This window comes from Perca fluviatilis, chromosome 10, assembly GCF_010015445.1.
Source record: "Perca fluviatilis chromosome 10, GENO_Pfluv_1.0, whole genome shotgun sequence".
In the NCBI taxonomy this organism is placed as follows: domain Eukaryota; kingdom Metazoa; phylum Chordata; class Actinopteri; order Perciformes; family Percidae; genus Perca; species Perca fluviatilis.
This window is the reverse complement of record NC_053121.1, coordinates 9,233,414-9,377,592: the sequence shown is the minus strand read 5'-3', so window position 1 is coordinate 9,377,592 and position 144,179 is coordinate 9,233,414. Positions and strand designations below refer to the sequence as shown.

The following is a 144,179-nucleotide window of genomic DNA, read 5'->3' as shown; positions in this document are numbered from 1 at the left end:
CACGGGTAGAACATGTTAAGGACAACATGCGGGGAAGAAGGTCAACATGGTGACTCAACAACAGGAGCGGGGTGCATGGGTTTGAAGCTATAAAGTAAGCAGATTTGCGACTTTAAATGGTAACTAAAGCAAGATCTAAAAATGTTTAAAGAAGAAATTGAACATGACACGAGAGAAGAATTCCCGAGTTCAAGCAAGGCGTCAACCAACAGCTAGCGACATACATGCATGCTATAAGGAGCAAAAGCCGAGAAAATCAGCAAGATGGAGACCCAGATCGATGACGCGGATACGTGGAGTACTGAAGCTAACACCACTCTCCAACAAATGATGAAGGACCAACAGAAGCTGGAGGGACAAATTGAATGACTTGGTCACCGAGAGCAGGGCAAAGATGGGTCAGTGATAAGCGTTTGTTAAAAACTATTCGAACCAAACTGAGTGATGAGGTGGATTTGCAGATACAAGCGCACCCACAAAGCCCTAGCACCGATACCTGGGTTTTGTAAAATTAATTTCCCAGCAATACAGTACTAAGGAGATGATTATCCTGAAAGCATGGCGACAGAAAATCACAATAGGATGTGGAGGGTCAGAGAAAGCGTGGTAGGAAACATCTGATGGGCGTCTTCACCATGGCAGAGCGTGGGGTTGCACACAGGTGGAGACGAGAACAGTGCCAGGCGAGCTAGAGTACGCCTCCAGAAATTTCAAGCGCCAGAAACCGGGAGGAGCAGTAGTGTTTCAATACAGGCGGTAAATACTTGTCCCATAATATACTCTATTGTTAGCCAGACCCACATCAAGATCCTGGGTCTGGGAACTCCTCGATAGCAGGGCTCAATCCCATGGGGCGGGATAAGCGGAAGTCTTTCAAATTTCCTCTGCACCAATAGGATGACGCGCTACAACCAGGCAGAGCAAGCGCTAGGTGATAGATTAAACTTTTGCGTTATGTGGTAGGCAAAACTCTGAACACATCTTCATTTTTAAGAATGACTTCAGTGCTTAACTCCAAGTTAACAGGTAGCAGCTAATGGGTAGGTGATTTAAAAACTTTTGGCTAAGTTGCTAGCATCTTGTTGTCATTTAAGGTCCCTGTTCATGTTGCACAGACATTTTAATTGCATTTTTGTCTGTTAAGAGGCACAAAGGTATCTTATGCCCCCAAAACTGCTGTTTCAGCTAAGTGGAAGCTCTGGGCATTAGCTGCAGCAGCTCCGTGTTGCTACCACTGATTTGGCTCGTATTTATTTTTTTGCTATCATCAGTACTCACATTGGTATAGCGATCAAGATTAGTGTAAAAATTGACTTTGAAAAACTGACCCTGGCTGCCGCTAGGGGTGCGTCTAGATATCTAGGCTACTATATTGTATTTTATGTGCTGACTCCCGGGAGCAGTGAGAGGTCAGCTCTGTCTGCGGGACGGTTAGTCAAGTATCATTCCCCCTTCACTTAAAACTTTTTTATAGTTTTATTTTGTGTTTGTTATAATGCTTGTTCTAAGCACATTATTGTGCTCCAGTTATCTTTACTTATGGTTTCAATGTTTAGCCTGTAGGAACAGAATGGTGTGAGATATTTTCAGCCCTGCTGTGATGCAGTCTAATGAAGTGAAGTTACTGTCCTTAAATGTGATTGGGTTGGGAAACCCAATTTAAAAGAGTCTAAGGTAAAGGCCAAATTAAAAAGAGAGCGTACATATATATTTTTTTTTTGTTGAGTGCAACTCCTAATAGTAAAAACTATTTTTCAAATAACTAATGGATGTAACTGCACTGGAAGGGTGTCTGTTTATGTGTGGGTGATTTTAACATAGTATTGAATAGCTACCTGGATACAACTAGTCTAAAGAAAAATAGAATTGAGGTAGCTGATGTCTCTGACCATAGTGCACTATATCTAACAGTTCAACTAGAAGGTAGGATCACGGAATCGGGGGTTAAATATAGGCTTATTAAATAACAAATCAGCTGTATAATAGAATTAAATCAGATATAAAGAGAATATTTGAAGATTAATGACAGCGGAGGTGGATCCATCTGGGACTCACTGAAGGCAGTGACTTGCGACAATTGATTGCCTTAACAACGTCAAATAAAGGAGGGTCTTGGAATATAATAACCTTGTATTAGACCTATCTAATGTGGAGCAGCAACATAAAAATAACAGTGATCCACAACTTTTGAATTGCAAATACAACAATTAAAGAATCAGATTAATGATCTATTAGAACAAGATGTTGAGGAAGAGCTTGTTTTACAATCAGACATATTACGAATCAGGCGGCTAAATTACTTGCTACGTAAACAAAGAAGCGGATAGTACCATACATAAGATCACGGGACCCAGAAACAAATCAACTAAAATATCATGCGTTAGAAATAGAAGACATTTTTCCTATACTACTACAAAAACTATATACCAAAACCTCAATTACTAAAGTAGAGAAGCAATGGAAATTTTTCTTAACGATCTGGATCTACCTCGTATTGGCAAGAAACAAAATGATTGTATCATTAGCAGATTTTTTCACTGGAAGAGATAAATAATGCAATAGCCAACTTAAAATCAAGTAAAACTCAGGTAGTGATGGTTTTCCAGTGGTATAGAACCTTTAAAGAAGAGCTAGTTCCGTCCTGCTGAAAGCATTTAGTTGGATTAAAGGAGAGGTAAACTCCGCCATCATGGAAAGAGGCACTTATTACAGTACTCCCAAAGGAGGGAATATTGGAGTAACTATAATTAGAACACTTTATCAACAACAAAGTCAATGGATCATTGTATCCATGAGGGTAAACTATAATTTAATTAACCAAAATATTAAAAAGATATTGAAAGATGGTCTACACACCCATTGGATTTTAGTAGTAAGATTAAGCGTAATTAAGGAACATTTTGCCTAGATTGCTATATCTATTCAGGCCTTGCCAGCAGTGGTCATCAGTTCTTAGCCTGGGATGGAAAGAAGCCTAGAATAAAATATGCAACACTTCAATTGGCCCAAACAATAAAGTAGGAATGGCTCCCCAATCTTAAAGCAGCTCAGTTCCGCCCCTATTTCTTTGGTGTAATGACAACTATTTTGCTAGATGGAAGGAAATCGAGGCGTGCGTTGAAGGTTATCCGATACAGTCAGTGTTAGGAGAAAAAGTTCTGGTTTAACTTTGCGAGGCAGCTAAAACTAAGGAAAGACCAGCGAGTGCTTAGATGGATAGCCTTTGACACCCTGTTTAAGCCAGGAGTTATTCAAGGATTGGTCAGTAAAGGTATTAAGGCAGTGTGTACGATAATAGACAACAATGAATGACAGACTTTCCAAACATTAAAGAAAAATGTTCCCTTCTGTCGGGATTTATTTAGGTATATACAATTTAGAGATTACTACAACAAAGAATTGAAAATGGAGAACTCACAAGAATGTAATCCAGTTATAAGATAAATGATAAATGCTTATAGACCAAATAGTAACTGCGTTAAAATCATTTTCTATGTTGTATGAAAGAATTATCGAATGTAGGAGCAACTCAACATTATATTTGAAATCAGCGTGATAAAGGGAACTAATAATGGAAAATCCATCAGATGTATGGTACAATATGTGTTAAACCCAACATACTTCCATAAGAGTTCACAACAATTGAGTGTGTTTAACTGGAAGAATTTGATTGCGTTTCTTTATTACACCTAAGATTAGCAGTAAAAACATCATCACACCCACGTTTTTGGAGTTCTGAAAATAAAGGTCATTTTGGGAGGATGTACATTTAGTTTTGGTTAATGTACTTGGCTATAAGATTCCTTTCTTATGTACTGTCTTGTAATTGGGCCATATTTCACTTGTAACAGTACAGAGGGACAGAAACTGGTATAAACCCGATTGTCCTAAACAGCAACAATAGTTTGAGGTCATACATGAAATAAGGGAAATGGAAAGGTTGAACTAGGTCTGAGAGAAAGGTGCCAAAGATTGCAGAAGTGGACATTTTACTTAAATAAAGCATAAGGACATTGCAGCTTGGACTCATTAGTGGATAAAGCAGTGACTTGAAATGTATACATTTTATTTCTATTTTTGTATCACCGCTTTCCTCTTGTTTCTCCCCTTTTTTGCGATTTATTTTATTTTTTATGTTATGTTTATGGTGTTTTTTCCATATATCACTCACAAATTGAGGCGACTGTTCAGTTGTTACAATGTACTGAAAATTCAATAAAACTTCACCAGATGCATTTATGTTTTAGCGATAGTGCGTCGTAATTTCCCAATACAGAATTAACACATGCAAAATGTAAGTCTCACAGACAAGATATGGTATGATCAACATGAATATGAATTCATGAATACAAAAATGATTTTGTATAATTTTTAATATAACTAACATTAAGCTTAAAAGATTGGATGTGTTTAATGTGGTGAAAGATGTAAAACTTTAAAAGAGTAGTAGTAGTAGTAGTAGTAGTTTAGCTAATTATAATAAATATACAAACATTAAACATTTTAAACCTTATGTGATCAGTGTTAAAAACAAATGTAAGATGAGATTCAAGCGTTGCCCCAAAATTTCTTTCTTTGTAAAAGCGTCAGCGTTAAAAGTAAGTAGTTACTACTTTTGCATTTTACTCTGGTGTTATGTTATCTGCATTTCAACCTGAGCTCAGAGCTTCGTACTATGGATTTTACTTATTATTTACAAACATTACCAGTGTTAAAAAACAAAGTGCTTGTGACATTTTTGTATTAATACAGCTTTTTAAAATGATATTGTATTCTCCTTGGCCTTACACAATATGTATAAAAATGTAAGATGAGATTCAACTTTGCACCCTGTCCTGTTTTTTTTTTTTTTTTTTTGTAAAACACCAGCGTTAAAAGTAAAGTAGTACTATCTTGAAGTATTTAATAATAAGTATAAGTAAGTAACCCTGGTCTCATGTTATCTGCATTTCAACCTGCAGTGCTAGATTATTTTAATTGTCTTTTTCTATCTACAACATCTATCAATGTTGGAAGATCTCTCTTAGGTAGACTAGTTTCTACCTTTAACAGAGCAAGGGCCTCTAGCTTGCAGTTGTCAGCTAAGGTCAAACTCTGCTCTGCACCGCTTACACACACACACACACCCCCCCACACACACACACCACACACACACACACACACACACACACACACTCATTTTATATATGTTTTATGAGGACCAACTTTATAACCATCCTTGTGGGGCCACCTTTTCTAAAGGTGCTAGGCTATAGAAAAAAATCAAAGTATACTCAGCATAGCTTTGTTAGCTTATACCTTCAAACATTCAATTGATAAAAGTAATGACTTCCCCATCCTATATGGGGACTTGTGTGTGTGTGTGTGTGTGTGTGTAATGTGTGTTATGTGGCTGTGTGTGTGTCGTGTGTGTGTGTATGCATGTAAATGGCGGTCCAGGCCGTTTACTGTATTTTAACTACAAGCTAGTATACTTGTTTAAGGTAGAAACTAGTCTACTCAGAAGATCTTCAACATTGATAGTGTTGTAGATAGAAAAAAATTAAAATAATCTAGCACTCGGTGAATGCAGATTTTTGAGAATTACATATATTTTAGTAATGCTTCAAGATGTTCTACTTACTTTTAGGTTGGTGTTTTAAAAGGGGGTGAAGTTAATCTCATCTTACATTTTTATACATATTGTGATTCGTCGGAGAGATACAATATCATTTTAGCTGTATTAATACAAAATGTCACAGCACTTTGTTTTTACACTGGTAATGTTTGAAATAATAAGTAAAATCCATGATTGAACTCTGACTCAGGTTGAAATGCAGATGCTTAAACCAGGTAAAATGATACAGTAATTGCTACTTTTTTAGCGTTGACGTTTTCAAGAAAGAAAATTTTTGGGGAGCAATTCATCTTACATTTGTTTTAACACTGATCACATAGTTTAAAATGTTTAAATGTTTGTAGTATTTATTATAATTAGCTAAACTACTACTACTACTACTACTACTCTTTTAGCTCTTCACTTCATACACATCAATACGCGTGTTAGTTATATTGATATACATTTTGTATTCTTGAATTCATATTCATGTTGATCAATTTTGTTGTGAATTACATTTTGGCGATGTGTTAATTTGTAGTTGTACGGGACTTTACTCTGGTGAAGTTTTTATATTTTCGTACTTGTAACATGTATTTGTGATGTTGTTGCCCATAAACTATAACATAAAAATAAAAGTAAATGCGTAAGGGGAACAAGAGGAAGGTGATGTCAAATGAAATAAAATGTATACATTTCAAGTCACTGCTTTATCCACTAATGGTCCAAGCTCAATGTCCTTATCTTTATTTGAAGTAAATGTCCCTTCTGCAATCTTTTGACGTTTCTGGACCTTGTTCAACCTTTCCATTTCGCTTTATTTCATGTATGACCTTCAAACTATTTTGCGTTTAGGACTGTCGGGGTTTATACCAGTTTCTGTCCTCTGTTACTGATACAAGTGGCAATGGCGTTACAGACGGTTCATAGAAGGATCTTACTAGCCGAAGTACATTACTTCAAAGCTTAAATGTACATCCTCCCCAAAATGACTCTTTTTGAGCTCCAAGTGGTTGTGATGATGTTTTACTGCTAATCTTAGGTGTAATGAGCGCCGAAATTCTTCCGTTAAACACACTCAATGTTGTTGTCTTTCAGCGATGTGTTGGAGTTTAACACATATTGTACCATGCATCTGATGGATTTTCCATTTTAGTTCCCTTTATCCTTATTTCAAGTTGTAGTTGATTTACTCCTCACTTCGATAGATATTCTTTCATGCAACATGGAAATGATTTTAGCGGTTACTATTTGATCTATAGCATTTATCATTTTATCTTATAACTGGATTACATTCTTGTGAGTTCTCCATTTTCAATTCTTTGTTGTAATATCTCAAATTGTATTATACCTAAATAATTCCGTTGTGGGGGAGCATTTTTTTTCTTTTAATGTTTGGAAAGTCTGTCATTCATTGTTGTCTATTATAAGTACACACTACTGTACCTTTACGCTGACCAATCGCTTTAACTTTCTGGCTTAAACATTGAGGTGTCAGGCTATCCATCTAGCACTTACGCTGTCTTTCTTCGTTCACTTTGCCTGCCTGAAGTAAACCAGAGACTTCTTTTCTCCTCAACACTGACTTTTGTCGGTTAACCTTCAGCGTGCGTCTTCGAATTTCCTTCATCTAGCAAAATAGTTGTCATTACACCAAAGAAATAGGGAACTGTTTTGCTTTAAGATTGGGGGCTTCCCTTTTGTGTTTGGCGATGAGTGTTGCACTATTTTATTCTGGGCTTCTTTCCATCCCAGAGCTAAAACTGATGACCACTGCTGGCGGGACCTGAATATGATTTTTTCGCTAATTACGCTAATCTTACTACTAAAATCCTAATGGGTGTGTAGACCTTTCTTTCAATATCTCTTTTAATATTTTGGTTAATTAAATTATAGTTTACCTCATGGATACAATGATCCATTGACTTTGTTGTTGATAAAGTGTTCTAATTATGTTTCTCAATATTTCCTCCCTTTGGGAAGTGCTGTAATAAGTGCCTCTTTCCATGATGGCGGGGGTTTACCTTCTCCTTTCCGCAATCAATTGATCTTTCAGCGGGACTGGCTCTTCTTTAAAGGTTCTATTCCGCTGGAAAACCATCACTACCTGGAGTTTTACTTGATTTTAAGTTGACTATGCGTGTTATTTATCTCTTCCAGTGAAAAATCTGCTTGAATGATACAATCATTTTGTTTCTTGCCAATCGAGGTAGATCCAGATCGTTAAGAAAATTTTTTTGATTTCTTCTACTTTAGTACTGGAGGTTTTGGTATATAGTTTTTTGTAGTAGTATAGGAAAATGTCTTCTATTTCTACAGGCATGATATTTTAGTTGATTTGTTTCTGGGTCGCATCTTATGTATGGTACTATCCGGCTTCTGTTTCGTAAGGGCTAATTAGCGGACTGTTAACGTAATATGTCTGGTTGTAAAACAAGCTTTCTTCTCAACATCTTGTTCTAATAGATCATTAATCTGTTTCTTTAATTGTTGTGTACTAAGTTGTTGGTGCACTGTTATTCTTCATGTTGCTGCTCCACATTAGATAGTCAATACAAGGTTATTATATTCAGACTCCCTTTTACTTTTGACGTTGTTAAGGCAATCATATTGTTGTAAGTCACTGCCTTCAGTGAGTCCCAGATGGATCCACCTCTCGTTTGTCTTAATCTTCAAATATTCTCTTATATCTGATTTAATATTATTAACAGCTGATTTGTTTTTGTTAAGCCTATATTTAACCCCCGTTATTCGATCCTACCTTCTAGATTGTGTTAGATATAGATTGCGCTATGGTCAGAGACATCAGCTACCTCAATTCTATTTTTCTTTGAATAGTTGTATCGTGGCTATTCAATACTGTTAAAATCACCTACACTCAAACGTCCCTTCAGTGCAGTTACTCATTAGTTATTTGAAAATATTTTTATTACTAGGAGTTGCACTCAACAAAAAAAAATATATATGCGTTCTCTTTTAATTTGGCCCTACCTAGACCTTTTAATTGGGTTTCCCCCAATCCATTTGAGACAGTAACTTCACTCCTAGACTGCATCACAGCAGGGCTAAAATATCTCACCCTTTTTTTCCCACGGCTAAACATTGAAACCATGAAGTAAGATAGACGAGCACAATAATGTGCAGTAGCATACATTCAACACAAAAACAAACTATTAAAAGTTTTGAAGTGAAGGGAATGATATCTTTGACTAACAGTCCCGTAGACAAGCCTCGTTCACTCTCTCTACTTCCGTGGAGGTCAGCACATAAAATACAATATAGTAGCCTAGATATCTAGACGCACTCTAGCGGCAGCCAGGGTCAATTTTTCAAAGTCAATTTTTACACTAATCTTGATACGGCTATACCAATGATGCGATGATAGATGAAATACGAGCCAATCAGTGGTAGCGTACGGAGCTGCGGCACCAATGCCCAAGCTTCCACTTAGCTGAAACAGCAGTTTTGGGGGCATAAGATACCTTTGTGCTCTAACAGGACAAAAATACGTAATAATGTCCCTGCAACATGAACAAGGGAGCTTAAATGACAACAATCGTCGTTTAGCAACTTAGCCAAAAAGTTTTTTAAATCACCTACCCTTGTAGCTGCTTCCTGTTAACTTTCGAGGTTAAGCTCTGAAGTCATTCTTAAAAAATGAAGATGTGTTCAGAGTTTTGCCTACCACCATGCAAAGAGGTTTAATCTATCCCCGCGTTGCTTCTGCCTGGTTGTGGCTTATCCTATTGGTGCAGAGAGGAAATTTGAAAGACTTCCGTTTATCCCGGCCCATGGGATTGAGCCCTTCCAATGGTGAGTTCCCAGACCCAGGATCTTGATGTGGGTCTGGCTAACAATAGGTATATTATGGGACAAGTATTTGCGGCCTGTTTGTATTGAAACACTACTGCTCCTCCCGGTTTCTGGCGTCATTTCTGGAGCGTGCTACTGGCTTCGCCTGGCGCTGTTCTCAACGTTCCGCGCTATGTTACTGCCCGCCCCCACGTTCTGCCATGGTGAGGACGGCTTCCATCCAAGGCTTTCTGTCTGACCCCTCCACATCCTATTGTGATTTTCCCTGTAGCGCTGCCGGGATAATCATCTCGTTAGTACTGTATTGCTGGAAATTAATTTTACAAAACCCGGGTATGCGATTGCCAGGGCTTTGTGGGTGCGCTGTATCTGCAAATCCACCTCACTCTTTCGGTTTAGTTATTTTTAACTAGTTATCACTGACTATCTTTGCCCTGTCTTTTCCGAGACCAAGTCATTCAATTTGTCTTCCAGCTTCTGTTGGTCCTTCATCATTTGTTGGAAGTGGTGTTAGCTTCAGTACTCCATCATCGTGTCATCGATATCCTGGTCTCCATCTTGCTGATTTTCTCGTTTTTGCTCCTTTATAGCATGCATGTATGTCAGCTAGCTGTTGGTTGACGTCTTGCTTGAACTCGTGGATTCTTCTCGTTTGTTATGTTCAATTTCTTCTTTAAACATTTTTAGATCTTGCTTTAAAGTTCTATTTTAAAAGTCACGGTCTCTTGCCAAGCAAACCCATGCACCCCGTTCTGTTGTTGAGTACGCCTCATGTGACCTTCTTCCGGTCGTTGTCCTTAACTTTTTCTTCCCGTGTAAAATCTTTACCACCGGTTTATCTTGCGTCCCTTTAACTTTGCTTGTTGCCCCTTCATAATCTTAACAAATTCTTTTTTTTTTTTTTTTTTCTTTGAATTCAGTTTTATGAGGTGTAGTAAATTAGGAAGTGCTTTTAGTGTCTTTCACTCATCCTTTTTTAATTGACCTCTTTCCCCCACATTAAACACATTTTTTTTTGTCAAATGTTGCTAGTTACATTATAATTATACAAAATATGTTTTGTATTCACAAATTCATGTTGAACACCATATCTTTGCTGCTGAAGACTTACATTTTGGCACATTGTTTTAATTCTGAATTACAACGCGCGTCTCTAAAACATAAATGCATCCGGTGAAGTCTATAACTTCAAGTTAGAACTATTTACTTGAACGCTGGCGTTTTCACAAAGAACATATTTAGTTCGGTTGCATTTTGTATAAATACAAAAGCATACTTTTGTTTTTTATTGTTTGCATCTTTCACCACATTAAACACAAACAATCTTTTAAGTCAATGTGGTTAATTTAAATGATACAAATGTATTCACAAATTAAAATTCATCTTGCATTTGGCGCAACATTAGTGGCTCACATGCGCGGCTTTATGACAACTAGTAATGACAAGCATGATACTGTGTTGTTTGTGTTGCGTGTGTTTCAGCAATATAGTGACACAAGCACAGGAAGTTGTAGGGGTGTGTTTTTTATGGATGAATATTATACTTTTTTTTCTATGGCGTTATTTTGAAGTAAACAAAAAAATGTGTTGACTAAGTTGAATAAATCACTCAAAATTCAAAGAGAGTAGTCACAATGAATGTTATGTGTTCAAATGCCATTTGTGGTTTTTTGTGATCTGTTGAAAATGTTTTTTTTTTTTTACTACTTCTTACTGGTTGCTTATTTGAATTGAAAGCGCAATTTCTGGTAGGGGTGTTGCTGTGGGTAAGAGGCGTTGGAAAAGGGGGTATGTTGGGAAAATTTTGTTTTACGGGGGGGAGGGGGGAGGGGGGCGAGAGCGAGGCAGGGAGCGGAGAAAGGGAGAGGAAGGCAAGCAGATGAGTCTGAACGGCGGGAGGGCGAACAACTGTAAAAAAAAAAAATAAAAAGACATCATATGGACTAAGCTAAGCATGCACAGACATACGATCAACATGTACTGACAACATGAACTGTGGCTGTTTGTGTGTGTGTGTGTGTGTGTGCGGGTGTGTGTGATGAGTGTGTATGTGGTGTGTGTGTGTGTGTGTGTGTGTGTGTGCGTGAGTGTGTGTATGCATTGACGTGCGGGGTTAGGCCCATTCGCTTATTACAATCACTTACTTGGCCTGTTGTATGAGGAGGGCTTACATTCCTATTTTACAACCTGCCCCTTACACCGTTCTGTTTGCTCTCGCTCCAAAGAGTGTAAAGATACTTGATTTAATTCTTGGTCATTGGCTCATTTCAAGCGCATCAGTGTTACTCAAACTTACATTCATGCTGTTAGTATTGAAAAACCTCTCTCTCTGTGTAAAGGGGGGAGGCCCCTTTTCTCCTCACCCCCCCCCCCCCTCCTCTCACTCCTATAAGAAAAAAAAAAACCATTTCGCTTCCAAACGCGGAGAACCCTCACCGATAATTTAAATCTACCCTTCTTTTCCCCTCTTTTAAACACATCCTATTTATCTCTAAGCATCATTGGATCATTTAAATGAAACATTTTTCTACCTTCCTCTGACATCCCTCATTGCAGCACTTAACCGTCTTCATTTCCCGGACACCGCCTTCCTTCTAGACGCTTCCAGAACAGACCAGTCACACACACCTGGAAGGCATCAATCACTTTCTGCAGGTGGCCTGTGACAGGTCAAAAGGTCATCCATCAAAATCCCACATACCAAAGTGACAGAAACCTCCTCCTTATATCTCTCATATATATATATATATGTGTGTATATATGTATATATATATACATATATATATATGTGTGTATATATATATGTATATATATATACATATATATATATATGTGTATATATATATGTGTGTGTATATATATGTATATATATGTGTGTGTATGTATATATGTGTATGTATATATGTATATATATATGTATGTGTATGTATGTATATATATATATATATATATGTATATGTGTATATATGTATGTATGTATGTATGTCCTAGTGGCAGCATACAGCAATAAATGAGATCTGTCCTTCCCTCTGTTGTAGTCCCTGTAGACACCAGCCTCATTATCGTGGTCCAGGCCAAAGAGGATGCCTACATCCCTCGTACAGGGGTCCTCAGTCTGCAAGAGATCTGGCCGGGATGTGAAGTCCGATACCTGAATGGAGGACACATCAGTGCATACCTGTTTAAACAGAATGTCTTCAGGTAACTACTGACTCAAAGGCCCCGTTCATACATGGCATTAGAATGTGTCTCCTCATGCGTCTTGACTGACCACTTGTGATAGGATCCCACCTTCTACTGAATAAGAAAAAGTCATATAGCATACTGTTTCCCACCAGATCAGCTACATTGAATCAAGATAACAATCTTTCACTCAAATTTTTAGATGATACTCCACTTGTACAAGTTGATGAACTTAAATATCTGGGCCTTTGGCTTGATTCAAAACTCTCTCTCTTTAGGTATAATATTAATTCTGTTGTGAAAAAGATCAACTATAATTTACGAATATTGTATCGCTCTATTAACGGTTTCACTCAAGTGATTAGGTTAAAAATTGTGTCACAGTTAATATTTCCTATATTAGACTATGCAGATGTTGTTTATCAAAACACATCAGAATCAAATCTTAAACCATTAAATGTTGCTTTCAATAATATATGCAGATTTGTGCTGAGATGTCCTTTTACTACTCACCACTGTGTAATGTATGACTCACTGAACTTACTATCACAAAAAGCCAGAAGACAGTATCACTGGTTCCAGGTTATTTTTAAATGTGTGTACTCTGATTATGCTCCTTATCTGAAGGAATATTTAATTCCATACAGACCCAGCTATAGATTGAGACACACTGAATATCCCTTCTTCACTGTGCCAAACATCTATAAAGAGAGTGGTAGACGTACCTTTAAATTTAAAGCCCCTTCAGACTGGAATAGCCTGCCTGGGTCTCTAAGATCTGTCACTTCTTTGCACTCCTTCAAAACATCGGTCTTTACTTACGTGTATGCAAACTGTTGCTGTAAATGCTGATGTGCATATTAATAGTATGTATGTATGTGTGTATATGTATGTGTGTGTGTGTGTATGTATATGTGTGTGTGTGTGTATATATAAAATCATATAGATGTTTCATACAGGTTTCTCGCTGTTTTAGTCATGCAACAGAAAACTCGGATTCGGCAGAGCTAGCTAGCTGTCTCGATTTACCCTGCAGAGATCTGAGGAGCAGTTAACCATGGTCCTCATAAATCCACAGGGGTTTAAAATTACAACACAAAGAAAGCGGAAGTTAACAGACATCCGGCCACAAAGAGTAACCTCCGGCGCACCGGAGCAATCCCGGAAGTGGAACGTTGTGAATATAGACTAACTACTAAGTTAATAAAAATGATTAAACAACTTTAACTTATCTTTCAAATGAATGGTCACTGTGGAATATTACAGCCAGGGATCTTGCTGCAGGTTTGAAACTTTTAGACAGCCAAGGTGTCATTTGCCTAACATTAGTGCTCAATATTGTGTGTGTGTGTGTGTATATATATATATATATATATATATATATATATATATACACACATACAGTACAGACCAAAAGTTTGGACACACCTTCTCATTCAATGAGTTTCCTTTATTTTCATGACTATTTACATTGTAGATTCTCACTGAAGGCATCAAAACTATGAATGAACACGTGGAATTATGTACTTAACAAAAAAGTGTGAAATAACTGAAAACATGTCTTATATTCTAGTTTCTTCAAAGTAGCCACCCTTTGCTCTGATTACTGCTTTGCACACTCTTGGCATTCTCTTGATGAGCTTCAAGAGGTAGTCACCTGAAATGGTCTTGAAGGAGTTCCCAGAGATGCTTAGCACTTGTTGGCCCTTTTGCCTTCACTCTGCGGTCCAGCTCACCCCAAACCATCTCGATTGGGTTAAGGTCCGGTGACTGTGGAGGCCAGGTCATCTGGCGCAGCACTCCATCAATCTTTCTTGGTCAAATAGCCCTTACACAGCCTGGAGGTGTGTTTGGGGTCATTGTCCTGTTGAAAAATAAATGATGGTCCAACTAAACGCAAACCGGATGGGATGGCATGTCGCTGCAGGATGCTGTGGTAGCCATGCTGGTTCAGTATGCCTTCAATTTTGAATAAATCCCCAACAGTGTCACCAGCAAAGCACCCCCACACCATCACACCTCCTCCTCCATGCTTCACGGTGGGAACCAGGCATGTAGAATCCATCCGTTCACCTTTTTGCGGGCGCACAAAGACACGGGCGGCGTTGGAACCAAAGATCTCAAATTTGGACTCATCAGACCAAAGCACAGATTTCCACTGGTCTAATGTCCATTCCTTGTGTTTCTTGGCCCAAACAAATCTCTTCTGCTTGTTGCCTCTCCTTAGCAGTGGTTTCCTAGCAGCTACTTGACCATGAAGGCCTGATTCGTGCGGTCTCCTCTTAACAGTTGTTCTAGAGATGTGTCTGCTGCTAGAACTCTGTGTGGCATTCATCTGGTCTCTAATCTGAGCTGCTGTTAACTTGCGATTTCTGAGGCTGGTGACTCGGATGAACTTATCCTCAGCAGCAGAGGTGACTCTTGGTCTTCCTTTCCTGGGGCGGTCCTCATGTGAGCCAGTTTCGTTGTAGCGCTTGATGGTTTTTGCGACTGCACTTGGGGACACATTCAAAGTTTTCGCAATTTTTCGGACTGACTGACCTTCACTTGTTAAAGTAATGATGGCCACTTGTTTCTCTTTACTTAGCTGATTGGTTCTTGCCATAATATGAATTCTAACAGTTGTCCAATAGGGCTGTCGGCTGTGTATCAACCTGACTTCTGCACAACACAACTGATGGTTCCAACCCCATTAATAAGGGAAAAAATTCCACTAATTAACCCTGACAAGGCACACCTGTGAAGTGAAAACCATTTCAGTTGACTACCTCATGAAGCTCATTGAGAGAACACCAAGGGTTTGCAGCGCTATCAAAAAAGCAAAGGTTGGCTACTTTGAGGAATCTAAAATATAAGACATGTTTTCAGTTATTTCACACTTTTTTGTTAAGTAGATAATTCCATATGTGTTCATTCATAGTTTTGATGCCTTCATAGAATCTACAATGTAAATAGTCATGAAAATAAAGGAAACACATTGAATGAGAAGGTGTGTCCAAACTTTTGGCCTGTACTGTGTGTGTGTGTGTGTGTGTGTGTGTGTGTATATGTGTGTGTGTCTATATATATATATATATATATATATATATATATATTTATATATATATATACTCCAGCGAGTGTGAATGTACTGTATTGTACATGTACATGTGCTGTATTGGCCTTGTCTTATGTCTCGAGGACCCCCTCGAAAACGAGATGCTTCATCTCAAGGGGTTATCCTCTTAACAATTTCAATAATAAACAGTACAAAAAGGGGGGAATCTCATACAAATTGCAACAGAAAATCTGACAAATGTTTATTACTCATAAAAGTCCTCTCTATAACATAAAAAGTCCTAAGAGATCCAAGTGGTGGAAAGTATTAATAAAAAAAACTGCTTGCTTATAAGAAAACAGTCTGAGTATTTAACTTGTAACACACTTTGTATTTGGTGTTGAAGTACTGCTATTTTGTAGTAAATGGTCAGTACAATGATTTGCTATACCTGTAAAGCCCTGTCACACTTTCATCGCTCCTTTCTCTTCCCAGTAGCATCAAGTCATGTGAGTGACATGACTTGTTCTTGAGTCAGTCTTGAATATGTTGACTGTAATCAAAATAAGACTTGGACTTTAGCACTTGGACTTTAGCCTTTTGACTTGGCATGACTTAAAATCTTCCCCAAGCCCGAAGATTTATTTAATTATTTTAAATAAGCCAATCAGTTTGCAGAAGGTGGAGGGAATGGTGCCTTTATTAGAGTTGAGCAACAGAAGATATCGCAGATTATCACATTCAGAAATTTGAACATGCAACCAGCAGGCCTCTTGTTTTCAGCCACCACTGACCGCCACTTTTGCAGATTTAAATGACCCCGGCAGCAGGTCATATCAGCTGTAGATAATAACCTTTATGCTTATACGCTACCGGTCAAAAGTTTTAGAACACCCCAATTTTTCCAGGTTTTTATTCATGCAGTTCAGTGTCTTATTGTACTCTGAAATGAAAGAATAGAGCAAATGAACAATTTAAGTTAAAAAAGAAATCATGGAATCAATTTATAAACCAAAATGTATTCTAAATTTTTGACTCATCAAAGTAGCCCCCTTTGGCAGATATAACAGCTGAACACACTCATGGCATTCTTTCTACAATGGAAATCAAATATTCTTCAGAAAGTTCTTCCTAACTCTGTTGCAGAAGTTCCCATAAATGTGTGGCACTTGTAGGTTGCTTTGCTTTCACTTTTCTGTCCAGTTCATCCCAAACCAGCTCAATGGGGTTTAAGTCTGGTGACTGTGCTGGCCACTCCATGTTTTTAAGCTTACCATCTTGTTCTTTTTTGCTAAGGTAGTTCTGGCATAGCTTGGACTTATGTTTTGCGTCATTATCTTGCTGTACGATGAACCCCTGACCAACTAGGCGCATACCAGAGGGTACTGCATGGCGCTGCAAAATGCTATGGTAGCCGTTTTGGTTCAGGGTGCCTTTCACTCTGTACAAATCACCGACCGTGGATCCAGCAAAACAGCCCCAGACCATCACGCTTCCTGCTCCATGTTTGACAGTTGATGTCACACACTGAGGAACCATCCTTTCGCCTACTCGACGGCGTACAAAAATCCTGCGTGATGAACCGAAGATTTCAAATTTTGATTCATCAGTCTATAGCACCTTCTTCCTGTCTTTCAGTAGTCCATTGACGATGTTTCTTGGCCCAGGCAAGCCTCTTTTTCTTATTCTGACGTCTTAGCAATGGCTTTCTTGCTGCAACTCGACCTATCAAACCTGCAGCTCGAAGTCTTCTCTTTACACTTGAAACTGAGACTTGCTTATTACGACCACTATTAAGCTGTGCTTGAAGCTGTTGTCCTGTGAGCCGCCTATCACGCAAGCTGTTGACTCTCAGAAACTTGTCTTCTGATTCTGTTGTGGCTTTGGGTCTGCCAGATTTCTTCCTGTCAGAGTTTCCCCCAGTTTCTAAGTGCCTTTTGATGGTGAAGAATACTGTACTCACTGACACCTTGACTTTCTTCGCAATTTCTCTGTAGGAAAGACCAACATTCTTAAGTGTTATGATGGTCTGTCTCTCTTCCATTGTTAATTGCCTTTTTCCCGCCATTTTTATAGCAACACACCTTTCTGCAGTACAATACTGTTGAAATAATGTACCACAGTGTGTTCCAACAATACTTTTATACAAACAGAGGGGGTTGTAAGTAATCCAGACAAGTTGGAACACCTGTGGGAATTGGTAGCACCAACTTTAAAAGCTTGATCAACCCCCATTGCTGCAGAACAGCTTTACGTTGTTTACGTATTTCTTGTTCCCTGAAAAAGGCCTTTTTGTAAAATACTGAAATGTACATTATTTTTCAGTTTTGGGTAACCTTACTTTTTTTTTTTTTTTAACCTCAGGCAGTTCACCACTTACCTTTGTACCATTTCAAGCTATTCATTGGACTTGAACTGCTAAAAGTTCAATAAAAAAAAACCAAAATTGGGGTGTTCTAAAACTTTTGACCAGTAGTGTACTTGCTAAAAGGCCAAAAGGAAACATTTGGCTGTAATTTGGTTAATGTGCTCTTTGAAAGCTCGTCTGTACACACATAACCCTGTAAGATCATTTTACCTTAACAAGTAGACTGGACAGTGTTTTTGTAGGTCAGACCAACAGTGATGAGTCTTTTCGTCAATTGCTTCTTTAGCTCATATGAATATTTTAATTTTATCAATTGAATAGTTCTCAATCAGAACCTCCTGTATTTAGAGCAGTTAGCTTGTGAAAAATATGATTTACAAATGTAAGAAGGCTACAGCTGTTATAAATGTATCAGATACACATTTATCATATCCTACATACTGTCTACCTTTATTTATATCAATGGGATTGGAATTCTAGTTGCATGGGGGAAAAACGAATTAAAACTTGAGGTGGTCAAATACCAGACAATTTCACAAACTGCAATCATCTTTATACATGTTTTTTTCTTTGGAATGCTACATTTTGCTGTGTTGTTGTTGGTTTAGAATTGATTGCATATTTGTTTTATTTCCAGACAGGCCATATATGATACATTCAACAGATTCTGCCTGAAGTATCCCAGCCGGCATTAGACATGGCAGACTGAAGTCCTGTACTCCCTGTAACAGCACCAGGACCAGTGGCTGGACATAAAAACCAATGCCTGTCCATAGACCAGAGGCTTCCCTTTCTGTGTGTGTGTGTGTGTGTGTGTGTACACGTGTGTGTGTTCTGTTTTTTACTGTCCCTTCACCTGCTGAGGGACTACAGATGGAAAGTGTCTTCTCTTTTTTGAAATTGTTACTTAGTACAATGTCCCTGATTTAAAACCTCTAAAAAATTTAATAAAATATTTATAACAAATGTCATTATTAAGCAAATTGAAATTGAATTGGTTATATTAGTAATCCTTCAGATTTGAAGAGAGATTTGCAATAACAAATCAATTAATTTGTAGTAAACCCTCTTTGTAGTAGTTTTCATTGTTTGTGACCATTCCCACACAGGATTAAAAAGACATAACTACACATAAGGAAATCACAGGAAACAATGCAGCATGTCGTTTGATTTGATTTGATTTGATAGGCTCACCGTTTACTCTTCACTCTCTTACAGGTGTATCAGAGCTGTGTCAAGTTATTGCTTATGGTACCAAACATGTCCTACTGCCACTACTTCACATTAAAAGTGTTAGGCTGCAAACCTCCAACTCTTCAGCAATGTAATCAAAGTTGATGTTCTCTGCTGGTTATGGAAAACTACTGTGCTTTGTGCAGCATGAAGTCAGATCACAGAGTCAAGAGTGACATGACACGGTCATGAACGTGTCATAAACATTATAAACAGTCATAAATGTTTATGACATAACGCTCCTGTCATTAAGTGTCGTTTTTTGTCATGACAGGTTAGGGTTCATGTGTCATGACAGTGTTGTGTTCGTGACAGTGTCCTGTTACTCTTATGTAGATACCTTCAAGTAATATGTTACTGAATTTTGGCTGCACTGTAAACAGATACACCAGTTGCTCTTCTGTTGTATTTCTGACAAAGAAGCTGATCAACCAGTGTTTGCTGTTGTATTAAATCACACTTCCCTATATCACCAAATCAACCAGGACTGAAATCCTAACCCCTAATTACTTTCAGGCGCGTCTGCGCTGCGAGCAATCGCAGCCATTCAAGTCAATGTTTGATATTCCACCAGCTGGGTCTATTTTCATGGGAGCAGCGGGCCGCTCAGACAGCCAGGCAGACTATCCAGTCGATTTACCAAAACGTCCCCCCAAATATTGTTTATGTCTCCTTTACAACACCACGGACAATGAGACATTCATCTTGGAGGTTGAAAAACATATTTCATATATATATAAACATCACAGATTTTTTTTTATCAGGACAACACCAGTAAAGAGAAGGCATGGAGTTTAACTGTAGGATTGCTTGGAGTGGAAGGTAGATACTAGTTTAATAAACACTTGATTGTTCTGTAGAGTCAATATCATCTGCGAGTTGGGCAGCAAGACGCTCCGCTACTGAGACGCGTCCGGTGTGGTATGGCGTGTGGCGGAGGATGGAACAAAACAGCCGCACAGCCGGAACGCAGCACCGACATGCCCAGTGGAGAATCGGAGTATGGATTACAACTGTCCAGTAAGCACGGGATGGAAGTAGCCTATATTGACGACATTTAATTGACGGGAATATTCCGGTGTTGCCGGAGGTTCCGCCGGATGTCCCTCACCTTCCGCTTTCTTTGCGCTGGCATTCTAAACTCCGGTTGATTCCGGAAACATCCTCCCACAATCAAATTATGGCTATGTTCAGACTGCAGGCCTTAATGCTCAATTCCACTTTTTTTTTTTTTTTTACTGGCTGTTGACATATTTTTTTTTTTTAAATGTGACCCGTATCAGACTCAAGTACTGGGTCAATCCCAAAACGTTTGCTACGGTTTCCTGTTTGAATGACGTGTTTCCTTGGAACTGCGTGAAACTGTGCAACAGGCTTGGAGTTGTGTTTTCTCTTGTTTGGTGGGTGTGTCTCTCAATTTTGGGCTGTGACACAGGTGATACCCAATCAGCCGAGACGTGTCTGTAAACTTGTGGTGATAAAAAGGCAGAGGGCTTGCGCACCCCCGTTTGTTTAAAAAGACGTGTTGTGGTTACGGCCTGAAAATGACCCGCATGCACAAGAGTAATACAATGTGATGCGTCACACGCAACACCCTTTTTAAACGCTTATCAAAATAAACCCATAGATGTATTATGAGAACCAATAATAGGCTACAGAAGGCAGTGTGGCAGTTCGTGGACACCATTTCACTTAGAAGCTCACTGTGCCTTATGTGAAAGTATGTTTGCCTCCCTAAGTACATTGTTAGAAAGGGCACAACATTGTACATTTTCCTCCATTTGTGCCGGTCGCAGACGTAACTATGGAATTCACCGGACTTAAACTTTTGGCTCTGTTCGTATCAACTGCCGATAGAAACAATGAAGAGAAATATCTGGAAGGAAGCAGACAGTTCCCTTTTTATTACCTGCTCTGTGGCGCATATATTTGAAACCACAAACCACATCAATGCGTTTATCTCTCTGGTGATACTATTTTGCCATTTGGACTCACGGTTTTTGAATTAAAGAATGAACTTCAAAGGTATAATCATCATTAAATGGACATTTTTGACCCGTCAAACATACAGTTTCCCCCTTCCTCCTCCACTCCTTCACTGCGCAAATCACTTTAGCAACACGTACTGCCACAGGGGGAGGATAATAAAAGGAGAGGACAAGAAGAGGAGATGAAGAAAGGAGAAGAGGTGTTATTTGTCAGCTAACATTATGTCATGATGGACTAACTGACCAACTGACTGACTCCTAACTGACAGGTGTTTTCGCTTAATCTTTAATACTGTGAGAGAGAGGACACCCCACTGAACATCCTGTGCATCTTGTTGTGTAAGAAATGTGAGGACAATAGCTGTCCTGTTTGTCTTCTCCTGGTATTTCTTGTATGATTTAATACAGGAGGCAGTGTTGCAGTTGGTGGACACTTGGAAGCTCACTGTGCCTTATGTGAAAGTCTGTTTGCCTCCCTAAGCACATTGTTAGAAAGGGCACAACATACATTTTGATGTAAAATAAATGTGTGAGTTAAAACTGTGGATGGTAGCCTATAGCAAAGTAAAAATAATTTGCATCTGCTGTTCCTCACTCAGTCAGTTGGGTCCCCTACGGTCCGTGTACTTTTTCGTTCATTCGATTTTCATTTCATAAACAGGTATTAAAAAACAAAAAACGAATGGTTATTTGATTTTCGTTTTAAAATACAACATTTGAAATTGAAATACAAGGCTTTTTTTCTTTTTCATGGTCGAAATAAGATAGGAGAAAGTTTAAATATGCTTTGATTTTCATTTTCTATTTTATATAACAAAAATAAAATCACTCGAAAACAGAAAGGAAAAAAGTCTTGTTTTTTCATATTCAGAGACCGGATGTTGTCATTTCCAAGGCAACAGCGCCAGCCTAGCCTACCAGTGTTGCTTTCAGCCCAGGCTAAAATTACTTTGGAAACCTATACTCTTGATAATGCTTGGGGGGAATTTTATTTAATAATGTCACATGTATTTATTACCCTCTGGTGTAGCTGGTGGCTAGCAGCTAGCCACCAGCCCTGTAACCTCGGTCCTCGCGGTTCGCTCCCCGGGACTGACTCTGCAGAGCTGGCGTTACCTGCTCTATGATCAATGAGCAATGATCAAGGATTACCAAATTTCTCTCTCATAACCAGGCTTCAAAATTAACATTTTCGTCTACCAGCCAAATGGCTAATGAATGTTCAAATATTACCAGCCATTCAATAGATTACCATTGGGTTTTTTGGCTGGTGAGTGAAATAATCTACCAGCCACTTGCATATTTCACCAGCATTTGGCTGGTAAACGGTGCTAATTTAGAACCCTGCTCATAACCACTGAAAACTGTCAAAAATCTAACCCAATGGGCGTAGCTGACATTAAGGGTTTCTGCCTCATTAAGGGATATTGTAAGGAAAAAGCTTAATGTACCTAAACAGTGATCAAAAAATCGAACCCAAGTCATGGACGTGATCTGACTGATAACTGACTGATATCTGATTGATCATTGTTTAGGTACATTAAAGTTAAGCTTTTTCACGTTAAGCGTTTTAGAATGTCCCTGCTGCAGCTGAGGGAATCTGTAGCTTATTGCCCCCCTTTACATAAATATACATATGGCTATGAAATAGATCATGGAATACATAAATGAGGAAATACACATGAACATAGGCATTAGTCATAATAGTTAAATAGCCTAAATACATGTATGTTTTACTTATATTTATTTCGAGGGACTTTTATTTATTCCATCTATTTATATGCACGTTATATTTAAAGGAAGTTTGGTTATCTCACAGACTCAGACTAAAAGCAGCTAGTGCATATAAGTGCATCATAGCGTATCACTATCTGCAAATAAAATAAAATATGAATAAATCACGAGCGCGGCAGATTCCCAGCTCAGCTAGAGCGGGTAACGCCAGCTCTGCAGACGGACCAGATCGAGTCAGTCGTCCCGGGAAGCAAACCGCGGGGACCGAGGTCACAGGGCTGGTGGCTAGCTGCTAGCTAGCTGCAGCAGCAGCAGCTAATATTAGAATAGACCCAGCACCGGAGGTCTGATTCCCATGATCTGATCCCGAACCCCCGGTGACTCTGCCAGATCAGCAACAGAAAGTTTGCTGGGATTGTTAACGGTGGCGTAACGGTAACGTTACAGCCGTGAACCGAAAGTCTGTTTCCTCAGCTGGTTCGATTGGGGCGAAGTTGTCTGCGGCAGGTAGAGACAGAGAGTCAGAGGGAGGCAGGGAGAGAGGGGAATAAATACATGTGGCATTATGAAATAAAATCCCCCCCAAGCATTATCAAGAGTATAGGTTTCCAAAGTAATTTTAGCCTGGGATGAAAGCAACACTGGCTGGCGCTGTTGCCTTGGAAATGACAACATCCGGTCTCTGAATATGAAAAAACAAGACTTTTTTCCTTTCTGTTTTCGAGGGATTTTATTTTTGTTATATAAAATAGAAAATGAAAATCAAAGCATATTTAAACTTTCTCCTATCTTATATCGACCATGAAAAAGAAAAAACGCCTTGTATTTCAATTTCAAATGTTGTATTTTAAAACGAAAATCAAATAACCATCGTTTTTTGTTTTTTAATACCTGTTTATGAAATGAAAATCGAATGAACGAAAAAGTACACGGACCCCCTACTCTGAGTCTGTACATTCTATCAAAAACACACTAATGTAAAAATGTCAGAAGGGCTTTTTAAAAAGCCTCAAAGAAGATTGAATATTTCAAAAAGTATTAATGTGATTTGAAAGTTGAATACTACCCTAACATTTTAAAGTTTGAGTTTCTCGAAAATTCTGAATAACCAAACACAAACTCCTCCTCCTATCATGGACTCTTTACTGTAGGCCGTGTCAAACAGCAGATTTACTGTTAGCCAGTGTTATTCGGATGTGCACCAATAGTAGGCACACTGTCAAAATTTCTTGCAGACTTTTCTAGTTGAATATCTTGTTTGACTTATGTTACCATGAGCTGTTAGGGGTGGGGGGAGCTAAACCATGCAGCATCTTGTAAAGTAAACAAAAAAAATTCAAAGCTCAATGAGTTATGTTTTTCATTTGCAATAGTGGGTGAGTTCATTTTTTTGTCCAGTGCTTTTAAGAGCTTGTTCAGAGGCTCAGCCTCCCGACCCATACTGTTTTCGTCTGTAGTATGTAGGAGGCGATTTCGAAAACGGCCAATCTTTTATCAGTATTTTATTTTGTATCTTGTTTACATGCGTGAGGTAGAGCCGGATGTGACGTCATCTCTGTGACGGCGCTATGTGTACCCAGCTGATCGGAGCAAAAATAAGATCCGTCATTGGTGTCTTTTTCTAATGTGGATATCTTAAACCACATCAGCATTCGGTGTCGCTCGCTACTTTCATTCAGCGGGAAACTGCAGTGCGTGCAGTTGACACTGGATCTTGTCGACGCCTATTTGTTTTGGTTAATACCAAGGCCTACCTGCATGCTAAGCTAATTAGCTAGCTGTCACCGTTAGCAGGACTCACGAATGTGAACTACTGGTGAAGGAAGTGAACGGTCAGGGATATCTTCCCAGCCACACTCGATCAAACGATGAAGGTCTGACGGACATACAAATATTTTATATTAAGCAAATGTATGTTGTGAATAGGTAGAAAGTGATTGGAAGCCTATGTAGCCTATCCATTGGTCATAGACAGCCTATGACAGATACATTATCTTGTGCCAGCAGCGCTCTCGTCCAGCTTTAAGATGTGGTTAAAATTGTTCTTCTTACTCTTGTATTTCATAGTGTTGTTTATGCTAGCAAGGGTTTTTGAGGCGGTAGTTTGGTGTGAGACTGGTATGTTCGCCTCTCAGCTTGTGGATCCAGTTACTCTCAGTTATAAGAAGTTGAAGACCATCCTGGAGTGTCGAGGGCTGGGATACTCCGGACTGGCTGAGAAGAAGGATGTCAGCGAGCTGGTAGAGAAATCAGGTAATGGTGGGTGGAGGTGGTTTTAATAATTATTTTACCATAACATATTGGTATGAGACTAAAACAATTCAAATTAGCAATGTTTTAGTGTTTTAACCCCAGTCTTAAAGGGGTACTATAAGTTTTGCAAGCCACCAGATGTCACTGTGCTAGCTGTGTGTTTGAAGCCCTGAATCCCTTTTTCTGCACTAATAGAAAGAAAGCCCCAAAGCCTCGTGAGGCTTCATCTTCAGTTCTATAATATTTCTATAATATTCAACTATAATACGTTTTTCATACGCATATCTTTTGCAACGTTTACGCCTCACTTTCACACTATACAGCTGTTTCCAACCCCTAAAACAGAGACATTTATCATTATAGTTTGAGAACTCTGGGGGTTGCGTTGTAGTCTTACACAGACGCAGACACCCACAGCAGTCAGTTTTATTGGTTAGGTAGGCTTACATACCTTTCACCAACAGTTCCACCTCGTAGTCGGTCCAAGGAAATAAATCCCTAGTCTTACTTTTTGAGGCAGTTATTTTTGTTTGTATTGAAGTTCCAAATAAAAGTACAGTATGGTTATTATTAGTGTTCAAACCCCAAAGGGGTAGAACCCTATTGAGTTTGAGCCAGTTTGTTGTTGTTGTTGTTATTATTATTCATTGTCTTCTGCAAAAACTCAAATTGCTGTGAACTGGAATGAGCTAGAAAAATGAGACTTGTCACCATAACTGGAAATGGTGCAAATGCTTCACACGAAATCTGAGCCCAATCGGCCACATAGTGGCGTGGATATTAGCCCCCTAATAAACGTGATTTTGGAAAGGCCACGCCTCTCACACTGTGAATCCAATTGACTTGAAATGTACACACATATCCAGCTTAACGTGCTATACAAAAAATCCTCTTGGACCATAGAAGTCTGCCATGATGGATTTTTTGCTAATTTGCATAATGTGAAAAACAGTAATGTTATATCTAATTTTTGAATTTTGACTATTGTTAAAAGGCTAAGCTAACCTGGGCTCGTATAACAAAGAAACAAAGCTACTATCGGCTAACCTAGCACGTAACATTAATGGTATTGTCTCCTCTTTTTTTACTAGTAGCACTGTAGCCCCTAACTAAAAAATCTTAGGGGCACAGGCAGGAAATTTAGGGGCGCACACCTTAAATTGACCTGCAATACAATTTTTAACATTTCCCCCATTTTAACTGTTTTACTGATAATGCTTTGGGGATGAATACAGAAACTATAATCTGCTGTTTTATTTTAGCTCACAGTCACATTTTAAGTGAATGGTGCTTAACAAATGCACATTCAGAAATGTAAACAAAGTATTATTGTCAATTACAACAATATTGCCTCAGCCCCATACAGGGTCTCCCCCCTGTCTTTTTTTGGTTTACACTGAAATAGCAATCATATCTAGGTAAGTAAGACTTCCATGTAATATATCTATCTAACACCCAGTGTGGGAAATATTGAATGATGATGGAGCCAGATACAGATGAGCTCATGACACTCACACAAGCACTATTTGTTTAGCAAATGTCGGAGCTGACATTAACATTGATGTAAAAATGAAAAAAAAAAGTGATTGCACAGGTATTTAAGTAATATTACACAGTTTTGGTGTTGAAATAAAATTCTGTCCTTTTTGTCTGAGACTAAGATAACACTAAGTAAAAATGCGGTTGATTTTGTGGCGAGACCGAAAACAACAGCACTGCCGAGGTCTATCAACACAGCTCCGCCGACTGGAAGTGCAGGCAAGCTGGGTTAAGACCGTAAACGAAGAGAGGAGGGCTAATGTTAGGCTAAGGCTAGTCTCGCATTGCCAGACCTTCACAGCGCTGCGAAGAAGGGGTATGGTTAGTCCACACAGCATTCAGGGATGGGAGAGAAATGGCTCTGGTTTATTGGCGTGTCTTTAAACCAATCACAATCGTCATGGGCAGCACTAAGCGTCGCACGGAGCCCCAGTCCCACTGCAAAATAGGCTTGGGAAGGAACTTGTTTTGGTGGAACGTGTACGTTCAAAAGTTGTTTTAGTCGTGCAAAAGAAAACTCAGATTGGACAGATAGTCCAGCTAGCTGTCTTGACTTACCCTGCAGAGATCTGAGGAGCAGTTAACTATAGTCCTCATAAATAGACTGGAGTTTAAGCATTATTTTTGGCTACTAACGTTTCCTCTTCAATCTCCATAATTTCGTCGTCTCCCTGAGCCACACTCAAGTTCTTATGTTTTTGTCTCTTCTTTCCTTTCACTCCACACACTGGCTTTGCAGCTCGCACTCCCTCTTTCTGTCTGTTCGCTTCTAGCTTCTTTCTCACTCTTCACTCACTCTTTCGAAGTGTGCCATGTGACCGGGCCAATGAAATATGCTGGCTCTAAATTGATCACAACACCTAGCCACTGGCGCATCTCTCCACAAATTAAACGGAATATAGCATACTTTTTGGGACATTTTTGAGTCAAATTTAAAATGCAAAGCTTAAATATAAATGCTTAAACTGAAATCTTTTATTGAATGACAGAAACATCAAATATGAAACTCAAAATGTGAAATAAATGAGCAATAAATGAATTAAATTTGTAGTTTTATCTTTTGAATTTTACATTTTCTAATTGCCTTTTGACATTTTAAGATTCACCATTGCTATTTCTATATAACATTAAGGCTTTTCAATTTGAAGTGACACTTATCAATTCATCATTCATCATTCATTCGTGGCCCAACGGCTGGTGGGAGGGTTGACAGATTTCAAGCTGACAGCGTAGTCTCTGAGCTTCATTGGCCGGCCGGTGAGTAGTCAATGCCGACCGCAACTAGCTAGCTTGTCACGTAGAGAGATGGCCGTTTCTCTTCGGGAGACTTGTTTACATTTTTTTTATGATCCACACCTAAATGTAATTTTGTTGTCCACTGAACTGGGACTATAATTTGGGAGGATTGTACAATTTTAAGAACATATCCTAATTGTACAATCCTCCCAAATTATAGTCTTAGTTCACTGGACCAATAACTATCTAGTGATGTAGGCTACTGTACATTCATGAAACAACAGGGAGAGGACACCTCAATGGTTTTTGACCTTATATTTTGCTGGGGGGAAATAACTGATGAATATACTCTGTTCCATTCATGTTTACAGTGTGCATGGAATTTATCACTTAATTATCTTTATAGTTTCTAGATTTTAGAGTCCAATTTCTTCAGTGTATTTATTTTCTATGTCAATATATACGAGGAAGCAAGGCATATATGTAGAGAAGGAAACTCGTCGTACTGCTCTTAATTAAAAGCATTCAATGAGTCATTTGCAAAAACAAACAGTTGTACACTTTGCATTAAAAGTGAGCAGTGGAAGTTAATATGACTTGGGAAATTAATATTTTAGCCCATGAGAGAGAGGGAGGAACAGAGTGAAAGAGATATTTACGCATCATATTCTAGCATCATAGAAAATTGATCTTCATGGTAAATTTCCTGAGTGACCTCTTCTGCTTACATTTCAAGGCAAATAGTACAACTGTTAATTTGTGCAAATGATTAGTAGCCTAATCCTTGAATGGTATGATTATGACGGTTTCAATTCAGAGCAGTGGTCAGTTAATGTATATGTTTAGGCTGCTTACGCATTCAGTCGGTCCGCAATCGTCTGCTTCTCGCTGTTTCATTACATTATTGGCATCAGTAAATCTGTGATCGACCTCGCGGTCTTTTGAGGAAAGCCGTGGACGCGCATCTATCTGAATTACTTCAGCCTGGCTAAACCTAGTCGCTCCTCCTCAGCCTGGATGCACTGATTAGACTAGGTCAAGCCTCGCTTTATCAGTTATCCTGGATTTATATATTCTGCCTTTGTGTAACAGGCCCCTTGTTCATTTCCAAACGGCACAAATAATGTGTAAAGCAATAAACAACATACTCCCAGAGATATCCCAGAGATTTTCCCAGAGAAAAGGATATCATTTGAGGGGAGAGTTCTTTTTGAAATGTCTTTGTGTTCGTACAACGTTAAATACTTTTTGTATTTATGTATGTGGAGTGAAATTGTGGAACAGATTGAGTACATTGTTAAAGCAATATCCAAGAATGACCCAGTTTAAAAAACAGTACAAAAATATAGTTTTCACAAAATACAAGGAGGAGGAAGGGTTTTGACTATCACATTTATTTATTTGGTTACTTAAATTATTATTATTATTTTTTTTTTAAGATCAATTTTTTATTTAGTTTTATTTTAAACAATAACAACAGAACAGACAAACACACTTGAACAAGAACAAACCCCCTCTCCCACCCCCCACCCTCCGCGGTCTCAAGGAAAAGAAAGAAAACAAACAAAAACAGAAATCACACCTTGCCTAGTCGCCCTCCTCTACTTCTTGTGATGCTGATGTCATTAGGACTGATATCTGTGCTGCTGTACCTTTCCATAGGTCTATAGTAGATGATTTGGCTTTGTTAATCCTTGCTGTAGAGAGCTCAAGCATAATTATGTCCAGACAATACGCCAACCACTGTTTTATACAAAGTGAGTCGGGGCGGAGCCCTGAGCTATCATTTTCTTGGTCGCAGTTGCGCCAGCTAACCAAACTTTTTTTTGTCTCCCAAGCAGATGTAATTTAGAGTCGTCATTAAGTAACAAAACAATCTGGTTAGTAGGAATTCGACATTCTATCACATCAGATATTATTGATGTTGTTTTATTCCAGAACTCATGCACCTGTTCACACTACCAGACCATGTGCAAGAAAGTTCCAGTTTGTTCAGGTTGACAGAACGTGCAGTAGGGAGTAGGAATGGCTTTAGTATCTCTTCTGAGGAGTCCCATATGTACATATGTTGAAGTGGATCTGCTGGGGCCTGTTGCACAAAAGTAGAATAAAGAAATCCAGGATAACTGAAAAGGCGCAGCTTGACTTAGTGTGAGCCACTCATCGCGGCTTAATCGGTTGCACGTTTGCTGAGCCAGGATAAGTAGGTGAAGTTATGTCAAGCCAGGTGTAGATAGCTGGGATAAGTGCACGTTCACGTGTTCCTTAAATAGACCACGGTATCGATCACAGATTTACTGATGCAGAAATGGAAAAGACGTGTGCAGCATATGTTTCACCCGCTGAGCAGCAGCTTCTAATGGAAATTTACGAGGAGGTGAAACATATAATATGCAAAAAGGGAAATACGGCTGTTATCAAACGGAAAAAAGCCCGACAGACAATAGTGGACCGACTGAATACGTATGGATTTAAAAAAAATCTACTTGGTCACTCCACGTTTTAATTGCTTTAATATGCTTGTTTTATGTGTTGGTTTTATTGTTGTATCTGTTTTTATGTGCTAATTGTAGGTGCTAGTAAAGTCTTTTTGACTAGGCTTTAAAGTATTTATCATAGCATGAGTATATGTTTTACAAAGGTAATATGCAACAAATATCCATACCCATCCAAACTATGTCTAATTCTAAATATCTTTCTACAATTAATGTTCATACAGAACAAGCATGACTGGACAAAAACTCCTGGACAAGTTGCTCCTCCACCTGTTTAAAGTTGGTCAATGTGTTGGTGATAATAGGGCCATAGGTTAGCATACACTTTTTTGGACACACACCTGCAAAGGCAAGGTCTTGCAGTCTTAGATTTCCAGTGAGGTTTTGCTCTATTTCTCTCCATGGAACTGTAGATGAGGGTTCTATCCACACTCTGAGGGCCCGTAGCTGAAAGGCTCTATGGTACATTTTAAGGTTGGGGAGGGCCAGGCCTCCTGTGTTTGTGGTACGTTGCAAGGTAGAGTATTTTAGCCTAGGTTGTTGTTCCAAATATACTGCCAGGTTACGGCATCAAGTTTCTTCCAGAAATGTATTGGTGGGGGTAAGGGGATCATTGTACTTAAAGGGGTGATAGAATGATTATATAGGGTATTTTACACTGTTCCTTAAGGTCTCCTAATAGGGTATGTAACATTGGTTGGGCTGAAAATTGCCCGAATGCTATTTTATTAGGCCCTTAACTACCCTGTGAATATGGCTCTATTTGGAGCTTTTCTTCCAAATATGGTATGCTCATTAATATTCCGAATGAGCTACGTGCTGATTGGTTTGAGCAAACTACATAGAAACACATGGGAGACTCTCTTATTTCAGACACTACAAAGTTATACATTGTTTATCGGGCTATTCCATTACAAAATTCACTTCTGAAACTTTTTTATGCGAGAAATCAACTATGTAAAGCTCAAATATGGGCCGCTTTACGAAAATGGATGGCTAATTGCAACTTTTGTCCGACTGTGTGTCGGAGTTCAGCGCCGGTGCTGCCTGTGTTGCTGCCTTGCCGCCCGGCCTGCCTTCCTTCACAGACCCCGGCCTGCTATGAGGTACTTGGAGCTGGCAGCCCACTGCACTCCATACCCGCGCAAAGTCACCATCTCTTGGGCTAATGACAACCAAATGCCCCTTCCCTGACAGAGCTCCAGGGCTTGCAACTCCCCTCTTCCTGCTAGCTAAATGCCCGGTGTATGTGAGTGAGAGCGCGGTCAGCGAGCTTGTTACGCCAGCAATCTCTTACCACAGGTTTCAGTTAATCTTTTAATGTGTGTGTAATTTTAATGTGTTGAGTTATTTAAACAAACGATTGGGGAAATAAACGCCGCTTGTCCGCGAGTCCCATTGATAGAGCCTGCGGCTGGATGTAGATTTGTAGCTACAAATCACGGATAGTTAGCTTCATTTTCGGCGTCATTCCAAGTATATTTACAGTTTGAATTTCGTCACGCCACGTATACAACATCTAGCTACGTGTCTTATAAAGTTAACAACGGTGTCCGATTTCAAATTAATGAATATTTGTGAAGAGTAGGGCTTCCGTTAGCTGCAACTGTCCCTTCAATCCTAGCTACAAATCACGGATAGTTAGCTTCATTTTCGGCGTCATTCCGAGTATATTTACAGTTTGAATTAAAAAAATAAAATGTGTGCTTCTTCTATTTTACAGAGGTACAGACATTTTGTTAAAATAAGTGCTTCCAATGCACAAAGTGCTATCTCTTACTGTAACATAAATTTACATACATCTAATATACTTACAACTGTAAGGTCTTTGAAACTAGTATGATTTAACCCACTGGTAACAAAAAAGTGCAATCGTACAACTGGTAAGTTGCATCAACTCCTGAATGAAACTACAACAGTCCACTGTGAAAATGAAAACTATAACTGTATAGCCTCTAACACTGGCCAGTCATTCGCCATCCTCATCCTCCATCCCCTCTCCCTCAACGTCCATCTCCTCCTCCTCCTCCTCCATCTCCTCCCCCTCCACCATCTCCTCCCTCTCAAATGCTCTACTGCGGACTCTTTGGTTGTGGTAAAGGAAAACCAAAGCTTTAAGGTTTTGGTTGGTAGTTGATCTTCTTCGGTTAGACAACACCAGTTTGTAAATGCTGTTGCTGCGTTCAGCATCAGCGGAGTTTGAGACAGCATCTTTGTACCGTTTGGCCAAGGAACTCAGCACAGGAAGTCTCTCCTGTAGGCCATCCCAAAACACATCCAAATCACCACGCCGGATGGTGCAACTCTGAGTGCTGCTGGACCAAGAGTCTTGAAGTAAGAATCAAATTCATCACTCTGCACTTCAGTGAAACCTGGAATGGCCTTGTAGCTTGCTACGGAGTCATCTAGGAATGCGATGTGGCGAGGGTCAAACACTCTGACCTCCTGGAGAAACTCAATGGCCGGCTGCCCATGTGACATATACTTGGTGAGCTTTTCTTCAGCGTTTTCATATGCCTGACCAACTGTGCAGAGGATCTGTGTCTTCGTGGTGTGTGGCAAGTCAAACCCTTCAAAGTATTCGGCACACGCCTCATACTGCAGCTCTTTGTTGGCAGCAAAGACCACCTGCAGATCCTCCATATAAGTGAAGATCTTTGTGGTCACAGGACGTCTGCTCTGGAAGATATCGAGAAGACTTAGGAAGCTTTTGCACTTGTCAGCCATTATGTTGATCGGGGACTGAGCTAGGTCTGGGTCTTGAAGCATCTCGTGGAGTCTCTCCACAGACTGTGGAACACTTCTGCTACACACCTGCAAAAAACACAAATAGAAAGAAAGGAATTAGGTCAAACATACAATACAGTTTGATCTTACTGAACTATTCATGTTTGTTTGTGCAAAGGAGGTTAACTGATGAAGAAAAGGAAGTATTAATTGTATTGAGGAATTATGTGAAGGAAGTTTTTACCTCGATTTCCATCTCTATGAACTCCTTGTACAGTCCAAAGTGCTGTGTGTGGTACTGCACTGCAGAGAACCAGGAGTTCCAGCGTGTTGCACAGGGGTTTGGAGGCATGACCGCCTTTTTTCTTGGCAGCTTGTTTGTCATGAAGCAGAGGTATCTTCTCTTGCGTGATCCAGCATTGAAGAACATCTGGGAGAAACTCATCATGAAGCTGTTCAACTGAACAAAAGGTTTGCGGAAGGCATTGCCAATGAGATTCATTATGTGTGCCATGCATGTGATGTGTAGTGAGTTGGGGAACAACGACTGCAGAGCTGCTGTGAATGCCTTCTTCATGTAGGCTGCATTATCAGTGTCGAACACAATCACATCCTCGTTGTTAATGCTGTATTCTTGTAGGCACCTTACAACAGCCACGGATACAGTGGAATGATTGCACTGCTCAAGGAAAACAGTATCTGCGAGGTAGGCCAAGATCCTCCCAGAATGAGCCTTCTCAAGTGGTGCAAGGAGGATATTCAGGACACATCTCCCCTCGACATCTGGAGTCTCATCGAATATCACAGCAAGAGGTTTTCCTGCAAGAAGTGTCTTCAGCTCCTCTTTTTCCCTCTCATATACTGCTCCCAAGTACATCTCTTGAAGCTGGTGAAACCCTGGAATGGCGCCGCCATTGATGACTCTCTCATTCAGAAATTTCCTCAGTGCAGGGTGGTCACTCTTAGACAGTGGGATGTTGATGGCAGTGCAGGTGGCAACCCAGGTTTCACAAATCTACAGACAGAAAAATACTTTTGTATCATTGGGCTGTATTATGTACACATACACACACGCGCAAAGTCCAGTGTCACCTACAGAAAACTGCAGTATAAAACTGAATCATTTACAGTACGCCTTTCACAGAACAGTATTTTCTGCAAATAAAACATAGCCTAATTCTTTCATGGCAAAATCAATCATCTTGCATGGGAAATTACACTACTGTTAGGCTATCTAACCCTAACGTTAACTTACATCCACACACAACATAATTGGAAATCAACTTTTTCATAATTTTACAAGCTTTAATCTTGTAGGCTACTGACATCGATTCTTTCAGCCCTAGCAACTGTTTTGGAAGTTGACGCCTCGGTGTAGGTGAGCTGCTTCTTGGCTGCTTCTGCTGCTTTAACCATCCTCGAATGTTTGGCGGTGGCAAAGTGGTTGTCCAGCGTCGACTTCCGCCTGTGGTCCAGCACGCAGTTGCACGGAGTGCAAAATAATTTGCCCCCACTGTCATGTAACACACCGGGAAACTGCTTTGCGCGGTCTTTTGCGCTTATTTTTGTTGGCAAATGAGACTGATTTGCGGGCTTCATCATGGCTTCTTCGCGGGGTTTGCAGCTTTTCGATGATGTTCATGTCGCGTAATTACGTCACTTCATAACGTTCCCATGGCAACAGGGGAAATGGCTGCTCTTGTGTGAAGTAAACGCAACATTTTTCAACTTTCTGCTAAGATATATGTGACTTTTATGCAACGAAAATGCGGGGATTATGAAATCATGCAAGCCCCGCATATTTTGCGCGGAAATTGGCAATTTATGCGGTGAAAGTGTGGCGTATTTGAAAAAAATGCGGCCCCCGCATGAATATGCGGACTTTGGCTGATTATGCATTGAATTATGCGATCGCATAATCGCGTTTTTCTGGAGGGACTGATTTTATAGCTGGAGATTGAGCCAAATTCGTTAAAGATCTTAAGGAGTTTTGGAACAGAGTCCTCAAGGTCAGATATGTACAGTAAAATATAATCTGCAAATAACGATATAATAGCATGGGAGACAGCGGCATCCCTGTCTCAAGCCCCACGCAATGGGGAATGGCTGAGAATGCAGGCCATTGGTTGAGACTATGGCCGTGGGATTCACATACAAACTACGTACCATGTCAATGAATTTGGCTCCCAAACCATGCCTCTCCATTACTTGCCACAGGTAGTTCCATTCTAAGCGGTCAAAAGCCTTTTCCGCGTCCAGTGATAAAACTGCTGCCGTTGTTGGGAGGTTTTTGGCTTCTTCTATTACATGGAGTAATCTGCGTACATTGTCTGCAGCTTGACGCTTTGGTATAAACCCTGATTGGTCAGGGTGGACTAGCTTCTCGATGAAGCGTTCTAGGCATAGTGCCAAGACTTTGGAATAAAGCTTAATATCAGTCCCAATGAGGCTGATGGGCCTGTAATTTGAACACTCCTTAGGATCTTTGCCCTTTTTGTGTGTGACCGAAATTAGTGCAGTGTTGGTTTGTTGATGAAAGGTGCCCCTCTCTATGGACGAGGTTAAAGTTTGTAAAATGATAGGTCCTAGTGTGTCTAAGAACTGTAGTAAGAGTTCTGATGGAATTCCATCCAACCCCAGTGTTTTCCCTTTCTTAGCTGTTTTTAGCGCTGATTTGAGTTCCTCTAACGTAATAGGTTGACCCAGTTCTCATGCCTCCTCTGGGCCACGAAGAGGCAGGTTTAGCTCTTTTAGGAACTTTTGGCACTGCGTCGGATCTGGATTGCCGGAGGATTCATACAGCTTTGAATAAAAGGATTGGAAAGTGGCAGTAATCTCTTTAGGATTCGTTGAGATACCTCGGTCCGTGCGGATGCTGTTGATAGCAGCTCTGGACTTTGTTTTAATTTCAGAGCTAGCAATTGGCTTGGTTTACAGCCGCTAAAATAGTAATTTTGCCTCACTCCGTGCATTAAGAATTCAGCTCTCCTTTTTAGCAAGTAATTTAGCTTTGTGTAGATTTAGAAAAACAAGTTTTAAGAGATTGCTCTAACGATTTACAACGTTCTTCCAACTCCTCAATCCTTGCCTCTCTCTTTTTCTTCAAATTTGCTGCAAAGGAAGATGTGAAATCTCTAATAAATCCTTTAGTGGCTTGCCAGATGTACGCCGGGTCCGAAACTGAGCCAGTATTGATTGATATGAACTCCACTAGTTTGGCTCCAAATTCTGTATTAAAAGCTGCGTTTTGGAGAAGGGAATTATTAAATTGCCACCTTCTAGATTTTTCTCCTAACTCTCCTATCAGTGAATTGTGGTCAGACAGGATTGCTAGTTCCACTGCTATAGTGTGGAACATTGCCTTAAGTACTGGAGCACAAAAAATAATCAATGCGGGATTGGGTGCGGTGACGTGTGGAAAAAAGGTTTAATCCTTGCTAGTAGGATTGTGCATTCTCCATATATCTGTAAGATCGTGGGATTCCACAACTGTGTTTTTGGGCCTTCATGTGGCTGACCCCTGATTCCTGATTTAAGTCTAGTACCGCATTCATGTCTCCCTCTATAATTAGTGAGTATTCATTAAGAGAAAGCAATTCATTGGTTAGGCGTGGGAAAACGCTTTCATCATATGTAGCCGGTGCATATACTGAGACAAAGAATATTTTCCTACTCCTTATCGCAGTACATATATATGATATCCTGCCTGAACAGTCTTTACTACTTTTGTCTATGGTGAGTGTGCATCTCCGTGACAGCAAAACAATGGAGCCCTTGGTTCTGGTGTCATCACTAGATGCAGCAGCAACTTTGAAATATTTATTTTGTAGACTATTTACATCTCTTTTACGCAAATGTGATTCTTGAATAAGCGCCACGTCTATGTTCTTCCTTCTTAAATAGTCCAGGAATTTAGCTTGCTTGATCGGCCCGTTTAGCCCCCTGATATTAACAGAAAGGATTGAAAGTTCAGCCATCTTCAAAATGTACACATATATATGTCTTGAGTACCCTACCGGAATTCACTGATAAGTTTGTAACAAAGGGTGAGCTGTTAGATCTAGGCACAGTGTGGTGAAAACACAAAACATTAAATAAATCCCCTAAACCTCCGAGACCGCAGACCCCCTTCCCTCTCTGTAGGATACGCAGCTCGCACAAAAACTCAGCTCAAAACTGCTCCTCCTGTCTAAAGTCACAGGTTAACTGAAACAGGTCTAATGCTTTCCTATGTTAAACATGAACAATGTTGCAAAAAAAACCTTAAAACTAAGTACAAACCATCTATTAAGTTCTGAAATTAACTGTCTGAAAAACAAAACAGCCGTAATAGTAATAGACATAGATTATAAAATGCCATCAAATCAAATGCTCTTTGTAACTCTGCTCCCAAGCGCATACATTATAATTCGACCAGCTATTACGCTCTGAAATAGCCTATGTGGGTAACAAACCATGTAAGAGTAGTAAATATAGATTATAAGATAAGTGTTTATCATGTTCTTAGGCTGTGTAAATTGAGCATGTTTTCAGCCTCATCAAACATTCCTTTAAACGTCTGGTTGCCAAACTTACATGCAGTGTCCTCGGTTGAACTTGCAGTGTTCCAAATACACTAATCCACAGGCGTCGGGTCCGCCTGCTTGCTTCCCACACCGGAGGTCCCCACGCCGCCCTCCGGGCCCGATGACAGCTCCCGGTCCGGTCGTGAAGCATCCAGCGCGGGCGTCACGTCCCTTTACTTCATCCGAATCCCGACAGAACTTGTCCACTTCCTCGGGTGCAGTGAATGTGAACGTTCTCCCTCCTTGATTTACTCTGAGTAGTCAGGCTTAAAGCACAGCGTTGTGTTGGAATCTCGATTCGGGCCTTCCTGCTGTGCCTGTCTCGCCCCCTGAATAATTGCGTGCGTGTTCCTGCACCCTTGCCGTAGATTCTGTGTGCCCTGTCAATTTCGATGGTAGCCCTGTTCTGTAGGGATGGAATCCATTTTGGCAACTGTTTTTGCAAAAAATCCAACTGGGTCATCTTCTCTTCTCGATCTATCTTCCAGTTCAGCCAACTTCAGCTCAAATTTCTTCTGGTCATCATTACAGGCTTTCACCGTGTTCCTCATCTGTTTGTTGTCCTTTTGCGCCTCGTCTAGTCGCTGTATTAAATCTCTTACTGTAGTTCCTTGCCTCTCCAGCTCTGTCGTGACGTGTTGAAGCGAAATGTCAATTTCTGCTTACGCCTCCTTCACAGCGATGCGGACCGCTGATTGAAGCCTGCTTTGTTGTCTTTCCAGAACCCTGGCCATGGCCTCCTTCATACATCCATGTCCACGTTAGCATCCGAAACCACGCTAGCCGTCACCATGCTTGCAGAGTTAGCAGAATTCTTTGCTTGGTTAAACTGCAGCGGAGTCTGCTTTTTCGCTCCTGCAGGCATTCTACAAAGTTACCGTGGTAACAAATAAGGATTAATGTCAAATAAAAAAAGAATAGACCTGGTTTTTAATGATAATGCGGAGATGGGGCGAAGAGCCTCAGCACTGAGCAGCCATGCGAGTCGTCGGTCACGTGATCTCATTTATTTATTTATTTTTTATGGTCAATATATACATAGGAAAAATGTCTTTACCTTCTGGTGTGTAAATATACTAGGAAATTGTAAAGAACGTGTTAAATATGATATAAATACTTATGATATGATTTACCTATCCATGATGATTATTATATAGTAGTAGTGGAAAAGGGGATAGGATTAAATATGCTTTTGCTTCTTCCTAATCCTTTTCGGACATGTTAAATTAATATATATATTTTTTTTGTTTTCACTATTTTAAAATGTTCGAAATAAGCATTCATTATTATAGAGGTCAAACAAAGCTCTTTTTTAATCATGGCACTTTTTTTCGCCACAGGAGAGTTGACACAGGGGGAGCTGTACTCTGCCATCAAGAAAGAGAAGGAGCAGACAGAGGCAGGAGATGCCAGCACAACACACTTCAGTGGAGAAATGCACTTCTATGAATTAGTGGAGGACACTAAAGATGGGATATGGCTGGTTCAGGTAAAAGCACATCTTAACAGTATATTCAAATATAGTAGGGTTGCAAGTGGACATGACAATGATTCTTCTGCAAAGCAGGAATATCACATCTCTGTAATCAAACATTCTTCGTTCAACGCTCACGTTGTTCAAGGTGACCCATTCTATCTCACTATATGTTGTCTTGATTGTGACAATTTTTTTTTATGAATCTGTAAATTTCAAAGCTTTATGGAAGTGCATTACCAAATCCATGAAATACCCCTATAATACAGGTGTAAAATGTAAAAACACATTGCAATCAGAATGCTTTGAGCCAGACTGTTGTAATGCTTAAGATGTTAGTCATCTTTCATGCCACTAGGTGGAGCTCTTGTAATTATGTGGCACTAGTTTCAGTACTCCCTCACTACGGTGTGCTAAGCAATGTGTACTTGCTAGAAGAGAATGCTAGTTCCGGGCTCTAGTTGACTGTTGTTTTTTGCCTGTCCACATTCGATATTAAAATCTGCCACTCGGTGCAACCTTTGTTGTGGTCCCTATTATTGACCAAGTTACCACATATTTTTGGCGATGAGGTGAACTGGAATTGTTTTTACATTCAGTTTTGTTTTTAGCGTTAGCTAAATTAGAGTGCTGGCTAGTCAACGTTAGGCGGCTAGTTTCATGAGTGAAAGCAGTGAAGAGGTAGCCTGACAAGTCAGACCCACATCAAGATGTTGGGTCTGGGAACTCACCATTGACAGGGCTCAATGCGAGGTGCGGGATAAACGGTTGTTTTTCAATGCAATAGGCTAGCGCTACAACCAACCAGAGTAACGAAGAAGATAGCAAAGCTAGTTGATAGATTAAACTTTTGCTGTATCTGGTCGACAAAACTCTGAACACCTCTTCCTTTTTTAAGAATGATTTCAGTGCCATACTTTTCTCAAAGAAAAGCTTAACTCCAAGTCTTACAGAAGACCGCTGTTCCCAGCAGCAGCAACCATAAGCCCGCCCACCGACTCTATACACGATGTGATTAGCCTGACTAGAGTTTGGTTTTTCCAGCCAGTCTTTGCTGCCACTAGGGTGCGTCTAGATTTCTAGGCTAGTGAAGAGGAGCATGTGGAGGAGACGCGCGGAGCGGCTGTAGGGCAGTGGCAAGAACAAGGAGGAGAGCCTTGCATGCAGATGACTACGTTTGGGACTATCTGTGAATTTGTGTAGTGGGACGAGGACTGGACAGAGTATGTGGAAAGGTTGGGACACTTTTTCGCTGCTAATGGAATTACAGAGGAGGCTAAACAGCGCTCTATTCTCCTGAGTGAGTGAGTGAGTGAGTGAGTGTGTGAGTGTGTGTGTGTGTGTGTGTGTGTGTGTGTGTGTGTGTGTGTGTGTGTGTGTGTGTGTGTGTGTGTGTGTGTGTGTGTGTGGGGCAAAGACTTATAAGCTGATAAGGAACTTAGCCACACCGAGGAAACCGGGGGAAATGCCATACGATGACTTGGTCAAGCTCGTCGCGAACCACCACAACCCAAAGCCATCGGTAATAGTCCCAACGTTTCAAATTTCACAGCCATTTTCGGAAGTCAGGTCAGTCTGTAGCTAACTTTGTTGCAGAATTGCGGCAGCTGTCAGAACATTGTGATTTTGGGGCAGTCTTAGATAACATGCTCCGTGACAGATTAGTATGCGGCATTAATAATGACTCCATTCAGCGCCACGTGCTGGGGGAAACTCCGCCACTGACTTTCAAGAAAGCCCTAGAAATTTCACAAGGGATGGAGATGGCTGCAAATAATGCCAAAAGACATTCAAAAGGGTCAGGCAGGATCGCAGTCGGTGGCTGTACACCACGTAAAGAGAGAGGTTTTAAAACCAGCAAAGAAAGTAAGTAGTAAGTAAGTAACGTTTATTTGTATAGCACCTTTCACAGATAAAAATCACAAAGTGCTTCACAATAAAATGCAATACAACACAAGAAGTCACAATACAAGCAAATTGAAATACAAATGGAAAACATAACAAACAACCATAAAAAACCCCTTGACTAAGTAAAAGCCTGCTCGAACAGCAGTCTTCAACTGCTTTTTAAAAGATTTGACAGAATCCACACAACGTAGCGAGAGAGGCAAGTCATTCCACAGCCTAGGAGCCACTGCCTGAAATGACCGATCCCCTCTAGTTTTAAAATTAGTGCGGGGAACCACTAATAGCATCTGACCTAATGAACCCTGAACAGAACCCTGAGGTACCCCATACGACAACTCTGAAGTTTCAGACAATATCTGATTCACATAAACACTAAAACTTCTACCAGAAAGGTAGGATAAGAACCATTTTAAAACTGATCCAGATATCCCAACCAGATCACGAAGTCTATTTATCATAATGTTATGATCGATAGTGTCAAACGCAGAAGAAATGTCCAATAGGACCAAAACTGTAAAATCCTTTGAATCAGCTGACATCATAATATCACTAGAAACTTTAAGAAGTGCAGTTTCCGTAGAATGCCTTAAAAGGAAACCAGACTGGAATTTATCAAACAGCTCGTGCTTCTCTAAGAAAAGGGTGAGTTGCTCTGCTACAACTTTTTCTAATATTTTTGACATGAATGGTAGTTTCGAAATTGGCCTGTAGTTCTTAGGTTGAAGTGGATCCAATGTGGGCTTTTTAAGTACAGGCTTAACAACGGCATGTTTAAAAAAAACTAGGATTGACACAAAAGTGAAGTATTAAGCATCTCAACAATACATGGGCAAATGGAATCAAATGTTTGTACAAATAGCACAGTAGGGACAACATCCATAGGACAAGATGAGGGTTTCAAAGTCTGTAGCAGAGAAGTGATGTCATGTAATGTCACAGGTTTAAAAGTGGACCAAAACAGACAGAGTTCTGAGGAAGTGATGGTAAGATGTTAGCCCTAACATCTCTGATCTTATTTACAAAGAAGTGGAGGAATTCATCACAGTCCGATTTAGAAGACACAGTTGCTTGAGGGCCAGAAGGAGACACTAAAGCATTAATGGTGTCGAATAAGATTCTGGGATTGTGCTTATTCGAGGATATAAGATGAGAAAAGAAACAAGTTCTGGCCTTTCTCAGCATCTCGTTGAAAGTAACCCTTAGTTCTTTAAGGTGAATCCTATGAACCACAAGTTTAGTAGTTTTCCAGAGACGTTCAACTTTGGATTGCTTCATCAATCCAAGGACAAGATTTTGTTATGAGGGATAATGCTTGATTTAACGGGTACTACTTTATCTAAAATTGTTAAACACTGAGTATTAAAAGACTGGATAAACACATCTGCATCACTGCATCCCAACAGAGAACATGGGTCGAACAAGGCAGAGAACCTCTCAGCAGCATCATAATTTATAATCCGCCTTTGGGCCCTAATTCTCAGGGGCGGAGGATCAAGAGGAAAGTTAATGTCAAAGAACACACAGCTATGATCACTCACAAGAACATCTTCCACATGTGCATTTGCTATATCTAGACCAAGAGAGCAAACAAGGTCCAGGGTGTGACCCTTAATGTGTGTAGGTCCAGTAACATGTTGAGTAAAATTAAAAGAATCAGACTGGATGTCCGTCTGGGGTCCGTTTCAAACAAGTCAGTTGTGAGCTGTTGAAAATCAACTTTCAAAGACAGCAATTCAGTTTAGTGTCAGCTTATCAACAAACCTTAAAATATTTCACATCCTTCGGGTGCCTGGGTAGCTCACCTGGTTTGCTCCTCGACGCAGCGGCCGCTGGTTCGACTTCGACCTGGGGCCCTTTGCTGTATGTCATTCCCCCTCTCTCTCTCTCTCTCCCCTTTCAGGCAGGGTTTTTCCTGGCTCAGAATGGGCCTTTGGGGGGGGACAAATAAAGATTTGGTGGGGTCCTCCCTGTTAAGGTTGGTTACTTAATCACAAGAAGGGTACACTCTTCTTAGGCCGGTTACACACTGGCTGCGTGGCGTGAGCGTGGCGTTTCTGTTGCGTGTCAGCTGCGTGGATTTGTCTTTACACACCAGAAACGTGTCTGACGCGGCACTGCTGCTGCTAGCCTTGTCTGTACACATGTATGTTTCCCATTGATAAAAAGAAATACCATGTTAAACATAAATATGTACTGATTTGATTACAGCAAAGACAACGTCTGCAGTATTGCCGGCAAAATAGGCTACAGAATATTTTGTTCTGTATTGACAGGTGCAATATTAGAAAATCAAATTTTTTTTAAATTACATTTATATCTGCATTTATATCAAAACCTAGAGACTTTCAAACATCAACATGTAATTTATTAATATGTATTTGTGTCTTAACAACATATAAACATCTTTTCCTATTCTATTTTGCCTGGAAACGCTTCCAACACGCTTTTGTGTCGAGTGAAAAATAGGCGTTGATTCTATTTCTAGCAGGCACGCGTTTTCGGCGTGGCTCGAGCCGCGCCTGAGACGCACGTGTCACGCAGGCAGTGTGTAAGCTCTAACCTGTTAACATGGGAGCCGAAATATAAACGGACACGCCACGCAGCTGACACGCTCGCACGACGCATCTAGTGTGTAACCGGCCTTACTGTTTCACCCCACTGGGTTATAAACTTTGGCGTGTACGGTACATTCTGCTTGGTCCGGTTACACAGGCGTGTCCCTACAAAACATGTCCGTGTGGCCCACGGAACTAAAAAATGGTTCCTAACTATAGTTCCTATTGTTATATCCTTTATCTTTTGAGAGTTAGAGCTGTTATCTCAAGATTTGACTTTAGCCAACAAACAAAATTCTAATACTAACACTGCTTATTGCTAAATCATAAACAATTCCATATGTTCATCAATCCAAATCTCCTCTCAGCAACTGACAAAAATAGCAACTAATAAAACTGAAAACACCGTATACATCACCTATTTCAGTTTGATAACACTCAACCATTCGCTAAGAACTTGAAATGTGCAAATGATCACATCTGTATCAACATATGTAAACCATAACTTTTTTGCTTGTTTACTTTTCAAGTGCCAGGTGCATGTAAACATCAGCATATCAATTTATTTATCTACATGATACCACACAGTCCTTATATCGCTGTGGCTGCACTACTGTGTGACCGGCTCTGGTCATGTCAGGGTTGTCTCTGTTACCAGTGTCTGGGTGTATGTTCTGCTGCGACACTGTGAGGGACCGGAACAGTCTCTGCAAGTTCATATCCCACAGCCTGTGGCTGACTGGGGACGCTGATCTCCATATCGAGAGGGTCACTGAAGGTCACACCAGGTGCACGCCTGAGGTGTCTGCGATTTCTCCTAATGACACTACCAGAGTGCAACTGAACCTCATAGTACCTCCCATCAACTGGCTTCAGCAACCTGCCTAATCTCCAGACAGTGTGGGGTGGGAGTGGTTGTATCCTCGCACAGTCACCCGTGGCAAGTATGTCCAAGTCTCTAGTTGATCTGTTGTAGTATGTACTCTGACATTGCTGCCTGTTCTGCTCTGTTCAGATTCTGACTGACCTGAACAACTTCTGGCCTTAGCAGGGTTGCTTTCGTTGGCAGCAGTGTTTTGGTACGGCGACTGAGTAGTCGCTGTGCTGGACTAGGGCTGGGCGATATGGACCAAAAGTCATATCCCGATATATTTTGGCTGAATATCGATATACGATATATATCCCGATATTTTTTTCCGCGAAGTGAGAGCAAATGTTCAGTCAAAGCCCAAATCAAATATGACATGTCACAAGTAGTTTCATAGAAACAGTTGCAAAATCAAATAAATAATAAACCGGTTTCTTCACCTGGTTCATGATTAAATGCTCAGCTGTTCAAATAACAATAAAATGTAAACCTAAATACTGTATAAAAGGAGTACCTTTTTTGAAATCAAAGCTCCATAGGCTATTTGTGATTCGTTCCAAAGGTCAATTAAGCTTTAGATATTAATATAATCTACTTTGTTCAAAATGTAATGCCTCATGCCTGTAAGCCTAGGTTATAGTCCCATTCTTCCACTTGATACTGCTTCCACTTAAATAAACTTAAGATGAACTATCGACTACAAAACAAAGAAATTTATTATGATCGGTTCACAGATCTGAGTCCAAACGGAAACATCACCCTTCTGAACTAAGAGTTTCTGCTTCAAGGTGAAGTTTAAACAGACTGAAATGTCCAGGCTCATTCCTCCACTATTTATTTCTGTATGTATTTATGCGTTACATGTAATTTTAACGGGCACTGAGCTCCAGATCCTGCAGCCGCGGTCGGTCGCTGCCCCGCTGTAGCTTCTTTCCGTCCGCAACCGCCCGGCAAACTTAGTGGAACTTTCCGCCCGATATCGACATACAGTTCGTCCTGGACTACGTGTAAGATCCTACCGATCACCACTCTGTCTTTGGCTGGTCCGATCTGGATCAGCGGGGACGGCGCGCCAGCAGCGAAGCTGCGTGTTTTTGCCCGGGGAAGAAACGCTGCGGCCGGCCACGGGCTCTCCGCCTCCCGCGGCCGCCGGAGCTCAGATTGCTGGTCGAAGGCGGCATATATAATCATAAAACACATTGTCACCTGTTAAATGTTATCCATTGCTGTTTGTTCTTTTCATTTCCTCTATCGAACATAATTAAGCAGTACAAAAGTCCGGCATCTTTAGCGTTGATCTGAATGCTTCGCCCCCCTGTTCCAAGATGGCGGCGAGTTTTGACGTATGTTTAGAACCTCACGGCGACATATCTATGGGAGCAAGGATCACATTTGAACTATATCGATATATGCGATATGGTCTAATTCCATATCTCATTTAAAAATATATCGATATATTTGTTTATATCGATATATCGCCCAGCCCTATGCTGGACTACTATCCAGGCCCTGTGACGGTGTGTTGCGGTGGTCAAGAAGTGCAAGATAAGGATCCTGTCCAGCCGCTTTGGCTTTGATAAGAAGTCTTTTTGCCGTCTTGACAGCTGATTCGGCTTTGCCATTGCTCTGTGGGTAGCCGGGTGATGAGGTCACATGCTGAAATCCCCACTGTTTGCTGAATTTTTGGAAGTCCTGTGGAAGATCTGTGCCCACCTTTGCCCATGGCCTGCTTGGAACTTCATGTGACATTAGTGTTTCTTTTTGTTGTTTATTGTCCATTGATCTGCAGATATCACACTTGGCTATAAACTTATTGATCTGGTCATTCATGCCCAGCCAGTAGACACACTCTCTAGCTCTATGTAGGCATCCTTCAACACCCAGATGTGATGAGTGTAATCGGCTAGTGATGTCTGATCTCAGTGTGTCAGGAATGACGGCACGCTCACCCCTGAAGACTATTCCATCTTGGTGGCTTAATTCTCCTTGTAATGAGAAGTAAGGCATGATTTCACTCTGTACCTGTGACTTGTCCTTGGGCCATCTCTGGCTCATTGTTATAATGAGAAGCTGCAATGTATTGTCTTTTTCTGTGGCAGACCTTATGTCATGTAGTCTGTTTGAGGAGATCGGTCTCTAGATCAGCTTCCACAGGTGTACTCTCAGGAAGATAGGCTCTGCTGAGAATGTCAGCCAGTAACCTGTCTCTTCCAGGCACATAAATGACGGCCAAGTCATATTTTTGTATGCGCAGCATCATGCCCTGCAGCCTTTTGGTTGCACTAAGTAGGGGTTTTCGTACTATGGTTTCTAATGGCTTGTGATCACTTTGGACAGTGACTTTGTGGTTATGTGTATTGGTGGAATTTTTCCATGCTTAAAACCACTGCTAAAAACTCTTTGTCTATTTGGGCATAGCGCCCCTCAGTTTGTGTCAGTGCCCTGCTTGCGAAAGCGACTGGCTTCCCCATTTGCATCAGTGCTGCGCCCAAACCTGTGTCTGAAGCGTCACACTGTACTGTCAGCTCCTCATCAGGGTTATAATATTTCAATTTCAATTTCAGGTCTCTCAATAACTTGCATTGGTCTGAGAGGTGAGGGCAAAACTTGGTGAGGTAATTAACCATACCTATAAGCCTCTACACTGCTTTTACATCCGTTGGTGCCGGCATCTGCCGATGGCACACACTTTTTCAGGATCCGCTTTGAGTCAATCTGCCGTCAAGCGGTGTCCAGTGTATGTGGTCTCCTTCTGTCTCAGTCTGAATTTTTCTGCATTTAGTTTTATGTTCTTTTCCCTGCATCTGTCGAGAAACTGTTTCAGTTTTTTATCGTGATCCCGTTCCGCTTCCTCTTGTCTCCCCTTGTCCTGTGATCAGGATGTCATCTGCAATAATGTACAGACCAGGTACATTATCCAACGCTTGTGTCAATTTTCTCTGGAATATTTCAGGGGCCGGACTTATCCCCATCGGCATCCTCAGCCATCTGTACCGTCCGAATGGAGTGGCAGATGTCGTCAAATAGCTGGACTCCTCCTCCAGCTGTACATGCCAGAATCCACTCTTGAAGTGTTCCCTCCAAGGAGTGTCAGTCTTGCATTTTAGCTTCTCCTATAGGCTCTGACACACCAACCTGATTATCGGCCGTCGGACAGTCTGGCGAGGTCAGTGACTTGAGTCTGTTCGGTGTGTTCCGTGCCGTCGTCAGTCGGAGGAGCCATCGGCATCCATTCCGTGGGCAGTCGGACTCAGTGACCAATCTGATTGGTGGAGTGCTAGCCCTTGACTAGCGAATCAGTGCTTCTTCCACAAGAAGAAGCCCGAGAGCTGACAACGCCAGTATCTTCTTATTACTAGCCATCGTATTTTCTTCCGTTCAGCAAGTAATGACAACAATGATCCTTCTTGACTGCTCAACAGTCTCTGATGAAAACAATGACTGACGACAGTGTGCTCTGTGTTTACTAGTTCTAGAGAGATGTTCCATCATTTCCGGTTTTCATTTTTTGGGCGACAATACAGATTAGTGCCGCCTGCCGTTATGGAGACGTATTACATCTCAGGCACATCCAGAACGTATGCTCAAGTCGGTGTCGCTTCGGTGTGTTCCGAGGCACTTTTTTGAGAGACGGGAGCCGACTGAACAGTCCGACTGCCTTTTCTGCCAACGGTCGGCCATCGGGTTGGTGTGTCAGAGCCTTTAATAAACACTTTGACACATCCTTTGTACAGGAACTTTCCACTTACAGAATCAAGTAACATCCAGTCCTGACTGTCCAGCAGAGGGCCCAATTAAATTCAATTCAATTTTATTTATAGTATCAAATCATAACATAAGTTATCTCGAGACACTTTACAGATAGAGTAGGTCTAGACCACACTCTATAAATTCCAAAACCCCAACAATTACAGTAATTCCCTCAAGAGCAAGCATTAGCAGTGGCTATTGCGACAGTGGCAAGGAAAAACTCCCTTTTAGGAAGAAACCTCGGCAGACCCAGACTCTTGGTAAGCGGTGTCTGACGGGGCCGGTTGGGGGTGGGGGTGGCAATAATAGTCACATTAAAGATAATGGAACAGTGACTTCGAAGGTCATCGTGGAAGTTCATGTCATAGCAGGGCACATCGTGTCATACTGAGTAGTGCAGTCTCCTATACCGGATCCTGACTTCTCTGTGCATATGAACATCACAGCAGGGCGTTGCGGGATGTAACGTGGCGCTGCAGAGCATGGGTGGATGCGGCGGACGCAGCAGGACGCAGCAGGACGCAGCAGGACGCAGCAGGACGCGGCCGGGAATTGCAGAGAATCGCAGAGCATAGTTCTGCGAAGAAGTAACATAAGGACTCCGGGGAGTAAACTCCCCAGAGCTAGGTTAGTAACAAGCATTTCTGGGACAGGATGCATACAAAAGGAAACAAGTAGAGATGAGAGAGCAGCTCAGTGTGTCATAGGAAGGAAGGAACTTCCCCAGCAGTCTAGAATTATAATAGCATAACTAAAGAGAGGTGCCTGGTCGGGCTAGAACTCTCCCCAACCGGATCGGGCTGTACTGGCCTGCCTCCCTCTACTCTCCCGCCTCCTCACTCCCTAACTATAAGCTTTATCAAAGAGGAGGGTTTTCAGTTTACTCTTAAATGTGGTGACGGTGTCTGCCCCTCGAAGCCAAAGTGGGAGCTGGTTCCACAGGAGCGGAGCCTGATAGCTGAAGGCTCTGGCCCCCAGTCTACTTTTAGAGACTCTAGGAACCACAAGTAGCTCTGCATTCTGGGAGCGTAGTGCTCTACTCGGACAATAAGGTACTAAGAGCTCTTCTGGGTATGATGGTGCTTGACCATTTAGAGCTTTGTAGGTCAGGAGGAGGATTTTAAATTTGATCCTAGATTTCACAGGAAGCCAGTGCAGAGAAGCCAATACAAGAGAAATATGATCTCTTCTCTTAGTTCTCGTCAGAACACGTGCTGCAGCATTCTGGATCAGCTGGAGAGTCTTAAGGGACTTATTTGAGCAACCTGATAGTAAGGAATTGCAGTAGTCTAGTCTGGAAGTAACGAATGCATGGACTAGTTTTTCAGCATCGTTTTGAGACAGGATATTCCTAATTTTGGCAATGTTATGAAGATGGAAAAAGGCTGTTCTTGATGTTTGTTTTAAGTGGGCATTGAAGGATATATCCTGATCGAAAATAACTCCTACATTTCTGACAGTAGTGCTGGAGGCCAGGGCAATACCATCCAGAGTAGCTATATCTTTAGATAATGAAGTTCGGAGGTGCGTTGGTCCCCTCACAATAACTTCAGTTTTGTTTGAGTTTAACATCAGGAAATTGTGGGTCATCCAGGATTTTATATCTTTAATACATGCTTGAAGTTTAGCTAACTGACCACTTTCGTCTGGCTTAATTGACAGATATAATTGGGTGTCGTCTGCGTAACAGTGAAAGTCAATTGAGTGTTTCCTAATAATATTACCTAGAGGAAGCATATATATAAGGAAAATAGAATTGGTCCAAGCACTGAGCCTTGAGGAACGCCATGGCTAACTTTAGCGTGCTTGGAGGGTTTATCGTTAATGTTAACAAATTGGGATCGCTCAGAGAAATAGGACTTAAACCAGCTTAGTGCGATTCCTTTAATGCCAACTAAGTGTTCCAATCTCTATAACAGGATGGTATGGTCAATAGTGTCAAATGCAGCACTAAGATCTAGTAAAACAAGAATGGAGACAAGTCCTTTGTCTGCAGCAGTTAGGTCGTTAGTAATTTTCACTAGTGCCGTCTCTGTGCTATGATGCTTTCTAAATCCTGATTGAAAGTCATCAAATAAACTATTGCTATGTAGAAAATCACATAACTGATTAGCAACTACCTTCTCAAGGATCTTGGATAGAAAGGGAAGGTTAGATATAGGTCTATAGTTTGCTAAGACCTCAGGATCGAGGGTGGGTTTTTTCAGAAGAGGTTTTATCACAGCTATTTTAAATGACTGTGGTACATAACCTGTTAATAAGGACATATTGATCATATCTAGTAATGAAGTGTTAACCACGGGTAACGCTTCTTTGAGTAGTCTCGTTGGGATGGGGTCTAAGACAGGTAGATGGCTTAGCTGAGGATATCTTTAACATTAATTGTTGAAGGTCTATAGGTTAAAAGCAGTCTAAGTATATGTCGGGAATATTCGTTCTTTCGAGCGGTCCTGCGTTTAAAGGTGAACCGTTAGAAGTTGAGGGCAAAAGGTAATAGATTTTATCTCTAATTGTTATAATTTTATCATTAAAGAAGCTCATGAAGTCATCACTACTCAGAGCTAGAGGAATAGATGGCTCAGTAGAGCTGTGACTATCTGTCAGCCTGGCTACAGTGCTGAAAAGAAACCTTGGGTTGTTCTTATTTTCTTCTATTAGTGATGAGTAATAGTCTGATCTGGCCTTTCTTAGGGCCTTCCTATAGGTTTTGAGACTTTCTTGCCAATCCAAACGAGATTCTTCCACTTTGGTGGAACGCCATTTACTTTTGATGTTTCGCGAGATTTGTTTTAATTTGCGAGTTTGGGAGTTATACCAAGGTGCTAGTTTCCTTTGCTTAATCATCTTCTTTTTGAGGGGAGCAACGGAGTCTAAAGTTTTCTGTAGGCAGGTCGTAGCACCGTCTACAAATGTATCAATTTGAGAGGGATTGAGGTTAATGTAAAGGTCCTCTGTTATGTTAAGGCATGACATAGAGTCAAATGCTGTTGGAATATCTTCCTTAAATTTAGCTATAGCACTGTCAGATAGGCATCTAGTGTAGAAGCTTTTATCTAATTTAGTATAGTCATGTAGTAAGAATCTGATAATACCGAATTCTGCGGAAATATTATTAAATCCTCAATTTCAATACCATATGCCAGCACAAGGTCGAGGGTGTGGTTAAAACAGTGCGTCGCCTTGTGCACACTCTGACTGAAACCGATTGAATCCAATAATGAGTTGAAAGCAGTGCTAAGTCTATCATTGTCAACGTCTACATGGATACTAAAATCACCTACAATAAGTACTTTGTCTGATTTAAGGACTAAACATGATAAAAACTCTGAGAATTCAGATAAAAATTCAGAATACGGACCTGGAGCCCTGTAAATAACAACGAATATAATTGTCTGTAATGTTTTCCATTTTGGATGTTGAAGATTAAGAACAAGACTTTCAAACAAGTTATAATTTAGTTTAGGTTTAGGATTAATTAACAGGCTTGAATCGCAGGCTTGAATCGCTTGAATCGCTCCCATGGCTGCAACTCCCCCTCCTCGGCCTGAGCCTCTAGGAATTTGAGTATTAATATGACTGGGAGGAGTGGCTTCATTTAGACTGACATATTCTTCATGGCCCAGCCAGGTTTCAGTAAGACAAAATAAATCAATTTTATTATCTGATATCAAATCGTTTACCAATACTGCTTTAGAAGACAGAGATCTAATATTTAATAGTCCACATCTAATTTTCCTATTTTGTTCTATCATTGCAGTCGTTTTAATTCTAATTAGGTTGTTAAGTATAGCGCATCTTTTGTTTACCTTTGATTTAACCGATCTGAGTCGGGGGACAGACACCGTGCTTATTAGACTATGAGTGGGCGACTGCTCCAACGGAAGCACAGAGGGTCACGTAGCACTGCACCTCTGATTACCAATATCAAACTTGGGTTGTCATAGTTTATGACCGATAATAGACTCAGTCAGATTTTTTGATATGAGAGCGGCTCCGTCCCAGGTGGGATGAATGCCGTCTCTCCTAATCAGACCAGGCTTTCCCCAGAACGCCCTCCAGTTATTCACATAGCCCACATCGTTAGCTGGGCACTACCCCGACAACCAGCGGTGGAAGGATGACGTACGGCTGTACATTTCATCACTGATCAGGTTTGGCAGGGGTCCAGAGAACACTACTGAGTCCGACATTGTCTTCGCGTATTGCACAAAGTGACTCAACATTAATTTTAGTGATCTCCGATTACACCATTACCACCTACGTGAAGTATGATCTTACTGTATTTACGGTTCTTTTTAGCCAGCAGCTTTAGATGGGATTCTATATCACCCGCTCTAGCCCCGGGGACACATATGACCGCGCGCAGCCGCCACGGCTTCACATGTTGCAGTATAGAGCTCCCAATAACCAGAATTGGCTTCTCAGCGGGTGTATCACTGAGTAGGGAGAAACTGTTAGAGAGGCGAAGATGCTCCGGTTTAGAGCGACCGTCATCATGTGCACTCCCTGGTTTAGATCTAACGCTACGCTTCCCTCGGACAGTCACCCACTCGCCCGGCTGCTCGGGGTCTGCTGGGGGACAGCTAGCAGAAGCTACAGTATGAGCTACATGGCGCTGGCTAGCTACGGAAGCATATGATTCTGATTCCATGATGCGTAGCCGTGCCTCAAACTCACTAAGCCTTGCCTCCAGAGCAGCGAATATACTACATTTATTATGTATGTTAATACATGTTAATGTTGTTAATGTTAATATCGTTATCACTAAAGGAGGCAGAGGAGTAGCTAAACATTTGACACACAGAGCAAGAGAGAGCAGGCAGGCATGGATTTAGAATGCAGAGGCCCCTGGGCACAAAATCTTGGAGGCCCCCCCCCTCCCAGAACTCATGGCCCAAACTCACACAGCATCTAACACACACAGCTGTGGGTTTTTCTTTAGTTTAAAACAAATTCTTTACAAATTTCTTGTGATGTTAATTGTGACTCCATAAATATCTATAAAACAAAGGACAAAATGGAAACTATCACAGAACAAAATCAACAGAATTTATTGCAATAAATAATAATAATAATAATAACATAACTAAGAATAACTATAGTCATGTCTGTACAGCCTGTCAAAATCGAACTAGCTTCCCACAATAGCACAACATCAATGCTAATCTCAACAGAAAACATCCAGTCTACTCATCCCTTCCACAGAGCGAACCCGAATCAAGTAAATCACACCAAAAACAAAGGCCAAAAAAAACTGTAGTGGTGACCACAATTTTATCTAAAGAGCTGACTTCGGAAAAACAGCTGATTGTTGAGCACCTCTTTTTCTCTATCTCACTGTCTCTCCCCTTCACAGAGAAACAGATGATCAACGATCTACTAGCCTAAAGTGTAACAGAGCTGTGTTTGTAACATTGTAATCAAATATATGAATGAAAATAGGTTGAGTATAACTTATATATACGTATAGGCCTATACAGCTCACTCTCAGCGTGAAATCTGTTTCTCAAAGTTAAGTTGCACAACTTAATGTATGGCAACTATTTTATTCTATGTCATAGTTTCCTGAAATGTAATGAGACCTGACAATGTAACGCCGTCGCCGACTCCACTTTGACCATTGGCCTCAGTGAAATTAAATCATGGATGCAAACCAACTTTCTCAAACTTAACTGTGACAAATCAGACACAATCATCATCGGTCCCAAATTCCTCTTCAAAACATCGCACAACTTTTTCTTCACCATCTATACAGTGCCTTGCGAAAGTATTCGGCCCCCTTGAACGTTTCGACCTTTTGCCACATTTCAGGCCTCAAACATAAAGATATAAAACTGTAATTTTTTGTGAAGAATCAACAACAAGTGGGTCCCAATTATGAAGTGGAACGAAATTCATTGGCTATTTCAAACTTTTTTAACAAATAAAAAACTGAAAAAGTGGGCGTGCAAAATTATTCAGCCCCTTTACTTTCAGTGCAGCAAACTCTCTCCAGAAGTTCAGTGAGGATCTCTGAATGATCCAATGTTGACCTAAATGACTAATGATGATAAATAGAATCCAGCTGTGTGTAATCAAGTCTCCGTATAAATGCACCTGCTCTGTGATAGTCTCAGAGGTCCGTGTAAAGCGCAGAGAGCATCATGAAGAACAAGGAACACACCAGGCAGGTCCGAGATACTGTTGTGGAGAAGTTTAAAGCCGGATTTGGATACAAAAAGATTTCCCAAGCTTTAAACATCCCAAGGAGCACTGTGCAAGCGATAATATTGAAATGGAAGGAGTATCAGACCACTACAAATCTACGAAGACCCGGCCGTCCCTCTAAACTTTCAGCTCATACAATGAGAAGACTGATCAGAGATGCAGCCAAGAGGCCCATGATCACTCTGGATGAACTGCAGAGATCTACAGCTGAGGTGGGAGACTCTGTCCATAGGACAACAATCAGTCGTATACTGCACAAATCTGGCCTTTATGGAAGAGTGGCAAGAAGAAAGCCATTTCTTAAAGATATCCATAAAAAGTGTCGTTTAAAGTTTGCCAAAAGCCACCTGGGAGACACACCAAACATGTGGAAGAAGGTGCTGTGGTCAGATGAAACCAAAATCGAACTTTTTGGCAACAATGCAAAACGTTATGTTTGGCGTAAAAGCAACACAGCTCATCACCCTGAACACACCATCCCCACTGTCAAACATGGTGGTGGCAGCATCATGGTTTGGGCCTGCTTTTCTTCAGCAGGGACAGGGAAGATGGTTAAAATTGATGGGAAGATGGATGGAGCCAAATACAGGACCATTCTGGAAGAAAACCTGATGGAGTCTGCAAAAGACCTGAGACTGGGACGGAGATTTGTCTTCCAACAAGACAATGATCAAAAACATAAAGCAAAATCTACAATGGAATGGTTCACAAATAAACATATCCAGGTGTTAGAATGGCCAAGTCAAAGTCCAGACCTGAATCCAATCGAGAATCTGTGGAAAGAACTGAAAACTGCTGTTCACAAACGCTCTCCATCCAACCTCACTGAGCTCGAGCTGTTTTGCAAGGAGGAATGGGCAAAATGTCAGTCTCCGATGTGCAAAACTGATAGAGACATACCCCAAGCCACTTACAGCTGTAATCGCAGCAAAAGGTGGCGCTACAAAGTATTAACTTAAGGGGGCTGGAATAATTTTGCACGCCCAATATTTCAGTTTTTTATTTGTTTAAAAGGTTTGAAATATCCAATAAATTTCGTTCCACTTCATGATTGTGTCCCACTTGTTGTTGATTCTTCACAAAAAAAAACAGTTTTATATCTTTATGTTTGAGGCCTGAAATGTGGCAAAAGGTCGAAAAGTTCAAGGGGGCCGAATACTTTCGCAAGGCACTGTAGCTCCACTCTGTCTCCCTCCTCACACATCCACACCATCAGGAGTTATTTTTGACAGCAACCTCTTCTTCGAAAAGCATGTCCTCAAAATCACCAGAGGTCTCATTTATAAACGTGGCGTACGCACAAAACGGGACTGAAAACGTGCATACTTCCCACGCAAAGGTTGTGTAAAAAACAAACTTGACGGGAGAATGTGCGGTCCTCCACGCAAACTCTGACCCATGCGTATGCACATTTTGGAGACAAAATAGGAATTGGCGATGCAGATGGTGAGGTGGTGAACTGAAATCAGACTGCAGAAAGTACATGTGGGAATAAGGGTTAGGCTACTCTTAATATGTTTAAGTATTAAAAAATAATGCCTCACGCACATTTCTTCACACCATATGAAGATTAAATCCAGCAGTGTTATTTGCGCTTGTACTGATAATTGTTCCATAAACACCTCAAACTCAAATCTTAAATAAAAACTCATTCTTAATATTTAATCAGCGCTGTCTCGCCGTCACATTGTCCACTACGGAGCGCAGGAGTAGGAGATGGCCCGACTGCATGGAATACAGGATGGCATCAAATACCCTACCATTAGATAACTGCACAACACAGTGTAAATAACTAAATATCTGTCTTTAAAACTGTGCATATATCATCAAATGTCAAAGTCTGGAAATACAGCCGTTAAGCTCTCGTGCAATCGTTACGCTCTATGTCCTTGTTATCAGTCTAAAATTTAATACTGTTTATAACAAACCCTGCATGAAGAAAAGTGTGTTTGCCTATTACATTTCGATTTCAAATTGTATCTCGGGGTGGGGGATACCAGTTGTTGCTGTGATTTTAGCAAGGTGTTAACAATCACAAATTGTTGTAGACTAAACATAAATACTGCGGTGAACCCGTGCGTAATGCTGTATGATGGCACTGCTGGCCCTGCAGGAGGACAGCAATGGAAGAATCAGGAGATAAAGAGACTTCAGGGACCATGACGATGACTGGCTCATATGCCGATTTAAATTCCCTAATGTAGCTGTAATAGTAATATAGCTGCGCTCTTGGATCTATGTACTGAATTGGGTCCAGTGGGCAACGCGCCGGAACAGTGCCATCCCGGTCCAAATACAGGTCCTAGCCACTCTGGGTGAAACCGGCTGTTTCCAGAGGGAAATGGCTGACAGCTAAGTGTTTTTTTAAATAAATATTATATATAATCTTCAACTTCATCACTAAGGCTTGGTTTTATAAATCTGACTTTTTTTCGGCGTACGCCAATTTGGGCTTTTGGGCGCACGTACACCTATAGTAAGGATCCTACGCACAGTTTTATAAATGAGACCCCAGAACTGCCTTCTTCCACCTTAAAATCTGTATCAGTATTATTTTATGGTTTATATGTTTGTATATTTGCACACTTTACATTTTAGAGAAAGAAGTATAGCCTACTTTATTTATTTATAATTTTTGTATTACATTATATGCAGAAGTTATTATATTTGGTGGTGACAAAACCCGTATTAAGTAAGGAGACCTACAGTTAGGTGATTTTGGTGTTGCAAAGATGCCTGCTCGCTGTCCGATTGTCTGATATGAATGACCACGTTCTGTCTTACACAGCAAACTAATTATTCACTGGTAAGACCAACATACTGTAATAACATTCAAATTAAAAAACATAATAACATCTTGTGAATAGGGCTAATTGATTTAATCAGCGGAAGGTTCCAAAAAATATGAAAAACAACAAACATAAGATATAGGCTACTTTTAAAATATGACGTGAAAGTAGCCTACCCTCAACTAGAGAATGACTCCCACATATGATGCATTGATAAGCCTAGACCGCGTTTCTGGTCATAAAAATGAACAGTATTAATACAACTTTACGTGATTTTAAAAAGCAACATATCATACGGAGACAGAGCAGAGGTGCTGGACTCTAGCTAAATCAGAAAAAAATATTTATTTAGGTGGGTCGGTGGCGCCAATCGGGGTGCCTAGATAGACCTACATTTTGAGGCTGTCAAACTGGTAAAAAACGTAGCTAGCTACGTACCGCCGGATCTCTGCTGCATTCAACGCCTTCTGAAGCGCTGTGGAGTCAGAGACCGTGGGGGTGGGGGGGCATTTGAACAGGTGTCTGTCACTCTAGCCGGGCTGTGGTTCTCTGTCATGTCCTGCTGCTGATGCTCAGGGTGCTGATCTGTTCATCTGAAATAGCAAGGCTGGATGTTGTGCTAAACTCCTCATCGCTAGCATCACCACAGGCGCCGCCAGGCTCTTTTTTAGCGTCAAACTGACTTTTGAAAAAAGTGGAGATATTGTGGAATATTACTCTTAATTAAATCCTCTCTGCTATCCTTCTCCCTTTTAGCTTTCCGTTTTGTGGCTCCACTGCTCCGTTTTTTATCCATGTTTGTTTTGTCGATGTCCTCTACTTTCTTTCACTCTATCCTCCACCGTCTGTCTTGCCGCTATCAACAGTTTCCACGGTAATCTGACTCGTAGTAATCAGACACAGCTGACACAGCCTAAAAACTGATCATGATACTTTTTTGTGTGCAACTAAATTATTGTTAACACACATACACACAAACACACTAATTCATTAATTTTATTTTAATAAAATCTTAAATATAAAAAAAATAAATAAAAATGCATGAGGCCACACAGTTAGTGGGGTCTTGGAGGCCCCCTAGAGGTCGTAGGCCCCCGGGCACCGGCCCAATCGGCCCGGTGGTAAATCCGGCCTTGAGAGCAGGAGAGGGAGAGGAATTAGCCATTGCTAATGGCTAAGCTAAAGTAGCTAACAGCGTTTTAACAACTTTAAGATCAGCGAGGCAGTCGCTGTAAGGGAAGCGAAGTATAAGTGCTTGAATAGAACAATTGTAATTAAAATGCAATCCAGGCAAATAGCCGCTAATTTAAACAATAAAGCAGAGTTGAGTAAGTTTTTGCTGGAGCAGCAAACTAGCGTTTGGAACACCGGAAGTGACAATACGCTTACCGTACACGTCAGCACGTCAAGAGTATCACAGTCCTTTACATTTGGCCTAATATACATCTTGGGAAAAGGGTCACTGTGTTCAAGTGTTAACTGTCCATTAAACCATCTACTTACAAGAGCTCTGTCCTCTAATGACAAAGCCTTGTTAAACCTGTCCAGTTTTAGTCCAACCACTCATGTGGCTCTGACTCCCAACTTTTCTGCCACCTTTACCACATTGTTCATCTGAGCAGCCAGCTCTAACAAGTCCTGGACAGTTGTTATAGCCTTATCCTTTAATAATCCAGTCATGGTTGGCACTTCCTCCCACGCCAGCTAGACAAGCCCCCTTCAGAATTGGCTCCATCAACAGCCAGTACAAGTAGGAAGCAGGCCCCAAAACACCAGCCTCCATTATTGTCCATGTTTTCAAGACACTCAAATAGTATGTTGACAATACATTTAAATTAAAACATGAACAGTTCAGTGAAAACAGTGTTTTTCCAAACCCCAATTCACCAACCCGACCAAAAATAAACTCAGCTACTTGCCTCCACAGGAGATTTTGTGGACCATAAAGAAAACTTTGTTGAAACTGAATCCTGAAAGCTGATTTTCTACTTGCTAAATGTACCAAGCCCTGTCCTCCATCTTCTTTTAATAAAAACAAAAAACTCTGTGGTATCCAGTGAAGTTTATACCAGAATAAGCCCATAATAAAGCTTTGCAACAGAATAGCAGGAGGCTCCAGCACTGCTAAGCGGTGCCACAAAGTGGAAGCCACCAGATTATTAATAATTATGGCTCTGTCTCTGTAAGACATTTGGGGCAAGAGCTAGCGCCACCTTCCCAGGCTGCCCTCCATCTCCTCCACCACTCCCTCCCAGTTCTTCATCTTTGCAGAGTTATCACCCAAATGTACTCCCTGATGCCAACTCTTCCCCAATTGATATAATCCAGTAACTTGGGTTCTATGCCGTGCCAATTTCCAAGAAGCAAAGCATTACTTTTAGCCCAGTTAACTCAACTTTACTTTAGCCCAGCATTCCACACTCAACACCGCTGTCTTAGAACAAGTCACTTTTAATTACAATCTGAGCCTGTCTGTGGCAAAGAAAATCACTTTTAAATCAAAGGTGCACAATTGCCCCATTAGGCTACATTGCAGCTTGGTTTGTGCCGACCTGTCACTGCATTCTTGCTAAGTACTGGACCAATTTTAAAGATATTTTGGTCACATCAGTCTATTAGACACAAATACATGGGGAAATGGTGTCCAGGTTGAAAAAAACTAAACAAAATTACCCTTTAAGCAAGATCGCTTCAGTCGGCAGCAGCGGAACAAGCTACAATGTAAGTTATTGGATAGTTGCGCACCTTTAATTTACGTCCACTAAATGGGCATATTTTACCACTGACATTAGGGCTGCACGATTTCGAGAAAAAGTCATATTGTGATTTAAAATACTGCGATTGCGATATAATGCTGTCATGAGTATTTCCTCGATTATCAAGGAAAATGCACAAAATACAAAAATTTTGAAACATACAAAGTTAAACGAGCATAAGAAGAAATGCATAAACAAAAAATGACAGACAATGACATAGACATTTTTGCTTTGCTCATCAGTACAAATTAAATAAATAGAACAATAAATAAGAAAATACAAGTTCTTATTAAAATAATACATTTTGTATGCCCTTATAAACAATGACATTTAAGATGGGTGTAATATAATAACTAGTGATTAAGTTACAAAATATACTTTGTACAACCACCCAAAATGACTATCGCCGAACCCACCAGACTCCATTTAAATAAAAATAGTAATTTTATCATCGTAAAATATACTTCAGTCAACAGAAACTATCAAAAGGCCTCTTGGTTCGTTTTTCCACTGTTCCAAAAATCACCACTCTGGTTTAGTTGAAAAATTGGAAATATGCTGGATATATACTGTATACCCGCTAAAAAGGAGTCTGGTTGGTTTGGCGATAGCGATCTCGGAGTTGTGTATGTTTAAACAAAAATGATTTTACTCTTTAACGGAAAGGTCTATCTCTGTATGAATCCTTTACATAATGTTGTTAGACACTTAGTAGTAATCTGAGCCTCTCAGTTGGAAAAACAGCACTTTTTGTGGACGAAATGGAAGATGCACATTTGCTCTATAGGATTGCATTGTAGCCCAGCTTTCCTGCTCAATACTAGACCAATTTCAGAGAGGTTTGTTCACATTAGTCAACATTAGGTCTAGCCCAATACATGGGAAAATAGGGTCCAGGTTGAAAAAAAACAAAATAACCCTTTAATACCCTCCCACATCTATATTTCAAGTTTTTCACTACCTGTTCTATATTCTATCAAATAACGGTCAAGACAGAACTGTGAGAAATGCATTCTATGGTAACCAGTTTATGGTCATGCCAAATTAAGGATCCCTATTTGAACCACACAGACCATTTAACCTGTACATGAAAAGTCTGTGCCTAAAGCCTACGTTCTGCCCCAAAGTCATCTGTAATTCCTTGTTTGAAAGGGATATACCACAAAATGGATCATGTGTGTTGGAGTAAACTACTTTTTGTCATTAAAAGTACCAAGAAGAAGAAGAGGTTAGGGCTTTCACTTACACTGTCAGAAGGGGTTTCATGCACTTAACAGATTTGTTTTGTATTAGCTGTCTGACCCTGTCATGTTCTTGTGTGTACCTGCAGGTCATTGCCCAGGACCGTGAAGCTTTGCTCAGTCATTCCAACTGGGGGAAGATGGTGCAGAAAGTGTCTCAGTTTGGGATCAGAACTGGAACCTTCAACTGCTCTAATGACTACAGGTGGGAAGCAGGGCACAGTGACACACGGAAAATAATAATCATTTGGCAGAAGCATTTGGACCAATTGTCCTAGTAGGGACATTTGATTTTTTTTTCTTGTTCTGTTCTCTACTTCTGTATGTTTTTTGTTTGTTTTTTGTCAAAAAGAACACCGCCCATTCATTGTATGTTCAGCCGAACTCACTTCTTTTAACAGGTCCTTGCGATCCTGTTGTACTATTACATTTTTATTTTAATCATCTGATATTAAAAACAAACTGTACCTTTGGATTTGTAATTGTTGTATTGACCTAAATGTAACCCTAATAATAGGTCATTTTTAGATCACTTTATGAGAACCAAATCTTGTTTTAATAAAGAAAATATTTTATATATAATAAATCACATTGGAAACGGCAAGGAAGTCTGTTGTTTTACACAGATTATTTTGTTTGTATGCTAGCTGGTGTTTCAGAAAATACTGCAACAAACAATAGGTTTAGCATAAATGTCTAAGTGCATGCTCGTAGTTCACGCGCCATGTACGGAGTTGCGAGTATAAACAAAGCTTAAAGCTCCAGAATAATGTCTGTCTTTAATACTGGCATGATGGTTCTCTGTTCTGTCCACCAGGTCTTGCATCAAGCGTGGCTGGCAGCGCTCCACTCTCATCATGTCTGTTCCTCAGACTTCAGCATCAAAGGGCAAAGTCATGCTAAAAGAATACAATGGCCGTCGCATTGAAACTGATCACATCTTCCGCTGGATGACCTCGCATGTGGCTCATCGAATCAAAACCCTGCATCATTCTGAGCAATTGGTGGAGGAGTGGCGCGCTGATCCAGCCCACCCAGTTAAGATGTTTCTGTTCGCCCGTCTGTCCCAGCCTCCCGCCTTCTTCTCCTCGCTGTCAGTCAAGTTTACCGGCAGGATTGAGTTCATCTTCGTAGATGTACGTCACTGGGACAACTACAGCAGCCTATCGGAGATTGATGTGTCACAGAGCCCTGCCTACATTCTCAAGATGCCTGAGGGCATCTACCGCTATGGCAACAGGTGATGATTGAACAAGGAAATTGTAATGGGTTATTGTTTATACAAAATAATTCAAATGTCTTTTAATTGTCTTGTTCCTTCTTTTCACTCTTGTCTCCAACTGTCCTTTACTCCTCCTCCCCTTTCACTCTTTCTCTCCTCCTGTCCACTCTTCTTCTCCTCTCCTCCTCTTCTACACCTCCTTTTCCCCTCTTCTCCTTGTCATTTCTCCATCTCTGCTCCACTCCTCCTCTCTCCTCTCTTTTCACTTTAGTACCGGGGAGTTCCTATCCCTGGCTGCCATGGATACTTTCCTGCGTTCGGTCCAGCCGGAGGTCAATGATATGTTTGTCCTCAGTCTGGTCCTGATTAACTTGCTGGCCTGGATGGATCTCTTCATTACACAGGTCACTTCTTGTTTTTCCATTAACCGCATTGGTGAAATTGAACAAAATGTATTTACTCAAGTACTGTTCTCACGTACCATTTTGAGGTACTTTTACCTGGTTATTTCCATTGAATTCAACTTTATACTTCTACTCCACTTAATTTTAAAGGGTAACTTCCAGGTGGACTCTGATTTATAAAGGAAACATTGCCTGCAGGTGTGTTTTGTAAATAAGATCCCAAAAGAACATAACTAAGAGCGGGCGCAGGTGGCCGCAAGGAACACGCTGGAGCCTTTACTTTGCAGATTGTGTATAGTGTATGTATAATGTATAATGTATAGCTCCTCCCTGACCAGCTATAAAATGTAGTTGCTGCTTGCAAACTGCATTAACATTAATAATCCAACAACATAGTGTATATATAGTAATAAACAATAAAAATAATGAGTGATATGCAGAATGAGCAATTTTACTTTTGATACTTGAAGTCCAATTTGGTGATAATGTCTTTGTACTTTAACTTACTGTAAGTAACATTTTTAAATGCAGGACTTTTTAGATCTGAATACTTATTTCACAATGTAATAGATACCTTATACACAGTACTGGAGAGAGAGAATGGAGAGATACAGTTCTGTATTTATTGTCCAGTTTACTTTTAACATATATTCATTTTCATGTACAGGGAGCAACAGTGAAACGATTTGTAGTTCTGATCCGAACACTTGGAACCTACAACTCTATACTGCTGGTGTCCTGGCTTCCTGTTCTGGTATGAAATCTTCCATACCAAGGTTTTCACTACTAAGTTCATAGACATATTCTTCTTGCGTTGAACAAAGTTATTTTTTAACAAATGTTATTATTATTATTATTGTTATTTGTCAAATACAACTGCAGTACAATGTAGTGTAATTAAATCGCTGAATTTAACCCATCCAAGCATTAGGAGACATATGGACACATACAGTGCTAAGCAGGCCAGCTGACAGTCTTGCCTGGGCCCGGGACGAGATCTTAGATGGGCCCCCCCCCTCGCGGCCAGATCTCTCCTTTTCTCTTGCTCTTCCTCTCCTCACATCTCTCACTGAAATTAAGTGTGTAATCAGTCTCTGATCCATCCTGCTCAGACTCTCCGACAGGGCAGCGGGCCCCTCCCGCATCACTCTCTCTCTATCTCTCTCTCTTCTCTCTCACGGGTAGCCTGACTATGTCCCTCCGTTGCGGGGCAGCGGGCCCCTCCCGCATCACTCTCTCTGTCACCTGACTGCATCTGGATCTCTCTCTGTCTCATCCTTACTGATGGAGCTACCAAACTCAACTGTTTCTGTCAAAGTTAAGGTGTTGTGTCAGGCTTTTATACAAGCTAATGGACGTTAACATTAGAGCTGGCCTGTTAAGTTACGTTACAAGGCTCGTATACGTTGGCTGCGCTGTTTCTTACCTTGCTCTACGTTGACAGTTCCAGCTTCACCGTCACCACCTTTTTTTTAATATTTGTTTAGAAAATCTCTAAGGCCTCTATTTTCTTCTTCTCTTTTCTTTCCTTTTCCGAGCTCCGGACATTTTGAGCGTACTGAACTTCAAATCAAGTGACAATATCAAATTTTGATCAGTGGCCAAACCATTTTTATGTTGGGGGTGGGGGGGTTCTTGACCACCATTTCCAGGACAATTAGGAAGAAAACAAATAAAACGCTTTTATGTAATTCAAATATTATGCTACATATTTTTTTCCACAAATAGGCCTATTTAAAAAAAAGAATTTTAATTCTTCCATAATTTAATGAGGGCCCAGTTCTGGGCCCCCCCCCCCTACTGTGGGACCCGTTTGTCCCCCCCCTATCGGCGGGCGTGGTGCTAAGCATAAGTGAATACACCCATGCTAAAGTTGACTAAAAAGAGGAATAATGTTATCCAGTTGATCCAGTTATTTCATGGATCCAGGATACTATGCATCCTGATAAAGTTCCCTTGGCCTTTGGAATTAAAATAGCACCACATCATCACATACCCTTCACCATACCTAGAGATTGGCATGGGGTACTTTCCATAAGATCATCTCTCTATGCAAATCAAACCAGCTATTAGGCTAACTGAAATAAAACCATGCCAATCTCTAGGTATGGTGAAGATGATTGTGGGGCTATTTTAATTATAAAGGCCAAGGGAACCCATTCCAGAAAGATGGTTTAAAATAAAAACCAGAACCTATATGTGTATATAACTCGGTTAAAGGGTTCCTGCAGAGCACCAGCACACAGTAAAGCAAAACACATTATTGCCAAGGGTTTCACATTATACTGCTGATATACTGCAGGGTGGTAATGACCCAAACATTGCAGCTAGGAGGGATGAACAACTTTGTCAACTTTACTGTTTAAGTGCAAGAGAGTGCTTACATGATATCTATATTATATATAATATATAAGAGTTTTTTTTATATATATATATATATAATATATATATATATATATATATCTCTATTGAGTACTAATCACTAATTGATCACTTCTTCTAGGCTCTCCTTCAGATGCCCTATCTGGACACTCTGTATAGTTACAGTCTGAAGCTGCTTCGTTATGCTGACACCACCACATTGGCCAGCCTGGTGAGAGCTGACTGGACTTTCTACTCATCCCACCCAGCTCTCTTCCTGTCCACCTACCTGGCCCATGGCCTGCTGGTCGACTACTTTGAGAAGAAACGCCGCTGTGGAATCAGGAGCCAAGAGGACAGCACCACCAACCTGGAGTGGCTGGCCAGTCTGTGGGACTGGTACACTTCGTATTTGCTCCACCCAATCGCATCGCTGCAAGACCCATCTGACCACTCAGACTGGGAGGATGACCCCAACTTCTTATTTCAGCGTTTGGCTTTCCCTGATCTCTGGCTTCGCCCGTTAGTAAACATGGACTATATTAATGCCCTGCCAACCTGGAGGTTCAGAGCTGTTGGTCAGGACAGGGGGGAGGTGTCTGGTGGAAGGTTGGATGAAGACACAGATAGTTCACATTCAGACACAGAGAGCAGGGAGCAGATGGATTCCCTTCCTGCAGATCCCAGCAGACCTCCACACAGCAGCAAAAGACACAAGAGATCAATGTGCAATCAGGACAGCAACTCACAGCTCTCTGTGTACAACAACATAGACCCCAGCAGTAGCTGTCAGTGTGTGTGTGCTGTTGCTGCATCATCCTTTTGCTGTCGTCATGGGAACATAATCCCACCATCAGCAGACAGGGCACTGATGGACGGCTGCCTCACACTTGAAGGTGTCTCCAACCATCAACAATCTGATTGGTCGGTGTGGCCCTGTGACATGCTGCAGTGTTCAGAGTGTGTGGTATGTCTGGAGAACTTTGGAAGTGAGGAGCTGCTGATGGGTCTGCCATGTGGCCACGCCTTCCACCAGCAGTGCATTGTGGTGTGGTTGGCAGCAGGCAGACACTGCTGTCCAGTGTGTCGCTGGCCCAGCTACAAGAAGAAACAGCACAGAGCTGCACAGAGCAGCTCTACTGAAAACCCACTGCAGGACTGATGACTATGTCTAACTGAGCCCTTCTTCGCGTGTCCTCTCTACTCTCACTGTTCATCGGCACATAGCTCACTTGGCATTGAGACTGTGATATAATCACAGCTTTCTTGGGGTGAAGTTGAGGCTGGGGTGGAATTAAGGAGAAAACATTATCAGTATGAGTGAGCAGGGCTGCTGTTGTCATGACCCATCAGTTAGCTTGCTTTAATTACTGTTGAAGGCAATATGCTGGCCATTGTGGCAGAGATGAAACTATGAAAAGACTAGTCACCATGATGTTTGTATAGAGAGGATATTGATTCACGCAGTAACAATTGGTTAAGTCACAGCAAACTTCGTAGTGCAATAAAAACATATTTCTGGTTTTGCCCTTTTCACTTACCAGTCTGTTCAGCCTAGAAATCATTTAGAGTGAGATTTCTTCCACTTAGTGTTGTGATTTCCGGCTGGAAAAAAAGCTACTTATCAAGCGAACTGCATTAAAACAAAATTATATAATAAAAAAAAGCATGTACACTGTCTGCCCCACTTTATGTGTTTATATTGTAATTATAAGTTTGTTAAGAATTGGAGGGAACTAGATGGGCTTCTCTATTTAACGCTCTCATTGGTCAACACAGGAAAGATATTTGCAGATATTTGTCAGTGCAACAATACAATTCAATGAATGAATCGGGTGTGAAATATCACACTTCAGTCTTCCGGTTTTGAAGGTATTGACATGACCCCACCAACGTCTCAGAATCTTAATTTTTACATGACTTAAGTATTTATTTTGATTTTTCCAGAGATAATGTGCCTAGAAAAGTTTCCTGCCCTACCATTATCAATAGTTTCTACCTTAATTCTGCCTCACAGTGTGTCCCTCTAGTCTAGGGCATTTAAAAATGCAGTACTTGAGCTGTGATTTATCACTCAGAACCCAAAAACATACAGTTGTTGTAAACCTTGTTTTTAGATGAGGACCTGAATAAAGTTAGTTGGTCATAGTGTAGATCAAGTACCCAATTACTGAGCCATGTGGGGTATTCAGCAACATGTCTGGATCACCGACATTGTATTTTGACAACTTGCATAAGTTTTACACAATAACTTATAATAACTATATTAAAGACCAATAAGCCTCTGATTGGATGTGCTCTAAACCACACATGGTTACAGACTTCAGTTCGGGTACTCACATTGATGTGATGCAAATGGTATAATGGTGCAGCACTTAAAAAACATGCATAACACCCCTTACGTTAGAGGCTGCTCAGATACACACTAATCTGCTGCCATCAACTTTCTGCTGTGGTTTTATTAAAAAAATGTATTAAAAAAGATGGGGCTCCTACATTTCCTAAGAAAATGCACAGTAGCAATACTAGTGACAGTCAGCCCTTATTTTAACCCAGTACAGTGGCACTGGCATTATTTGCCTTCATTGCATTAGTCTTTGCCCTAACACAACTGTGGATCCATTATGTTTGAGGATTTAAAGAAATTCTGGTTACACTTTAAGGTATCTACATAAGAGTGATGTGACACTGTCGAACGTGTCATAACAAGTCATAAATGTTTATGACATAACGCTTCTGTCAATGTCATTCGGTTTTTGTCGTGACAAGTTAGGGTTAGAGTTAGGTTAGGGTCATGTCACTCTTATGTAGATACCTTCAAGTAAAGTGTTACTGAAATTTCATTAGAAAGGCTTCAGGCCCACATAAATGTTTTGGACACAACACATGTATTTTAAAAGTTACACTATAATATAATACATTTTAGAGATAAGTGACTTCCACCACTAGCTTGAGGCCACTGTGTTCATAGCCAGGGCCAGAAGTTATGTACAGCAGCTGTCAAGCTACATCACTTAACTAAAAGCATAACACAGTTAGAGCTGCACTAATAAATACTTTATATTACCAGTGGGTCAAATTACTCAGATCAATGTGAAAGACATTTTGTAGTGACAAACCACAGAGAATTATAACTGCAGTTCCCCTTAGCTTCACTGAGCATTTTAGCCTCTTTTAGCTTGTCCTTTTAATTAAAAACTCTGCTCTCATCAACCTTATTTTAAGCAGCAGGCAGCAGTTTCAGTGAAGAAGCTCTGATAAACTCACTGTACACTACCTGCCCAGAAGCAAACCGCAGACAGACAAACAGCAGAGCTTGCAAACAATGCTGCAGTTTTTTAAATATTGAATATTAACTATTTGAATTGGCTAAAAGATTCCACAGTCCAACTCTACAGCAAATGAATCGGCCCAAATGGGTTTATATGTTTTTCTTTTAAATGTGTGATGTTATCTCTGTGAGGTAACAATACATGGACACAGTCCTTGTCATGGTGGCTGTTATTGCCTGACCCTTGCCTTTACCACGAATGGAAATGTGTCAGTGAGAAAACCTAATATTAATTTAACATGGTATGAAGGTGCAAGAGGGTCCCAAGTTTTTCTTGACATTAACCCCTTTCATTACCCTTTTAAACATCAGTTTCAGTGTAGCTTAGAAACAAAAAGGTTACAGTGGAAGAACTTTGCTCAGTGTGCATGCTTTTCTTTTTTGACTTCATCAGTCTTCATGGTGGCTGCCAGGAGCTGAGCTGCAGCTGGGCTCCTGCTGCTGTATGCATTTACTGGAAGTCTGATGACCTGCTCATGGGTAGCTTGTTGTGCAGTAAATCAAAGAGCCTTAGTCAGTTGTCATTATGTGTTATTGTCCTGATCAGGCCCCAAACCTACAGGCTTTGACCTTGACTAAATTAATAGTTTTAACCCTAAATGTCTCAAGAAAAGAAACAAAGCTCTTATTGAATTAATGTAAGTAGCTTTCACTTCTATGTGCTGCCAACAAAAATTATTGTCGGTATATTTTCACATTTTGAATTGGAGGTTTTGTAGTAACTTAAACAGTTTGGGAAGAAACGCACTGTTAGACCTACAGCATCTGTATAGTATAAATGACTTGCTGATATTACAATATGACTAGGTAGTCCTGCTGCTGCCACCCTTTGGCAAATGCAGAAACCTCCAGCAAGCTAAGGGAGCATATCCTTTGTTTTGTATTGCCTAAGGTTTAGTTTACAGTTTACCTTTGAAATGCACACATGCTTTGCTAATTATCTTATTATGTCTAAAATCCTGCTTGTGAAGCTGTTAGCAGGCTGTTACTTTACCCTGCATTGTTTAAAAAAAAAAAAATCCTGATTTAAAATGTCCAAAAATAATTGTAATTTATTAACTTTTAATGGTGCTTAACCATAATATTCCAACTCATACCTGTCCTCTTTCTGTGTGTTAAGGGCAAGAAAAGAAAAAGTTATATGTAGAGCAGTAAGACTCATCCAAAATAAAAGTGTTTCAGAGCTTTATGTTGGGAGTTGTTTTTTTCATAATTCTGGGTGGTAAGGGTCTGTAAAGAGGAGAAGGTTGTGGCAGTTTCTTGTGGAACAAACATTTAGAGATTGGTTTTTCAATCGGTACCAGCCAGGGATAACCTGACAAAGGATGTATGCAATACCCAGTGTTAACACATACAACCTTAGAAAAAGATACAGTTTGTGGGAAATAGCCATAACATCACATACATCAATTTTAGTTTTAGCTCAAAAGGAAATGCATTTTCAGAAAAATTCAAACAAAGCATGGAGTGGTTCAAAACAATCATCAAACAAACAGCTTAGTATTCTCAGTTCAGTTCTCAGTTCGACAGTCAAACTGAAAATGTCCAGTAAGAGCTTGTTTAGAGATTGAACAGAAAATACAGTTTATCAATCCAGTTAAAAATAAAATAGTTCCAGGCACTGCGCCAGGCTTTTAATTTTGGATGGCCAAAGTAATTTGGGCTGGGCATTTCAATTACACAAAGTAATTCTATTTGTGTTCTTTGGCAGTTTCCAGATGGACAAGATTACAACAATTTTTTGTTTTTTTACTACAATTTAACTGCCTGTGGGCTTACTTTATGGAACTTGTTTGTAAGTGGTGAACAATAAATATGCATCAACATCACCTAATGTCATTAACAGGCTATATTCATTGATGTGTAATAATAATGGCTACCGGTATATTACAGTAACATTAGACATTGCAGCTCCTGAGTGGCTAAACAGGACTACCTCAGGGTAGTTGCTTATGGGTTAAGGGATTGAAATGCTTGTTGGTATACGTGCAGTTCAGTGTCCCAAATTCCCCATACAATGTCCTTAATTAATTATGAACCTGTGCTACCCTAACCCTTACCCTAACCCTAACCTGTCCCAAATAAGACCCTAATCATTTGGGACACTCACTTTTTGGAAAATAATTTGGGACAGTAAACTGTACATATACCATGCTTGTGAAATTATACTGCCATCACTGCTAGCGTGTAAATTAACGTTATTGAGCAACCAGCAATAAGCTAAATTTAGCTAACTTTAGCCAGTTGTTATCAAGCTATTATCTTTACCCAGGCCTAGCTACATCAGCATGAGGATGAAGATAAACACAACATGTTAACAACGGCCCTACTGTAATAAACTAAGAATTCTAGGTTGAATATATGGACGTTATCTGAGGTAGCTGAGAAAGCAACGTACTGATCAGCAAACAGCAAGAACAACAATGTGGGCACGGGGCTTGGTTGAAGTAAATGGCTGTTACCCAATCAAAATATTTAATGAGTTTCCACCGTAATAGATCATGTGGTTTCCCATTTCTACCAACAGCTGGCAGGATGAGTGTTTTTAAGCCATAGACTTTATGTCTGGTTTGTGTCTTTTGTTAATTGTTAGATATGACAACAATTATCCAGGTTATTGATACTCTTGATATTCTTGGTTCAAATGAAAAAACAAACTATCAAAATGTACAAGGACTGTCATACGCCAGCAAGTGGCGCAGCTGACCAGTTTCTGTAACTTTGAGTAAAGGGTCATCTTTTTCTCTTTGAGTAGCCTAGTGGATAATCTATCCATCTATCTATCTAAAACGGATACACTCGTAAAAATCATGGCTCGTGATTGGGCTGCTCTAAAGATATGTCTAAGGCTCCTGTTTGCGTGTGTGTGTGTGTGTGTGTGTGTGTGTGTGCGCGCGCGCGCGCGCGTGCGTGCGTGTGTGTGTGGCTCTAGACAGCTCCAGCCAGTCAGACGCCAGCAGAGACGAGCGCGAGCCCTCTTTGCTTTGTAATCTGTCCGGTCGTCTACGGCAGGCTGAACGCTGCACGCGCTGTGTTTCCAGACAAGCAAGGAATCAGGATCCCGAGAAACACGGAGAGGACGTAAACTCAGAAGATACAGCTAGTGGACTAATTACTATGATTAATATCTGGACAACTTGTAACTTACAAATGAGTCCCGTGGAGCCAGCTCACTGAATGACAAATATCCCGTTTTACATCTTGAAGTGGCAGCGCGATATCTGAGCTTTCTTCAAGAAGGGACCCTGGTTTGATATAGGGATGTATCGGTCCTGGGATAGCATGTAGGGGACATTATCATCTTGGAGAAGTAGAGGCTAGCGCCACTTCTCATTTTAATGCTGACAACCGAACCCCGGCCGGCTGCTGTGACGCTTTTTGGTTTGGTTGAGTTTAAAGACTCAAACTCGACAATATTACTCTGTGGGCAGACAAACTTTGTCTGTGTTCGGAAAATGTTGACAGCCCATGCCAAGTTATTTTTATTCAGTTCTGTAACTAATACAATACGATTCTGACCCCTATGGTTGCTTTGGAAACTTATGTAAAACATTGACTGCCAGAGCTGTTTTAGAACTGTTCAAATTTACATTACTGGTCAGTGTGACTGCATTTGGAATTGTGATTTTGCTCCTGAAAGCTGCCATCCTGTTTAAGTGCTGTTCCCATTATTTTGTCCAGCAGCTGCAGCTCCACTGCAGCCTATCTGTGCTCAGTGTGTGTATCAGTGTGGGTTATTCACAGTGCTGCTATGTAGACTGACTGGAGCCACGCTCAGACAGCTCGACTGTAACCCCAATTCAAAGGCACAGGCCTGGACTGCTCACACAGAAAGAAACCTTTACAGCTGAGGAAAGCTTCCTGTAAATCTTGATCCAGAGGGACAACTTGTGCGGAATAGCAGATGTTACACAGCTTTGTGTACTAATATGGATTATTCAGGATGCTGCTCTGCAGACAGAGTGGAGCCACAGAAAATCTGCTGGTGAAGTTAGAGTAACTCACATGGTTGTGCAGCTTCCTTTAGTGCAGTTAAACAGATTGTGTTACACTGTTGGCAGCTGGAGGTTTGTCAGAAAAAGCTTTGTGTATTACAACAAAACTCATACTGGTAAATATGTGTTCATTATGAGTTGGAAAGTTTAACAGACTGGGACCAAAATTTGTATCGGAAAAACAAAAGTCCCATTTGACTTTTTTTTACAGTAATTAAGCAAATGTTTTCAGCAGGTGAAAGTTTTCAAAGATGACACTCCCAAAGTAGGGACAGTTCTGAAAGATTTGCTTTACTTGCATTTTGTGTAGTTGAAATTAGATTTGTTTTTAATATATTTTCACTAGCTTTTTAGTTAAACTAGGCTAATTGTCGGAAAATGAAGAACCCTCATCCACTAAGTAATACCTGGAATAGATCCATTAACAAAGAACCGGTACTGATCTCTGTGCCAGGTACTAACAAGAAGTTCAAGAGGAAGTCTCGGGAGCCTAAAAGGCTTTTCAGCGGCCCTGAGCCTGAGAGGATAAAAACCTACCCAGCGAACATGTCGGATGTAGACTCAGTAGATGACACCCAGACAGAGGCATGTAATGTCAATAGCTTGTCTACACTACAGAGACAGCTGATGATGTCACAGGAAGGGATGGCCAGTACTACAGAGATTCTGTCAGAACTACCAGAAGGCAACGTAGCTCCAGCTCAGAGTGGTGCCATAGACATGAGAATTGGCATTAACGTGCCTGCCATCACTTCCAAACTGTCCCAGTTACCCACCTCTCAATTTTCTAACTCTGAGATCTCCCATTGGCCCACAGCCATCTCCCAGCCTCTTTCCAACAGACTCAAACTGGGCCTCCGCTCCATCCCTCTGTCAACATCAACCAGCAGCAGCCACAGCCATTCACCCAGCCACCAAGCCTTCTCCATGGAGCCCTCTTTGTCAGGCCAAACTGCAGCTCTGACTGTCCCCAGAGCCTCCCAGACCTCCCAGTGTCACGAACACGTGGAGCCCCAGGTCCAGTCACCCAAGGTGAATGTGTGGAGTGTCGTGAAAAATGTAAACGTGTTGTGAGAAATATTACCAATGTATATATGTATAGAAATTAGAGTTGACATTAATAATTGGTTGATTAATTAGTTAATTGACAGAAAATTAGCAACTATTTTAATAATTGATTAATTGTTTAAGCTTAATTTATTTAGTTACAGACATTGACTCCAACTGCAGTTGACAGTTTCTCCAATGGGAGGATTTGCTGATTTTCTCAATTGTAAACTGAATACCTTTGAGTTTTGAACTGTTGGTCAGTCAAAACAAGACATTTGAAAAACATCACCTCTGGGAATCTGCCCACTAGTTTCTCACATTTAGAGAAGTGGATTCTGGATTAATTTAGAAATTTGAGAAATAATCAATAGATTCAACAGTGATAAAAAAAAAAATCATTACATAGAAGTTTGTTATTGCTGTGCAGCTGTGATGCAGTGCAGTGAAGTGCAATGTTCTTTTAATGTAAAGAACATAATTGTGCTAATTAGGGATGGGCAATACTCGTCAGCGATTATTAATCAATACTTTTCAATGTGAAATTTATTGATGAAATGAATAGCTTTTGAGTTTCAACATGTCACTGCCCATCCTAATACTAATAGTTCATTCTGTAATAGAAATATAAAGACTGTCAATCACTATTAAACTGCACATGAGAAGGTTTGCTGGCTATTAGTACAGGCCTACGAGTAAATGAGCTTATCTATCTATCTTGGCATTTTATTTTGATATAGTATCTATCTATCTATCTATCTATCTATCTATCTATCTATCTATCTATCTTCATATGCTGAATGTCTCATTCTGGTGACGTATTAAAAACATATCACACTCAATATAATGGAAAATCCAAGACTTGTGTATCCATATTCACTCCAGCATCTATATTCATGTCTTGAATCCTGGTTCCAGTGAACTGGAATTATCTAACATTGTGTCGGAACCGTCCTCATACTGGTTTCCATTTTGAACTCATTTAAAACATCTGGCTTAACCAGTTATTTCTTCTTCTTCCAAAAATCGTATTTTCTTAAAGGAAATAAAAAACATACATCATCTGGCAACCTGTGACATTTCTAACAAATTGACGAAACAATACAATGAATTGTCAATGTTTCTTCATCATTTGCTGTAGTTCCGTGCACGTGATTCAAAGGGTGATTATGATGAAGTCTTAATCAGGGTTTTGTTAGAATGATAAACTGTTGCCTTCTAGATCTGATAGCGTTTTTCCATGGGCCTTGGTCAGTCTGCTTTAGCCGTGGCTGCCAAGCCAGCAGGGGATATCCCTGATGCTTTTCTGTGGTCCTGCGTAGCGACCATGGCCAACCTGTGACGTTCTCCTCCCTGTCTGTACACACTCATGTTCCAGTGACTAGAAAGAAATCTTTGTTATGAAAACTCGTGAATGTTTGTGTTTTGGAGTTTAGTGTCACTCCTGTGTTTGTGTGGGTAATATCAGATATTAGTCCTATTTTACTGTTAACCCATGACTTTCAGCTATGTTAAGTTACTGCTGTTGCAAACCTAAGCTTTCCTTGTGTTGCTGTTCACATAAGATAAACTGGCGAGAAAGGTATAGGAAAAGCATTGTGTTTGTCATAAAGCAACAACCACATTGAGACGAAAAGAACTGTGGTGACAGGCTGTACTGTGATTTGTGACTAGCACGTCATCTAGATAAACAACTTTACTTTGCTTTGTGTTGCAGTGGGGAAAATACTTGTACCATGCCAGTGCAGCTTAACTGCTCATGGCTGTTCACAGCATGGCTTGGTGCAGTTATCCCCCCCCAGTGGAAAAAAACCTATGATTTTAATAATAGTGTGCTATTGTTTGATTCAGTGAAATAAAACAAATGTCTTTCTGCGATCAGGAGTCTCCCAAAAAGCGGGTTGTGGTGAGTGCTGATGGACCTGGGCATCTCCCGGAGGTCAAAGCCATCCAGCAGACCAGGAGGCTTCTCGCCAATGCCAGAGAGAGGACCCGTGTCCACACCATCAGTGCTGCGTTCGAGGCCCTAAGGAAGCAGGTGAGACTCCACAATAAAAACACACACAACATCAGGATAGCCGCATCAAGAGCAGCAGTATGTAACAGAGCAAATGATAGCTTCTGTTCAGATCAGATAAAAAAAATAAAAAAATAAGGCTGTTATGTTGTTGTCTGATTGCACCAGTTTACTGCTGTAGCAGTCTAAGCAGTTTTGCAAAAAACTTAATAAATCCTTTGCCCCCATGCCAAAAAATCTCAGCCCAAACTGATTTGAACAAAAAATGTTGTTGCATTGGGTAACATATATTTTCATTGTGATGAAAACAGCAGAGAGTTTATTCCTTGCAGCTTCTCAAACCAGCAAAGAAGTGTAAACACAATACTGAGCATGCTCAGTGACCTCTGGCTAATCTCTGGATAATCTTAAAGAAAATGCAGTGGTGAAGTGGATACTAAATTTGGGGTGGGCAATAACAATTTATATCATGAGAAATATGTCAGCTGTCCCAGGTTTTGCCATACAGAGGTTCAATCACTCTGACACGTGCGCTTTAATATCGGTTTTATGACAGATATTTATTATTATTTTATTTATTTATTATTATTATTATTATTTTTTAAAGTTTTTTTGGGGCACTTCTAGGCCCACATTCGACAGGGCAGCTGAAGACGTGAAAGGGGACAGAGAGAGGGAATGAGATGCAGCAAAGGGCCGCAGGTTGGAGCCAAACCCGGGCTCGCTGCGCCGAGGAGCAAACCTCCATAAATGGGCATCCGCTCCACCAACTGAGCTATCCGGGCGCCCTATTCAAATTGTTTTTGAGGGGCGCCGTGGTAGCTTACCTAGTTTAGCCTGCGCCCCATGTAACCAAGGCTCAGTCCTTACGGCAGCGGCTGGGGTTTGATTCCAACCTGCAGCCCTTTGCTGCATGTCGCCCTGATATTCTATTCAATTCAATTTTATTTATAGTATCAAATCATGACAAGAGTTATCTCAAGACACTTTACAGATAGAGTAGGTCTAGACCTCACTCTATAATTTACAAAGACCCAACAATTCCAGTAATTCCCCGAAGAGCAAGCATTTAGTGTGACAGTGGCGAGGAAAAACTTCCTTTTAGGCAGAAACCTTGAGTGGTAAGGAAAGCTTCCTTTTAGGGAGAATCCTCTAAAGTCTACTACTACTAGTCACAATAAAGATAATGGAACTATGACTAGAAATAGTAGTTGTAGTAGTTCATGGTGTAGCAGGGCACTGCAGGGCGTTACAGGGTGTAACAGGGCGCAGCAGGGCACTGCAGGACATAGCAGGACATATCAGGACGTAGCAGAGCACTGCAGGGCATAGCAGGATGTAGCATGGCGTAGCAGGGCGTAGCAGGGCACTGCAGGGTGTAGCAGGGCATAGCAGGGCGCGGAGCAGGACCACGGCAACAGCTGCAACCACGATTAAGGTGCCACCCTAATCGCAGGAAAACTGTGGGGAGAAAAAACATGAGGACTCCGGGGAATAAGCTCCCCCAGCTAAGTTGCTGGGACATAGATGCACACAGATGGAAATATAGGGGAGAGAGGAGCTCAGTGTGTCAAAGTAAGTCCCCCGGCAGTCTAAAACTATAACAGGATATAACTAAGAGCTGGTCCAAGGCTAACCTGAGCCAGCTCTACAAAAGGGTTGGTAGATGAATCTGACGACTAGGAAGAGAAGCAGAGAAGAGAAGGGCGGGGGTGGGGGAGAGGATATATTGTGTATCCGTATTTATTATATTACATTCATTTGGCAATCACATCTGTTTAAAGTGACTTATAATCTCCCAGAACTTTACAAACAATATCAGGAGCAAAGCTACTAGCAAGCAGCCTAAACACAAGCCAGCACTGAGCTATCATTTTCTTGGTTGCAGTTGAGCCGGTTAGCCAAATTTGGGTGAGGCTATTTGCACCCCTGGTACAATTAGCAGTGTATGCTATTTGTACCCTGGTGCAATTAGAAGTGCTATTCGTACCTTGGTGCAATTAGAAATTAATGCTATTCATACCCTGGTGAAATTAGAAATGAATGCTATTCGTACCCCGCCGGTGCACACAGCAATGTGTTCTATTAATACCCTATCTGGTACAATTATCAATGTATGCTATTTGCACCCCTGTGCATTTACAGTACCTTGGCATATATTTACACACAGTTATCCATACTACTCATGTATTACACCTTTTTTGGAATATTATCGCCCTGACATTCTTACCCTAACCATAACCAATCCCACTCCTCTTGCCTAAACCTAACCAACCCAACCAGAGCAGGCATATTCATGAGTCTGCCAACTGAAGTAGCCTACTGTACACATTAGCGCCAGTTAGTGCTTGTTTGTTGACGCTAGTAACTTCTAGCTAAGAATTTGCAGGCTAAGTGATTGAGAGTACTTGGTGTGATAATGTAATTTTAGTAGTGCATGTCCGTTATGGCACATTCATTTGTGGAATATGCAGTGAACATAGCCAAAGTTACATCACAGTAAGTGTAACGTTAAACTACCCGCAAATTAAAACCTGCAAACGTTAGCCCGGTGCATAACAACAATTGTTGATTGCTGAACAGAAATCATGTCATACAAGCCTCATGCAATATTTACACTGCTCTATTCCAGTAGACAAATGTATATGTCTTGGCAATGAAGTACATTTTTTTGGCTATTTATCAGGCAGGTGCCTGCCTGTGAGTGTTCTGGGTTAAAATGGAATTACAGGTTGTTGTTGCACTGTCTCAGATTTTGTTCAAACCTTGTCTATATCAAGAATGTGTCCCAAAACCAAGGCCTGTAAAATATTTCTGTTCAAATCCTATGTCTTCATATTTTTAGCCCTTGAAATTACTAAAGTTTTACAGCCTGCAAATCACATTATCTGGGAAGCAATATTTGGACATTAATTCATAGGCAGCCCAAACTTTGTAGGTTGGAAGTCAAACATGTCAATATGACTGAACCATTACAAGTTTGTAAAGCATGCCCTAGATTTGGAAAAAAAGTGTGAAAGGACATTAAGGGTAGCATAAACTTTGAGCAAAATCTAGGGTGCACCACCTTTTTTCCTGGATTTTGACACAGAATGACCCAGCTGCATGTCATTTGGCTCAGATCCTCCCACTCAGTGCTCCTCTCCATAGCTGTCTTACTGTATGTTGAACATTGGAACATTGGAATTTCCCCTTGCGGGTAAAACTATAAATCATTATTATTATTATTATTATTATTATTATTATTATTATTTATTTATTATTATTATATACATATTATTATTATGTTATGTTAGGTTAAGAGGTTAAACATTTTAAAGGTGATAATTCAGGGTTAGTGAAGTGAACCTGTCGAGTGATTTTTTTGGGGGGTAACTGTTTTTACATTGACTCAGGCAGGTTAGATAGCAAGCAAAGTCTACTTAGTGATACATTTTGAAAAATAAAACTTGTGTTTTGCTTAAATATCTGATCCTTCTGCTATTACGAAACACAATTTTGGCTGTTTATAGTATTATGTCTTTTAATGTGACAAAAACACTAAATAATAATTTTGACTATGTATTGGTATATATTTTACAGGTGCTGGAAAAAGCTTTAAAATGAACCTTGAAAGTGCTTGAAAAGTGCTTGAATTTGATCTTGGAAAAGGTGTATAAACCATGAGGGTAGAGTATTTTAGCCTAGGTTGTTTATTATTCCAAATATACTGCCGAATTGAAGTATCAAGTTTCTTCCAGAAATGTATTGGTGGGGGTAAGGGGATCATTGTACTTAAGAAATTAACACGAGGAACTATGTTCATTTTAACAACAGCAATCCTGGTGATGCCGGCAGCGTAGACCAATTGGCCTTTGAACACTACTTAATATAGCTTCATAGTTGTCCTGGACAACTCGCTGTAGCGATGCGTGTATGGTGATGCCCAAATATGTAATTTTGCTTTTTTTATTATTGAAATTTTAGCAGTTCAAGTCCAATGAATAGCTTGAAATGGTACAAAGGTAAGTGGTGAACTGTCTGAGGTTAAAAAAAAAGTAAAGTTACCAAAAATAATGTACATTTCAGTATTTTACGAAAAGGCCTTTTTCAGAGAACAAGAAATGGGTAAACAATGTAAAGCTGTTCTGCAGCAATGGCTTTGAAAGTTGGTGCTACCAATTCCCACAGGTGTTCCAACTTGTCTGGATTACTTACAACCCCCTCTGTTTGTATAAAAGTATTGTTGGAACACACTGTGGTACCATACCCTTGTGAGCATTATTTGAATAGTATTGTACTGCAGAAAGTAGTGTGTTGCTATAAAAATGGCGGGAAAAAGGCAATTAACAATGGAAGAGAGACAGACTTAAGAATGTTGGTCTTTCCTACAGAGAAATTGCGAAGAAAGTCAAGGTGTCAGTGAGTACAGTATTCTTCACCATCAAAAGGCACTTAGAAACTGGGGGAAACTCTAACAGGAAGAGGTCTGGCAGCCCCAAAGCCACAACAGAATCAGAAGACAAGTTTCTGAGTCAACAGCTTGCGTGATAGGTGGCTCACAGGACAACAACTTCAAGCACAGCTTAATAGTGGTCGTAATAAGCAAGTCTCAGTTTCAACTGTAAAGAGAAGACTTCAAGCTGCAGGTTTGATAGGTCGAGTTGCAGCGGACTAGCAGTCACACGCTGTCACACACAGAGATATTAAGGCCGCCATCTCACGTTCAACTGGAGGCATATCCCCAAAACCAGTGCTGGGAGCATACGTATCTTGGCCATTCTCCAACAGCCTGATGCCACAGGCATTATTAGGGCCCGAGCGCCGGACAGCTCGGACTGAAGGAATTAGGGCCCGAGCGCCGACAGCGGCGAAGGCCCTATTGAAACTGAAGGAATTATTAGGGCCCGAGAGCCGACAGCCGCGAAGGCCCTATTGAAACTGAAGGAATTCTTATTATTAGGGGTCCAAGCCCGAGGCTGGAAGAATCGGCGGTAGCGAAGCTACGCCGTTCGCACAGCAGGGCTGTGGAACCCTATTGCTTTCCTAAGGTTTCTTATTAGGGCCCGAGCACGAAAGTGCAAGGCCCCAACGAGCCAAGGCATTTTTGAGGGGGTTAGCATGCACGAAAACTGACAACAATTTGCAAACATGTCACAACTGGTGAAAATTGCAAAGATTCAAAATAATTACTCATATGCACCACTAGGTGGCGCTATTGCAGAAAAACCCGCGTTCGGCCCTATAACTCCCAAGCCGTACATCGCACATTCAAAAATCATATATCTTCGCATTCCCTGGATCCAGCTGAATCTCCTGATATAGGCCACGCCCATTTCCGCCTAGACTTTTATGCGTGAAAAATGGCGATTTATTGAAAACCTACGTTGCCAAACTCCTCCTAGACCGTGCGACCGATCTGCATGAAACTTGGCAGGTAGCATCTCTAGACGGACCTGACAAAAAGTTATCCAAAGAATTTTTATAGGATAAAAATTGCACATATTACGTACAAACAAATGTGTGTAGCTAAGTATGAAAACACCAACTTTGCCATATCTCAACCAAAATAATTGTTATTAACGCAAAACTTAAGATTCTTGTTTGCCATGACCCTCTGGAGGTGCCCCACACATTTTACGAACATTGGCCACTAGGGGGCACTACAAGTACATAAAGTTTATACCTCATGAACTGCTCATCCGATTTTTACAAAATTTGATGGGTACCATCTAGGGCCACTCATGAGGCCACCCCTATAGTAAGGTACGGACTGGTCAAAGTGGGCGTGGCCTATGTGACCCTCATTGGTTTTAGCCCTTGGGCACATTTTTGACGGCCTCAATATACACGAAAACTCACAAAAATTGGCGCACACATAAACATCTGGGAGCTTTGCGAGACTGTACAGCAATTTGGCTCATACCTGTAAGTGGGCTCCATAGCGCCCCCTAATGCGTGGAAGGCCTCAACTTGGACATAGTTGCTCCAAACTTCACCAGATTTAATACACATATTGCTCTTACATACTTACACTCTTACATACACATACTGCGGACATATTTCTCATTTACATTCATTAGCTCCGCCCAACTGGAAGGCGGCCATTTTTAATTATGCATTTTTCATGTGTATTACATTCTTTCGAACTTGTCCTAGGCCGTGTTTTCAGTCTTCTTGAATCTTTGCAGGTAGTATCTGTTGACTGTCATGACGAAAAGTTATCCAGAGAATTTTGATAGTTGAAAAAATGCGCATGTTATAGCAACTTCCTGTCTAAACAGGAAGTTGCATTATCTTGGCAACAATTATTCCGATTGGCCCGAAACTTGACAAGGTAGTTTCTCATGGCAGAATTTGCATCTCTGCCAAACTTGGTGGCAATCGGCCATTAGATGGCGCTGTTTTAATTTTGTTTAATTAATCCGCAAAATATTGATATATGGGAAACCTACTCTGTCTAACTACTCCTGAGGCGTGAGTCCAATCGGCACAAAAACTTTCATACAGACTCGGAGGACCCTCGTGACAAAGAGTTATCAAAAGAACTGTGATAGCTAAAACAATGCGCAAGTTATGGAGAACCAACTTCCTGTAGGTGGGTGTGGAAACAGGAATGGCTGTATCTTGCCAATGGCTATTCCGATGGACACAAAACTTTAAACTGTTGTTCCTCATGTGCCATTGAGGCTGTCTGCCAAATATGGCGTCAATTGGCCTTTAGATGGCGCGGTTTTAATTTCTGTAATTAATTAGCAAATTCGCTTTGAGCAAAACCTCCTTTTTTAACTCCTCCAAGAGCGTGAGTCTCATCTGCACAAAAATGTGCACGTAGACTCGGTGGACCCTCGTGACAAAAACATATCAAAAGAATTTTGATAGCTAACACAATGCGCAAGTTACAGAGGACCAACTTCCTGTAGGGGGCTGTCGAAACAGGAAGTTGCATATCTTACCAAGACTTATTCCGATTGCCACCAAGCATGACAAAGTTGTTCCGCATAGGGGCTTGACCATCCATGCCAAATTTAGAGTGAATCGGCCATTAGATGGCGCTGTTAGAACTTTTTTTATTAATTATTCACATTGCGATATATGGGAAACCTACTTTGTCTAACTCCTCCTGGGCCGTGAGTCCAATCTGCATGAAAACTTGGATATAGACTCGACTGACCCTCGTAACTAAAAGTTATCAAAAGAATTTTGATAGCTAACACAATGCGCAAGTTATGGAGGAACAACTTCCTGTAGGTGGGTGTCGAAACATGAACGGTTCTATCTTAGCAAAAGTTATTCTGATTTACATGAAACTTAGAATGTGTGGTCTACATACATTTTAAGGCATTTTTATGAACGCGAGGCGTCTTTGTAGGACGAGCAGCTGCTTGCTATATGTCCCATTCATTACAATGGGGAAATACCTCAGCTAGCTAGCTACATTGTCGCCATAACTAAATTATATTTACAGTTTGAATTTCGTCACGCCACTTATACAACATCATTCCCCAATGTCTTATAAAGCTAACCGTTGTGTCCGATTTGATTTTAAGGCATTTTTATGAACGCAAGGCGTCTTTGTAGGACGAACAGCTGCTTGCTATATGTCCCATTCAATTACAATGGGGAAATACCGCAGCTTGCTCACTTTCGCATAACTAAAGTATATTTACAGTTTGAATTTCGTCACGGCATGAATATTACAGGTTCCTCAAGGTCTTACAAAGCTTAGCTAACACTTGTCCGATTTCGGATTTCAATTGAATGTATTTTTGTGAATGTCAGAGTTAGGAGGAGGCTAGCTAGCTCTCATTGATGGACTCCATCTCACCGCGGATCTATCAATGAGACTCGCGGACAAGAGGCGTTTATTTTCCCGATTGTTTGTTTAAATAACTCAACACACATACCCATTATAAGATTAACTGGAACCTGCGGGCTGCGGTAAAAGATTGCGGGCGTAACAAGCTCGCTGACACTGCAGTCAGGGCGGGCGTAGCAACCCAGGCAGCACAAACACCGGCACTAAACTCCACACACAGTCGGAGAAAATTTGCAATTAGCCATCCTTTTTCGTAAAGCGGCCCATATTCGAGCTTTATATGGTTGATTTCTCGCATAAAAAAGTTTCAGAAGTGAATTTTGTAATGGAATAGCAGAGATCTGCGTGACCTAGCTAGATTCAGAAGACTACCTGATCTCAGGTCAGTTGTGTAGCCTATGTAAATATTGGGGCGTGACTGTTCTCTTAAGGTTCCGGATTTTGAGACGCTTGCGTAAGCAACTCAGCTTTGTTGGGATTCGCCCGTTTTCAGAGGCAGTTTCAAAATATGAGATTTTCATAGTAAAGGGGTGTCAGTGGGATTTTGAGCTTCTATGTATGTCCTATTTAACCACCAAACTGTCGTTATTCAACTATGACAGGTTAAAATCGGTTTTGCATTCTATCACCCCTTTAACGAACTCCTCCTAGAGATTTCATCCGATCAACAAAACAGGAAGTGGGTGTAACTCGAGTGTACATTGTCCGATTACCTCAAAACTTTTCACGATTCATAAGAGTCCAACCCTGAGGACAAAAAACGGCCGATATTTACTTAAAGTCATAGCGCCCCCTAGTGGCAACAGGAAGTAGGCCTAAAAGTCAAGGTGCTATACTTTAACGAACTCCTCCTAAAGATTTCATCCGATGGACTTCAAACTTGTCTGTACCATCTCAACACCTTAACGATGAAAACTTTTCGTCAGACGATGTGGGCGTGGCATGGCGGCCATTTTGAGTGTTTAGCGATGAACAAAGAAGTTGCTGTAACTTGAGTGTACGTTGTCGGATCTGCCCGAAATTTCTCATAATTGACAAGGGTCCAGACCTGAGGACACCTACATGCCAAAATTGACTTTTGGTCATAGCGCCCCCCGCCGGCATCAGGAAATCTGCCTTATATGAAAAACATCATCCGATTTACATGAAACTTATAATGTGTGGTCTACATGTGATACTGAGCTGCCCCATATACTTTAGCCAAGCCCACTTACTCAGGCTACACCCCCTTTCATAACATTTGAACCGTTTAAGGTAGAGTCTTGTGTGAGGTATCATTGAACTCAGCAGAGACTTCATTCTTCATTGGTGATGGTTTGGCCCCCCCTCTATGCTTAAGCCACGCCCCCTTTCATAACATTTATACCCTTTAAGGTATACCCTTGTGTGAGGTATCATTGAACTCAGCAGAGACTTCATTCTTCATTGGTGATGGTTTGACTCGCCCCATAAGCTTTAGCCACGCCCCCTTTTATAACTAATGACCTGTTTGATGTAGACCCTTGTGTGAGGTATCGTCGAACTCAGCGGGGAGTTCCCTTTTCATTGGTGACGATTTGCGGTGTCTGAGTGCCGCACCAATGCACGCATGTCGCAAGGAGCAGCGTCCGCCGGTAACCCCGATGCACACAGAGGCACGAGGGCCCATCCATCGCTGCTCGCAGCTTTAATTTTAGTTATTTTTCCTCTGCCCGAAACCAAGGTTTCAAGTGTTTTGCTTTCTCTCAAATGTGCTTTCTTCCCTTTTTCTCTCCCCTTTGCTAACACACACACATCCTCATCTTCACACACTAATCACCGGTCCTGCGGACTGTCCCCTAGTCATGTGATAATGCAACCCGGTTTCACTACTCCCCATCTTAGGGTTAAATAGCCATATTGTGCCTTTTGTCCACAAACATTGGCCACGAGTAGCCATTTTGTGCATTTGTACTAGTAGTGCGTTACATTTGTACTTGGAAGTCGGATTTTCCAAGTTGGAATCACACCCCCCCCTCTCAGAACTTAAACTAAAAATCCAACATGGCTGCCCCATGCATCAACAGTAGTAAAAGCTGTAGTAACATACAGTTATTAGCACTTCTATCTGATATCACTAAATCAGTCGTACACACGGTCCTGTTCACTTTCTATCTGTGGACATGTTGTTATGATGTTTGTATGCACGTAAATCAGCGTAATGTGTTGTTATTAACTGGTATTGCTAACAATGGCTAACATGGCTAGAGCTAATGAAAACAATGAAAGTCCGACTTGTAAATGAAACGCAATCAACTCGGGTGTGACGTCATTCTCAGCTCCGGTATGCACTATAAAACTACAAAGAGCCCCAAACCAACATGGTTTTTCGACCGCCATCTTGGATCTCGCTTGGTTAGACCAACCACGTGATCCCGCCATTCCTTTCTCTCTCTCTCTCTCTCTCACACACACACACACACACACACACACACACACACACACACACACACACACACACAGTTGTTTTACCAAAGTTAAATTGCATGTTTCCAATATAAGAAAGTCAAACTTGTGGTTTCTGTCATATGTCTGTCACAGTGGTTATAAAGTTACCAGCCATGGCCCGCTTGCCTTGTCTTCCTGTATTGTTAGCGATTAGTGTGTGTTAGCATGTGGGCATAGCCAGCACCAGTCGGGATCACTTTTCCGGCTGTGTCTAAATTTTTTTGCATAACTAACTCTATATAACGTGAATTTAATGCAACTACACTAATGTTGAAATTACTGAAAATGCCCATCTAGGGATGGTAGTTTTGATAAATTAGCTTAAAGCCCAATGCTTACCTGTTCAGGAGGAAATTAGCCAATTCAGCGTCCTTTTGGGCTCTAAGCTGTCTTCTTTTAAATGCATTACCAATATTTACCTGTGTTTTGCCACATCTCTGGTCATGCAACTCTTTGGAAAGATGCTTGGTTTTTCTTTTAGGTCAGGTAGAATTAATCTCTGTTAATCCAGTTTGTTTGGTTGCTGCTATCATCGCTGCAGCACGTTGTTTTGCATGTTTGCGTTTCATGTCTGGCAACCCAGGTGCCAAAATGGGCAGCAACACACTCCAAAACAAAGGAAAAAATACTGGCTTTAGCATTGTTGTCAGAAAAGATAGTATTTCAACTTAAGATGTTTCAGTTGTAGTTACGGCTCTTGCTGCATCTCCATATTTTAGAGGGCTGACTAACCAACCAATCAGATATTAGTACAACATTATTTTGTTGTGGCATTTTATGGTCAAATAAAGTGGCTATTTGTAACTTTCAGTTTGTATTGATTCTAGCGGCCCCTTTGGACAATAGCTGTAGTGTTTTTACCACACCTGCTGTCGTAAAGGTCTTTTCTTTACAATGCAGTATTACCCACTCAGTGGGCCCACTGTATTACCGAATTAGCGTTACCGGGTTGCGATGAATATTTTGCTCAGACCATTCATCATCATTAATTTACAATGAGAGAATACGTTAACAGATACATCGTGCAAGTGTTTCATTCGGTAACTTTGACTACTTTGAATGTATCATGAGCTAAACCGGGTTTCACTGTGTCAAGAGCCAGAGCATTAAGAGTTTGTTGTAGCAATCAACGTAATAATGAGTTAGATTAATATAGCGCATTTAATGAAACCCAAGGACGCTTTACACAAGTACAAAGGGGACAAGGGAAAAGAAAGTAGTAAGCCAACACAAACATGGACTGAAAATAAATAAAAACCGGGACATCATTTAATATAGGTTACTGATGTACAACCACATTGTGCATTAAGTTATTTTATGAATGATGTAGACTATAAATATCTGAGGGTCAATTCTATGTCAATTTTGAATAATTTCCAATCCCATAATTGTCTCCATTTGTTATAAGATAGATAGATAGAGATAGACTCGGATTTTTGCCTGTCGTCTTTCTCTTTACCTTTTAGCTTTTAGTTGTTCTTTGTTTAATTTCCTTTTTTTCTTTGATGGTCCTGCCCTAGTATCAGCCATAACTACAACAGATAACTTCTAAAATAAAATTTAAATACAATATGGCCTATATAAAAAAATCTCCTGCTACCTTTTACCTGGCTTTTCCAGTGTTACAAAGAAATCTGTGACCCATCAGAATGTGTTACGGTAGAGCCGTTCTACCGGCCGTAAATCATTTTGTGACTTTGCAGGGAAAAATTGGACCCAGGCAAAGACATTAATCAAAACTATGTAAAAATAGCGTTCTTTTCACTGTTAGTCCCGTTTGTTGTTACAAGTCATTTATGATCATTAGATGAAAAATTACAGTTTCAGAAATATTAAAAAGTTACATACAGAAGCTTTAAATCGACCAGGACAAAATAAAAATACTTATTTTTTTTTATTTGGGGTGAAGGGAGGATACTTGCATTGTGTATTATATTAATAATAATAATAATAATAATAATAATAATAAATTTAATTTATTTTTCATGGACTCAAAGTCGCTTATTATATTATTATATAATAAGCAATAATATAATAATACTATACTATACTATATATACTATACTACTATAATATAATAATTATATATATTATATTGTTCTAGTGTTTTGTTTATACACTCATATGTTATGCATATATATACTATATATATAGATATACATGTTATTATGTAAAGCATATTGAACTCGCTTGAAATTAAATTTCTTTGCCTTGCTTGAAAGGCTGCAGGGATGTGGTTGTACTCAGTCTTCTCTGGCTACTGGAATTCATCATCCTCCATCCTCCTAGTTTCTATTCTAGTTAACAGACAGCAAGCCAATTTACACATGTAAATAAACTTTCTATGCCCATCTCCCTCCATTTCATTCTTTCACCAGGTGCCATGTTACTCCTATGGGCAGAAGCTATCCAAGCTGGCAATATTACGTATAGCCTGCAACTACATCCTGTCTCTTGCTCAATTGGCTGAACTGGACTACAGTTCAGACCACAGCAGTCTGAGCTTCTCTCAGTGTGTGGAGCAGTGTACCAGGACCCTGCAGGCTGAGGGTAGGAGCAAGAAGAGGAAGGTGAGGCTGCATTCATTCCTTTATATAAAATACATTATCAAGTAGTGGCTGGGGCCCCAACTACAGTAAGAAACAAATGAACCAGGCCTTTATTTCTAATTTCCCTTGCTTTATAATTATACTGGTGCAGTGCCAATACCAAATGGGCCGATTGCTTGGCCTCCTGTATTGCATGCAGCTTTCTCCAGAACTATTGTACCACAAAATAACTCACAGAAGGCCCTCAAAGCACTTAATATGCAAGTCAACCATATACTACTGACTGACATAATGTCTACTTCTACTTGATCATATTTTATTTTTTTCATTGTCCTGTTTTAATTGATTGTCAATACAAACTTAACACATTCCCCATGTTTAACTGTTGTCTTGATGAATTACAATGTCCACAGCACCAAATCCATCAATTACAATGTCCACAGCACCAAATCCATCAATACAACAAGAAAGTCATGTCATACTCAGCAACCTAATTCCAATAATTTTTACTTTGCCATCCTTTTGTTTGCAGATAAGCTACTGTCAATGAAACTCAATACTCAGTGCTGTGGAAATATACATTGTACTAAATGTACCTCTTGAGCCTTTGTAGTACAGCTAGACTCCCAAAGGAAAAATAACGCTCTGCGTTGTTTGTATCTCTTTAAACCAATCACAACCATCTAAGGTGGCACTAAGCCTTGGATGCAGCGACGATGCCCTTGCAAATAGAAAACAGGCTTTATATACTGTACATCCGGTGAGCCAGACTATAGTGGAGATAATCCACCCCCTCAATATTTCTGCTGGACATGCTTCCATCTATTATTTGAATCCTACCTTTTATTTGAGAATGTGTATTATATTGTTCTAGTATTCACAAAAAGAAACCTTCTCAAGCAGAGTACCCAACTCACCTGGGCCCTGTTTCCCATTGCACAATCAACATTTTTCATTGACAATTGATCTTAGAAGTAAAAGTAACTTAGCATATTTGTCTCTGAGCCCTGCTATTTTTGAGGTCACAAAGTGTGAGTGTTGTAGAGACTGCGGAACACAGTTCCGTTGCCCTCTTAGCTAGCTTCGGTTCTGGCATGATACAGTCACTCATTCCCCCAGATTCTCGCATCTCATCCTGGATCAGCGGCCTCTTGTGCCTTCCCTGCACCTTCTCATAGCAGGTGTTGTACTGCTACCCAGACTAGCCTTTCCACGTGATACTGCGCAGTACATGGGCCTAAGCTGTGATTCAGTGACATCCACAGCCCCTGCTGCCCTCCACTTCCGTCCTGTCTTGACCTCAATACCACCCTGAGAGACATTTGGGTCGCAGGACTCTTGGTCACCCTAAATTCTTTGTTCAGGCTGATGGGGAGCCACAGTTTTCAGCTCCGGGTTGGTCACTCGGATGGAATGCTCTGTCTCTCAGGCTGCAGTCAAACACCTTCCCCAGGCTCTTCACTGGTTTTGATGGGTGGTATCTAGGTGCTGCCAAGTGCAAAGCAGAACTTGTTGATGGTCTTTTCTTTCTTCAGCACCAGGGATTTAGTTTCACCGGCTTGAAGGATCCACCTACTGCCTGGGACAGATGTTGTTTTCACAGTCAGGTCATCCATTAAGGCCCTAATAGGCGGCCTTGTGAGGGGCCCTCTGCACTGAATCTAGGCAGTTTTAACCAGTATGTTCATGGTAAGTGCGAAAAGGAGCCCTGAAAAGTGATGATTCCCTTTTTGAGCTTGTCCCACTCTGACATTGTAGACCCAGCAGAGACTTTCTGACTGAAGCTGTTGTAGTAGTCCAAAATGAGGTTCCTGAACTTGCCAAACGTGTTCAACATTATAGGGTTCTTCATGATTGAAATTAGATTTTTCTTGGTGCACAAGAAAGGAATCATTTTCAAAGAAGTTGCATTTACCTCTAAGGCATCTAGCCTCGCTATTGTCAGCATATAACCAGGACTTTATCGGCCGGAACTGAGATGCCAGATTATAGCATCTGAAGTTGGAAAGATTTAAAATCCTCTAGTATAGAGGACTGGGAGAACTTTACTCGGGGAATTTTATTTTGCCAAAAAAAATGATTGGGTAACTTTGATGATCTCATTAAAACAACTATTGGGGAGGGATACATTGGAACAGGGAAATGCTTTGGTAAAAATTACTTTAATTATATTCACTCTACCAATTAAAGATAGAGGTAGGTGATTCCATCTATGAGTGTGCCTTAATTTTCTTCAAGTGATTCAAATACTTGTCCTTGAGTACTTTTTCAGGGTGTTTTCTACATGTATGCTCAGATATTTACAACCACAGGGACATACCTTAAGTGGTTCAGTTAGTGTTCTTGCATTCTTGCATTGCCTCACGTCGGCAAAAAAAATGCACCTGAACACACTGCAAACACTAATGCCGCCTTCACACTGGCAGCTGAAATCAGCTCCGATACGGCTTCGAAACGACCAGAAGTCATTCATTTCCTATGGAGATTCGCAGACCGCATGTGAATGGGTCCAAACCGGGTCCGAACAAATGCGGTGCGAAAAAAATCGTGTCAGTTGGTCATCCGGATGCGTTCAAAAAATTTAACTCTTGCGAAAGGCTACGGACGGTTCCTATCTGACAGAAGTTAGTGTTGCTATGGTACTGATAAACAAACCTGCTAATGCTAATTGGTTAGTTAGCAACAGACTTCGAACTATTGACATTATACCGCTATATATCATTTAACCGACCTGACATGTCAACGTTCTGGGCAACTTTTCTCCACGCAGCAGCCTTTGTGTTTATACAGTATCTCACAAAAGTGAGTACACTCCTCACATTTTAGTAAATATTTCATTATATCTTTTAATGGGACAACACTGAAGAAATGACACTTTGCTACAATGTAAAGTATTACGTTTACAGCTTGTAACAGTGTAAATGTGCAGTCCCCTCAAAATAACTCAACATACAGCCATTAATGTCTAAACCGCTGGCAATAAAAGTCAGTACACCCCTATGTTAAATTCCCATAGAGGCAGGCAGATTTTTATTTTTAAAGGCCAGTTATTTCATGGATCCAGGATACTATGCATCCTGATAAAGTTCCCTTGGCCTTTGGAATTAAAATAGCCCCACATCATCACATGCCCTTCACCATACCTAGAGATCACCATACCTAGAGATTGGCATGGGGTACTTTCCATAAAATCATCTGTCATTGCAAATCAAACTAGCTAATTAGGCTAACTGACATAAAACCATGCCAATCTCTAGGTAATATTTTTTATTTATTTTTTTCCTACAATTGCCCTTATACACTGTGACCTTTTGAAATTGCAATTGAACGTACCATTAACTCCCATCTGTGTTGTTTCTCCGACAGTGGCAGTGGCCATGGTGCTTAGTCTACTCTGTGTCTTTAGCTGCAGACTGTTGCATGTTGGACTCCATTCCAGTGAAATACAGTCACACTACACCATTAAGGCATTTTAACTGTGTTTAAGCCAGCTACTAGCTAACGGTAGGCTAACTTTACCTGCTGTATAATGTTAACTAGCGTCATGTGCAGTGATGCTTTTGTTGCCTCTAATAATGGAAATGATGGGTTTCAGAGCGCAGCGGTGAAGTTGCCACATTTGGTGTGAAAGCCTCATGAGACATGAGGCATTTGTGCATTTTCCTGAAAGACTTTCTTTTCCTTTTAACAATACAAAACTATTTTCAATACACTTGAAAACATGATATATTACTATTATTACTATTACTATTTTTTTCACTACAAAAAGGGATGAGTAAATGTGAGTGTTCAGTTGCACTTTAATATTTTTGACAAGACAATATAGGAGAATAAGCCTAAGGGTCCACTGAACACATTAAACACCCTTGTGGTTATGAAATAAATATATTTCAAAGTGAGTAAGCTTGGATGAAAAGGTTTTCATTAATGAGACAGTCAAAGTGTATGGCTTTCATATCCAGCTTCACACTAATGCAGTCATGTTGCTCTTTTAGATGTAAACTGGCTGAGGGCTTTTTCTCTGCTTGCTGGCTGTTTCTGTGTGTGTGTGTGTGTGTGTGTGTGTTCTCAAAGTCCCAGACACCAGATGTTTAGAGTGGAGGGGAAGTGGAGCTGGCGCCATGAAGGGCAGAGGGCAGCGAGAAGGCACGCGAACTGAAACCACACAAATGCGCACACACACACACACACACACACACACACACACACACACACACTTGGCACATTCCCCAGCAGTCTCTCCAACACATTCCCCCACTTTGCTTCTCCAGGCCATCTGCTCCAACATACTTTGAAACAAGAAGGGGAAAAAACACAGTCATCAGCCTGTCAGACATCAGCAGCTGGTGGAAAGACAGAGAGAGAGAGAGAGAGAGAGAGAGAGAGAGAGAGAGAGAGAGAGAGAGAGAGGGGGGTTGCATGTGTATGCGTTGTTTGGTGGTGGGGGTGAAATACTTTTTGAGTCTGTGTGCACACAGTTAGCAGGAAGAAATACATTTTTCACTTCTTTGTGATTTTGATGTTTGTACCACCATATGCCTGAGGTCACAAATATCAGAACTGGAACCTGACTGGACAAAAAAAAACACAGTTACATGGCAAATCTTTGAGCTCAGCTGCTGAACACACAACACAACAATCTACCAATCATATTACTGTAATACTAAGAGTTTCTACTACTTACATTACTACTTACATTGTAGTTGTAGTAGCAGTGATGAAAGAATATTGTACTTAAAGAGGAACTTGTTGGTACATGTTATTATTTATTTCCAATAACAACTGCTTTTTTCCTGCTCAAAATTAGCTTGTATGTGTCTGCTTGGATTTGAAAATTTCTGTTCACCTGAATTCTCTGGCCCCTCCCTAATTGTGATGTAATAGGCCAGAATGAACAACACGGAGCACAGCAACACGATACCTTTTTCTCCTTTTGAGTCTGACATTCTCAGCACGACCTTTCCCTTTTCCTGTTTGGCTTTCCATCATTAGACTCACACACTGTCTGTTAACGTTACCAATAGACTTCCAAACAGCCGCAGCACCTCCGGAGCAGGAATGGCTGGAGCAGCCAAGGCCTGAGAAAATATCCTTGGCTGGCTTCAAACTTCATTTCTGCTCCGACACATAAACTCATCAACTAATGTTACTGTACAAAGCACCGGAGACACAGTTTAGTTACAGTTTAGTCATCCTCCAGTGTGTCGCGCACAAACACACCCACCAATGCAAAGTTTTGACACTTTCATTGTTGTGACGTTACTTGGGACATAAAAAACCTCCACAGACAAGGAATCACAACTCGCGCTGTAGCTAGTTCAGTGTCACATTTAGCGGAAAGTGAGGCACACAGACAGAGAGCAGCACAACAGCAGCAGCTCCAGCAGCACACCGCCCATTGCAAGTCCTCTGCGGTTAGATCCACAACTCCCACTCCATTGCCCGCAGCCGGGCAATGTATAACTATTATCAGACCGGCCCTCGCAGCCTCAAAACACTACCGGCCCACCGGGAAAAGTCCTGACTCTCCCAATTGCCACTCCGCTACTGGTTAAGTGTATTATTTACATTGCAATATAAATGAAAACATAACTTAATTTATTAATATCAGGGAACATGTCTGCCACACTCGCAGTTACCCGGTAACTAGACCACCGACTACCACTCACCTGACCCGCTCCACGACCAGAAGCATGGTGCTCTGTACCCAAAGCATAGTCATCTTTTCTGGGGTAACTGAACCACTAACTACCACTTACCTGGAACACCACGACCAGCAGCCCGCGATGAAGCATTCCATGTAAGCCTTGAACGACCATGGTTCATTTTCAATATCCTGAAAAACTTCCAAACTTTCTTCTTTGTAATTCCCCTGGAAGTGCAAAGCTTGCAGCTAAACTAGTGTCTGAGATCTGCGTGACCTACATTCAGAACACCAGCTGGTCTCTGTATGTAAATTTTGGGGAGTGACAAAGGTACAGACCAGAGCCAATTAAGGTACAGCCACCAAGTTGATGTCAACTATTAGCTTCGTTGGGATTCGCCTGTTTTCAGCTGCAGTTTCAAATTGTGAGATTTGCATAGGAGAGAGGTGTCAATGGGACTTTGTGGTTCTCTGCATATCCATTACACCCACCAAACTGTCAACAAAAGCCATTCTTTCACTTCTGAAAGAACATACAATGTTCTGCACGTAGCCTAGCTAGGCCTACTGTAGCTTTGGTGTATAAATGTAGTATGTTAAAATGCAATTAGGTCGAGCAGACAGTCCGAAACATTGCAAGCTCGCCTCAGCTTGCCTATAGATCAATACTGACTCAAGTGACTCAAGTCAGAGTTTGTCTGGCCTAGTGGAAACCTACTCTGGCAGTGATTGTCCTTCAGAGAAAATATAAGTGACACCCACAATGAACAACAGCACCGTTAACATTTCGCTGGCGCAAATATTTAGTACCAATATCATTATGTAATGTGTATGTGTTGCCAATCAAAGAAAACAGTTCACAAATGCATCAAGCTATATAAGCAACCTAATGTTTTCTCACGTGTTGATCTTGGAAAATCTGAGTTCCGAGTACAAATGGAACATACTATTAACCAGTTTTAGTGTCTTTCAACTTATTGTTTTGGTTTAAGGGCCCACAACTTAACTGATTTGGTTTTGTCTCAGCATTATCATCAACCTTATTTCCTGCAGCAGGCAGCTGTTTAAACTGAAAAAGCTCTCATAAACCCACTCTACACTACCTGCTCAGCACCAAACAACAGACAAACACAGTTAGAGACTAGCTTGTGAACATAGTGAATCATTAGCAGCTAAAGAACCAGATATTTCCCATCAGGAGTTGGTCAAGACGAAACCAGAGCTAAAAGAGAGTGAATATTAAATACTTAAATTTATCGTGTGAACGTGAACACCACTCCAATAGGATGATCATACCATAATTTCTTTACAAGAATATTCATGTGTCACTGTTTTGATTATGGTTTCAAATTGATTAATATTTCAAACCTGGCAATCAAAAAGGTGCCCCTATTATATTTTTTATTATTTCAGCATTTACTTTTAAACTTTATACTCCATACAAATATTAAAGAGTGTTATCCAGCATTTTAATGTTTATTTGGTTGAGATGGAACTAATTTGAACTACTTTAACTACTGCTGCAGTAATAGAAAATGTCAAAATGAATTTGTAGATTAGAGACACTTTGCTCCATGTTTAGCTTCCTGGGCTTGAATCCAGCTCTGGATCTTTGACACATCATCCCCTTCTCTCACAGTATATCCTGTTGATTTAAATGATATATATATGTTCACATTTTTTATAGTAAATCTTAGAACAATACCTCATGCCTATATGTACCCTGAAAGAGTTGTTGATCTCTGTAATTGTTCCTCTGGCCATAAAGAAGTTCCCACTCTTTGTTTTGTGTAAAAATGTGTTCTACAATTCAGCTGAAGCTACATATGAGGCTTCAGTAGTCTACGTTAAACCCTATTTGCACAGGATAAGTACCATCTGGGGACCTTGTGTGATGTAGAAATTACCCCCCCACACATCTGAGTTTTGTGTGGCGTATTCGGAAGAGGCAAAGACTGTGATTTTACTCAAATTTACTCTGCAACCTGAGAGTTGGGTACCTGGAGGCACACGGAAGACGGCCAGGGCGAGGCCGCCGCACAGCACTTGGGTCGAGGTTCCGTGTGTTTTTGGGCCAGATCCAGTAGAGGTTACCAGACACGCATCCCCTGGATAGGAGAAAAACTTGCTCTGGTTTATTAGCATTTCTTTAAACCAATCACAATCGTCTTGGGGGGGGGGGGGCGCTAAGAGCTGGACGCATCAACGGTGCTTCTGCAAAATAGCCTTGGGAAGGAACTTTTTTTGGTGGAACATGTGCACATAGGGAGGCGAGCTCTGGAATTAAAATGGCTGTCGAGTGTATGATAAGAATTTTATTCCAAAAAAAAGTGTGGCTGGGTTAGCACAGTTGGTAAAGCAGGCGCACATATACCATATAGAGGTTTACTCCTCAACGCAGTGGCTGGGGGTTCGACTACGACCGGCGGCCCTTTGCTGCATGTCATTCTCCCTTTTCACGTCTTCATCTGTCCTGTCGAATTAAAGGCCTAAAATGCCGCCCCCCCCCCCCCCTCCAAAAAAAAATCTTTAGAATTTGATTGTCGGTTATAGCTCGGAGACTTTTCCTAAAAAAATAAATATTTTTAGGAAACGTCTCTGTCTGATGAGCTGAATGTTATTCCCCTCCCTGCATAACCTATAACCCACCTACGTAACGGGTAAACTATCTGTTGAGCGCGGCCACACATGAGACAGGACAACAAACATGTTGACCGCACCAGCAGCTGCTGTGCCATTCATCAGAAGCTTTGGCTTTATATGTGGTATCAAGATAAAGGATTCTGGCTAAACCACGTCTGATTTTATTAGGCACATGAAAACGCACCCTGATAGGTTAGCAAACATGTTTAGCTACCGTTTTGCTATAGGACCTACGGAGGTCATCCCGACTGTCGTTCGCCAGATGTTATAAAAAGATGAATGAGTAGTTAATAACTGTATTTTGGAATAATGCCTTCCTGGTGATTTTTGTCATATTGCAATAGCCTGTTTATATACCAAACAACAAATCAAAGCTGATACTGTATGATAATAGATTAATGAGTCATAATTATATATTGCATGCTTTAAATGCAGTGTTCTGAGCAGCCTCAATGGAACTTGACTTGGACTCAAGCTTGAAACTTAACTTGGACTCGAGCGCAGAGACTTGTGAGCATCTCTGACACATACACACACACACACACACACACACACACACAGTGTGCAATAACAGCATCATCAGGGAACTGCCACATAATGACAATAAAGCTACTTTGACCTTTTAGACAGGTTTTTCTTTGGTTTAAGTTTGTCTAGTGAAATAATTACTTGTTTTCTCTTCCCTGTAGATTTTGTTAACCACCTCAGAATATACAGCATAGCTTCCAGACCTCCAGTCATCTATTACAATAAATAGAGTATCAATAATGTACACAATGTGTATACTGTATAATACATTCATTACCATTTCACTGCAAATATGTTTACTGTAAATAATACTATCATGGATAATCGGATGTACTGCATGAAGTTATACTATCAATACTGAATAACCTGATGAGCTCCACAATGTGTAAAGATGTCCTAATTACAGTGGGATGTTACATTTCAGAATTCCTTCAAAACTTCACCAACAGACATTCAAACCAGGAGCTTTCAGAACTTAGATCAAAGTGGCCTGCAGTCAATTTCCCAACTTTCTGTTCAGACTGTTTTGATGGACTCTTTGTGTTTCAGGAGTGAGGCTGATCGCAGTGGACAGGTCCTACATATATGAGGACAAAGCTATGAGGATGCAGAATACTGGGAGGAAGAAGATAAATGGAAGATTGGATGAATTATAATTTTTTTTTGTCATGATTGCTTTCACCACTTACACACTTAACATCAATACTTAACTGATGTGGATTGTGAAAGTTCTGTAAATCAAGGCCCACGAACACCAACTGACAATATATATCCCTTTGCAATAACCTCCACTAAACTATGCATACAGTTAAACACATTACATTACTGTGCTCCAATTTTGTATTGGAGCGACTGTTACCTTGTCAATTGTTACCATGTTTAAGTATGTATTTCCTGGCAACATGAAGCTCGTCTGGTCACAGGATCTTGTGTAAAGTTTTAAAACAAACGTCAGTTTAATGAGAATAAATCATTTGAACTCAAACTGCAGACATTCAGAACATTCACTGCAGTTAAAGCCGCTCATTCATTAATAGTAGATGTTTTATAGTTTATAAGCCTGTTATATTTCAAAATATGCCAATTATGTTTTTTCAATACAAATAAAAATATTTGAAAAAATATTACCCCCAATGTGATTTTTCACAAACATGCTGATACGATAGACCTACTAAACATTGTATTTCTCTCTATTTAAATGCCACAATAAAAGTATGATCAACAAAAATGTTAGAGGGCCACTTTAGTAATTTATTATTGCATCTTTATGAATGTGGGGGAATTTTTTTTAGCAGAGGGTGAGATTTCTCACTTTTAGTCCAAAATATGAATCAAACTCCAAAAGCTGAATCCAGTGGATTTCCCATACAGCTTGATGGCAACTTTTATTAGATCCTCTCTGCCTGATAGTTATGGAGCTAGGACAATTACATATCATTTTGGCAATGAAAATAAAATTTCCCATTGAAAACAAGACCTGAACTGAAATAGGAAACATTGACATTTAAAAACACTTGTATTGGAAAACGTTGTTTTGGCACTCAAAAAAGTTCCACTGAAAAATAAAACAGGCATTTAAAGGTCCCATGGCATGAAAAGTTCACTTTATGAGGTTTTTTCAAATTAATATGCGTTCCCCCAGCCTGCCTATGGTCCCCCAGTGGCTTGAAATGGCGATAGGTGTAAACCGAGCCCTGGGTATCCTGCTCTGCCTTTGAGAAAATGAAAGCTAAGATGGGCTACAGACACAGAAATGGCTATTTCTTTGTCTGTAGCCCATCTGAGCTTTCATTTTGCAGCTATTGAAAATTTAAGTTTTGTTATTTCTCTGCATTTATAGTTTCCTTTTCCGCACTTTTGGTTCAACCTTCATCAACTTCAACGCAATGGATATTTCCTTCCGGGAAGGCTGCTCTCGTGTATCCTCGCTCATAGCTCCTTAGAGATCCCGCCTCGATCCTTGTTGCAGGAATAAGAGCTTTGAGATGGCCTTCGCGAAGGAGGGCTACAACTTCCGGTTCAGCAGAGGACCGAGGACGAGGAGCTATCAAATAAGGGAAGTGAGATGCATCTACAGAATGAACAAGTAGAGTCAGTGTGATCTTCAATATTGACCAATCACATGCACTTCTCTCATCCCATTTAAAAGAAGCAACAGGTGAAAGAGAGAAAAAAAGTTGCAAAACACTACACCCCAAACATGCTATCAATGGTATATAGTATATTTATTTAAAGGGTAACTACAGTTTTTTTCAACCTTTTCAACCCCTATTTTCCTATGTTTGTGTGTGTAAGTGACTGATTGGAACAACAATCTTTGAAATTGGACCAGTATTAAGCGTGAACGCTGTAACCGGCAGCCACAGACCGGGCTGCAATGTAACCCTATGGGGCAAATGTGCATCAGAGCTAGGCCTTTTTAAAACCTCTTAAAGACCTTTCTGTTTAACCAGAAAAAGCTCTGAGGTCGCTAATGCTAAACCCACCAGACTCCATTTAAAAAAACAATACTTTTAGTGTGTTTAGAGCCAACATATTTTCACATGTAAAATGGTAAACAATGTGTTTTTTTCAACCAAAACCGCAGTTGTGATGATTGGAAAAGTGGAAAGACGACCCAAAACGGCTTTTCATAGTTTCATTTTGTTTGACTTTGAATGAAGTGTATTTTACAATGCTAAAATTACTGTTTATTTACAGAACGCAATTTTGTGGATGTTTTTATGTTTAAAAAAAGGATCTTACTCTTTAACAGAAAGGTCGAAATCCTTAGAAATCCTTTCCATTATGTTGTCAGAACTTAGAATATTAATCTGAGCCTGTCAATGGCAAAACAAGCACTTTTGTGAAGCTAAATACAAGCTGCACAATTGCCCTATTACCCTTACCTGGTAACTTGTTTCGCCACAGCCGACTGCTGCAATCTTGCTACTGGACCAAGATCAAATGTCAAAGATTGTTGTTCCCATCAGTTCCCAAAAAATTTTAGTTACCTTTAACATCTTGCATATCTCAAAAGTGGCTTTTGCTTAACTGCAGTACATATAAGAATACATTAATAGTTATTAATTAATATTATTAATGTATTAACATATTAATGTATTTATATAGGATGTGTGATTAGTCTTGCTACTGCTGCTGCATGCAGGCTGCCCTTAATGCAGTATCTGTTCAATATGTATCTATATTGTGTTTACCTAACAGCAGCCATTGTGGCCTGCCTCTGTCACCAGATCTGTCATACAATCACAAACATATTACTGCCGATTATCAAATCGCTTCCCAGATCTACTGCGACGAATATGGTTGCAGTACATTACAGCCACCTAAAATTTATTTAAGAAAATATAATCTTGGGGTTGGTCTGAAACAACTGGTTACCTGGGCTCAGTTGAAAAAAAAAAGAGTGATTTATCACGTTTCTTTCCTTGCGGCTACAGCCCCTACGACACAACACATATGACTGATAAATAATTTTTACTGAGCCACTGAGCAGAATAATTCTACCCACAAGTTCTGAAGGCATGGATGTAATGATTTACAGTCATTCTCCTTCCTTTTGTATGTATTGTATAGTAAATATATAGTAATATAGTAATACCTCTGTTAGCTAAAAGTGCTTGCAATACAGTGTTATTTGAGCTTTGCTCCAAATTAACCAAGCATGGTGTCATTTATCAAATGATTTTATCCAAAGTGATGTCTAGTTCTGAATTCAAACTCCAACACAGCAAAGTAGTATTTAAATTATTTAAGGAGCTTATTATACTCAGGCCATTTGTGTTTCTCTTTGGGTTCAACAAAGTGCACCCGTCGTGGACAAAATAAAACACTGCCACACTAAGCCCAGGGTAACAACTTGTTTTAGCTTTTCATGTGGCTCATCGTTAGCAATTCTGTATTTGCCGCGAGGAAAGAAACGTGATATATACGCTCTAGTATTTTCTATTATATTTTCTATTATAACCCAGGTAACCAGTAAACAAACTAAACAAACTATTACCTGGATTGCAGGAAGGCATTAATTAACACATCAGCGTTAATTAATGCCTTCCTGCAAGCAGAAGTAGCATGAGAGTTCAAGCTGTGGATGCGAATTGTATGTGTTGCTCTAGAGAGATCGAAACCAGCTCGATGCGATTTTGCAATGATAAAATTTTTGTTCAATCACCTATTTATTGTAGGTGGCTGTAATGTTTGAAAAGCAGTAGAAGACAAGTCACACAGCACCTGTCAAGGTTTTTAAATGTAAAAATAAACAGGAGTAAACAGGATTGGAAATCAACTCACAGGTCTCCTGCTGACTGCTAGACTAGCCAATCAAAGAGTAAACACAAACAAAAAGGTGAAATGGCTATTAGCTACAACCTATGGCTATTATCCCATATCCCATATCTTGCTTGTCCATGTGGACAAGCAAGATAATCTCTGCATTTATCGCTGAGGGGGCACCAAGGTAACTTCTCTGCTGGTCATCCTGCTAGCCAGTGTGCAAGTGTCTAGGGGTGCAACGGATCAAAAAACTCACGGTTCGGATCGTTTCTCGGATCGGATCATTTTTCGGATCAGCAAAAAAAAAAAAAGACAAGACAAATAAAAAATCCTGCCTCACTCACTGCATTTATTTGGCATTATCAGTTGTGACTGGGATATTACTAGTACTGGGCCTCTTTATCTTCCATTCCTCCACTGCTTGTGTCAGTACCTGCGCAAGATAGCTCTTGCTAGCTCTCCGTTCCCGTGTATGTCGTAACGTGGCTCAAGCACTTTCAGCATGTGTTTAAAGCCCTCGTTTTGCACAACCGATTATGGCCTCATGTCTGCACATATAAACACACCGATAGCGTTTGTGATGTCTTTAGCCCGGTCTGATTGTGCAACAAGGGGCTGCTTAAATGCCGCGGTGATAAGTGGTTGTTGAGCAGCTTTCGTTTTCACTCCTGTCGGTGAAACACCGGGGTGATGTCGCTTCAAATGCGTGGCCATGCTTGATGTGTTTCCACTGTCATATGGCTTTCTTGTGCCACAGTGCCTACACACCGTCACGGTTTTATCCACTAACCTCTTTCCTTCATCATTATATTTGACAGGGAAGCCAAAATGCTCCCATACAGGGGATTTAAATGACACGGGGCGTTCAAGCTCCTCCATTCCTACGCTCACCATGACCACGCTGTGTGGACTGAACATGCGCACAATTTTTTTTTTTCAGAAATCAATCCGCGGATCACGTGTGTGCCGAACCGAAGATATTTATCCGAACGGATCACGGATCAATGACGATCCGTTGCACCACTACAAGTGTCAGACTGTGAGCCGAGTGGCCTCCATCAGTTTGCAGAGGGATGTCAGGAGCTGTTGTGTCCTTTCGCTAAAACTTGTCTGGAAACGCTGTTTCATGGTCGAGATCTGTTCCCCCCTACCTAAACCTGAACTAAACCTTAACCCTAACTACAGATGGGGGCGCTAGGCATTTTAATAGGAGGGAAACACTATTCATGTGTGTCAATCAATGTTTCATGTAACAAATAAAAATGGATTGGATGATTGATCGTAAGAAATCAATCTGCCCCTCTTTGTCTGCCAAAAAAGATCTCTCTCTACTGTGGTACAGCACTATAAAAACGTAGTGTGGAGTAATAGACAATGCAAGACACGCTGATACTCATGCCTTTGTATCTGTTATGGGTAAGTATTAATACTTAACCAGTACTAGACAACCAAATACTAGTTTTGGTAGGCTATATGTGATAGCAATGTGAACACAGCATTAACCATCAATAGCTGAAGCCTGTCATTTTGTTAAAAAGTGTTGGTACACACCTGTCAGCTGTCCACTGATTTTCTCACACAACTCAATTTCTTTTAGTTATGTATTCTAATCCTTGTCTGTTCCTGGTCTTTTGGCCTTTTGGTCTTATATAATTATAAGGTTGTGCTCTGTCATATGAATATACATTTCCAACATCTTCTGTGTCAAAACTAGCATTGGGATAAGGTCCAGGAATTTTGGACCGGGATACATGATAACCTATGTTGGATTGCAGAGACCCAGATTCCATTCAGCCCAAGATTATTTGTTTCTGGGAGATGGGTCAATCCTAAACGGGACAGATAAGCACATAAGAAGCTGGGTCCAGTTTAATGATAGCCAGATTATTTTTAAGAGAATGGAAGATTATCTACTTAGCATACAATGTAAGATTCCCACTGTCCTGGGCATATATAGATATAAAATAAATATGAGGTTGGTAGCTGGGAGTGGTTGGACGAGAGGGCTATAATTAAATATAATAAATTAATCTCTATATTGGCATTCTGGTACAATACATATATATATATTTACTTCTAAAGCACTGTGCCAGGATCTAAAAGTGTCCTTGATGGTAGGCCTATCCATTTGTATAGAGACTGAGGTAGATGTTGAAAAATTATTCTGAATGTTCATATTCCTAAATGCCCTATTGTGTGGGTGTTTGGTGTTTTAAGCCTCCAACGTCGATTAGTCAATGGTTATGGTTAGGGTTAAGGTTAGGTGCCTTGATGTCGACGCAACGCTGCCTTGAAGGCGACATTGGGGGCTTAAAACACCATCGAGCTATTGTGTGTATGTTGGGATGCAGATTGTAAGCAAGACCTGTGCATAGTTGCACTAGCTTTTCTCTCTATAAAGAGAACTATACTCATGAATTGGAAAACACAAATTAGACTGCTAAACAAATATAACTGGTTATAGGAGTTTCTGGATTTGCTTTCTAGCTTCAACCTTTGCAGACTGTGATCATGGTCTAGGCACCCTGTGGACTCTTATTAGAGAATATATGAACAACAGAGCAACAACTTGACTGTGTAGTGTTTGTGTTACATGAATGAGTATTTCATGAGTATCTGTACCACCCTCCATGTCATCAATGTGTATGTTATTACAATGTATGTCTCTAAGGTATCTTGTGATTTGTGTTGTTGTTATTCTTTGTTTTTCTTTTTGTGTCCTTTTTGTTTTGGAAAATGTAATAAAAATGTAATAAAAAATTAAAAAACGAGGATGGAGGGGAGCCGTCAATCCAGGAGTGAGCTTATGAGAAGGCTAGGGTGGCAGCGTTTTATAGTGTAATTTAAATGGTTTGCCAGATTGGATGTCTATACAGAAAATGGGGAAAGCACCTGAACTTTCTGGAGGGCTCCCAAAAAGCTTTGTGCTAGGGAGTGTATGATGGGCTTATGATTTTGTCATTTATACATATATATATATATATATATATTTGGTTTATTGTCTATTTTGTTACTATTCAGTTCAATGGTTTTGAATATTGTAGTTATTGTGTCATCTACAATCTGTCTGTTTGAGGTGGAAATAAAACTCCTTAAAAAAAAACAAAAAAAGACTACAGATGCCATTGTTGTGTATATGGATGTATTTCACCTCCCCCGAAAATCTAGTTTCTACATTTCCCTAAACATTAATTTACTGGGGTCTCCAACCTGCAAGTCGCTCCTTAAAATTAAAAACACCAATTGTGTTTTGCAGAATAACATTATTACTGAGAACATATAAGGATTTGTGAAAGAATAAACAATGAGGCGGATGCAAGTTGTTAAATCCTTGTGTCTGATTGACTTTTCCTGCTCAGAGTATACATGTGTATAACCAAGTGATAACTTGAGATTTGCTCTTAAAGGCTGCTTACATTTTGATGTCAGTCAGTTTTATTTCGCCTCTTTAGAACATTCTGAAGTGGATGAACAGGTCCTGGTCATTGTTAAAAGTCTTTTTTCTAACCAAAACACAGTCTGGATGTCTCTTTACTGATTGCAGATAGATCATGGTAACTAATATGGTGCCTTAAAAGGCATCTCCCAAAATACGTTTGTTTGGTGTTTTAACCCCAGTCAGATAAGTCTGACTGGGGTTAAAACACCAACCAAACATATCTCCCAAAATGTCACATTGATCATGTCATTTTACACTATGTTGGGGTTCAAAACAAATTTCAGAGCATTGTAATTACTGTAAATTATACTGTAAATAATCATTCCTTATTGAAAGCACAGAATAAACTACAGGTACATAACTAAGTTCAGTCCAATGTCCTGTCCACTGCTTCTCTTCAGAGTTTTGTTGCTGAATGTTGGATAAAAACACACCTCAACATTATTTCAAGAGTAAAAGGTCTGTTCGGATCTGTATGTGTGTGTCTTGTCAGTGGACCATGCAGATGTCCAGTATACAGAATTTGGCTCTACAGGTGGGGCAGGGGACTCTGCTAGACAACCAGGTCTCGGGTCTTTGCTGGTCTTGGCGACTGGCGAACCATCGGCCAAGACAGGACAGGCACCACATTGGTCTGCAGAAACACTGCTGGCACTCCGACTCATTATCTCCTCCTATAAACACACAGCAAGGTAGGAATCAGAATCGGCTTTATTGGCCAGGTATGTGTGCACATACAGTTCGACTCCAGTTTTAGTATTATTGTTATGTACTCATACAGAAATAGACAGTATATAACAGCTAAGAACACGAACAACAACACAAAATAAAGGTAGGGAATAGACAGGACTGTCACACACACACACACACACACACACACACACACACACACACACACACACACACACACACACACACACACACACACACACACACACACACACACACACACACACACACACACACACACACACACACACACCTTCTGTATGGCAGAGTCTGACCAGCTTGGTGCTTGCTGGAACCTGCATACAGCCTATACAGGGCTCCATTTCCTTTGTATGGAGAGACAATGTTGTGAATTTGTATTGTGATCATACGGACAGGATTTTAGCAGTTGCATGAAACACACAAATAGTAGTGTACCTGTCCACTGGGGAGTGTGTACAGTTGATTGAGGTCCACCTGGGCTCTAAATATTTCCAGGAAGAGTTCACTTATGGTTTGGTGGATCACTACATTGGCAGAGTTTCTGATGGGTGCATGTAGTTTCTCTCTGAACTCTGCATGCTCTGTAGAGTTGAGCCTGGAAGCAATGGAAAAGTGAGATGGCTTGTTCATGACACATGCTGTTTAGTCCTCACACACACACACACACACACACACACACACACACACACACACACACACACACACACACACACACACACACACACACACACACACACACACACACACACACACACACACCTGATATCAAAGGGTCTGACAGCAGGGTTGATGCTGTCCACCCGCAGTGTCAATATCTGTGTGGGGGAAGCCGAGTCTGGACTCAGCTGGTGCTGTCTGGACTCTGTCACTGTCACATGACATTCACTCTGTAAGGCCATGTAGACATGATAGGTGGTCACCTAGAGAAGGACAAAGATGGTCAGGCATGTGGATGAATGTTGATTTTTTTGTGTGCCAATTTAGCATACCTTAACTGGAGCACAACCACCCAGATGAAGGAAAGATAGTAAAAAGGCCACACCTGTTTGGCTTTGCATTGAAGCCCATACTGGTCTGCACCTCTAGCCTGGGTAAACTCTGACGAACTTCTGGCAAATTTGAGATTTGCTCTACAAGTCAGTCTGGTGAAGAGCCCATTGAAACCCATTTCCAATGTCCCCAAAATCGAGGCACCAATCACAACCGCTGAGGCGGGCTTTACACCAATCACAACCATTGAGGCGGGCGATGACGATAGCGCAGCGACGGCGAGCAGCTTTTTGTTTACATTCAACATGACGGCTACCGAAGCGCAGCGTCACCTGGATCATTAGTCTGATTGGTTGAAGGACTATCCAATGCACCCAGAGGCATTTGAGTGGCGTCCGTTGGTGACGCCCCTCTGGAAATGAACTGTCAATGAACCTTTCCCACTCTCAGTTACAACTGAGAAGGGTCTGGTGTCAGCCAGCCTACTGCAACTCCCTAGGCACTCTTTAAATTATAAGTTGTTGATATTCACTACTATTTACATTCTATCACCTAAAATGTAGCATGATGCCTGATAGTGTTTGCTAAATGTGTTCCAAAACAATAACCAATAAAAGGCTGAAAAGCTCTCCCAGTTTACACTCTCGGTGAGAGAGTGACAATTAATTTGGGGTGTTCTGTTTCCATCACAGAGCTAATACACATATGGTATGTTTTTTCATTGGCACTTTAGGCTGCACTGAGTCAAACCATACCGTGCTAATTAGCATTTCGCATTCGCAAATGCGACCAAAATTTGTAAGGGTGCGACTAAGAGTTTTCCTAGGTTGCACCGGTGCACCTAACGTCCTCGCATCCACTGCCTCTCCACGAACAAAGCGATGTCGTTTATATCGATATGTTTAATGTTGCGTTACATGACCCACTCCTTCTGTAAAGCCGTGCCTGTGTTTGGATCTCTCCTCCGCGCAGCCCCGCCCCCATTCACTCACACACGGGCGGCTCACCTGCAACATCGGAAAGCGGCTCATGGAGAGACACAGCGCCGCCGGTCCACATGCTGACATTTGTCTACAGTTTTAATTGTTATTAACACAGCTGTATATTGTTAAGTATGAGAGGGAAACCTGTATTGGTACCAGTGTTTCCGCTGGTAATTCTCGGTTATTGCAACCGCCAAAGCGAAAAACACAGAAGAAGTTATTGAATGGAACCAACTTCAGTTGGTTGAGTAATAGCGTGTAAGACGGAGCCTGCTGGACCTGGGCGAGAGATCTGACCCATGGCCACATTATCATAGTTCATAAAAATGCAGCGCAGCCAGGGACGATACAGACATTTCATAGCCTACACAAGACGTGTGTAACGCCGCTGACCCGCATTCGATCCGTGCTGGACCCGTTCATAATGAGTCAGCCATCACTCTGTGAGTAGTATATGCTTCAGTCCATCGCACTCCCCCTCTCTCCCTGTATGAGCTACTGGGCAATCCGGGTCTGTTATTGAAAACAAAGTGAAGGAGCTTTCTCAGAGATATATATTTTTAAATATATCCCATGCTATTTATTTCAGATAATTTACATACAGTGTTGCAGCTCTATATTTTCAAATTGGGAAGGAAACCCTGTCTTTGCATTTTATTTTAATCACATCTGTTTAATAAAAGAGCTTGTGAAAAGTGGCTTTGACTTAAAACTGAACATTTAGCCCACTTTGTAAAAAATATAGAGATATATATTGTGTATTGTCATTCAGCCGAAAAATACAGAGATATGATTTTTAGTCCTGGACTAGTGGAAGATCTGATAATAATCAGTGTGGAGGGGCCCAGCTTGGAGGATTTTGATGCTAGGGAGTGTGGCAAGATGGTTTAGCCAAGGCTAAAGGGGAAGAAGGCCAAATTACAGGTGTTGGCCATCTGAGGGGCATCTGACAGCAAGGGGGGACCCGCTATAAGACTTTGAGTACAGTATAGTGCTTCAAATAAAAAAAATGTACCAACTCCTTATTCTTGTTTAAAATAATTGACATAATATATATATGGAGTGTGATAAAAAGGTGACCTTGAAATTGTGGCGTTAAAGGGGACGTGAGGAAAAATTTGGGTGCACCTAAATTTTGTGCTGGTGCACCTAAATAAAAAAAGTTAGGCGCACCAGTGCGACCAAGGCAAAAAGTTAGTCTGGAGCCCTGCTGCCTCCAAGCAGGTTGCAGTTGACGTCTCGCCGACCACGGCAGAAAAAAAAACTAAAAATTTAGTTTCTCTCCTGTGTCCCTGTTTGTACTTATTCTTTATTTTACTGTTTCATGTTTGCTTTCACCTGTATATGAGTTGTGTTAAGTTACTGCTGATACATTCCTTGATTTTTGCTGCTTTATAATAAAAGCTTTTAAATAACAAAATATCAGGGGACATTTGTGAAGAATTTATGGGAAATGAATGTTCATCCACGTTTTTCAGCACTGGTGATTAAGTGCTACTGATCGGAAAAGATTACATCACCCAGCTAGGTGGCTGTGGCGCAGAGAGTTTTCTCATCTTTAATACAATTAATTGTCACAGCCTCTCCTCCAGACTCCAATGGGACACACAAGGGATATCATTCCATTCTGCTCACCTGTCATTGTTAGACAGTTGTAACTCAACACAATTTCTCCCACAGGAGACTGATTTCCTTGATGGCATCTGGCAACTACACATATGGTGATATTGACATCTAGTGTCAATATAGCCGGCCTAATATAGGTTTTATTAGGGGCCATATCAAGATGTCAGACAGCACATGTTGTCTTAGTTGGGACATCTCTAATTTACACCAAAACAATGTAACCACAAATGAAAGCTTTTTTTACACACCTTTAACACCCAGCTGTCAGTAATGATAACTCTGGCTCCAGGCGCCCCTGTAGCAAACTTATCTATGCGTCTGAACTCATCGTTGATGCTGGTTGCCACAGAGCCCCAACTGTAGTAAGGAGGCTGTATGTGGGCCTGCAGGGCCCGGCTGATTGGATGGTTGTGCCAGTGACGGTGGGACCAGTAGATGACGAGTATCCAGCTGGTCAACTGAAGGCATATAGAGAAGAGGAGAAATGCTCTCCAGCTGTCACTCACCTGGTGAAACAACATAATAACACAGCTGTGACCAATCATTTTATAACTACTGCCGACAAGGTAACATGGAGAACATCAGAGATGCTCCACACTTCAAAGATTGCATATTTAATTGCCAAGGCAGAAATTTAAATAAAAAATCTCTTAAAGCACTGTATCACAAAATACTTAACTTTTGTTTGGACTGGGATGAGATATCATTTTGACTGACAAACTGACTGACAAAACCTGGTGAAAATATGGCAAGTGACGTGTTACTTCAACAGAGGAGGATAAACTACACAATAGTTCTGTGCTTTCTGGAGAAGTTTGATGCCAATTCACAGAAACAGGTTTAGGTGTGATTCAGATCAATCACTGATGCTATGTCTTCACTCTGCACTGTAGTGTCCAGTATTGTGATGTAGCTGCTCATTCTGAAACTGTGTAGTTATATTTGTATAAACATTTTCCTTCTTTTCTCTTTTGCTAGCCTGATTTTACATCTTTTTAAAATGTATATCATTATTTAAGAGTTCACCTGAAGTCCTCACAATAAGCATCAGCAGAAAGACTGCACTTGGAGACAAAAGTAGTTTTGTACATCCTACTGAGAATTGCCTTAACCCACTTCAGAGGGGGAAATGCAGCTTCACAATATCATCAATTACCTTATTACAAAATGTACACACTCTGAATGTGAAATGAAATAGTTGTACTGCATGTGTATAGAGTGACACCAAGTGTGTTTATAAATCTGCAGACTGCAGAGAGAGACAGGCTGACCTGGTGAATGTATCCTAGGTTTTTTTCTGGAGCAGCGATACACATCCCCATGTAGTAACCTGAAGAGATGAACAAAAAACTTGGACACACGCAAAACGCACATGATATGAACAACAGCACCAAATGCCCCCTTCAGAAACAAATCACATCCACTACATCCCATGTTACACACCACCTACTGACACCATCCTGCACCATACACAAACATGAAACCAAAAATGTACAATGCAGCCTCTGAGGACATTCACTGATTTTTTTATTGTGTTCTTCAGCACATTGCATTTTTAGTTATTTTAACTACGTGGATAAGGTTTTGACTCTCAGCTTCAATTTACATCCACACTAAGACTGTGTGGGAAGTGTAGGCCTGTGAATGTCTGACCTACACCTTCCAAAAATGACAGATGCATTTGCTTTTTCCAAAGATATATATAAAGACATATATGATCAATAATATCTGTTTGTAAAAGAAGGTCTGACTGAACGTGGAAACAACGTCACTATCTGATTAGTTTGCTCAGACCATAACCCCGGTACTGCTGTGCATGTAAACACACCGACTGAGACATTAAGCTGCTAGCAGGACGTGTGTTGAACAAAGTTTGTAAACTGTTGTAAAATGTAAAATATAACTTAAAACTACACCTTCCAACAAATTAGTTAATGATAGATTATCCAATAAAGTAACGTACTGGCTATTGCTGGTAAACTGTGTGCGCTAGCTAACGTTAACTTATCCAGTATTTTTCAGCTCGGTCTCGGTAATATATGACAAATATTGACTTTGTTATTACCCTGTCCTTAATGTTATATCTAGTTCTATTTTACCTAAAGGCAGTGCGGAGTGGACCAATACGGTAATGCTGGTCCTCCTGACATGGTACTGGATGAAGCCCACATCCTCACTACCCAGCCAGGACGAAAACAAATTCTGGATGGTTAAACCGGCCGAACGGAACTCGTTGGGCGTAGACACGAAGCAGAGAGAGAACACTATATAAGCCAAAGTAAAAGTTAACTCCGGACTCTCCATACTTTATCTAGGTTCGTTCACTACTACCGTAGGACTATGCTACTTCCTTATAAGTTTCTTCTTCTACACGTCTCTAACATAAGACAAATCTAAAGGTGCGTGCTGGGTCGCCATCTACTGGGGTGCTGGATGACGAGTCTCTTTTTTTAAATAAAGAACTTTATTGAAGTTATACAGTAACATTTTATAAATACAGGTGTTTTTTTCAAAAACTTTTTTTCAGCCTAAAAGGTCAACCACCTGGCATGGTTCAGTCCCGACAAAATACTACAAGTTTTTGCTCCAAGAACTGGAAATACAGACAAGTCTCGTAACATAATCATATTTTCCTCAAATTTGAAATGCCATGTAAAAAAAATCCTTCATTGGTTATAAGAAATGTTGATTCATGTTCAGGATGACCCTGACTATGTCCACGTCGAATTTCAAGTGATTTTACAGTACAATCTCTGATACATTTAAAGTAAAAGTAAGCTCAAAATGCTCAGCATAATTGTGATATCGTCAGACATCATTTAATAGATGCAGACAAGCTGGCTTTTTGACACATTACATGAAAATGTATTTCTAAGCTGTATTTTAGTGAGACACCGGCTTGGACCGAAAAGACAAACTACAAACTTTTAAGGGAGTTGAATTGTGCATTGTTCAGGTTACCGTGGTAAAGTTGGTTTTATATTGGACATTGGATATTGACACTACATTCGAAAAATCATGCCAATCATCATAAATCTGTTATTATTATTATTATTATTATTATTATGCTTGACCTTTTGACCTATTCATGTCAAACCACTTCTGATGAACTCAGCTAACTGCCCTACACATAACACAAAGCTGCTTTTTCAAAAAAACATGCTTTAATTTTTAAAATATTTTTTTATGTAAAAAACATGCTATAAATCTATTATGCGGCTTGACCTTTTGACCTATTCATGTCAAACCACTTTTGGTGAACTCAGCTAACTCCCCTACACATTGCACAAAGCTTATTTAAAAAAAAAAAACATCTTTTGATTTTAAAATATTTTTTAATATTAAAAAATGATATAAATCTATTATGCAGCTTGACACATGCATGTCAGTCTGCAGAGAGCCGACAGGATTGAAACAGCAGAACCTTTCAGCGACTTTACATTGAAAAAACGATGCAGCTTACATTGATGTTAAAATGAATACAGGTTGGCAGGACGGTCTGAAATGTTTTGCATGGTCTTTCGCTGTACGTTTTGTTGGTACGTGTGAGATGTTCGAGTCACACACGTGTCGTCTTCAAAAACAAGGAAATGAAACATGTTACGTCAACCCGTTCTCACTTCCGCTTGGTCATTGGCTGTGACTGATTGAATTCGCGGGAAACTCCGGTTATTGGTGAAGAGTAAAATATATTTATAAAATGAAAGGATTTTTGATTTTTTTAAAGAAGCTTTGTGTTATGTGTAGGGGGTTAGCTGAGTTCATCAGAAGTGTTCTGTCATTGATTGGTCAAAAGGTCAAGACGCATAATAGATTTATAGCATTTATTTAAGATTAAAAAATATTTTAAAAATCAAAGGATGTTTTTTTTGAAAAAAGAAGCTTTGTGTTATGTGTAGGGGGGTTAGCTGAGTTCATCAGAGGTATTTTGACATGAATAGGTCAAAAGGTCAGGCCACATAATAGATTTATAGCATTTTTTTATATAAAAAAATATTTTAAAAATCAAAGGATGCTTTTTTTTAAAAAGAAGCTTTGTGTTATGTGTAGGGGTGTTAGCTGAGTTCATCAGAGGTATTTTGCCATGAATAGGTCAAAATGGCAAGCCGCATAGTAGATTTTTCGAATGTGTCGAATATCCAATGTCCAATATAAAACCAACTTTACTACGGTGTTCAGGTTCAGGTGCACATGGACTGTTCTGTGAATATTTTGTATTTGGTTGTGCTATTTGGTTGTGCTATCACCTAATGTAGATAATCAGTCTTTTTTTTTTATAAGTTAGAAAAGAAATAACAAGCTGTAGGAACCACAATATCGTTCTAGGGGATGATTTTAATTTGATAATGGGTCCAGTTCTGGACTACAGTGGGGTTGCAGCACGCAGGCATAGACAGAAATCGCGGGGGGGGAGGAGGGGAGAGTCAGGACCCACTCCATCTGAGGGTCCCCTCCCTAAAAGTATCATTAAAACCACGCTGTGTATTGTATATAATTTATACTTCAAATAATGAAACAATTCAAACACAAAAAATGCATTTTAAGTTTAGAAATATTTTAAGTCCCTTGATCACAGTGGTTTGGTCCACTGCTTGGTAAGCAGCATTCTAAATAGAATCTTTTAATTTTATTTGGAAAATTTTATATCCATAAATGTAAATGGTCTGAAAGAAAACCGAATATTCATTTAAAAATGACATGAAATTATATTTTAAAACTTTAAAAGGACTGACAAATAAGAAAGCTATCTGGACTCTGAACATTTACAATGCCTTACAATCTCTTTAATGTAAATTTCATGCGCCCCTTTTTCATGTATGTATGTATGTATGTATGCATTTAATGTTTTCAATGTATCTGTACTTGAATAATAAAGTTTTTTGAAGACAGAAAAAAAAAACCAAAAATACATGAGTTGTCGGTGTTGCGAGCCGAACCGAGCCGAGCCGAGGCGAGCTTGCAGTGTTTCGGACACTGCTCGACCAAATTGCATTTTAATATACTACATTTATACACCAAAACCTACAGTAGCCCTAGCTAGGCTACGTGCGGAACATTGTATGCTATTTCAGAAGTGAAAGAATGGCTTTTGTTGTTGTTTTACTCTGAGCTCGAGGAGAGGCTGCACTCGCTCGTCTGAATCAGAACCACTCATAGCCGGCTGATTCGCGGGATTGACTGACTCACGCGAGAACTCATGAATCACCAACAACTCACGAGTCATCAACAACTCACGAGTCATCAACAACTCACGAGTCATCAAAGACTCGTAAGTTCTCGAGTGAATCCCAGTGAAAGCTTCTGGCTTTGAGGCTGAAGGTCGGGAAGTTCCTATAACCTGTCTCGGACTGTCTCTCTGCTCTCTCAGCCCCTACAGAGCAACCATTGCTAGCTGTTGTGTTTAAGCTGCTACAAAGCTTCGTGCTAACGACTACGGTGCTCCTCATTATGATCCGTTAGGTTCAGTTACCCCAGAATAGGTGACTGTGCGCTGAGTAGAGAGCACCGCAAGCTGCTGGACGTGGTGCTCTGTCAGGTCAGCGGTAGTTGGTGGTCTAGTTACCCCAGAATAGGTGACTGTGTGCTGGGTACAAAGCACCGCGAGCTGCTGTTAGTGGTACTCCGTCAGGTCAGCGGTAGTTGCTGGTTCTAAATAGGTGACTGTGCACTGGTTACTGAGCACCACGAGCTGCTGGTGATGGTGCTCCGTCAGGACAGCGGTACTTGGTGGTTTAGTTACCCAAGAATAGGTTAAGTTCAGGCACCAAAGTGATTAGTTAAGTTTAGGAAAAGATCGTGGTTTGTATTAAAACTCTCCCAAGGAACACGCATTTCCCGGGTAAAAGTCTTTTATTTTCCCCAACTCCGCTCCATGGCTTGTAAATCCTGTATGATAACGCCCACCCATCCTGCCCTACACAGCCAGCCACGTTCTTATGCAGCAGCAGTCAATGTGGTGCACACAATGCGAGGTCCAGAAACTTTCCCTCACCAAGTGCCCGGGGATTTAAAGCAGCATTGAAAGTGCATTGAGAATGACAGCCCTACAGAGGACATTATTAATATTAGTGATACTCAACATATGATTGCAAGCCACATCAAAAACAAAATCAAATTTCAAGGTGGGTGACAAAGGCTACGTTCAGACTGCAGGCAAAAGTGTCCCAAATCCAATGGGGGTCAACTGACCAGGTCAGACTTGTTCAGATCTAGCCCAGATCAGATTTTTTTCAATGCAGCCGCAGTGTGAACAACCCAGGGCGGATTTGATGCGACTTTTACCTCAATAACCCTCGCTGCGCCCTCTCTCTCCGCAGGCAGGGGCGGGGCCCCCTGCTCCCGGTGCCGCTGTTAACCTGGGCGGACTGTCCTCAGTGTGCCCCAACTGCATCGCATCGCCAGGGCAGGGATTGACTCATGTAAAAAGGCGATGTTGGCAACCCCGCCGACCCGTCTGTAAACACAGACCAAGGAGTTTAACGCGCTCGCAAGTCAGAGGGTCGCCCCGTGGCGCAATGAGAGGGGGCTGAGGTGGGATCCCAGTCCCTCGGGGTCGGGCACACCACCGGCCCGTCTCGCCCGCACCGCCGGGGAGGTGGAGTGTGAGCATTTGCGAGGGCGAAGCCAGAGTGGTGGAGGCACGTAGTGGTCCTGACGTGCAAATCGGTCGTCCGGTCACACAGACCTCTGTAGTGAATTTGCAGCCATTACCCCGCAAAAGGCCAAAATAGACAACTTGTCTCTCTTTCTCTTCATTTTTCTCCTCCTCAGCACCTGCTCATTAATGTTATGGCTGCCATACACAAACATTTTGAAATAAAAGCGAAAATGTTTACTTCCTCCATAACCTCCCTAACTTTAGTGCAACAGCATGCTGCGTCTGATGTCATTGTTCTTTTGCGCATGCGGGTCATTTCAAAACTGCAAACAGTTCACATTTTAAAAGGTAATGTGAACAGCCAAACAAAATATTGGATCTGAGCAAAAAATCTGAATTAGGCATTAAGACTTGCGGTGTGAACGTAGCCCCTACTTCAACCTCAACCTCTGACTCCACATCCATCCCTGCCTCCACCTCTGCTTCCACCTCTACTCCTGCTTCAACCTTGAGCTAGCGAAAGGGCGGAAAGTTGGAGCCTAACTTCTTCGGGCCTTTCACAGTCACAGCTGCTTCAACCTCAACCTCTGACTCCACATCCATCCCTGCCTCTACTCCCACCCCTACTTCAACCTCAACCTCTGACTCCACATCCATCCCTTCCTCCACCTCCAACCGTGCTTCAACCTCAACCTCTGACTCCACATCCATCCCTGCCTCTACTCCCACCCCTACTTCAACCTCAACCTTTGACTCCACATCCATCCCTGCCTCCACCTCTGCTTCCATCTCTACTCCTGCTTCAACCTTGAGCTACATTGTATCAACTACCACTGATAAATGTATGTTTTTCTTTCACTCTACAGTAGTGACACCTCACCAAACAGTTTGTCAATGTGAATTTATAGAAAGGCAATTGTTGGCATTATTACAATGTCAGTACGTTTAGCTAAGAGCATTATTTCTTTTATTTACCTACATTTAAAGCTATAGTGTGTAGTTTCTTTTGCCCCCATGAGGAATTCTAAGTAATGACAACAACACTGTCAGCACGTCCACATAATACAGCCTTCTGTGACTGCGCACCGCCCCCACCCCTCCTCCACGCAGTTGCTCGTAGCTCAAGGAGGACACGGAAGATTAAAAAACATGATGGACTCAGAAGAGGTAATTGTCTTTACTCGAGTTTCTATGCGGGAAAGTCACCGGACGGCACAATCTTCTGAACATAGCCATGCTGAGAAATACAGAGAGTTGTGTGGAGTTGATATTTTTAATTAACTTTGTAGCAACTCATTTGGCAATGGCTTGAATGTAACAGACGTTCATTAATATCAAAAAGTTACTCACTAAAGCTTTAATGTATGTGCATTGAAGAAATAAGACATCTATTCATTGCAAATTATGTGATGAATATTGCACAATATTGAATCCGTACATTCGTCTTTCCAAAGTTGGGCCCTACCAACTGTTTTATGCAGATATTGCAAGAACAGCCCCAAATATGCAGTTAGAGAGTGAGGTACAGTAAATCTGTGTTTACGTAGGGAATTTATGCAGTTATATATGCAGAAAACGGATCCTATTTGATATGTCATTTCATCTCAGGTTATTAATGGCTACTTGGAGCTCCTGGTCAAAGAGCACAATGGGCGAACAAGGGAAAAGGCAATTGCTGTGGACACGTTTGTCATGACTGATATTTGGAATAATAAAAGCAAACTGCGTGTAAAGTACAGTATGTGGAGATTTTACAGTAGGCCTACATATAGACTCAAGTATTTATTTATGCAAGCATCTTTGAGTTCGTCCTTCCAAGTGATGTATAGATATACCTTTTCTACCCATGCTTTCTAATTTTAGCATGATCCACTGATGTTCAAATGATGGTGAGTTAAAAAGTATCATGGTTAGAAATTTTTCTTTTGACTCTGCATTTCAATATTCCCTCTGTTGAGCCTTTTCATGTTATAGCGTAACATGTATACAAACTTTGCAAACATCTGGATGAAAAGGGTGACAACCTATTAATGAATGTGAAAATAGCAAGGTGTACTTTTCCCCTTTGTACAATAGGTTAAGCTTCCATCAGAGCTTCCTTGATCCTCTTGGGGAAAAGGCAAAGGATATAAAACATTGTTAAGGTGTGACAAGGCAACACACACACACACACACACACACACACACACACACACACACACACACACACACACACACACACACACACACACACACACACAAGCACACACTGTAAAACCATGCTGTAGTTTATCCTTTACATATATTGATGTACTTTATTTCTGTTTTATTAAGAGCATCCATGAGACAAAGGGGCCTCAATGTATCATAATGGTCATGCACCTCTCTCCCTCATCCTCTGCTAAAAGATCATCTTGTGGAGTATTCGCATTGAAGGTTGGTACAGAGATTTAAAATTAAAATGGTTGCATACCAGCAAATTAAAAAGTTCATCTGAACAAGTGTAAGAATCGTGCACTTTAATGTCATTGTTTCATTTCTCTTGAGATTTCAAAAAACACTGTTTATGTAAACTTTTACTAAACCTTTTTAATAGATGCTTTATACTAACACGATACACCATTTATTTAGTTTGCAGAATGCATTTTAAAAGGGCAGAGCATCTCTTTTGGAACATCTAAAAAACACATTGAGGGACTAAGAAAGGTCATTGCAACCACTCTACTGGAAAACAGCGGTGTGTTGGTGACATGCTGGAGTATTGCATGGATAGCTTATTTTAGTTCAATCGATTATATAATTCCTAGAACAATAACATAAAACTGAGCTGTTATGGTTCTTTGATTTTGTCAAATGACCTCAGTGCCACATCTGTGGTAACGTGGAGAATGGCCAGGATGAGACAGTTTCCTGGGTAGCCCAAATTATCCTGAAAAGATTGTCTTTGTCAGCCTTTGCAATCCTGAGTTAGGGGGGCGCAGTCCTTTTTTGACATGGGTTCATGGAGCCTGCAGAAATGTGACTGCCCCCCCCTAACTCAGGACAGCAAAGTCTGACAATCACCCAATTTGCTATACTTGCATGGTATGAGGTCTCCTAAAAGTCCTGAAAAGTTTGTCTTTGTCAGCCTTTGCAATCCTGAGTTAGCGGGGCACAGTCCTTTTTTGGCATTGTTTCATGGAGCCTGCCGAAATGTGACTGCCCCCTGTAACTCAGGACAGCAAAGTCTGACAATCACCCAATTTGCTTCTGTATTTCTTTTCACCTATCTATTCTCCTGTAGATCAATTCATGTTGTTTATTGTTATCTCTGCTGAGTCAACACATTTTGTCAAATATCTGAATATTGCTGATCTGCAAGCATTTTAATATTATTCTTATAATATTGTAACAATTTGAGAAAAAGAAAGTTATAGCCTAATATTACAAGAATAAAATCACAATACTTCAAGAAAAAAAAACACCTGCCATATAGTATGCTGTGCCTTACATTATTGCTCTGCTGATATTGTAGTATCTGAGTCTGACAGACACAGACATCCCTGTTTGGGTCTCTGGTCTCTGAATGAGACAAATTAACTGAAGCTGCTACTGTACAGCCAGGCTGCTCATCTTTATTTTTACAGAACGGACACATAGCACGGGTCTGCTCCAGAGCTCCGTGTGTTTGAGCCTGAACCATATAGACTGTTAACGTCACGTCACGAGAACACGGGAACTTAAACTTTGTGTTGCCTACAACAACTAGGCTAATGACATTCAGGGCTACAATAAAAAACATTCGGGGCTGAAGCCCTCAAAAATGACCTGGTTAATATTGGTGCACATAACTATTTCGACTGACCAACATTGCCCTCTAGCAGTGTGCAGTCGTATTTCAGCAGGCAGTCTGTTTTTGGCACACCGGTGACTTGTGGGAAAGATCAAATTGAGTCAGTAAGTAGGCTGGCAAGGCTGTTTCATTCATTTTATACATCATATTAAGTGATTATTTTCTCTAATACAGATGATACTGAGTCATTAATAAATTAGTCATGACAACAAAATGATGTATTTTTTCACAAGCCTGCTATGTTAGCATAGTTAGTTTACTAATTCCACTGTGTTTTCATGCCACACACTGGTTATAGAAAATGAGCTCAACACAGTTTCACTCATCTGGCAACAGCGTTGTGCTTTTCTATGCTGTGACAAGAGTGTGTGAATGAAACATGAAGCTTTTTTTTTAAATTAGCATTTTGCTAATTTAGTGGCCGCTAGTAAGTTAGCCTACTTGCTAGGAGGCAGTTCTCAGCAGCATCATCTGTATTATAGAAAATAATCACTTCATCCAATGTTTAATAAAAGAGCTTTGCGAGCCTACCTTCTGGAGTTCCACAACTACACATATCCTATACAAGTACAATTTTGGATGCGTTAGTTGTGTCCCCTTCAATAATTGCTCCTAAGAAATGTTATGTTTATTGATGGACAGACTTTTTTAATGTCCAAATCACTGGCTCCCTCTGCTATAGGATGTATTGGAAATAGAGGAAATATCAAAATCTCTGATCATGCGTGGCTTTGCCTAGACCTGCTGCCTCAAAATGAGAGAAGGTGCTCTGATAGGTTGCGCCTTAACTCCTCCCTTTTACAGGAGATAGAAAATATAAAATGGCTTATGTCTGAGCTAAAAGAATACTTAGCGATAAATTGGTCCTTAGTGTCGTCTTCAGGGGTGGCTTGGGAGGCCTTAAAGGCTGTGATCAGGCAGTGCATTACAACATGTGTAATTCCGTAAGAGGAATGGTGCTAAAGCACTGTTAGAATTAGAAAGTAAAATCAAAAACGCTGAAAAGGAGCTTAAGGGAAAAATGTCACAGGGAAGATATGTGTTCCTTCATAGAGCCACTAGGGCTTCCCAAACTGACAGAAGAGCAAAGAGAACTCCTGGAATGCGGATTTGACTATAGAGGAAATTAAACAGGTAATGGGGTCCTGCCTGTGGGGTAAGAAAGGTAGACCCAGGAGGCTGTAAGAATTACCGCTCAATTTCCCTTAATGCAGTTACTGTAGATGGTAAGATTATTTAAATTTTTATTTTTTTATTTTAATGTAAGAGACAGAAATAACAGCAGCATTGATCCATCATAAAAGGAGAGAAAACACATAGAAGGTATTTATGTCCGTATGTTTGTTTCCAAAAAAAACTTCGAGATGAGGGAACCGGAAGTATAAAAATGCTAATTCATTTCTGGGTTTGAAGACTCATTCCTGCATCACTCTATACAGCCTCAGAATCTGCGCCCTTTGGACATGGGTCTTGCTCACCAACCCTCACCCAAGTCTGCGGACTTTTAGGGACATAGCCCACAGTGTGGCAGCCTCCACCCCTTTGGAACACTCCTCCGGGAGAGATCCATAATACTGCATCTATGGACACCTTCAAAAAACTTCTAGACCTATCTGTTCACCAAGGCCTATGGACGTAGTTAACTCTGTGATATAGAAAACATTGCTGCTTATATTTTCTTTATTTGTTTTTGTCTGACACAATATTTGTAAATATTTCCTTGGATCCCCCGAAAAGTGCTATAAAATGCAAGCTATTATAATTATTATAACCATACTATGATAACAGTAGAACAATTATAGCATGGTGGGATGTGGATAGTTATATTGGGCTACCAGGTTTGTGAATAGTAGTAAACAAGGGCTGTTATGGTCACTATGGACAACGCTTTATTTGTCTCAGTGGACTGAGGATGCTGCAGTGGCCTGGGAATGTCTGGACCCTCTTCACTGAGCTGGAAACTTTGATTTATGTACTGTTGGTTCAGTGGAGTTCAATGACCATTAAGTCTGTTAGTGCCATCAGTTACAACTGCCAGAAGGGCTGGGAAGGTTAAATGTAATGGCTTTGACAGTGGAGAAAGCCCATAATGTTTAGACAGAGTGACAACACACACACACAAACACACACACACACACACACACACACACACACACACAAACACACACAGATGTTCACAAGTCATTTTTTGGAAGTCCAAGTCAAGTCTCAAATCTCTGGCCATCTGATCTGTCCCTAACACTGTATTGTTAAGTCTTATGAATTCAAAGCATGTCCTGAGCTACCATCCATACAGTACAGTATCAAAATCAGTTGTAGGATAACTTCATGTTATCCTACAACTGCAATGCAATCTGAAGTAATGTCTGTGGAAAATCCAATACAGCTCACCATCCAAATAACACCATTATAGTAAAGCATGGAGGTGGTAATATGGGGTTGTTTCTCTGTAGTAGGGACTGGAGCACTTGTCAGGATAGAAGGAAAAATGGATGGGGCAAAATACTGTCAAATTCTTGAGGAAAATCTTCTGTTTTTTTATGACATGTTGGTGTTATATCTTTCACTTGGATGATAAGTTGCACTGAGTAAATACAGCTGAGTGAAAGAAAAACTGTGTCTGTCTTCATTTCAGGCTGCAAAGCAACAAAATCTGATTATTTTAAAGGGGGGTGATTCTTTTCTGTACCCACTGTAGCTGTTCACTTACTGTCACTGTTGACGAAGTTACTGAAAGCAAAACTAATGACAAAAGGCACAACTCCGGGAGGACTTGGTGTCGTCAAAATAACAAAGAATTTCCATAAAGAAACAATGACTTTAGTTATGGACTACTTTTCAACCTGTATCCTTCCACATTTCGTGATTTGTTGGTGTTATATCTTTCACTTGGATGTTATAAGTTGCACTGAGTAAATACAGCTGAGTGAAACAAAAACTGTGCCTGTCTTCATTTCAGGCTGCAAAGCAACAAAATCTGATTATTTTAAAGGGGGGTGATTCTTTTCTGTACCCACTGTAGCTTGACTCATCGTCAATGCATTTATGTGAGTGTGCGCACATAGGCATGCGTTATGTTGCACATTATGGCAAAGGGCAGTTGACATAAAGCTCATTGTTTGACAAGTCTCGAAGCTCAAGACTGAGTCAAGTCTTTTGGGTCCACTGTGAACCACTAGTACACAGGTGATTTATTATTTTCCTTCATCAAATATTCATAGTGAATTTACTGTCAGATCTGAGGTGCAGGGTATTTTGAAACACTTGACATGGTTCATGTCACTGGAAGTCAACCAGGACAAGGGGTTTGGTTAAATATACCTAAGAAGAACTGTGGTGGAAATGGTCAAAATCATTAATCAATAATCGTTAAAATAAAATTTGCCACCACAGAACAAGCTGAGGCCTTTGAGGCACAACAAAAAACAAGAGACAAAAGCCATGAAAATATACTATAAAGTAATTTAGATTTAGGGTAAAGATACCTTTTAATGTGTGTTGCATGTAAATTATACGTACCATTCAACAATATTCTTTCCTTTTTCTTTTTGTGGTTGTTTTCTACTCTGTTCCCAACACAAGGCTTTCAGGTGTTCATTGTGGTAAAAACACACAAAATGATACAACTTTCAATTAAAGTTGTGATAAACGTCGAAATATTCAAACCTCCAGGAAAGGTCTTCTGCAGGATGTCTGGAGTCCTGTGAGGAAAACTAACCTTGTCCGCAAATGAGCAAGTCGAGATAAATACATACAAAGTGACAGCTCTCACACTGTTGTGCAACATACAGCCATCCTGCATAATTGCAAACCTTCAATGAACCCTCTGTCAGTTACCTGACTGTAGGTGTATTTATTCAAGGGTACATTATGCCATTGCAGGGTATGTAGTGTACTATGTAGCACCCTCAGGGACAGCAGTTCAAACCTGCTTGTCAACATTTGTCACCAGTCATCCTTGTGTCTCTCATCTTAACTGTCACTCTGTTATCTGCTGTAAAATAACAAAGAATTTCCATAAAGAAACAATGACTGTAGTTATGGACTACTTTTCAACCTGTATCCTTCCACATATCGTGATTTGACCTTGAGTATTCAGTGAACCATGAGTGACTCTATTTTGGTGCTGTCAATCTACTCATGTTAATTTGGAATGGGGCACACCTGTTTCAAAGACTTTGCCAGAAAAAACATAATATTCTCAGGGAGACATGCTAAAAAAGAAATGTGTTTATGAAGCAGTCAATCCAGCTATCTCATTTGACACTACCTAAGGCTCTGTTTGAACTGGCCCTCTTAAGATTGATCACTTTCAACGCAATCCCACTCACAGAAACACAAAACAGAAACAGAAACTGACATCTTTGTTCCTTGATTGACAGCTAGCGTTACTGGAAGCCCAAATTGAAGTTGGTGGAAAAAGACAAGTTTCTGCCTTTATTGACAATCTGGCACAACATTGCTTTGCAAATAAAGCAATGTATAAGGGTTAGGGTTAACTAACCTTTTTTTTAAGGGAACTCTCTGCTGAGTTCAATGACACCTCACACAAGGGTCTACCTTAAACGGTTCAAATGTTATGAAAGGGGGCGTGGCTTAAGCACAGGTGGCGGCCCAAACCATCACCAATTAAAAAGGAACTCTCTGCTGAGTTCAATGACACCTCACCCAAGACTTTAAACGGTTCAAATGTTATGAAAGGGGGCGTGGCCTGAGTAAGTGGGCGTGGTTAAAGTATAGGGGGCGGCTCATTATCGCATGTAGACCACACATAAGTTTCATGTAAATCGGATGCTGTTTGTCATATAAGGCGCATTTCCTGTTGCCAGCAGGGGGCGCTATGACCAAAAGTCAATTTTGGCGTGTAGATGTCCTCAGTCCTGGACCCTTGTCAATCGTGACAAATTTTGGGCCGCCACGCCACGAGGTGTCATTCGGAAAGTTTTTCTTTTAATAACTTTTCATCTTTAAGGTGTTGAGATGGTACAGACCAAATTTGAAGTCCATCGGATGAAATCTCTAGGAGGAGTTCGTTAAAGTACGACATGTGGAAATGGCCAAAATCGCACTAATTTCGAACTTTCAATTCAAAATGGCGGACTTCCTGTTGACTCCAATGACGTTTTCTGTGCATCTTGACATGCTACATATGTGTACCAAGTTTCGTGAGTCTACGTTAAACGCACTGCAGGGGCTCAATTTGGTTAACTTTGTAGGGGGCGCTAGCGAGCCATTTTTGTGCGCCTATTCCCGAAACCCTTAAAATACGTAAATTTTCACCAGACTTGATGCGACCGCCAATTTTGGTGAGTTTTTGAATATGTTAAGCCCCTCAAAAAGGCAATTCATTTGCCGGGAAAATAATTCCTTCAGTTCCAAATAGGGCCTTCGCCGCTGTCGGCGCTCAGGCCCTAATTAAAGCTGCAAGCAGCGATCGACAGGCCCTCGCACCTCTGTGCGCGTCGGCGTTACTGGCGGACTCCGCTCCTTGCGACCGTGCATTTGCGCGGCACTCAGACACCGCAAATCATCACCAATGAAAAGGGAACTGCCTGCTGAGTTCAACGATACCTCACACAAGACTCTACGTCATACAGTTCATTAAAAGGGGCGTGGCTAAATTGTAGGGGGCAGGTCAAACCATCACCAATTAAAAAGGAACTCTCTGCTGACGTCAATGATACCTCACACAAGGGTATGGCGTGGGGGCCATTTTGAGTGTTTAGCGATGAATAAAGAAGTTGTTGTAACTTGAGTGTACGTTGTAGTATCTGCCCGAAGGGTCCAGGCCTGAGGACATCTACAGGCCAAAATTGACTTTTGGTCATAGCGCCCCTGCTGGCAACAGGAAATGCGCCTTATATGACAAACATCATCCGATTTACATGAAACTTATAATGTGTGGTCTACATGTGATACTGATCCGCCCCCTATACTTTAACCATGCCCACTTACTTAGGCCACGGGTTCATAACATTCATAACATTTGAACGTGTTTCTTTAGAAATAAATAATGGACAAGTCTTTAAATGCTTCAGATGTAAAGTTATTCGCTGTCAAAGTGACGTCAAAATGAATGGCAGTCAATGGGATGTTAATGTCGGGTGATCGTTTTGTAGCATCAAAATGGCGCCATAAGAGGTTCGAGTTGTGAAGTGAAGCTTATCCCCTTGGCAGGAACACGCATGCTGATTCTCAGATGTCTGAGATACCAGGACCGTGAGGCAATTATTCAGGGGGCTAGACAGGCACAGCAGGAAGGCCGATTCGAGATTCCAACGAAATGCTTTAAGCCTGACTACAGCGCTCTCACCACCCAGCGGCACCAGGGATTTATAGGAGTACAGCGCAAATGCTAAAGGCATCCAAAATTTATCCGGCAACTCTGAGAGTAAATCAAGGAGGGAGAACGTTCACATTCACTCACCCGAGGAAGCGGACTGTTCTGAAGTTCTGCCAGGATTTGGATATGAAGGAAAGGGACTGCGCTGGATACTTCGTGACCGGACCGGGAGCTGTCATCGGGCCCGGAGACCTCCGGTGTGGGAAGCGAGCGGGCAGACCCGACGACTGTGGATTAGTGTATTTGGAACACTGCAAGTTCAACCGAGGACACTGCATGTAAGTTTGGCAAGCTGACGTTTAAAGGAATGTTTGATGAGGCTGAAAACATGACGGACATGGACTGCTAAATTTACACAGCCTACCCCACTAACACAGAACGTTTAGGGAACGTTAGTTTTTGGTTCTCTAAAGGTTAGTTCGAACCAAACCAAAAACTAACATTTAGGGAATGTTCCCTCAGGGTTATAACGTTCCCTAAACGTTAGGGGAACCAACCAACATAAACGTTCCCGTTTGGTAGTTTTTGGTTGTTCTGAGTGCGGTTTTGAAATGTTTATTTAAACCAGCTCCATTTAAGTTTTTGAAGTAGCATATAAAAGGTTTGCAGTCACTTGATTTAGATGATTGGTCTTATAAAATCTAAGTAAGATAAACAACATAGCAAGATAATATATTTATTTTTAGGCTGATATCAATTTTGCTAAAAACTATACTTTTGTGCTTGATTTCGTTTTTTTAACTGTATTAGGTGAAAATACTTAAAAAAAAGAATCTATCAATTTTCACAACTAAGACAATTCACTTCTTCCATTTCACTTCTAACAAGTGGCTCTGTTCAGTGTTTAAATCCAACCGTTACACCCCCACGCCAGTAGGGGAAGACCGTGCCTCTGCTCTCAGGTGACCGATTCAAGTCCTGTCCTCCTGACTTCCGTTTGCGTTTGATACGATACACCTTCTTCTCTTAATACATCCATGCGATACACGGACAAAGAAAGAAGATTCAATTTGCTTAGCCAAACGATCTCACAAAAAAGTAAGTGAAATACGTTACAGTTTCATGATGTTATGGTTGTAATGCAACGGTCTGGGGTTTAAGCGTAAGCCCTTTCCCTCGTAGTGCTTTGTTATATTCCGGTTTTGATCAGGTTGACCAAAAAAGGTTCAACAACTCACTTCTGCATTTGTTTTTCCCCTCGTCGCCATCTTGCCAGTCAAGCAGCGACTTGTTCAAAACGTTTTCTTTTTGGTAAACTCTTTGTGCACAAACAATGTTCTCAATGCTCGAGTTCATGTGTGAGACTTTGTGCAAAGTTTCATGTTGTGTCGAGCCTTCTTAGTGTTTTACATATAGTGATTTTGATGCGATAAAAGTAGCCTCTAGTTCTCCCATTCAAAAGGCCATTTGACCCGAAAAAACGACAATACGACCAATCTTAAAAGTGGCGTTTCCGTCCTAATTATGCTTTTAAACGAAAGTTTGACTCGGGTACATTCACAAAAAGATCCTAGGTTGCATTGTGGCGAGAGTTACGCTTTAGATGGACTGCATATATATTGCGCTTTGCATACATATTGCGCTTTGTTTGCTGTTGTGCACGACGTGTATGCTTTGCCGCATTGTATGTTTTGTGTCATCGTGTTAACCTGCTTGCGTTGTTGTTACAAATAAGACATACCAGCTCTTTCAATTAGTTTTAGTGTACAGTACATACATGATAGCCAGTACAATCAGTCATTTTAGGCAAGTCACTCGGTGGCCACCTTGCAACGTTGGGCCGTTATCGGCAAGCTATTTTCCTATTTAAGTGAATGGGGAAGCATACAGGAAGAGACGGAATATGTGTAGGTTACACAGCTGCCATACTGGCTTTACAAACTAACCCCATGCATTTCTATGGATGCTGTGTCTCCCCATTAGAAAGTCTCTGGGCTACAATGCAAAAGTCCTGAGAAATACTGTCACATACAATGTTTATGTTGTAATGTTTATGTTTACACTGTATACATTCAAATATTATTTTTGCAATCAGTACAAATTGTATGGTCTTTTATTTCAGATGACTCCGGTCCACAAGCAAGACAGCATTCCAGGAGCGTGTGTCTGGAAGCCCTGTCCATAAGTTAACATTTATACATGCATTTAAGAAACCAGAGTCATATTCCTACCATGGAACTACTGACACTCAACCTGGTGCTTATCATGTGACTGTTCTGATGGGTTTGTCTCTTCCTGCCTTTTTTCACGTCAGTAGACATCACTGCCTCCACCACCTGCATCTAAGGTTTTTTTTTTGTTTGTTTGTTTTTTTGCAATTGTCTAATGTAACAGAGTAGTTATGCAATGGCATTTGCAAGAAACCTACCATAAATGAACTGACCAATATTCATATCTACTTTCTTTTTAGATGATTCAACACCACACAGGAAACCAGCCGGTCGCCCAGAGCTGGATGGGTGTATTCTAACGCAAGCTCGGCCTGCCACTTCATCTTGGGACCCAGTTAAAGGTACAATGGCTTTTGCATAACTTAAATTATAACAGAACTGACTTCTCTTACAAAATGAGATTGTACAAGCTCTCCACTTTGTTCCACGTGTATAATTTGTGTTTCTATACGTTTTACAGCAACTTTTCCTGACAAGCCCGGAGGTTCGACCGGAGGTACTGCCATCCGTCGCATACTATGGCGAGTGGCAACCAATGATGTTCTAAAACTGTAAAGCCTGCGGGGCAGAAAGGGAAAGAAGGCCTTCCAGGACCTGACGATCTGCAGGGTTATAACAGGCAGGTGTTACTTTATTGTTCACATCAGTATTATGCTTAGCTTGGCTAATAAGAGGTTTTAATTTGACTTGTAACGTTGTTTCATTTTTACTTCTACTCTAGCGGTCTCCCAGAAAAACTTCCCCGCGCTGACTGCAGCAGACACGGAGGACTTGATTGGGCAAGTGCTGAAGTTTGCCCCACACACACGGTAAATTCAAATTCTTCTGTGATGTTAATAATAATCATAATAATCAAAAACTAATAATATTTGTGATCAGAATAAAAACAGGATTGTTAGTCAGGCAATTTGTCTTGCTTTTGTTAATGTGTTTATTCTTAGTATGACATATCAAACTTTTGTTTCTTTCTTTTTAGGTCAGCTGAGAAGGGCTGAGCCTTCAAAACCATGGAGCTCTATTATTTTTTTTTTTTTTGCGGAAGCAAGAGCTGTTGGCCATCTTCTACACTGCTGCCCTCCTCCTGCCTCCTCCCCTCTGGATGGCGCTACAGATCCCTGCACACAAAAACAACCAGACACAACAACAGCTTCTTTCCCTCTGCCATCACTCTCCTGAACTGCTGATAAGTGGGGTCATCCCCACTTTGGCCATTCACCTACACATTACATACATTATCATTCCAATATGCATCTTGCACAATACATTTGCACTATTACTTTGCACTCTACATCCTTATCTATTTTGTATTTTGTTTATTCTTCTTTGTATATTGTAAATTAAAGTTTTAAATCCCATCAAGTTTGCCTGTTCATTCATTCCTGCTAATATATAATAATTCATTCCTGCTCATGCAGACAGTTTAAAGTAATAATAAAATTAGTATCATTGTTAAAGTTTGTTAAAGGTTAGGGGAATGTAAAAAAGAACGTTAGGGGAACATTCCCTGAAGGTCGCAACGTTAGGGCAACGTTCGGGGACCGTTCCCTGAAGGTTGCAATGTTAGGGCAACGTTAGGGGAACCAAAAATTGTTAGCTGGGTAAGAACATGATAAACACTTATCTTATAATCTATATTTACTACTCTTACATGGTTTGTTACCCACATAGGCTATTTCAGAGCGTAATAGCTGGTCGAATTATAATGTATACGCTTGGGAGCCTTTGATTTGACAGCATTTTATAATCTATGTCTATTACTCCTACACGGCTGATTTGTTAGTTTTAACGACTTAGTTTTAAGGTTTTTTTTGTAACATTGTTCATGTTTAACATAGGAAAGCATTACACCTGTTTCAGTTAACCTGTGACTTTAGACAGGAGGGGCAGTTTTGAGCTGAGTTTTTGTGCGAGCTGCGTTTGATGTGGCCACGTATCCTACAGAGAGGGAAGGGGGTCTGCGGTCTCAGAGGGCTAGAGGTTTAGATTTATTTTATGTTTTGTGTTTTCATCACATTGTGCTTAGATCTAACAGCTCACCCTTTGTTACAAATTTATCAGTGAATTCCGGTAGGGTACTCGACATATATATGTGTAAATTTTGAAGATGGCTGAACTTTCAATCCTTTCTGTTAACATCAGGGGGCTAAACGGGCTGATCAAACGAGCTAAATTCCTGGGGTCTCATTTATAAAACTGTGCGTAGGATCCTTACTATAAGTGTACATGCGCCCAAAAGCCCAAAATGGCGTACACCGAAAAAAAGTCAGATTTATAAAACCATGTGTACGCACACCTGTAAGCAATGTTCCCTTTATAAATCAGAGATTACCTACAAGCGTGCGTACGTGGATCAGCCTCTTATCCCGCCCATTTTTAAACATAAATAGTCAATGCAAAGCACCTCGTGAATGCTGATCAGTGTATGAATGACACTGGCAGTTGTTACACTGAATCATGATGACTGGCGGAGAAAAAGCAAAAAACTTCTCAGACGTTCAGGAATTGCTGCAAATTGAATTCTAATTTCGGCCTGTTCTTGCACAGTGTATGGAAACCTGATCTATAGACTACATATATTAATAATATGTCCAAAACGGCAGGCATTACAGCACTCGGGGACAGCTTCGATATACCAGACGTATATAATAACATTTAACAGAACTATATATTATATCCAAACGAGCCTTAGTGATAAAGTTGAAGATTATATATAATTTTTATATATAAAAAAACACTTAGCTGTCCGACATTTCCCTCTGGAAACAGACGGTTTCCCCCAGAAGTGACGAGGACCTGTATTTGGACCGGGATGGCACAGTTCCAGCGTGTTGCCCTCTCTACTGGACCCAATTCAGTACATAGATCCAAGAGCTCAGCTTTAGAAAATTTTAATCGGCATATTAGCCAGTCATCGTCATGGTCCCTGAAGTCTCTTTTTCTCCTGATTCTTCCATTAGTGTAGTCCTCCTGCAGTGCCAGCAGTGAAGTCTCTTTTTCTCCTGATTCTTCCATTAGTGTAGTCCTACTGCAGTGCCAGCAGTGCCATGCAGCATTACGCACGGGGGTCACCGCAGTATTTATATATTTACAACAATTTGTGATTGTTAACACCTTGCCATCACAGCATCAACTAGTGGTATCCCCCACCCCAAGATACAATTTGAAGACGAAATAATGTGTAATAGGCAAACACACTTTTCTTCATGCAGGTTTTGTCACAAACAGTATTAAAGTTCGGACTTATAACATTAAGGGTAACGATTGCGCCAGAGCTTAACGGCTGTATTTTCAGACTTTGACATTTGATGATATATGCACAGTTTAAAGACAGATATTTAGTTATTTACACTGTGTTCTGCAGTTATCTAATGGTAGGGTATTTGATGATATCCTTTATTCCATGCAACCGGGCCATCTCCTCCTCCTGTGCTCTGTAGCGGACAATGTGACGGCGAGACAGCGGCGATTAAATATTAAGAACAAATTTTTATTTAAGATTTGAGTTGGAGATGTTTATGGAACACACTCAGTACAAGCGCAAATAACACTGCTGGATTCATGATAACGTGGATGACATGGAGTAAGAGACCTTTGGAGGGGCAGGTGCTCAAAGTATAAAAGGGGTACATGGAATAAGGCTTTAAATAGGGCTGTGCTCAAAATATCAATACATCAATATATTGTGACACATTCCTTTCTGATACGTGTATCGATACGGATTAGGGTTGTGCCGATGGACGATATCATCGTGCAGCCATCACGATGGAGAGCAACCATCGTGATGTGTCCCCCCCCCCCCGGTCAAACACACTAATCCTAGTCGCGGGCGCTGGACGGGAAATTGACAAGTGCGTCGGTCTTAAACTAGCAAAGACACAAAGACAAGATTGGCTGTAGTGATACATTCTCTCTCTCTCCCTGTCAGCTGTAGCTCGCTCTACCTTCGTTGGACACAGCGGTCTCGAGTGAGAGAGAAAAAAGCGTTAAAAGTGGAGCGCTATCACACTTTCCTTTCTCCCCTCATTGTACTAAGTTTGCCGACACTACTGTCTGTGTGCGTGCATCAATAAGTAAGTATGAGGTCCTGTAGGTACGGGACGATGTTATGAAGGATTTATGAATGTACGTTAGCAACAGGCTAATTCACGAGGGTGCTATTTTATGTGTGAGCTAATATTGCGCATCTGTTCATGTGCGCTGCAAGTTATGTTTCTGTTTATTGAATGCGTTATTCAGTGCAAACATAACCGTGAATGTAGTTTAAACTCAGTAATGATGGTATGTTAGGTTATTACTGTCGCTCTGTTGAAGGAGAACGTCCCACTGTACTGTCGTTACGCAGATCACGGACATCTTATTGATTTTACTGCACCGTAGTTAAGTGAAAGTAGGTCATGTTGTAAAACCTACCAGCAGGGCACCATTTACAGAGGGCATTTAAATGTATCTGTAATCGTTTCTATGTTAACTGTTGGCCCATAGTAGTAGGAACAAATATTTATGTAAAGCTACCGCTACCCCCCCCCCATATCATCGTCCATCACGATGTTTTACTGTAACCATCGTCAACTGCCAATTTAGGGGACATCGCCCAACCCTAATACGGATGCTTCTGTATTTATATGACAGCAAATGTTATGCAGTTTTGAAAAAGAATCAGAATAGAAAAGACCATTTTAAGGTCAAAAGTTTAAAAAACTATTTTCTTTGCACCTATTAATAACGCTGGAATTACAAACTGAAGTGTCTTAAGTTGTCCCAATCTGAAGGCTTTTTCTTCTCTGTTATACAGAATAGTAAAGAATAATATTATTATATATAAGAATAATAGGTATTAGGGCATTTAGCATTTACATTACTGTTAATCAGTCATCACTTGATTACATATTGTATTACCTTGTTATGATATAAGAAGTGACCCATACAATGTGCCAAACATAATGTGCTACATGAAGAGACAGTGCAGCATATGACAGTAGCAACAGCTGCGAAGATTTGGGTCTGTGGTGACCTTATCCACCTCACACAAACTTCCTTCTCCCATTCTCTCTCTTTACTACAACACACACACATACACACACACACACACACACACACGTGCGCGCACACACACACACACACACACACACACACACACACACACGGCGGCGAGTGGGGCTCTCCTTGGCCGGCTCGGAGCCCTGCCGCTGGAGGAGATGCGACAGCGAAAACCGGTTCAACGGCTTGGTCAGCGACATGAACTCGTAGCGGCTGGTGGAGCTTCCGAGCACCGGGCTTCCACCACTGCGAACGGGGTTTTTAGCTTTAGGAGAAGGCATTTTATATACCGACGGAGACACTTTGGCGTTATGTAGTTGACCGCGGTGAATTGTCTGCAGTTCTGGGCGGGTTGTTGCCGTGTTCTGATTGTTCTCATCTTATCTCCACCGAGACAAAATTGTGACATATTTAGACTGCAAGCAGGCACATCCGGACAAACGAGCAGGCTTATGTGCCAGGGCTGAGCCCCGGAGAGCCCCGGCCCAATTTAACCCCTGCACACAGCAATATAAACAACAGCTCCATGCTCTCTTCACGTCGTTCTTGTAAAATAATAATAATAATAATCAGTAAACATTACAAACACTCCGCTTCGCTGAGAACAGCACTTACCAGCAGCCGTGGTATTGAAGATCCTCTCCTTCTGGTAGTAGTGTGCGTGCGCGATATTGAAAAACGCGCGTGCGGCAAATCCTCCCGGTCTGGATGAGGTCGTCAGGTGTAAGGTCATCATGTGGTTCATTTTATTTACGAATAAATTATTATTCATTAATTTACTAATAGTTAGATTTGGTAAGGCCTTCACAAAAGGGCCTTTAATTACATTTATTTATTTTTTGCCTTGACAAAAGGGCACTTTGGGCATCTATGGGATTAGTTTTGTGACTTTAATTCCAAGCAAAACTTCTCAAGTATCAAGCAAAAAACACTAACTCAAGCAAAAAAAATTTCACCTTAAAGGTAAAACTTAAAACGTGCAAACAAAACATTTGTGTAGTTGTAAACTATTGGTCTTTTATTTGTTTGATATTATGTCCTTTTGTTTACAGTTCCCTCTGCTTCTTTCTCAATGATCAGTCTTTTACACGTTTACAGTCATGCTCCCAGCTTTCTCCTTTGCGCTCCCTGAGTTTTTGCTTGCGATTCTGACACAAACATCTCGCGTGGGCGGGTCTTACAGGGGTGCGTCCCCATTGGCTAATGAGTGTTAAGGGAAAGTTTGAGTGACAGCTTAGCCTCAGTGCAGGTAAACTAACGTTAGAGACTCAGAGTCTGGTCTGGAGGACACACAAGCCACTCCACAGCGGATTACTACAAGATTAATAAAGTGTAAGTATTGATCATATATATATATATTATCTGTGCTCTACATTGCAAGTATGGTTACTAGACATTTGTTGTTTCGTTGTGTTAAGTTACTAGCTAGCTAGTAAAGCTGTTTAAGTTAGCATTTAACGTTAGCTATACTGCTAACGTTATCTAAAACTTGTAGCCACCGGCTACCTTACTGAGCTAATTTACCATGGGAATCATGTATTCTTCGTGAGGCCTTACTCAATGGAGCTGTATTAATTATCGTCTTCTCTCTGTAGAGACCTGCAGGACCCGAGCAGAGCTACATTGCTCTCCCAGGTAACCTTAGGTTAGTAACGTAGCTATATTATGGTCTATTAGGAAAAATTATTATCCAGCTAACTACTAATTGTTGTGGTTGCTATTGGCCTGATAATACACAATGCTAGGGTATTGGTTAAGTTGTACAATGTAGAAGCTGTGAATATAATGTATTATATCTAGAGGTCGACACATACTGTACAGTACAAATGCAGTGTTAGCACTGCTTAACTGGTTCATCTTTATAGTTTTGTGCTCATCTGTACTTTCCTAGTTATGACAAAGACTGGCTATCCTAACTCTAATTACATGTCTTCTGTTGCATTTGCAAGCAGGTCAGCATAAGGAAAGTGTTCATAGTGTTTTTAAAGCCTACAAATTTGCTAATGGCTACTTAAAAGCAAGTTATTTTAATTGTAAATCACACAACCTTGGAAGCCTCAGTTATCAGTAAGAACTTTGTTACCATTTGATTTGTGTAAGGAACTTTGTTATAATTTTCTATCACAGCTCACATCAGGCAGCAGGCAGACCAACCAGGAGGACGTGGGAGCAGCAGAGGGAGAGGAGCCTTCGGTCTCTCTGTGGAGGAAACACTGTGTGCGAAGGCTTCAAACAGCCAGGGTATAGACCAATAGCGTATGTATTGATCATATTTTCCTCAGATACTCAATTAACACTTACAATAACCTTTTTCTTAAGTTTTCATTGGTGTACTTGTAGTTTCTTAGTCCATTGTATGTCAATATATCCTACTACAGTATACTGTCCTGTAATTTAATTTGTGTTTACATTGTCTTACTGTAATTATATTTTAAAATGCACATAATATATTAAAACATTTTTTTACATTCATCCTTGTCTGTTTGGTTCATGATATTAAACAGGAAATAAGGTTGAGACTATTATAATGCTTTATTTTTAGTCCAATATAAAACTTCACATACATAATGGATATTTGAACATATTTTGCTGGGGCCCCGGTGGTAGAAGAAGCTGGAACTCATTATTTGCAGTACATCACAGGTCAGGGTCAGTTTTTCATCACCAACAACACACAAACATACTGAGTAATTGGGTTATGTATATATTTCACATATTCAGTTTCACCTAAGGCAAGCAGTATTTCTCTGCTGACTTGTGTCTGCAACAACACTTCTGAGGGTGGTGAAGGAATATCACACACAACTCCTGGACGCCTGGGATCATCTGGTCTCCTGAGCTCACTGATGGCCCACTGCTCCAGTCTGGACGACAGCCTTTTCTGTAGGACAGTTCTCTGAAGGGCTGGGATGTGGCTGTAGTCCTTCACTTCCTTGACTTCTTATTGTAAAGCTTGAAGTACCTTATTGGATGATAAAAAGTGTTTGAAATTAGCTCAATAATAAATAATTGTAATAAAGCCTGCACTCTAGAAACATTTTCCTAGCTTTTCTGAACACTACTGGAACACTTATTTCTGGAATATTATTGATCACACTTCTAGATTCCTACCTCCACGTTGACTACATGTGTAAAGTAAGATATGACCAGCCACCAGGACACATGCACATCACATCAAACCATAAGGATCACTAAGCAAAGTATTTGTCAAGGGCCTGGTGTGTTAGTTAAAGTACATAGTTTGGACAGTAGTAACACTATGTATTAATTCTAAATATTGTTGACATTTACAGCGCTAAAAAATACAAAAAATACGTTATCTGCCATCTTAAGGTAGTGCAAAGAAAGAAGAAACGGTGTGTACGTTACTAACCTAAGGTTACCTGGGAGAGCATCGTAGCTCTGCTCGGGTCCTGCAGGTCTCTACAGAGAGAAGACGATAATTAATACAGCTCCATTGAGTAAGGCCTCACGAAGAATACATGATTCCCATGGTAAATTAGCTCAGTAAGGTAGCCGGTGGCTACAAGTTTTAGATAACGTTAGCAGTATAGCTAACGTTAAATGCTAACTTAAAAAAGCTTTACTAGCTAGCTAGCTAGTAACTTAACACAACGAAACAACAAATGTCTAGTAACCATGCTTGCAACGTGGATCACAGATAATATATATATGATCAATACTTACACTTTATTAATCTTGTAGTAATCCGCTGTGGAGTGGCTTGTGTGTCCTCCAGACCAGACTCTGAGTCTCTAACATTAGTTTACCTGCACTGAGGCTGAGCTGTCACTCAAACTTTCCCTTAACACTCATTAGCCAATGGGGACGCACCCCTGTAAGACCCGCCCACGCGAGATGTTTGTGTCAGAATCGCAAGCAAAAACTCAGGGAGCGCAAAGGAGAAAGCTGGGAGCATGACTGTAAACGTGATGGAGAGAGCAAAAGACTGATCATTGAGAAAGAAGCAGAGGGAACTGTAAACAAAAGGACATAATATCAAACAAATAAAAGACCAATAGTTTACAACTACACAAATGTTTTGTTTGCACGTTTTAAGTTTTACCTTTGAGGTGACAATTTTTTTGCTTGAGTTAGTGTTTTTTGTTTGATACTTGAGAAGTTTTGCTTGGAATTAAAGTCACAAAACTAATCCCATAGGCATCAAGGGGCAAAGAGGCAGGTGCTCAAGCACCCTCCGCCCCCCCTCTGCACGTGCCTGAGTGAAAGAATGTGCATCAATACTAGAAAATATTAAGAATAATCTTATTCCCATTTACTCTCTGCAGTCTGACTTCAATTCACCACCTCACCATCTGTGTCGCCAATTCCTAGCCTGGGTAAACCCTGACGACCTTCCGGCAAATTTTAGATTTGCTCTGCAGGTCAGTCTGGCGAAGAGCCCATTCAAACCCATTTCCAATGTCCTCAAAATTGAGGCACCAATCACAACCGCTGAGGTGGGCTTTACACCAATCACAACCGTTGAGGCGGGCTTTACGCGACGAGGATAGCGCAGCGACGGCGAGCAGCTTTTTGTTTACATTCAACATGACGGACCGCGACGCCGTGCTTCACCATGACCAGGGACCGGCAGGTCAGTCTGACATATGCCGATTTTATACCGGTCAATGCTATAATTAACTGACAACATAAGTTATACGAGTTACAGTTCTCAAGGACGCACGCACACACGGACAGAGACACTGTCTCTTTCTCCTTCCTCTCAACTTCTCCGCCGTGTGTGGCGTGTACCCGCTCGCGGTGTGAAGCGCGTGTCCGCGCTATTCTTGCACATGTAGGGAGCCTCGTGAATTAACCTGCAACATATCAGCTGTTTGGAAATTCTTCAGCGTGTGTGCAGAAGATAACAAGTTAGCAATTTGCAACACCTGCAAGGAGAAAGTAGGGCGTGGAGGGACGACACCAAAAACCAGAATCACATTTTTTTTGTTGGATGTGAAAAGCATCACCCGGATCGTTGGTCTGATTGGTTGAAGGACTATCCAATGGCACCCAGAGGTATTTGAGTGGCGTCCGTTGGTGACGCCCCTCTGGAAATGAACTGTCAATGAATCTTTCCCAGACCCACTCTCAGTTACAGCTGAGAAGGGTCTGGTGTACCAGGCTAGCCAATTCCTATTTTGTCTCCAAAATGTGCGTACGCATAGGTCAGAGTTTGCGTGGAGGACCGCACATTCTCCAGTCAAGTTAGTTTTTTATAAATCACAACCTTTGTGTGGGAAGTGGCATACGCACATTTTCAGCCCCGTTTTGTGCGTATGCCACGTTTATAAATAAGATCCCTGGACTATTTAAGAAGGAAGAACATAGACATGGCGCTTATTCAAGAATCACATTTGCGTAAAAGAGATGTAAATCGTCTACAAAATAAATATTTAAAAGTTGCTGCTACATCTAGTGACGAGACCAGAACCAAGGGCTCCATTGTTTTGCTGTCACGGAGATGCACACTCACCATAGACAAAAGTAGTAAAGACTCTTCAGGCAGGATATCATATATACAGGGGCGCCGCCAGGAATTTTGGGCCCCATGACAAAAAATCAAATTGGGCCCCCTCTGCGCAGCTGTTGTCACCACATCTCTAGGACCTAACTGTCCCATCAAAAGCTTTACATAACTCTAATTAAAGGCTTGCAACTGTCTTGCTGCTTGTAGTTCAATACTAGTACTAGCACAATATTTGCTGCTGGTGATTTGTACATGCATGCAAGCAGGGGTTAAATTGGAATTTGTTATGTGGGGGGGCTCTATGGGCTGAAATATGTGCCACCAGAAACTGAATTTGAATCATTTATATTTGAATTTGAATTGCTAAACTTGAATAATTGCATTGAAAAACTGAATTTGAATCACATAATTTGAAATTGTATTGTTTAATTTGAATCATTGCATTGAAAAATTGAATCTGAATAGTAGAATTTGAAATTTAATTTATTCGTTTGTAACTGAAATCCAATAAAATTTGATCTTCACTGAAAATTCAACTCTCTATATATCCTCACATTCAGTTCTCACTATTCAGATTCAGATCAGCAAATTCAATTTCAAGTTACTGAGACAGACATCCGGGTACTTGGAGGATGAAGGAAGAGCAATCGAGCGCAGATCGATAGGTAGAGTTCAGTGGCGCAGGATTAGCACTAAAGGTGCCAAACTGTTTTTGGATGTTGGAATGAAAGAAATGACAAAAACCAAACAGCAAGGGATAACAGTTCACAGGTGAGAATGTGTTTTATGATATATATGCTGCCTTGGACCTGCAATCTGAGCTCCGGTGGCAGCGGGAGGTGGAGAGCTCCATGGCCGGCGGCAGCGTCTCTTTCCCCGGGCAGGAACACCGCTTTGTCTCGCTGCTGCGCAGGTCCCCGCTGATCCAGATCGGACCGGCCAAAGACAGAGTGGTGATCGGCAGGATCTATCACGTAGTCCAGGACGACCTGTATGTAGATTTCGGCTGGAAGTTCCACTGTGTTTGCCGGCGGACGGAGAGAAGCTAAAACGGGGCAGCAGAGTCCGTTTGCGGCTGCAGGATCTGGAGCTCACTGCCCGCTTCCTGGAAGCCAAAACCGACACCACGCTGCTGGAGGCCCGGGCCGTACTGCTGGGACGGCTGGAGGGAAGGGAAGCCCGGGAGAACTAGAACCAGGACTCAGCGGAGCGGACTGTCACAGCCTGCTGAAGTTTAAATCAGAGGTTTCCTAAAGGGAGTCTGGCGGGACTCGGACTGTGGACGACGAAACATGATTTTAAGTCTCGTTAAATAAATAACTACATGCAGAAATAAATGAATGAATAGTGGAGGAGTGAGCCTGGACATTTCAGTCTGTTTAAACTTTGAAGCAGAACATCTTAGTTCAGAAGGGTGAAGTTTCTGTTTGGACTCACATCTGTGAACTGATTATAATAAATATTCTTTTTATAAACACATGAATTAGTCTCTTTGTTTTGTGTGTTACTGCACATGATGATAAAGCTACACTTTTAAATCACAAACAAAACTAACTTTAATATGTATATAAACGCTCTAAGGAAGGAGACACACGATCAGATATTAGAGTTGATTAAAAATAGACTCAAATAATAATTTACTATTTTGCGTTTTAATGTGGAAACATCTTGTATAAACTCAGGGGACTGGCTTTTACATCACATTGTATTGTGGGCTTGCTGATGTACAAAGTAAACCAATGCAATTCAAATGTTTAAATTAATTAACATGTATTTTCAAATATGGATAGTCACACTATTTTGCATGCAGCAGGCTAGGCAAAGGTAAGTTTTTCATTTTAAGTTTACTTAAGTGGAAGAATGTGACTAATAAACCTAGGCCTACTAACACCAGGCATTACATTTTGAACATTGTTAACAGGTAGATTATATTATCTATGAGTCTCTGGGTCAAGGCGAGGCTGTGCTCCAAAACGTGTGCTGGCCGAAGAGGAGTCCTGTGTATCTGCGCTACTGAACTCTACCTATCGATCTGCGCTCGATTGCTCTTCCTTCATCCTCCAAGTACCCGGATGTCTGTCTCAGTAACTTGAAATTGAATTTGCTGATCTGAATCTGAATAGTGAGAACTGAATGTGAGGATATATAGAGAGTTGAATTTTCAGTGAAGATCAAATTTTATTGGACTTCAGTTACAAACGAATAAATTAAATTTCAAATTCTACTATTCAGATTCAATTTTTCAATGCAATGATTCAAATTAAACAATACAATTTCAAATTATGTGATTCAAATTCAGTTTTTCAATGCAATTATTCAAGTTTAGCAATTCAAATTCAAATATAAATGATTCAAATTCAGTTTCTGGTGGCACATATTTCAGCCCATAGGGCTCTCCCTAGGGGGGTCCGGGGCTCTGGGGGTGAAAACAAATTGAAAAATAAACCGTTAAATGGCACTTTCTGGAGAGTTTTGTGCAAAGAAATGGAGAAATAGAGTCTTACATGATATGTGCAAAACTGCAAGGTTAAGAGTCTATATTTTGCATTGTTGTAGTATCAACAGGTATTAGGGCATTAGGGACAAAATAGGCATGCCATTTCAAACATCTTTCATTTATTGTCAGAAATATCATGTTTTCAAAAGCATCACTTTCATCATATTTTTTGTGACATATTTAGACTGCAAGCAGGCACATCGGGACACGGGTAGGCTTATGTGCCGGGGCTGAGCCCCGGAGAGCCCCGGCCCAATTTAACCCCTGCATGCAAGTCTAGTATGTAGTTCACTATTTGATGCAAGATTGCCATATACTAATAAATAACACTAACACTACAGAACATTGACACAAATTACCTAGTTCTGTATCACCACCACTTGATTACATACATTAGGTACGATAGATTTTTTTGTGTTTGTGTGTTTGTGTGTGTGTGTGTGTGTGTGTGTGTGTGTGTGTGTGTGTGTGTGCAAGCTTCTCAAATAACTTGTCCTTCATGATGGGAATAATAAAGTCTTTATCTATAGATTTCATTCCATAATTCAATCTAAATGAACGTATCAAACTGGATTATTTTAATATTGTCTGTATCTTACATGCAGGCTCAGGTAAGCTACTCACTGTTTCCAACTGTCCAGCATCCAGTACAGACAGTACGTTGTTTTTTTTAAAAATTTTATTTCATAATGATCATTATGTGATAAAATAATTGTTATTAATGTGTTTGAATTTTTGTCATTAACAAATATTTCATTTTCTTTTTTTGTAATGGTAAAAAGAGCAAGAGAGACAGATAAATCCCCACAGACTCCCTGCAGTGATGCTAACTGGCTCACCTTCTTCACTGGGACAGGGAGGGGCACAGTTAGGGGGAGACTGGGGTGCTGCTGACTCATCTGTTGTTAAAGGGAAACTTGAATGACCATGCTTTCCTCCCTCATGTCCCCCCGAGAGGGGAGATCTCTGTATTGTGGGTCTGGAAAAAAGCCTCAGATGAAGCAAAATGACGATTTTTGCGTCATCTGAGGTTTTTTTGCCCAGAGGCAAAAGACTACAGCCTGTATTAGGAGCCACTTCCGCATAGCCCAAAGGGGGTTGGACTGTCGGCTTTTTCCGGAGATTGCCGAGGAAAAAACGAGTGTCAGCCATCTTGAATCCTCGCTTAGCTTCTCAGCAGGAACAGAAACTGTTCATCCCGACGGAAATTTTAGAACAACAATTATGTGCATTCAAACTACCACACACGTGTACCACCGGGATACATTGGAACACATCGGAGAATATGCAGGACGCTTTATTACAGACGCAATACTCCACACACTACGCAAGCTTTGCCTGCACGGAGACCAGCGGTAGTGCTCGATTCCTGTGGCCGGTAAAGTGACCTCATCAGCGGGGAGCGTTGAACGAGTGTGCCGGTGGAAAGCTAACGCTAGCCAGCCATCTCATTCACCAATCCTGCTTGCAAGTGTCCGCTCATTAAACAAACTGGACTACATCCAACTTTAACGAAACTCCCAACGTGAGTTCAGAGACTGCTGTGCTGTGTTTTTGTTGTTGTGGAAATATTGCTGTGGACAATCTCTGTCACCCGGTAAGACTACTAGTGGAGGTGGGCTGTGTTACCCCGGACTGCCTGTTGCTAGTAGCTATGTGTTAGCCTTCTTTTATTACACGGCTTGGTTGAATTCTAATGTAGAATGCGGTCTGTTATTTCTTGATAACAGACCGTTGCTAAGGATAACACACCGTTGCCATGCATAGCAGAGGGTTGCCATGGACACAGTTCTGTTCACTCTGGAGCTATCAATCAATCCGCTGAAAGTAAACCGGATAATGTATCAGCTGTGGCCAAAAAAAAGCATGTTTTAAATGTGTAACACCACTTGAGCCACGGTGAAACGTTTTTTCGTGTATATGGTTGAAATGACAATAAAACACACTTGTTGAGTTGATCGTCTCACTGTCTGTCTGTAAAGGGTAGGCGTGGTTTGGGAGTGGCCTCATACAGCAGCAAAGCAAGTGCATTCTGGGATTTGGTGTCTTTCATCCATATGAGCCAAAAACACATTTTCTGGCTTATCTCGGCCTAGAAGGCACCAATTTCAATATTCTTTTCACATTTCTATTACATTAGTGACCCAATTTAAAGATATATTCAGCTTTCCAGCGGTGAAATTTCCCTTTAAGTCTGCTAAAAGGGGCAGGGACATTGATTTAATATGAATATCTTGCTAAACGTTTCCCTGCTTAAATGGTGATTAAATGTAGGCTAACACTAGTCTGTAGCTAGCTAGCTTATTTCACTATGGACATTAGGCCAACAGGTTAATACCACTCACAGACTACTACCCACCTTTCTTCCTTTGTCTTTCTTCTCTCTTTCCTTTTTTGAAAACCAGATTTTGATATAATGTTACTTGGCAACATTGTGGTCACTGTAGTTCTGGCGCATCTACTGACTGCAACTAAACACCGTCGCTGAGTGCGTTAAGGCAGGACCAAACCATTTCATGCAGATACAGGGGGGTGGTCGGTCAATATGGATGTTTACTTTTTGGTCAATGGGGATATTTAACTTTTACTGCCAAAAACAAGTAAAACAAAGAGATCATTAATTTTATTATTATATTTGAAATATATATACTTGAATGATGATGGTTTAATAATTTTATATAAGTTTTTACCTATTTTTTGGGGCCCCTGTCAGTCATGGGCCCTTGGAATTGTCCTAACTTTTCCCCCCTATACGGCGCCCCTGCATATATATGTACTACGATAAGGAGTAGGAAAATAGCCTTTGTCTCAGTATATGCACCGGCTACATATGATGAAAGCTTTTTCCCACGCCTAATCAATGAATTGCTTTCTCTCAGAATACTCACTAATTATAGGGGGAGACATG

At 40.8% G+C, this 144,179-nt stretch overlaps 4 protein-coding genes across 14 annotated transcripts in view; 3 read left to right on the top strand and 1 right to left on the bottom strand.

Moving 5' to 3' along the window:
• abhd18 (abhydrolase domain containing 18) overlaps positions 1-20,316 on the top strand; it is a 100,587-nt gene extending 80,271 nt beyond the window's left edge. For 5 of the 6 annotated variants that reach the window (XR_005640546.1, XM_039814320.1, XM_039814319.1 and 2 more), the window contains 2 exons: positions 12,448-12,610; positions 18,635-20,316. Coding sequence is in view for 5 of the 6 variants with exons in the window: in XM_039814320.1 (XP_039670254.1) it covers positions 12,448-12,610; positions 18,635-18,692 (221 nt within the window). In the remaining variant the exon portion in view is untranslated. The remainder of the gene's footprint in view (positions 1-12,447; positions 12,611-18,634) is intronic. The other variant, XM_039814321.1, reaches the window with a different exon arrangement.
• A 4,171-nt stretch (positions 20,317-24,487) lies between these two features.
• On the top strand, positions 24,488-69,822 carry rnf103 (ring finger protein 103). Of its 3 annotated transcripts, none has more exons than XM_039814317.1 (8): positions 24,488-24,826; positions 25,088-25,205; positions 39,108-39,256; positions 61,405-61,520; positions 62,133-62,555; positions 62,809-62,941; positions 63,609-63,695; positions 65,445-69,822. In XM_039814317.1, exons 1-8 carry the CDS (start codon positions 24,821-24,823, stop codon positions 66,462-66,464), a joined length of 2,052 nt encoding a protein of 683 aa, XP_039670251.1. In that variant the 5' UTR covers positions 24,488-24,820; the 3' UTR covers positions 66,465-69,822. The 3 variants fall into 3 exon arrangements, with proteins under 3 accessions (XP_039670251.1, XP_039670250.1, XP_039670249.1); XM_039814316.1 differs by having other exon boundaries at positions 25,020-25,205; XM_039814315.1 differs by having other exon boundaries at positions 24,488-25,205.
• A 1,714-nt stretch (positions 69,823-71,536) lies between these two features.
• On the top strand, positions 71,537-98,442 carry atoh8 (atonal bHLH transcription factor 8). Of its 2 annotated transcripts, XM_039814331.1 has the most exons (4): positions 71,540-73,660; positions 75,558-75,713; positions 88,335-88,526; positions 97,870-98,442. In XM_039814331.1, exons 1-4 carry the CDS (start codon positions 73,007-73,009, stop codon positions 97,873-97,875), a joined length of 1,008 nt encoding a protein of 335 aa, XP_039670265.1. In that variant the 5' UTR covers positions 71,540-73,006; the 3' UTR covers positions 97,876-98,442. The 2 variants fall into 2 exon arrangements, with proteins under 2 accessions (XP_039670266.1, XP_039670265.1); XM_039814332.1 differs by lacking the exon at positions 88,335-88,526 and having other exon boundaries at positions 71,537-73,660.
• Positions 98,443-104,720: 6,278 nt separating this feature from the next.
• Positions 104,721-111,731, bottom strand: tmem129 (transmembrane protein 129, E3 ubiquitin protein ligase). 3 transcript variants are annotated; one of them, XM_039814328.1, is made up of 7 exons: positions 111,441-111,731; positions 110,613-110,671; positions 109,590-109,799; positions 106,502-106,662; positions 106,178-106,337; positions 106,014-106,086; positions 104,721-105,705 (listed from the first exon to the last, which is right to left on the bottom strand). In XM_039814328.1, the coding sequence occupies exons 1-7, from the start codon at positions 111,643-111,645 to the stop codon at positions 105,521-105,523; spliced, it is 1,053 nt and encodes a 350-aa protein (XP_039670262.1). In that variant the 5' UTR covers positions 111,646-111,731; the 3' UTR covers positions 104,721-105,520. The 3 variants fall into 3 exon arrangements, with proteins under 3 accessions (XP_039670262.1, XP_039670261.1, XP_039670263.1); XM_039814327.1 differs by having other exon boundaries at positions 109,590-109,847; positions 111,441-111,730; XM_039814329.1 differs by lacking the exon at positions 109,590-109,799 and having other exon boundaries at positions 111,441-111,730.
• Positions 111,732-144,179: the final 32,448 nt, after the last annotated feature.

What these genes read in the sequence shown, in the direction of transcription:
- tmem129 (XM_039814327.1), bottom strand. Translation starts at nt 111,645, where the DNA reads ATGGAGAGTCCGGAGTTAACTTTTACTTTGGCTTATATAGTGTTCTCT. An exon ending in ACACACTCCCCAGTGGACAG is followed by an intron (nt 106,087 to 106,177) that starts GTACACTACTAT and finishes CTCCATACAAAG; the next exon opens with GAAATGGAGCCCTGTATAGG. An exon ending in CAGACTCTGCCATACAGAAG is followed by an intron (nt 105,706 to 106,013) that starts GTGTGTGTGTGT and finishes GTGTGTTTATAG; the next exon opens with GAGGAGATAATGAGTCGGAG.
- atoh8 (XM_039814331.1), top strand. Translation starts at nt 73,007, where the DNA reads ATGAAGAACCCTCATCCACTAAGTAATACCTGGAATAGATCCATTAAC. An exon ending in CCCAGGTCCAGTCACCCAAG is followed by an intron (nt 73,661 to 75,557) that starts GTGAATGTGTGG and finishes TTCTGCGATCAG; the next exon opens with GAGTCTCCCAAAAAGCGGGT. An exon ending in TCGAGGCCCTAAGGAAGCAG is followed by an intron (nt 75,714 to 88,334) that starts GTGAGACTCCAC and finishes TTCTTTCACCAG; the next exon opens with GTGCCATGTTACTCCTATGG.
- rnf103 (XM_039814315.1), top strand. Translation starts at nt 24,980, where the DNA reads ATGTGGTTAAAATTGTTCTTCTTACTCTTGTATTTCATAGTGTTGTTT. An exon ending in AACTGCTCTAATGACTACAG is followed by an intron (nt 61,521 to 62,132) that starts GTGGGAAGCAGG and finishes TCTGTCCACCAG; the next exon opens with GTCTTGCATCAAGCGTGGCT. An exon ending in ATCTACCGCTATGGCAACAG is followed by an intron (nt 62,556 to 62,808) that starts GTGATGATTGAA and finishes TTTTCACTTTAG; the next exon opens with TACCGGGGAGTTCCTATCCC.